The sequence below is a fragment of the Ochotona curzoniae genome, unplaced genomic scaffold, assembly GCF_017591425.1.
Source record: "Ochotona curzoniae isolate NIBS_2020 unplaced genomic scaffold, NIBS_Ocur_1.0 scaffold_2587, whole genome shotgun sequence".
Lineage (NCBI taxonomy): Eukaryota > Metazoa > Chordata > Mammalia > Lagomorpha > Ochotonidae > Ochotona > Ochotona curzoniae.
The window spans coordinates 1750812-1894990 of record NW_024467096.1 but is presented as its reverse complement, the minus strand read 5'-3'; the positions used below and the strand labels follow the sequence as shown (position 1 = coordinate 1894990).

General features: G+C 43.7%; 1 protein-coding gene across 2 annotated transcripts; it reads right to left on the bottom strand.

The window, feature by feature from the left end:
- Window positions 1-56121: 56121 nt before the first annotated feature.
- CD86 (CD86 molecule) lies at window positions 56122-128089 on the bottom strand. Of its 2 annotated transcripts, none has more exons than XM_041003108.1 (7): window positions 127976-128089; window positions 86742-86791; window positions 71756-72091; window positions 68750-69052; window positions 65579-65728; window positions 59087-59132; window positions 56122-57767 (listed from the first exon to the last, which is right to left on the bottom strand). In XM_041003108.1, exons 1-7 carry the CDS (start codon window positions 127987-127989, stop codon window positions 57671-57673), a joined length of 996 nt encoding a protein of 331 aa, XP_040859042.1. In that variant the 5' UTR covers window positions 127990-128089; the 3' UTR covers window positions 56122-57670. The 2 variants fall into 2 exon arrangements, with proteins under 2 accessions (XP_040859042.1, XP_040859041.1); XM_041003107.1 differs by lacking the exon at window positions 127976-128089 and adding an exon at window positions 104680-104855.
- Window positions 128090-144179: the final 16090 nt, after the last annotated feature.

Sequence of the window (144179 nt, the reverse complement as noted above, 5' to 3'; positions counted from 1 at the left end):
GGTGGCTTCAGGTTTTGTACACAAACAGTTGGAACTAATGAGAGAGTTTGATAATGTTGCCAGATAGATTGCATGTGAAAATTATTTGCATTCCTGTGAATCATCAATAGGAGATATAGACTGTAATTAGATGTTACTTATAATAGTGACCAAAATTTCTCAAGAATCAAAAAAAAAAAAAAACAACAACAACAACAACAACAAAAAAAAAAACCCAAAGATGTTATGGAGCAAATCCAAATGTTGTAAAAACACTTAAGAACATCTAAATATCTATCCATGGAAATTTTTCCTATGTTTATGGATAAAAGAACTCAATATTGTTAGAATATCAGTTCTCCCTAAATTCATCCCAAGATTCATTGCAGTTCTAATAAAAATATCAACAGAGTCATGTGCATGTGAGTATGCTATATGAGCAAAACTTGACTAATGGGTTCTTAAAAGCTATACAAACCAACCAAGTACCGAGAATAGTCTATATGCCTAAAGAAAAAGAACATGGAAGGCAGGCTTACTCCACCTGCTGCCCAAACTCAATGGACTGGAATAATGGAGACAGTTGATAGTGGCAGAGAGGACAAACAGTGTGTTTCAAAGAGCCAAGGGACAGACTCACGTATCCACAGAGCCTTGGCAATTGACAGATGGTACTGTATTTTGGCAGAAGAAAGGGAAAATCACGCAATAATAGTATTGGGACAATTGGCTGCCCATGTGGAGAAGATGAATTTGTACTCAGATCGTGCACAAAAATAAATTGGAAATAGCCTAAAGATTTAAATGTGGCAGGCAAAATCATTTTAAAACAGAGGAAAATGTAGGAGAATGTCTTTTATAATCTCAGATATGGAAAGATTTCTCAGTACATAAAAGTCACAAACGAGAAAAGACAATGCGACTGGCTCAATTACAATAAACTAAGAACTACACTTAATTAAAAGATCCTGTGAAGTGCACAGACAAGCTACAATCTGAAGGGGAGAGATGGAGCAATGAAACTGAAAAAGGCTGTTGGGTAAAGATACACAGCATTCTTGTTGGAAGAAAGCTAGAAACCACCTACTGGAAAACCAATGGGAAAAAGACATCAGTAGGCATTTGTAGAAAATAAAATATTGATAAATAAAGAGAAGCATGCACTCTATGGGGGGAATCAGGAGTGATCCTGACGACCTCTTAAAAGGAGGTCATATGCATAGAGCAGGGGGGGACCCCAGAGTGGAGCAGGCGGACAGGAGGAGGCTTGTATCCCAATGCTGAACACTCCCAGATCCTCACCAAGGACTATCAGTACGAGCACTGAGGACTACATCCCAACTGCCAAGGAGATCAAGGGGAAATGGAGGGCCTTTAGAGGCCGAGAACTCTGAGGTCACCCACCTCCATTTGGATCTACCACATGGGATGGAAGAAGCCCAAATCCTGCCTTGCAGGATCCAAGGTCATTGGAACGATAACCAGGAACACTGAGTGGTCCACAGAAACAGAACAGTAAACTTACTTCAGAACTAGGGAGAGGAGCTTTCTCTGATCCTTGCTTGGTTCCAACTTTGGATCCCCACCCTCTCTTGCAATGACCATCACTCTGAAACCCCCTCAAAACTAACAAATAAAAAAAAATCCTAGAATAGATAGAGAACAGCAAGGAGAGCTTAGAATCAGACAGGAAACAGTCAGTGGGGATGCACTTAAAACTCACTGGGTGGGACACAAAGATTAGTTACTTCTCACTAGGGTATTGAAGATTTCTCTGCACACCCCTCAGAAAACTGTTCACCTAAACTGTTGACATATGTCTTGTTAGAGTTATAGAGTTAGACTACCCGAAAAATAGCCAGGTTCAGCAAAATCATGCTTCAACGCTATAAACTGCTAAACACTAAAATTAAAATAGACATGAGACAGCTGAATAGTAATCTATAGCCATTTTAAGGTGTATAGAACCCAGTTGTATATAAACTAATAATTGAAATGTCAATGTAGAAGTCACAAGATGTGGTTCAGAACTTGCTTTTTTTTTGTCTTTTAACATATTGGTTATTCAATATCATGTCAACTAATTCCATAATGTTATAAATTGTTACTGATGTAATGTCAGGGCTTTTAATTGATTGGGATGATACTCTGCCGGCTCTACCTTCAGACCAGAGATGGTCTCCCAAGAAACGGTTGAACTTACCTGAACAATAAGATGCTGGACTTTGTACTTGGTAGATGCTTACAATGAAAGAATTTCAACTGAATTTGAACTGTGGTAATGCAACAAGGTAGAGGAATCCACCGTGGGGGGGCGGTTTGGGAAGGGGGGGGAAATCCCAGTGCCTATAAAACTGTGTCACATAATGCGATGTAATCAATAATAATAATAACAAAAAGAAGCATGCACTCATTAGCAAGCAAATGAAAACCATAAAGATTGGGCAGCAATTCACCTGTGGGCAAGGGGCACTTACATAAATGTTTTCTTCGGTTTATTTATGTTTCTTTATGATTGATATATATATATGTATATATACATGCACTCACATATATATGTCAAGCTATTTTTTATTTTTTAAGAATTTATTTGAGAGTCAGAGTTATAGAGAGGGAGGGAGAGACAGAGAGACAGAGACAGAGACACAGAGAGATTTTCCATCCTTGGTTCATTCCCCAAAGTGGCTGTAACATCCAGATCCGAGTCAGGCCAAAACTAGGCTCCAGGAGCTTCATCCTGGCCTCTTGCATGGGTGGCAGGGGTCCAAGCAGTTGGGATACCCCAACCCCCACCTCTCCCAGGCTACCAGCAGGATGCAGGATTAGAAATGGAGTACCCTGGATGTAAAACAGCTCCTATATGGGATACTGGCTTCGCAGGCAGTGGCCTTACCTAATATTGCATGGTGCTGCATTTTCTTTTTCTAACAGAGGAAGTTTAAACTGGTAAAATAATTTTGGAAGTTTATTTAGTTTTGTCTCATAAAGAGGAAGATATGTGTGCTCTAAGCCCCACACCTTTACTCCTAGGTGTAATTTTTAGAGATTTTTGCACATGTGCCAAAAGTTATGTAGACAAATTTTTGTAACAACAGGAAACTGCACATACTAACTGCTCTGTTGGCAAAAATATACATATTTTGGTACATTTACACAATGAGATTATATACAGTAATGAAAATGAACTAGCAATAGCTAAAGTCATTAACACACTTCATTTTCATATATATGTATATATATTCCCATATGTTTATAAACATGTAAGATTTATCTTAATTTCCTTGAAAGAGCAACAGGAAAATAGAGACAGGGAGATCTTAAACATACTAGTTCACTCCCCAGATGCCCACCACAGTCAGGGCTGGGACAGGCTGAAGCCCAGAGTCTCAAAGTCTGAGATCTCCCAAGTATGTGGCAGGGACCCAGGTATTTAAGCTATCAAATGTTGCATCCCAGGATGCATCAGCAGAAAGCAAGATAGGAAGTGAAGAAGCTAAGAATTGAACTAGTGATCCAATATGAGTGTCTCCGGCAGTGGCTTAATTCACTGCACCATTGTGTCTACTCCTGACATATTTTTTTGTAAAGAATACAGAGCAGAAAACATGACTATTCATACAAAAGTCAAAATAATGCAACATAAGGCATATTGTTTAGGGGTGCAGGTGTTTCAGATATAATATAACATATGTTTTTTAAAGAAAAGGGACAGGTATTTGGCCCAGTGGGTAAAGCGCCTCTTGGGACACTTGCATGGCAAAATGCTTGGGTTCAAGTCCTGGCTTGAATTCCAATTTCAGTTTTCTGCTAATATACATCTTGGAAAGCAGTAGGTTATGGACCAATTGCTTGTAACTCCTACCCATGATTCAGTTATGGGCTCCCAGCTCCAACCTGGCCCAGTCTTGGATGTTGTGGGCATTTGGAACTTGAGCTAATGGATGGAAGGTCTTAACCTCTCTGTGTCAAGATGTGCCTTTCAGTAAATATAAATCAATACATTAAAAAAAGTTTTAGAAGAATCTTATCTACAAAAACATGAATTAAAAATAGTAGAAAAAAATTTAAAAAATATTAGAGACAATACACTGTATTTCTATGAGAAACAGAAAAAATTCTATGTCAATTTGCAACTGGACTATTATAAAAAACAATAGAAATCTTGGGTAAATGAAATAAAATGAATATATGAGAAAGTTATTTGTATCCACATGTTTATTGCAGTCCACATCAACTCAGATGTCCATCAACAGATAACTAGATAAAAGAAAATATGGTATTACTACACTATGGAATATTAATTGGCCATGAAAAAGAATGAAACCCTGTCTTTTGCAACAAAATGGATGCAACTGGAAATGATTGTGCTTAGTGAAACAAGCCAGTCTCAAAATGGCAAATATTATTTGTCTTCTCTGATATACAACAGCTAATATAGGATACAAAAAATGCATAGAAATGAAATGGGGGCTTTGGGATATGACTTTTTTCAGCCTATGATTATATAGAGTAGGTTAAAATTATTTCTTTGCAAAAACTGATGGTGAGCAGGGGAATGAGGAAAATGGGATCATCTTATGGGAACTGTAATTATGGAATGTATAAAATCTGTTCTCTTTACATTAATAAAAAATTAAAATAAAAAAAAATGCTGGGGCAGGTGTGGCCTAGAGGGTAAGGCACTGGTTAGGATTCCTGTGTGCCACAACCATGTGCTTGGGTTCAGTTTTTAGCTCCCGATCTTGATTATAGCGTCATGCTAATGGGAACTCTGGCAGGCAGTTGTGATGGCCCAAGTATTTGGATACCTGTCCCCCAAGTGGGAGAATTAGATTGAGCTCCCCTCTTCAGCCCAGCCCAGCACCAGCTCCTGTGGGCATTTGGGAACTGAAACAAGTGGAAACTTACTCTCTTTCTCTTCCTCTCTCTCTCTGTCTTTCAAAAATAATCCTAACAAAAACAGCAGGATAAATATAAGACATACTACATTCTTAACAAGTAAAGACTACTGCAAATATCTGTGAATCCCTCTTATAGAAAGGAGATAGTTTTTCAGGAGAGGGATTCAGAAGGGTTGAGGAAGCTGCCTGAGGATCCAGAGCCTGAAGATTTCAAGCAGAGCTCTTTTGAGAAGCATTTGCAAAATGCAACACAAAGCCGAAGTGAGCAAAGAGAAAGAGCTGCCAGTCAGAGAGCTTCTGTTCAGAAGCTCACAGCCTTCTGCAGCCAGCTACCATGTCTTTGGTAGCATGGAGCACTTACATGAGTTAACCTGTTTTTAGGTAGCTGCTTAATATTTGCCCAATTATCTCCTTAGGATTCATTGTAAGAAATGGAAATGCTGTGTTGCAAACATTTTTTTTTAAAGATTTGTTTTTATTAGAAAGGCAGATCTACAGAGTGAAGTAGACAGAGAAAGATCTTCCAACCCCAGATTCACTCCCCAAATGGCTCAACAGTCAGATTGAGGCAGATTCCCAGGCAGGTGCAGGGTCCCAGGCTTTGGGTCATCCTCCACTGCTTTCCCAGACCATAAGCAGGGAACAGGATGGGAAGTGGAGCAAATGGAACACCAACTGGCACCAAAATGGGATGCTGGCACTTGAAGAGGAAGGATTAGCCAATTGAGCCATTATGCCAGCCCTGCAAACATTTTTTTCAAGGGGGGCAGGCTGGGTGGGGAAGGAGAGTGATCTGGGCTAATGTGCTCTTTGTAAAGATAACTTGTTTTTCTCAATGCTTTGTGCTTTTTATAGAAGGAATGCTAATGGATGTTTTGTGTCAGTGTTTTACCTCCTGAGGTTAAACTGTTCCTTCTATAATTGATTACTCCTAGAGCAAAAGGCGCGATGAATCCCAAAGCTCAGGAGTCAGAGGGAGACTTGTTTTAAAAAGATCTGAAAACACACTTCAAGGAAAACCTAGATCAAAGACATGAGCGATTTAGACTAAGGAGTGCAGGCCCAAGGAGCCACCAATGAAGAATAGATGAGAGGAAGAGAGTAGAAACAAAATGAAAGAGGTCAACCAAGGGAGCCAGCAGAGACATGATCACAGCTAGGAGAAAGAGAAGTCTGAGAGAAGGTGAGGTGATGTGATGCATTGAGATTGAGATGAATCCACAGCATAAGGTAGCTGGCTGGTGACCTGGTCAGGAAATCAAAACACACTGAACCAAAGACAGAGAAAAGGAAAAAAAAAAGCATAAACAGCAAAGGAACACCTGCATGAAGGGAAAATGAGAGAAACAGAGGAGCTAGAACGCTGTGTCTGTAGAAATGGAGAGAAATTATAAATCTAAAATGGAAGTGCTGATAGCAACGAACAAAGGTGTAATAGCTAATTACAAAGCAGAGTGTGTGATTTCTTCCTATTGTGAGTGAGGGTCAAGATATGTTGATTATCCACTCTGGAGGGATACAGCCAGGCTGCTGGGCTTCTCAAACTGGGTCGGGGACAGAGGGGAGACAGCATTGCGTTCAGAGCAGCAAAAAGTTTTGATCAAAGGAGCAGCAGATTTCCTCCCTGAGCCACACAGGACTCACACCAGATAAGAGTTCAGGTTGATGCAAACACTTCCAGCATAAGTGATGAGTACCCAACCCAGCAGAAGAGGGGCAGAAAGAAGAGCTGAAAGAGCTGTCAGCATTAAAAACCCCAAGGAAGGGCGAGGATGCAGTTCCAGAAACCTCACCTACTTGGGGAGGTGCCAGTCAAAGGGTGCCAGCTTTTGGTTTTAAGAGGAGTAAGTTTGGGGGATACTATCGCCCCGGTACAGTGACTAGCGTTCATAATACTGTCTTGGACACTTGGAGTCTCAGCTAAGACACTACACTGGGAATGGTCATGTCAACCAACTTGATTGTGGTGTTCATCTCCCAATATATACGTACAGAAATCATGTTGCAGGGGTATAGTTCAGTGATAGAGCATTTGACTGCAGAAATCATGTTGCAAGCCTTCAACTTATACATTGTTTGTCAATTATATCTTAAACTGGGGAGAAAAAACAACATACATTTTTTCCAATTGCAAAAATAATGAAAAAAATTTTAAAGTAAATGTCAATTAAGAAGTCATTACTATATAGTAAGATTTTAAAAAGTCATAGTTCTAACACTGCTTGCATCTTCCTCTTCTCTTCTAAAGATTTAATATTTTATCAGAAAGGTAGAGTGATAGAGACAGAGAGAGATCTGCCGTCTGCTGGTTCGCTCCCCAAATGGCCACCAAGCTGGCACTGAGCCACGCTGAGTCCAGGAGCCCTGAGTCACATTCTGGTCTCCCACATGGGTGACAGGGGCGCAGGCATTTGTGCCGCCTTCCTCTGCCTTTGTAGGTACAACTGTTGGGGGCTGGATTGGAAATGGAGTAGCTTGGATCAAATACAGGATGTGCCAGTGTTACCAGCAGTGGCTTAACCCGTTGTGCTGTAACATCAGCCCCACGTTTTTGCATATTTTCTATATATCTTGTGTTTCTAACTTTATGTCATTTCCTGTGAATTTATTTACTGGTGTTTGCTTTTGCAAAAATGAAGTTAGTTTAAAATCATGTGGTATTTTACCTACTATATCACAAACACATTTCAATGTCACTGCATATTCTTTTTCTGCACAATTTATAATAATTGCTTGGTATTTCACTGACTCTGTGCATCCTATTTTAGCTATTCCCTTCTGTTGAACATGGGATTTGTCTAAAATCTCTCGAATTATGAACATGGTTGTCATGAACTTTCTTAGGGCAGAGTATTTGCACATACAATATTAATTGTAGCATAAACTCAGACATAGGGAATTGTCAGATTAAAGGATAAGAACATTTTACAAGCTTTCTATATGTATTGTTGAATTGCCCTCCAAAAAGATTGCATCTGATTTTCTTGCGTTCTCACACAAAGTCAGATATACAGAGAGGAGGAGAGACAGAGAGGAAGATCTTCATCCAATGATTCACTGCCCAAGTGAGCGCAGCGGCAGATGCTATGCCGATCCGAAACCAGGATCCAGGAACCCCTTCCAGGTATCCCACATGGGTGCAGGGTTCCAAAGCCCTGGGCCGTCCTCGACTGCTTTCCCAGGCCACAATCAGGGAGCTGGATGGGAACTGGAGCTGCCGGGACTAGAACCAGCACCCATATGGGATCCCGGCGTGTTCAAGGCAAGGACCTCAGCCGCTAGGCCACACCACCGGGCCCCAGAATCATACATTTTTTTAAAGAGAGAAAAAAAAAGATTTTCAACATTAAATTTTATTTTGGCCTTTAAAATTATATGAATTTAATTAGAAATGAGGCTGTTATTCTCAGTGACCTTGAGACTTTAGACAAGTCAGTTAACCTCACTAAACTTCAACTCCCCATGTGTACTGGGTAAATATTTATCTGAAGTTCATAAATGGCATACAAAAATGCTTACTATAATAATGCTTCACACATTGGTAACACTAAAAAACAGTAAGTGCTATTCCTTAGAATATCTTTTCCTCTAAATTTCTACTATAAAAGCCACCAGTACCCTGGGGACCTGATCTACCAATAACAATTCAGATCATAGGACACATGGGTGGAAAGTCTTCGAATACCTTCGGAACTAGAAAACTTGTGGCATTTAAAGTACGTAGTAGTGATGGAGTTTGTGTAGCTGTGTAGGTATCTGCAGGCATGTATCACAAGCATGGTCAGTGCTTTCCTGCAAAATGATCATGGAGGGAATGAAAGCAGGACAGGAAATCTCACCCATTTGGCTATGAGGCCCAACTGCTGTGTAGACTTGTTACAAGCAAATAAGGACACATTTGGGGAAAATTACAAAAGGAATATTACAAGGCTGGGGGCTATGTCAGCTGCGTGCTCCTGCAGCAGACAGAGCATCACTGAAGCAATGATAGGGACAATGGTCTCAGGAAGAGGTGGCAAGGGAAGACGGGGTGATGAGAGAGGAAGACCAGAGGGGAAGAAGCAAGAAAAACAAAGGAAACGAGGTGGGAGAGAAGGAAAGAGTATGGCTAAAATGGACAGATCAAGTGACTGTATCTTCCAGGAGAGAAGCAGCTACACAGACAGGAATTACAAGCTGGGAGGGGGCAGATGAGAGCTGCTGGCATACACTTGGATAATGGCAAGGGTGTAGGGTCAGACTGTGAAATAGGAAAAAAAAAAATGAAAATGGAACATGAGTCAACAGAGAGGGAGGAAGGGGAGCCATTCAAGAGGAACGGAGGGCTCCACAACACTGTTGGACTTTTCTGCCAGCTGTAGGGCTGCTGGAAAAAGTTCCTTCTCATGATGCTGTGGAACAACAAGGCAGGCACTAATGAACCACACACGGCTGGGATGCAGGCAGTGGGGTTAAGAAGGGCTAATCCTGACCTCTTTTTACTTTTCTACGGACATGGCTTGTCTTTGCCAATGCAGGAAGAGAGGATGGTGACAGTTAGGAAAAGGGAAGGTAGAAGAGCAAGGACAGGTGCAGGAGGAATTCAGCACCTCCTCACCCTCACTGTCGCTACCGCAAGCAGGGACCCGGAGGTCTGTGAGATGAGCCCCGCCTTCAGGAGGCTCCAAATAAAGTGAGGAAGACAAAGCATCTTGATATGAAAAAATATACAGGGACTGATATTATAGTGCAGTAAGTTCAGTTACTGCTTATCATGCCAACATTGCAAATTGCAGTGCTGGCTCAAGCCCTGGCTGCTCTGCTTCTGATCCAACTTTCTGCCAATGTCCCTGGTAAAGCAGTGGAAGAAGGAAGATGGCCCAGGTACCTGACCCCTGTCAGTTATGTGGGAAACCCAAATGGGGTTCCTGGTTCCTGCCTTCAGCATGTACCACATCTGGCTGTTGGAGCTATTTAGGGAGAGGATTGGCAAACAGAAGATCCTTTTGTCTCTTTCTCTCTCTGCCCCCTAACACTATGCCTACCAAATAAGTAAATAAAACATAGCTTTTTAAAAAAGAAAGCTAAAACAAACACATGATAAATGACCAAAGGAAGAACAACCAATGCAGTTGAGCATGGGCTCTGCACACGAGTAGGTTGGAAAGCTTCCTCGAGAAGGCCCGAGTTGGTGTCTGTGTAGATGGTAAGGAGACAAAATTCCAGGGACTTGGCAGACATTAAGCAGAGGAGGCAGAGCTGAGAAGCCACAAAGAGTGGAGATGTGATGTGGATGAACACGTGAAATTGGCAGGATAGGACAGTGAAAAGACCAGCCTAGAAGGCTTGTTTCCATTGTTTACAAAAGGGCAGCCCAGGATTTCAGTCTTGACACGCCCTCCTCTGAAGGCATTGAAATGCTGCTGAAAAGATGCAAAGAAAATAGGAATAAAGTACTAACACGGCTACTGGCACAAAAGTGATCGTTTTATGGTACTACTAATTCCCGAAATAAGAGCAAGGATAGATGTTTTACCTAGTGGTTAGGCTGCCAGTTAGGATGTCTTCAACATCAGAGTGCCTGTTTGATTCCAGGCTCTAGCTCCTGCTTCCAGTTCCTGCTAAGGCAGACTCCTGGGATACAATGGTGATGGCTCCCACAAGTGGACTCTTACCTGGAGTGAATTCCCAGCTGCTAGCTTCACTGAGGGTATCTGAGGAGTGAATTAATGAATGAAAGATCTCTCCCTCTCTGCCTTTCAAATAAGATCAATAATCTAATTAATTAAAATGTACAATGTAAGGGAAATTAAAAATGAAGATGAGTGGCTAAAACAGGGCTGCTAAAGGGTGCCCCGGGAATTGGCATCCCTACCATCACACAGGACCCTGTAGGAATAATGGCCGTTTAGTCCAGTAACCTAAGTGGTCAAGTTTGAAAGTCTTGAATGGAGGGTCTGGAAAAGTTTCTTAGCCAGGAAAAAGAAGACACATCTGCTCCCCAATTAGATTTGACCTCAAAATTAATATATTTATAATAGGGTTATTAATTTAGAAAGAGAACCTTGGAGACTCAGCAGGGAAAGTAAAACTATGAAAAAGGGGCCAAGCACAAAGGTTCCATTTGCTAGTCTGTCACCTGCAAGAGCTGTGATCCAATAAGGGCACCAGTTCCTGTCCCAGCTGCTCCACTTCCCATCCAGCTCCCTGCCTGTGACCTGGGAAAGCAGTCGAGGACGGCCCAAACTCTTGGGACCCTGCACCAGCAAGGGAGACCCAGAAGAAGCTTCTGGCTCCTGGCTTTAGGTGGGTTTAGTTCTGGCTGCTGCAGCCACTTTGGGAGTGAATCAGCGGATGGAAGATCTTTCTGTCTTTTCTTTTCTGTAAAAATCTGTATTTCTAATAAAAATATAAAAAATTAAAAAATAAACTATGGAAAGAATTAAGATTGATTACAACTGCTGACTTAAGTCAGAGTAAATAAAGGAAGCAGATTTGTGTCAGTTCAGTCATATGTGCTTGTGTGCTAATTACATCATTAAAAGTCCATTGGCTTTCTAGAGCTTTAGGGATTTTGGAATTGTAGGCCTATGTTGATTTAACTCACATGGCCATCCTATCTGGTAATCCTCTCATCATCCCTGTTGTCTGGATGAGGAAAGTAGGGCATGAAGAGGCTTCCAAGGTTACAGCACTGATACATGGCAGAGCCAGGATTCGAACCCAGGATTTGAACCTGAATCCAGACTTTCCACAGTTGGTCTACATGGCTTCTCACTGGCCCTAAAATAGGTACCCACTCCCATATTGGATACACATGGGATTTCTGGTGTTCCTATTTCAAACAGCTCAGAGGTAAGCCTTCTACTATGTTCTCAAATTGCTTTTTGCTGATAGAGTATCAGAAATAAAATTTCTTGGTCCAAGACTGTAAATAGTTATATGGCCCCGTTCTCTAAATAGTTTGATTTGAGGATAAGCAACCTATCACATTTCACCAGTACTATCTTAAAAGTCTAATAGGACTTGAGAAAAGTAGTGTACCAATTTTAAAATCCTTACTTCTTTTACTCTAGTAGAGGAAAATATTTTTATGTTTCACCAGTTACGTATTTTCCCTCATCTGACAGCTGTCACATTTTTTGCTTACTTAAAAAAAATTCATAATCTGATTGTTCTTCCTTTGGGGTGCTATGATTTCTTCATATATGGAAGATTTTAACTTTTGGCATATTTGTTGCAAATTTTTGAGCTTGTTTTTCTTATAATTTAATCATGACTTAGCATTTATGTATTTAAGACATTTATCATAAATTCACCAACAGTCTCTTTCATTAGTCTTTCCTATTCTCATGCTGAAAAAAATCTTTCTTTCCTATAACGTGTCTACTGTCCCTTTCTCCTCCAAAATACAGAAACTTTCCAAGTTTCCAAGTTTAGTTTGAAGCTACAACCCAAGTGAGTACATTTAATAGTAAGACGTTCATTTCTTCCAAAAGCCAAACAAATATGTGTGTTCATTTTTGCCAAGGGATATTCTCTGAGTTCATGAAACCGGTGTTAGAGATGCAACCAGTGAGTGGAAGTGTAGGACAGCAGCATGGGAGGCTGGGGGAGTGGGAGGAAGGACAGATCTGGACAGTCACCAGATCTGTCATGTAGAACGGTGCTTTGATGGACAAGCCAGTCTATCTTTTCACGTCCTGGGTTCCCGGTTTGCATAGTTTGCCCATCTCCCTTGTTCATCTTCTGAGACATTCTGAGGAGCCACTGAGCTAACGACAGGAAAGCACTCCATCAAACACGGGCTGTTCCTTTGGTTCACACACTGAGATTTGCTCATTGACTGGTCAGGTTGTTTAGCTCCTCCCATCTACCAGGCTCTAGGATGGTTCCTGGGTTTTTAAGATATGTTATCTATGTTTGATGGCCTCAAACAATGCAAATGACCTCAGCTAAATCTTTCAGCAACCAAAGAATATGAATGATCTCAGCTTTAGATAAGAAAAAGGGGACCCAGAGAGGTTAAGCAGCTTGCACAAGGCCACACAGTCAGAAATGTAATATGAGCCCTGGCAGTCCAACTGCACAGCCTAGCTTTTAACTACTCTATTGTACTGTCTTCTCAAAGTGATGGTGAAAATTGGCTGATAAGTACATAGAAAAAAGTCCTTATTTGGAATATTTTAATTTTTAAGAGTATGGAGAAAGAAGGCAACCTGGCCTCCTTAGCCTCTTTTCTCCCGATGTCTCCATTGACCCAACACAAAAGGGCTCCCATGGGTAGGGGCTTTGGGCACAGGTATGGGCAGACCCAGATGCTGACCCCCAAGGGTTTATGATGTGATGGGTTTGGGGCTTGCTATTATGGTGGAGAACCTTGGCCCATGGGTCTTCCTTGCCCCATGCTACTCTGGTTGGCTCATACCAGCTGGCACCTACCTCACTGCTTTTCCCATCTCCTTCCCTCCTCCACAGGGCTGCCAGACTAGAGATCTGGGTGCCACATTGGGATCTATAAATGCATAGGATCCACTCAACTTCTGGCTTGTAGCTACTGATAACTACATGAAAAGTATGCGCCAGATTGCAAAGTGTTAGAAAGATTGTGCGATGGCTATGATTTTTCATTCACTCATCATCTTCTACCAAGAGGTAGGAACCAGTGGTGGGTATTATAATGCAATGGGTTAAGTCACTGTTTGGAATGCACGCACCTCACATCTGAGTGCCTGATATGGAGTCCCAACTCTGCTTTGTGTCCAGCTTCCTGCGAATGCAATCCTGATAAAGCACATGGAGATCTGAATGGAATTCCTGGCTCCTGGCTTTGGTCTTGCTCAGCATATGGGAAGTGAACCAGTGGATAGAAGATCTCTCTCTCTATTTCTGTGTCACTTTTTCAAAAAAAAAGGAGAGAAATAGGAAACTTTTCCCTAAGGATAATAGTTCACGACGAGTGTGCAGAACAATTACAATCTGTTTGAACCTGCTTCTTTCTGCAAGAGAAATGATAAATCAATAAGAAACATGTCTGTGAGGAACCTTGCTAATGGGAAATATGGGAGAAAGAAATCAAATTACGCTGTTTTCTATTTCTTAGTAATTTTGCTTGTGTGTGTGTGTGAAAGGTTTGTTGAAAGAATTACTAAAATTAGCTTCCTCTTTGTAGGTGTCACATTACCTTCGCCCCCATGATCATTGCTAAACATTTACTGAGAGTGCAGGAAAGCACGTTTCCACTCTAGTCCCCAGGGTGGGGGTGGAAATCAATTGTAGATGAGAAACACACAAAGCAAATTAATTCAGGTTACCCAGCCTACTAAATCTTTACTCCTCCTGATGTTTCCATGTGAGGCAAGACCTCAGGGAATAGGTGAGCCAAAGGATATAACCACTGTGTTAACCACTTTCTAAAGATAACTTATTTGAACCTTTAACCTTTAAACTAAACTTTAGTCTTACAGTTATAAAAGAAATGCCCACCAGCAAAAATTGAAGTTCAGCCAGGTTGAAGTCTAGCCTAAGGTCACAGAAATTTGATGATTTTTAGATTTATTTGAGAAGGAGAGAGATCTTTAATTTCCCAAATACCTAAAACAGCAAGGACTGGGTCAGGTTGAAGCCAGAAGCTAGCAATGCTATCCTTGGTTCTCGCATGGGTGGCAAAGGTCCAAGTACTTGGGCCATCTTCTGTTGCCTTCCTAGGCACATTAGCAGGAAGCTGGTTAGGAAGTAGAGTAGCCAGGACTTGAAGCAGCACTCTGATATGGAATGGTAGTATCTCAGGAGGTAGCTTAAGGTTAGCAGAGGCTAACCACACGTGGCTGCCTCACTCACGTGGCACTGCTTAATTAAGCTGTCTGTCATTTCTGTGGCTTCAAGTAATAATATAGTTGTTCCATCAACGGAATCCAAGAGTATACATTTAATTAACACTTTTTAGTATTCATTTTTGATGGAAACAGGCACACTGTTCCCAGCAACTGTTCAACAAATGACATCACACAAGTCTGAATTATTTTTGCCTTATGAGATGAGGCGGTTACCAAACTGCACTACCTTAGGAAGTAGTTGCTTCTTAAGACTTCGATGCATTTGTATGGATACCACAATCAGGGCTTGCTGGACTGTGGGAGGATGCTTGAGAAAAAGAGAAAAAATAAGTCAGGTTGGCATCAGGTGAGAGTGTATCCAAATTAGCAGATGCCAGGGAAGGTTTTATGTGCCCTTTGTGGCAATGACAAATGGGTGAAATCTATAGTTCATTTACTCTGAATTAAAAGCTTCCCAGAAAGAAGAGCCAGAGCCAGAGAGGATTCCACCTGCTATGGATCAACCAGACCTTCCTGATTCCCTTGTATGTTACCACACAGAAATTGTCAAGGAGTCTTCTGAATTAGAAAGTCAATATTTTTGGTACCAATAATGGCCTTCTGCATATAAGCATGTCCCAGACTACAAATTCCCATCCTGGTGGATACAGTCTCCTTCTATTTATTCCAAGAACACACAGGTGGCAGAACTAAGGGATGATAGGCCCGTGTCCCAGATGTCTTCCTTCCATTGTCCTCCATAGCATAGCTGATGAATATCTGACTCCCATGGTGGAACCAGCTCTGGGGCTATCTCAAGCACTTAGCTCTTTATTTCTCCATGACCACTGATATAACCACCATAGCTCAGGGGCCATCATCATGAGTCCACAGGTGGCCAGAATGATTAGACTCTAAACAAAAATACTAAGTTATCCCTCTAGGCAAAGTCCCCCAGCATCTTCCTTTGCCCTCAGAGAAACAAGGAAAATAGGGGCAAACCATTCCTGAGTGCTTGATCTGTGCCAGGTACTGAAGGTCTCATTTCCATGTTCAGAACAATCATGAGGGAGAATCACCTTTGTCACAATTATTTACCGAGGCTAAGTTACTTGTCTGAGGTCCCACAGCTAGCAAGTGGTAGACCTCTGACTCACACGTGGTCTGAAGGGCCATGTAAGTGCATCTTTCAGCTACCTTACTGGTCTGCCCCTGATGTCCAGAGCCTCATCACTCGGTGAAACCTCTTTGTTCCACAAGCTTCAGGTCTGCAAGTCCCAGACCTTGACCTCTACTGTTGCATGCCTCTGGTTTTGCATTGTGGTTGTTTCTTGGCTTTTGCAAAAATCTTTCTTCCAGAATTCTTTCTCCCTTTTGCCTGTTTGGTGGGACATCTCATCTTTCCAGATTCAGTTCAAGTGTTACCTCTTTCATGAACTGTTTCTTGACCTCTTCTGATCTTAACATGATTGACAGCTCCTTCCCTTATACATGGTGGTTCCTTGATTATACATCCATTACAGCCAGCACAATACTAACTGCCTTTACAGGGATGAGTATAACTCTGACTCTTAGACGTCTGTGAGTTCCTGGGAGGCTGGAGCTGTATCTTACTAATCCATTTTGTCACAGCATCCAACACAGTGGTGGTTATATAGAAATTTTACTGCAAATATTATTGGATGAATGGAAATTTTTTTAGTATATGAAATATCTTGCTTGGTTGGACCATCCCATACACTACATCGTGTGATTCATATTACTTCTACTTATAGCATCAATGCAAATAGTCAACAGTATTTCTTCTGTGCTGAAGAACTATGCATGAAGCCTTGGAGAGGTACATGCAGCTTTGGAATAATTAAAACTTTGGACACTCTCCCAAGTAAAGTAGTGGTTAGGAGTCAAGAGACACTGTACCACTAATCTCCCACACATGTGTTCACCTGCATAGCTATTCAGCAGTAACAGTGAACCATTCTTTACATGCCAAGTTTGATATTAGGGTTAAATACATATTTTCCTTCTCAGAGTACAGATTAGTTACTTTTGAACATATGCACACAATAAAATAAACTGTTAAGAATAAAATTCATCTAAGCATGTAATTCAAAAACAAGGATGCAATATGGAAAACCATGAGTAAATTCAAAACAACACCATGATGCTGGGCCAGAAAGGCCACTTCTGTGTGTGTGCCCACGTAGTACGGCAGAGGAGACAGGACAGTCAGTCCTCCTGAGGACCAGCAGCCAAGTGTGTTTCCTGACTCATACATTCCAGCCCGACCTCAAGGCCAAATAGATCTCTAGCATGGCCATCTGGCCTTGAGTCTCAGCTCACTGGCGAGTTCCTGGAGAAAATGTCCTGGGGTCTCACGATCCAGTCTATCTGGAAACACTCAGAGAACTTTGCTTTTTTCCTAAGGGAGCTTGTCTTAGTTTGTAATTTCACAGTAGTGACTTAGTTATTTTCCTAACAGCTGCCTTCCCCAAGGATCTGTGAGCTCCAGGGCAACAAGGGCCTTGCCTGGTTTTACTCACACAATTTTGCTCCCAGTAAATAGTACCTTGGTAGGCTCACTAAAAACATTTTGAATGAATGAATGATGATTTCTTCCACTTCCTACGTATTGATTGCCCTACATGCAATGGCTTCCAAGGCTGGAACTTGTACTCACCCTACCCCTCCCTCCTCATGGTCCTGCCTTCTCACTGGGAGCAGTCCTATTTTCTCATCCGCTTCTCCCTCCTCTTCCCCCCATCTCACGTTCAATGAACCTTACAAGTGGCAGCTTCTGACCAACTTGAACTTTCCAACATGTGGGTTCAGTTAAAGGTCATGCAACATGAAGAAATGAAGAAAAAGCATGGTGGCTGGAATAACTATTTGATTATTTTAAACCATTTATACATCTTTTCATTCACTAGAAATCATTTCAACCACTCCATTTCAATCACATAAACAAACATGTGCTGACTTGCTGACTTTTTGCTTTTTTTGCAGTTCTCAATGTCTCAGCCCAGCACAGAAGAAGTCTTGGAAAAGAATTCAGGGTGCCTTTTGTTGGCACAAAGCATCCACCTTCCCAATGCTAAGTACCTACAGGTGGAAAAACCTTAGGTGAAAAACCTTAGGAGAGCTGGGATGGATTTAGGAGAGACCATGGGAAGATGGAACTGGCCAAGTTCTGCCTTAAGAAATAGGAACTAGTGTGTTTTTTCATAGTGTCGATCCAGAGTATTTCAGGAAATACCTGTCAGTGCAGCCTCCTCAGTCCCAAACTGCACCAAATGCACTTGGAGAGCCCCGTTTCCTGGAGAGAAGAGGGTGTGTGTACCTCGCTGAGATAGTTAAGGCAAGCAAAGGAGATGCCTTTTCTTCAGTGTGCTCCCACCCTGAGGACCCTCTTGTGAAAGACACATGAGCACGGAAGACACTGCTCCAAGGAAGAACACTGGAGATGAGGGATGTGGGCAGGGCGGTGACGTCATTTCCTGCTGTACTTTCCTCAGGCAAGAGGGGAATAAAGATTCAAAGGCGACTAGAGGGCAGGTGAAGTAGGTTAGGGATGATGCACATAGAGGGAAGTAGGAACTAGGCTAGTCCACTTTGCATTGTTGGATTTTTAAAAATCACTCGTGTGTTATATTGGTTTAAAACTATACTCTTCAATTAGTAAGAATAAAAGATCTCATCATCTCTTTCTGCTCAAGAAATAGAAGCTGGTGATCACGCCTGGGAATTAACACCCTCATTTGGTGTCCCCACACAAGGCAGCTGGTGGCTTGGACCAGTAGTCTTGCAACGAGTATGACAACCCAGGAAAATGGGTGCTGACGAGGTGCGCAAGCCTCCCACCCCCCTCCAATTAGGTACACTTCAGGATGCCACCTGTTTCCTTCTTAACACAGGAAACTTCAGTTTTCTGGCCGCATCACAGGCAGAGCCCAAGCAGGGGAACCAGACACGACAACCGGTCTGAGTCCTGAGCTCAGTCCAACCCTGAAGGCGACCCCCAGCCCCTCTGGCTGTCACTCAGCAGTCAGGTCCCCAGCCTGGGTCCTGACTTTCCTCCACACGCCAGCACCCAAGACGCACAAGTCCAGGCTTCCCAGGTTTGCACCCCTCCTTTAACTCGGGAGCTAGGGGCTCCCAGACCCCGGTCCACCCTCTCTGCGCGCCTTCGGGATCCTACCTGACGGCCAGGTCTGGGTTCCCTCGCACAGGGGCAGGAATGCGTCTCAACTAGGATGGGCTTAGGGGTTGCGCTCAGGACGGCACGTGGGCCCCACTCGCGACAGCAAGGTCACGATTTGGCAGGGTCGCGCGGCTCCCTGAGGCGCCCGGATCCTGCCCTGTACGTCCAGTCACGGCCGACCCTGCAGACCCTCTGACGGCGACGGCGGTGGGCCGAGGCCCGGGAGCTCCGCCCCTCTCGGGTTCCCCGCCCGCCGGCCGCCTCGGGGTCCCGAAGGAGTTCCGCGCTCTTCGAAGCTCACCTGCAGGCTCCTTCTGCACCCTAGCTCGATTCCCTCACCGTCCCTCCAGCCCAAACTGAACAGAGCTGTCTCCCCCGGAAGCTGCCACCGAAGGCGGGCGCGTCTTCCCTCGTTCTTAGTGCTGCGCGGCAGGTGAGGTGCCCGGGCGACGCGCACTGCGCGCTCAGGTCCTCTACCGTCTCTCCGAGGCCGCGCCACCCGTCCGCAGCCTCGGCTTCTGTGCCCTTTTCCCCTGCCCTGTTCCTCTGCTTCCTTGGAGATGGAAAGAGATGTTTGTTCTTGTGGGCTTCTGTGCCAAGCATGGGATTCTTTTTTTTAATAGACAACTCCACCGATTCACAATGAAAGACAAAAATCTCGCGCCAGGACTCTTACTCATTCTGCAAGACTCTGGTCAAGTGCGTCCACGCGGCGGCCCTGTGGGTGCTGCAAACAACTTCTTGCGGACACTCCTGTGCCAAAGCGCGCACGGCGCTCCCTTTGCCTCTTGCGCCGCGGCTCCTCCGGCCAGCGCCGCGGAGCGCTCCTGGAAGGCCGGCGCGCGCCCTCGCCCTCTCCTGTCTTTGGCACAGCGCCTGCCACCCGTCATCATCCTTCAGCGTTTTCTGAATACGCGGGGGGGAATTGATTGGTTTTATAGAGAGCTTTTTTTTGTTTGTTTGTTTTCGCCCTTAATGCAGCCTACTCATTTGGGTGGACACCCTTCAATCTAGTAATTCCACACTTGTGGGAAATTTTCATATCAAACATTTTTATTCGTGTACAGATGTTCATAACAGGAGTATGAGGCTCAACTGTCACCAGTAAGAAACTGGTTAGATTAACTGTGGTAAGATGGCCAAATGGAATATTATTATATAACCATCAGAATGATAAACACCAAGATGAAAGTGCTTTACATTTCTTTTTGGACTAAAACTTTATAAAGTTTTTAAAGGGCAGTGATGAAGTGTTTACAAAATAATATCAAAAAACCTAAAACTTGCCTAGATACCATGCTCAATAATCTCAAATACAAATGCAGGTGTCTTTTCTCTAATTGTACCTTTCCATTGAGAAAATCAAGAAAAGGACCTGATACATAGTTGATTAATTTTTTTTTTCCTTTTGTGTCTTTGAAGGAATACTAACTTGCATCCTGAGAGTTCAACACTATGTTCCACTTCCGCCCATGGAGCTTCTTTCCCTCAAATGAAGGGCAGGGGGTGGAGCAGGCATTGAGTACATGGTCAAGGCCAGGATGAAGTGAAGGGGAGAATCTGGTTACTGAGAGAAGGCAAGGCCTCCCTCAGGCCCAGACACGCCGCAAAACAAGCAGTGCTCCTCCCAAGCAGGTTTTTAGCTGGCTACCAAAGCAGGTAGTCAGTGAGCAGAAGTGGATCAATGATGCTCTGGATTCATCCTCTTTGATGACCAGCTCCCGCCTAGGCATGGTGTTCATTTTTGGGAATGGACTTCCAGAAAGTGTCCCTCTGAAGTTCTGTGAGTGTTCCCCACTTGAAAGATGAAGAAATGGTATGACAGCATCTATGACTGGGCAGTTAGGACATCACAGAGTGGAGACTTGAACTTGGTCAGCTTCACCAGGGTGCTGGATGAGTTTGCCAGTGTAACCCATGGTGTGCAACTTCCCCACAGATGATTTTACAGGGCAAACAGACAATAACATTAAAGAACAGTAAATGGCAAGAAGAAAAACCTTAGGCCTATTTTGACTCTCTTGTGCCCAGGGATTACGTCAAGGAAGAAGTAGCACTTCTGTGAGATTTGTCTTCACTTCTCTCTCTAACATGGGCTAATCTGTCGTAACCGACAAAGCTTGCCTCTCCTTCTCTCTCTTTCTCTCAGAACCTTTGCTAGGCAACAGCTCCTAAGTGGAATTTAATATCCTCACTTTCTCTTCCATCTGCTGTTATTCTTTGTGCTGATAATTTCTAACTGATACAGGTTTTCCGCTTACAAGGTGGTGTAGTTTCTATTTAAGGCAAATTTAACTTAAGCAAGAAATATGGACAATTTGAAAGGAACCAAGAGGACCAATACTTTTCATGTTGGAAATTTACTTAGGAACTGTCTGATCTGAAGTCATAGTGTGCAGAATCACGGTCTAATTGGGTGACATACCTGAGTGATTATCTGAACCCCTGCATGCTGAGAGCAAAATCCCCTGAGGAGCTTATTGGAGAGGTAAGCTAGAGGGAAAGGAACATTCAGACAGTCCCACGGGAGGACAGATTGTTTCCACTGGAATAACTGCGGTAGTTCTTGGGGTTAGAAAGTTCTTTCTGTTCTGTTATGATCAGAGAGGATGGAAGATATAGTAAAGCAGGTTTCAGTAAGGGGCTGCCTGGGGAGGAAAGGGGGGAATAGAGGAGAGGAGAGGGTCTGTTGTCCATTTTTATTTCATTCTAGGATAAGAATCAGCAGCAGTTACCTGATTGTCAGGAGTGGTGTCCTGGAAGCTCAGATGTGCCATAGGTTAACAGCTGCAGAGTCCTACCGGCTAGGAGAATCTGAGGCTGCTGACAGCAGGCCTTCCCAGGGACCTGACCCCTGGAGAGACAGATTTTGCCATAAGATATCTTATGTCTCGTTGAGGGTAAACTTTAAAGAGGAGCCCCAATAAACCTAGAGATACTGGTAGTAACACTTAACATGTGTAAGTTAACAGGGCACTAGTAGATTCTCCATAAGGTAACTGGTTTAAGAGAGAAGATGTTCTGGAGTATTGGACACCACTGGAGAGTTTGTTTACAATTCAGTTCTTTGCTCCCTCACCAAGCCTTCTGATGTAGACCTTGTGTGACTGTAACCATCCCCAAGAGCAAATGCATGGGGCTGCTCCTCTTTTTCCCCCATATCAACATCCCCCAACCCCAGGCTCCATTTGATATGGCTTCTGATCCTCCCAACGCAGTTGCCCCTATTGTCCATTTAAACCCGTTTGGACGAGAGTCTAAATACCCATGTGGTTAAAGAGGTACAGCAAGCTTCCAGCAGTTAAAAAACCACCACCTTGAGGGGGAAGCTAGCATTGGGCTTCATGGGTTTAGATGACTCTTGGGAGGAGGCCAACACCCCTTATCAGAAAGCTTGGGTTCCTGTTTTGGCTCTGCTCTCAATTGCAGCCATCTGCTAATGAGAACCTTGGGAGGCAGTAGAGGATGGCCCAAGTGGTTGGGTCTCATGCAAGTGAAAGACTGAGTTCAGCCAGGACTGAGTTCCTGGCTATTGTGGGCATTTGGGGTATGAACCAGTAGCTGAGCAGTCTCTGTCTCTCTACCTTTCAATTTAAAACCATGTTTGGTGTAGGAAATTTACTTTGGAGCTGTAATTAAACCATTAGAGTCATGGTCCAATTGCAGTATCCTAGAGATGTTCTGGGCTCCTGACTGCTAGGAATAGAGTTTCCCTAGGAACTTATTTGAGAACTGACTTACAGGGAGAATATTCAGATAACCCCAGAAAAACAAACTGATTCCATTGGAATAATTGCATCAAAGGTAAGCTTGTTCAATTGGCAGCTCTTTGGGCTAGAAAGTTCTTTGGAAAGGCATCCTGCTGCCTTTCATTGCCTTATCTGTTTAATCCATCCCTTCTACAAGTCCTACCAACCCTATCCTAGCTGTTCTTTTTGTGTCCACCTTTGCCCCCTGGAATCTCTTATTTCCAAAGCAACAGGAATCATGTATATAAAACTTGAATTAAGTCATTTCGCTAGTCAAACCCTGTCTAGGAGCTGGCACTGTGGCAGAGCAGGTAAAGCTTCTCCCTGCAATGCTGGCATTTCATATGACATTGGCTTGTGCCATTGCTGCTCTGTTTCTGATCCAGCTTCCTGCTAAAGTGCCTAGAAAAAGCAGCAGAGGATGGCCCAAGTACTTGGACCTCTGTACCCACTTGAGAGTCCAGGATGGAGTTTTAGACTCCTGACTGTAGCCTGCCCAAACCCTAGCCACTGTGGCCATTTGGGGGATTTAACCAGCAGATGAAAGATCTCTCTCTGTCTGTCTCTGTCTCAGAAACTCTGGTTTTCAAATAAATGAATAAGTATTAAAACAAAACAAAGCCACCCCTGTCTGTATTGACTTCCTTTCTCACTTAGAACATAGCTCATGGCTAATTATTTTTTTTAAATCTGCTATAGCCTTGCTTGCCTTTGCATATTGGCTTTCTGCTGGTCTTTGAGGGTACCCAGCTCATCCTGCCTTGAAGTCTGCATTTTCTTCTTTGGAATGCATTTCTCCCTTACTTCTTTCACTTTCTACTCAAGTATTACCTCTTCAAACAGACATTCGTTTTGAGATGTCTATCCTTTAAGGATATAACCCTTTTCCCATCTGATTCTCTTCCTATTTCCTTACCCTCTTTTGCTGTTGCTTGTAGGATGTTTTGTATGAACTTTACTGATGGTTCTGTGGCTTGGATGCCAGTTGTGTCTACCCAAACTCTTACTGATATTGTATCCCCAGGGAAGTCATATTGAAGGTGGGACCTTTTAAGCAGTGGTTAGTTCATGGAAGCTCTGCCCTCTCAGAAAGAAGAATGCAGCCTCCATGGAGTTCTTGTTGCCTTAGGCCTGGATTGGTTGCTCAGAGAGTGGATTTTGCAAAGTGAACCTGGTTTTTTCCTCATGCTTGTCACATGCGCTTATTTCTGCATGCACCTGCTTGACTTTCTGCTTTTCTGCCCTATGTGGAGCATCCCTGTTACAGCAACAGAAGCTGGACTAGGATAAGTGGCTTGAGAACAGTAAGGTTGGGTTGGGATTGGGATGGAGTCACAGATTAGAGAAAATTGCAGCACAGGAAACAACCTTGAACCATCATATTGAGAAGTGAATATACATTGCAATGTGCACCTCTACATCTGAATAAAACATGGACTCCCAATGAAATTGTTAACTATATCTTGACAATAGAATACTGAACTTTGTGCTGTTGTCTATACCTATAATGTCATGATATTCTTGAAGAGCAAAATTATGGACTCATGGCTGTTTTTGAAGGACTAAAGCATTGTAATAACATAGTGGAAATCAGTAGGGGAGAGAACATAACATGGGGAGGGGAGAGGAGAAGTTCCTGACCCTATGGAACTATGTCATAAAATAAATAAATAAATAAAGAGTTAAAAAAAGCTTAAGCAATCCAGCTAGCGTGAACTGCTCATTGGCTACTCTTCCTCCTGGTTCCCAGTTTTCTACCTAGTCCTGAGTTTTCCCACTCTCCCCTACGGCCACAACCCTTTCAAGGTATTCTAATGAACTCAAACCAGGAGCTGACACAGAGTTGTGAGCCAATAAAATCAAAACAAGCTATCTTCTTCGAGAATACAACAGTGAGGCCAACTCTGGGCATATAGTTTCATTCCACAAGGTGGGAGATTAAGGTCTCAAGCAAGTCCCAAACCCAGCAGCACAGATGTTGAAACTTAAAACTATAGCTCTTGAATTCTGTGCACACGGTGGCCCAGAATGAACACCCAAGGCCTTGGGCAGCCTTGCTTTCATGATTTTGTTCAATGTAGGCCACACTTTGCATGTGTAGGCTATCCTGGGTTGGAGTTGCACATGGGTGGGTGTCTACAGCTGGCCCAGGCTAGCATTGCCTTCTGCTGATGTCATTCTGTGGTTTCAAAAGCATTCCTATGTCCACGGCCATACTAGCCACCACTGTCCTACTTCAGTCTCTCTGTGGTGGCTCTGGTTCTGTGAACTTTCTCCTTGGTGAATTCAAGGCCACCTTTGAAATTGCAATGGAAGCCACCATGACTCAACAACCCACACATTCTGTACACTTCAGAATGTGGACACCATCAAAGCTTGCAGCTTATGTCCTCAGGAGCAGTGGCATTCAGTGTACCTGAATCTGTTTGAGCCCTGTGGTTAGCCAAGCCCTATACTAAGGAACTGCGTCCCAACACAGTCGTGGGCTGTCTGTGGAGACTATGCCAGTGCATTTTCATAAACCCCACCCAGCCTTCTAGTCTCTGGACCTGTGATGAAGAGGTGCTGGAGATCTGTGAAGGGCCTTCATGGCCATTTCCCCCTTGTCTCTGTGATGAGCACCTGGCTGCCATTCATACTGAGTTCTTGAACACATGGCTGCTTGGCTATACGTTCAGTTTCTTTGCCAAAGCTGGTTTTCTAGCCTTCACTTTCTTCCAAAATTGCATGCTCTTCTTCTCTCTTAGTTGCAAACTCTGTGTTTAAGCCATCCCTTTGCTTCCATATTTTGCTGTATGCACTGAAAGTAACCACAGAGCTGCATGCAGGATTTATCATTTAGAAATTTCTTCTGCCGGGTAAACTAGTTCATTGCTCAAAATCTCTCTGGGAGGGACACAGTGCATCAAGTTCTTGGTTGGACTGTGGCAGGGATGGCCTTTTCTGTAATTTCCAATAAAATATTCTTCACTTCCCTCTGAGACCTCACAGCACGGCCTTTACTGTTCCTGTGTCACCAACATTCTGGTCACAACCACCTAACTTCCAAGTTTCCCTTGGGCCTTTTTGTCATAGCGTCCTCATCAGAATCGCCTGTGATGTTCAATGGTGGCATTCTAGGCTTTTTTTTTTTCCTACCTGTTGTTTCAAAATATTCTAACCTCCATTCATTGTCCAGTTCTAAAACTGCTTCCACACTTTCAGGCAGCATGATAGCATCAACCCAACTCTTGCTACCCAGTTTCTGAGTTCATTTGTGTCAAAACAAGCTGCCTGTGGCTGGGTACTTTATATTAAGAAGAGACGTTTATTTGGCTCATGACTCTGGAGAGTGGAGAGTTCAAGACTGAGTGGCTGCATATGGCAGAATCTTTCTTGGCACTGAAAACTCTCTGCCGAGTCTTGTGGTAACAGAGCATCCCAAGAACAGAGCGACAGGGCTACCTAGCACGGACCCCTCCATCCTCCTCCTAAAGTCACAAACTCATTGCACGAGATCTTTCTCTCTATATAGGATCATTTCACCTTAATGATGTTCTCAAAGTCTCATCTCCTAATACTGAAGTCAGATTAAAATTTACAAGCTCTGAGCACATCACTACAGGGATTACATCTTAACATGTTTATTGATGGAGATGTTCACACTATTGCATTTCTTTTTCTTGCCTCTTTGCTTTCATGTCTTCTCATTCCTCACCCTTCTTCAGCTGGGAAGGAAAAGACAAAGAGTTGGAGGAGCTCCAAGTGGCTGGAGAGGAGCTGGGGCTGAGCCAGAGAAGCACTGTGCCATTTTTCTTCATCCAATTTTATGGTGGCAACAAAGGCAGATAACTTTTTAAAAACCACTAGAGGAAAATCAAAGCAAAGAAAACTTAATCAAGCAACAAAGTCCAGCAAATAGAAAAATACAGCCCTCAAAGAAAGCATGGTAAATGGAGAATGGGACTGGAATAGATCCAACATGTTAATTATAATAAATTATTAAAGGGCACACATTGTCATTGTGGTTTTAAAGAAATCTAGCTAAAAGACACAGCAAAAAGAAAATGACATAAGGAAATTTAAAACCAAAGGAAGAATGGAGAACCTCTTAAAAGAGGAATGTAAAATAAATCTGACAAATTTGCTCATAAGAAGAATATATATTCATAACAAGGCAAAAATAAATTCAAGGCTTAAAATATGAAACGAAAAAATAAATATGGTATGTTGGCACAGCTTATAACAAATTATCAAGATGATTGACAGTCATTGATTCTTTATGAAAGCATCGAATTTGAAAAAGTTGTGTGGGTATTTTTAACCAAGTTAGATATAAAATTGAAATGCAACATTGGGGGTGGATGTTTGGTGCAACTGTTACAATGCCACTTGGGACCTCTGCATGAACATTGGATGGCCTGGGTTCAAATCCTGGCCACTCCCAATTTTAGCTTCCCACTAATGTGCATCTTGGGAGCAGCAGATGGTTACTGAGGCAGTTGGGTTCTTGCCACCCATGGTGGAGACCCAGACTGAGTTTCCAGCTCCTGGGTTTGCTCTTGCCCAACCTTAGCTGTGAGGGCATTTGAGAGGTGAACTAGTGAATAGGAGTTCTCTGTCTGCCTCTGTCTTTTTAACAGAACTAAACAAAACAAAAACAGGCACCTTAAAATTTTTTTCTGTAAGTGAATTGAAGTTCATTTTTAGTTTTAAGCTTCAGAAATGGTGGGAATATAATCTTTGGTTCAGTTTAATCTGTTGACTCAGGTTTTTCCACACTGGATTTATTTACCTTCTTGGATTTAAATTCTTGGATTTAAACATATTCCAGGAGACATACTTCACTCCAAGTGGGTATGATATCTGTCCAGTGTAACATTTGTTACCATCCTTGTTCTTGACAAGTCTCCCTTCACTGGCCCCTCAGAGTCATTGAGGCAGGATCCTTCTTCTTACAACAGTGCTTCTCTAGGTTCATCTCTTTCCCTTGGTGACCTCTTTTCCCCTCTTGGGAAAATCTAGAAAATTTTCCAACACTACATAGAACAGTGTCCTGGTAAATGCATGGTACTGCCTCCATGTCACTGGTTCCAACCTATGTTTCATCACAGCAGAACTCAGGGCACTGATCACCCGCACACACTGTGCCTAGGAAGCAGATCTTGGGTCTGGAACCTTTCAATTCTGTCTGGAGTTGTTGGTGTGCCTTGTAACCATGGTGAGTCAGCCGCATCCTGTGAGGAGTGAGGAAGCTGCTGAGCTTCTCCAGGAGACACACTGATCCAAAGCTCTCCTAATTTCCTCCTCCAAAACTATTTGCTTACATTGCAATGGTGGTAACCATGGGTTATGATAACATCAAGAACTCCTGTGATTACAGTAGAGGTTTTGGGCCTCTAATATCTTATGAGTTAGGACTTTGAAACATAGGTGAGTGTAATTCACAACATTTAATTCTGATGTTGGACTTTTTTCTGTTTTCCTTAACTGCTTTTCTCCCTTGAGACAATGAGTGATCTAAGATCTGGTTAGAACAAAAGAGGAAAATACCAAAGCAAAAAGTATGTAGCTCACATACCACGAAGTTACCATGAAACAGACTCCAAAACGTCAAAAGTTACCTTGAAACAAAGATAATCTATTGGCAGTACAAAAATAATTGTCAAATTAACAGAGGGGGAATTAGAAAACCCTTTTAAAGAAATAAAAAGATAGAGGAGATAAATAAGAAGACAATGGAATTAAGATGGGCTGAAAAAACACATAGGTATTAAGCTTTGTATTGAATAGAGAATGTTCTTTTTTCATCATTTTTAGCACATATTTAAAAAACGGATCATGTGCTCAATCACAAGGAAGGTCTTAGGAAATTCTGTAACACAAACCTCACAAAACGTGTTTCCTCGTCATAATACAACTGATAAAAATCCTCACACTTGCATATTTACAAAAAATGTTGTTTAGCCTTCTGCATATTTTAATACCAGTTGAATTTAATCAAAGTGTCATCCAGAGAAAAGTTTTTAGGCTTAAATTTACCCTCTTTGAACAATTATGGAACATAAAAATAATACTTAAATTAATAAAAAGTACAAAAATAAGCCTTAAAATGTAGAAGACAGAAATTAATAGATGTAAAAGACATAAATTAATGAAATACAAACATTTAAAAAAAATCAGTGCTTTGATTAAATCTGACACTATTTTTCTGAAAAAAAAAAAGGATAAATTTTGCCAAGTCCAAAAGCCGCTAATGTCAGTGAAGAACAAATTATATGTAATTACAATGATAGATGGGAAAACATTCATTAAATTTGTATGTTGATGATGCAAATAAGTTGTAATCAGAAAGCATAAGTAATCAAAATGTAATCAAGACTGACTTTTGAATGGCAGAGTAAAGGCTTCAGCAATGAATAATTCTCTGGGACCAGCACTGTAGCATAGCAAGTGAAGCCACTGCCTATGATGCCAGGATCCTTGCGGGTGTCACTTTCTGTCCCAGTGGCTCCACTTCTGATCCAGTTCTCTGCCAATGGCCTGGGAAAGTAGTCGAAGCTGGCCCAAGTACTTAGGTCTCTGCCACTGGCTTGAGAGACCTGGCTACTGGTTGCAACTTGACCCAGCCCTTGCCATTATGGCTACTTGCAGAGTAAGCCAGCAAACAGAAGATTCTCTCTGTCTGCCCCTGTCTTTTTGTAACTCTGACTTTTAAATAAACAAGTACATCTTTTTTAAAAAAAGTAATTATTCTCCATAAAAATGACTAGAAACAAATGGACAAAACCGAGTTTCCTTTTTTATTTTCAGAATCCTATATATACTCTTTCAACAACCAAGCAAACTGGCTGAACCTCAGTAGGAATAGCAGTTTTTGTAGTGTTTTGCTACTACTGTTGTCTTTCTCTTCCCAATTTTGTGATAACCCTGCAAACCGATAGTCTTGTAGTTAGGGAGATGCTCAAAATCAGCAGACTTCGAAGATGCTGGAAAGCGCAGAGAGGGTTGGAAGTTCTCCCAACTTCTGTCTGCAGACAATGCTCACAATCGTGCTTACGTGGAAACTCATTAAAGCTTCCCTTTATTACAACTCCTCTTATTTAACCTGACTCAGAGCTCAAACAGTGCAAACTGTCCTACCTTGAGTTTGTAATTGAAAGCAATCATCGACAATAATTGTCTTCACAACAACCTGGGTTGGCAGTATCCTTTAAGCCTAAAAAGAAGTTAATCAAAAAGAGGTTAGTAGAAAAATATAGTGACAAGGATGTCCACAGGGGGTGTAGAGTGTACAAGTTCTGACATATTTCTGGGAAACTAGCAGGGCTGTGCATATGCTTAGGAAAGACATCTCTGGAACCTTCACAACTGATATACTTACACGATGTTTGTCGTCACACTTATACAATGCTTTCCCTTTTGGATGGTGAAACATGCGAGTACATCTCCTCATGTCACTTCCATCCAACCTTGTTCTGGAGGTTCTAGCAAAGATGGTTAGGAAGGACAAAGAAATAAAGAATATCCTGATTTGAAAGAAAGAAAACAAACAAATTTCATGACAAACACTCCAGAGAAATCCATGAAAATATTAGAACATGTAAATGAATACATCAAGGTTGCAGAATATACAAAGCTCATATGTATTTCTATATACAATGAACAATCTGAAAATGCAACAAATAAATCATTTACAATAGATTTTAAAAAATGAATCACTTTGCAATAAATTTAACAAAACAAGACTTTCACCCTGAAAATGACAAAATACAGTTGAAATAAATGAAAGAACACTATATAGAAGATGCTTCACAAGGCAGAAGAGTTCATATTAAGGATGACTGTACTCCTTGAATTGGTCTACAAATTAAATGTAATCCAATCAAAGCATCAGCTTCTGGGGTTTCTGCTCTGTTACGGTGGAGAAGGATAGCCTAACTTCTGGGGTTTCATTGGAGACCTGGAAGAGGTTCCTGGCTCCTGGCTTCAACAGGCTCAGCTCTGACTGTTACAGTCATTTGGGTAATGATTCAGCACATGGAAGATTTCTCTCTCTCACATTCTCTGTTTCTCTCTTTCTGTAACTCTGCCTTTCAGATAAATAAATAAGTACTTAAAGAAATAAAATATTTTGCAGAATACATAAATAGCTAATTCACAGATGAAAAAATATAGGTGGTTGATAACATAAAAGACATTTAGCCTTTCTAGAAACTGTGAAAATGTTGGTTAAAACCACAACATAGTTGACATCAGATTGACTAAAAAATAGCTAAATCTGATAATACCCATAGTTAGAGACAGTTTGGATAAGTACACATTTTCATACATAGTTGGAAAGGATTTAATTGGCATGGCCTCTTTGGAAGCAATGTGATATTATTGACCAGAAGTCAAAATTTCATACTTTGCAATCTCATAATTTTTAAAAAAGATTTGTTTATTTTTTATTGGAAAGGCAAATACACGCAGAGACAGAGAGACAGAAAGATCTTCCACCTGCTGCTTCACTGCGTAAATGTCCATGTTGGCTGGAGCTGAGCCAATCCAGAGCCAGAATCCTGGAGCCTCTTCTGGGTGTCCCATGCAGGTGCAGGGTCCCAAGGCTTAGGGCCGTCCTCGACTGCTTTCCCAGATCACAAGCAGGGAGCCGGAAGGGAAGTGAAGCAACCAGGATTAGAACTGGTGCCCATATGGGAACCTAGCAGATTCAAGGCAAGGATTTAGCCACTAGGCCATCACACCAGGCCCAACTTCATAATTTTTTCTGTAACAATGTACCTCTACAAATGCCAGTCAAACTTAAGAACATCTCTCAACAAAGAATAAGTTGTAATCAATGGAGTTTTCCTTGGGATTCCCACTGGCATCTATGGAAGTATAAGCCATGTCATCAATATTCATCGAAACTCAAAAGTGCCATATCATCAGCTCTGGTAAATTCCATTGTTCATAAACTGTAATGAGGATTTTTTTTTCTGAAAATGATAGAAGCTTTGTGCCTAAATATGTTCATATTGTCATTGTCCTTGATAATTTAGAATTCAAATTTATTTAAGAGTCCAGGAGCTGATGTGATGGCTCAACTGCATAAACCTCTGCCTGCAAGCATTGACATCCTTTGTGGGCGTTGGCATGTGTTCCAGCTGCTCCACTTCCCATCCATCTCCCTGTTTATGGCCTGGAAAAGCAGTATAGGCTGGCTGCATCAAGACTCTGCACCCATGAGGGAGACCCGAAAGAGGCTCTTGGCTTTAGATTGGTTCAGTTTTGGCCGTTGCAACCATTTTGGGAGTGAGTGAGTGGATGTAAGATCTTTGTCTCTGTAAATCTGCTTTTCCAATTAAATGAACCAATCTTAAAAAAATTTTTATTCTACTATGATTTTTAAAAGAGTCCAAAATGTTAAATAAATGATGGTGATTCTGCTAAGTAGACTATGATCATACTACCACATGTTATGTTTATGAAAATAGTATGTTCTCTCTCATTGGCAGAAGCTCAAAATCCAAATCTGAATGGAGACTAGCAATTACTAGAGGCTGGGTGGGCAGAAGTGGATGGATCACAGGTGCCAAATCAAGGTTGAATCAAAGAAATCAGTTCCTAGTATACCACAGCATAGTGAAGTGACTGCCGTTCACAATAACCTGTATGTATTTTATGAACAAACAGAAGAGTTTTAAGTTTCCAATCATAAAGTCAAGCCAAAGAAGACAAAATGCTGATTATTCTGCTTTGAAAAGTAGGCATGGAATACACATATTAAAATGTTACGCTGGAACCCAAGATGTGCACAATTGCTATTACTAAGGGAAAAAAGGAGTGTTTAAGAAATGTGATTTCGCAAAAATTCATGGCGTTGGATCATACACAAGTTATGAAAGCACATATGTTGAGCAAACTTTCAATGAACTCACACCTGCCTTTCCACATAACAACAGTAACATTGATCATTTATCTGTTTCCTTGTTTCCTGTCCTCTGGTCAGCAACATTTCTCTTGTGTCCTGTCTCTGAATTTGCTGAAACTGCAGGCCAGAGCCTTTCCAGTGTTTTCTCACTTCTCCCATCTCTCAGTATCTGTAACTACTCTCCTGTCTGCCCTGGCACCACCTCTTGCATTCATTCCTCAAGGCTCAAGAACACGAAGTTCATAGCTGAATGCATGTTACAATGCTCCAGCCAAGGACAGATCATATCCAGCATGGTGGGTCCATAAGAAAATTGTGGAGTGGGAACTTATCTCTCAAATAGCATTTTTACTGCTCTGAGTTTAGATACACAAAAAAATCATGGAAATGTCCATTCTGTCTTGATTCCATCTTCTACACACTATATGAAGCCCACTTGGAATTACCATCACCTAACAACTGTTTTCAGTGTTCAGCTCAGTAAGGTGCTGTATACATTTGCATCCTAGAAGCCACAAACCAGAATATATGTGTGCAGTGGGCTATGCCACATAGGTCTATGTAAGTACTGCACACTATTATGATATTCACACAGCAATGAAATCACCTTTGGGCCCATTTCTCACTTCATACCCCTGTTGTGAGGCAGTGGATGAGTGCACCAGACTCCTACCAAGCGTTTAGGGATGGGAGACAGTCGGGTAGAGTGTGGAGGGTTGAGTGTACCACTGAAAGTGCATCAAGAACAAATGCACAATAGTGTTGCTAGAGCTAGTTATTCTTGTCTCTCTGGTGTTAACTGTTTAGAGTACGATATATTTTGCTCTTCCTTTGAAAAAGCATGCCTCTTTGAATTAAGAAATGTATGATGGTATGAATTACTGTGTCCCCCGTGGATGTCAATGCTGCCAAGAGTTCTGTTCTCTGAGGTTGGGCCCCACTTGGGTGAAAAGGATTAGACCCACCTGCTGGCCCAGGGATGCCATTCTTGGTTACGTTAAGAGTTGGTGATTCACCAAGGACTATGTGCTGAGTCCTTGTTCACAGGCAAGAGAAGAAAAATGAACTTCTCCAACTTGGGTCTGAGCTGTCTTAGAACCACCTAAGACAAAATATACCATGATCTTGCCTTGCTGTGAAATGGGGCTGTATTTCATATCCATGTCCATAAGAAGGGTGCACCTTGGGGCTTTGCGCCCTGGTGAGCCATGTCCAGAGGCAATGACCGGGGGTCAAGGACAGGGCAGGAAGTGACCCTGAGCTGCCCACCATGGTTTGTTGCTGGAGAAGACACTGGCCAGTGTTTTCCGGGTATTTAAAAGGACAATCATTTTAAGCACCTGTTAAAAAGCACAACTTCCTGATTTGTCAGGTTAATGTGATCTGAGATTAGAGAAGAGTCTAGTCTAGCTATTAGAATATAAACTTTTTTTCCATCTTGCCCTGCAGCTGTGAGGCCAGGATCAAGCATTTTACTGCCACAGTATTGACCTTAACTGTGATGTGCCAAGCTCATATCCGAAATTTTATTTGTGTCTCCATTCTTGATTTTTAAAGTTATTGCTGGGCTGATTACTAAAACAATCATAATTGTAAATATCAGACTTGCTTTCCAAATAGATCCAAAGCTTTTGAGCAGAAAAATTTCTGGCATTATTTGATTTTGTGATAGAAAACAAATCTCAGATTTAGGTGGTCCAGTGACTGTGTGTCTTTCCTAGAATTTTTTCTTTTTTTTTTCAGCTACAGCAAGCTGCAGAAGCTTCTCTTTTTCTCAGAAAGCCCCTTCTTACTCCATGCCACAGACTGGACAGTGACTAGGTGCTTCTCAGAACAAGTCCCCTTTGCTGCAGGTGCAATAGCTCTCTCTCCAACCCCAGGCAGCAATTAAAGACTCAAAGAAGTAGCCAGAAGTGGCAGCCATGCAGGCAGGCCCTAATTGGGCATTCTTGTGGGTTAGGAGAAGTAAAGCAGATGCTAGAACAAGAGTGGTAGTTTTTGGTGTTCCTGCTGACTCAAGACCAGCAGGGTGCAGGGTGGAGTCCCTGGGCCAGGAAGGAGGGCTGTGTGATGGGTGTGAGAACCAGGTATAGGTCAGTGGTCTGCTGGGTAAAGCAAATACTGGGCAACTTTTTTTGGTTAAGATTTATCTATTTTTTATTGAAAAGTCAGATACATAGAGAGGAGGAGAGACAGAGAGGAAGATCTTCCATCTGCTGCTTCATTCCCCAAGCGGCTGCAATGTCTGGAGCTTTGCTAATCCAAAGCCAGGAGCCAAGAGCCTCTTCCGGGTCTCCCATATGAGTGCAGGGTCCCAAGGCTTTGGGTCATCCTCAACTGCTTTCCCAGGCCACAAGCAGGGAGCTGGATGGAAAGCAGGGCCTCCGGGACATACCAGTTCCCATATGGGATCCTAGCACACAGCAAGGTGAGGACTTTAGCCACTAGGCTACTGCACTGGACCAGACTTAAAAAATTTTATTTTTGATGACATTTGCATACATGATTAGGGTGCAAAGAATCAAGGGCTAGAGGAAAGTTTCCAAATTCTCTTTTTTCCTTGCTGTATCTGGGGGAAGGAGGAAGATAAAGGGAGAAGCCATATCCACCCTCCCAACCATCCTAGGGTCCCTGATGGGCATGCTTCAAGGGCACTGCTCAAGAGATTTTGATAGTTCAACAGTTCTCAATTGCCACTGTTCTCACCACTCCAAGCACAATGAAATCTCTCCAGAATCCACTGATTGACAGTCTACCTGAAAGTCTCTTTTTGCCCAGATTTTCACTGCCAACATTTGGCTGGGGTAGTTGACCAATTTGTTCTGTCCACTGTTCTCTGTTGCCATATCCTCCATGTGCAACTGGCTATGCTGTCCACTGCTCCATCTGAGTCACTGAGAAGGCCCAGCTCTGACACATGCACTCTAAGTTTGGACCACGGAACTTGCAATTGTCTCCATGGCTGGAGTTCTGAATCCAGTGGTTCAGCTGGGGAGATCCCCAGAGAAACCTCATCTGAAGTGATTCTAATTCTTGTGTGTATTTGCCAACACAGTGTCTGACACAGTCCATCGCCCCAGTCAGCCTACGCATACACTGGTTGTTGCAAATGCTGTGATAGTTCTGTCTCCAGCCCTGTTTTCCTCACAAGTCAATGGGTATTGCAGCCCAGCTTGATCCTGACTATCTCACCCTCAGATTTCATGTAAACCAGTGGGAGCTGCAGCCCAGTTGGGGTGACTTACAATAACTCCCACAAGGCTCATCCTCTGTCCTGGTTCCTGTACTTGCTAATAGATACAGCTGACTGGTCCAGTCTGTCCCACATTCTATTTACCTCTCATACTATCAATGGACATTGCAGCCTAGTTTAACCCATCCAGTCCACACATGTGCAGGTGAGTGCTACTCTGTCTCGCCATGTCTGCCCCTAGTCCTGGTTCTTGTGTTCACCAGTGGGAGTGGCAACCCAACAACTGGGCAACCTTTTGTGTGTGGAACAGTTGGTGGGTAAAACTTCTTTACAGCCTAGATTCCCTTAAAATTTTTCAAAAGCATCACCTCAGATGTTGAAATTATATTTTAAAAAATAAAAACATATCTAAATGCCTGCCTGCCTAGGATTTTAGAGGATGCCAGCATTAGGTAAGAGATTGTGGAAATTCCTTTCCTTTCTTTGCTTGGGGTGCCTCTAAGTTTTGGGATGCCATTTGCAAACCATCATCAAGTTCCGCAGAGCCTCTATGGAGGCCAGACAGAGCACTCATCCATGTCTCTTGGGATTGCATCCTCACTTTTGAATGATTTCCCAGTCATGACACATGGCCAAATAATCCAATGTCAATCAAAGAGTTGCTTCAGTGCTGAGCACTGAGCTGAATGCCAGAAGACATTATAGATTATAAAAACCAAACAGCCTCTCATGGACTAAACCTTCCAAAAAGACTTCAGCTGGCCTGCTCTTCACATTTACATCTGAGGAACTGACGTGGCATGAGTGAGGTCAAGCAACATTTCTGGGACCACACAGCCTTGGGAGCTGGGATTTGACCTTGCGCAAGGTGCTGGGGCTGCAGCATGAGGAAGAGCAGATTTTCTAATTGTTTCTGGAACTCTGCAAACATACAGAGACCCTGAGGGGATGGACCATGGTGACAGTATATGTGGAATCAGGGACTGCATACTTGGCCTTCTATTTTTCTCATAGTACAAATGTTTAGGTTTGATTTTGTGACAAGAGTTCTATTATTGTAGGACACTTTTCAAGGTAGAGGAGGTGTCTGTGGGTTACTGTTTCAAACAGTGCTTAGAACGGCCTTTGATTTCCTTCACCCTCCATCTGTTCATCTCAGCACAGAGTATTTTATCTGGATCAGGCTCATCTGACAACTCCAGAGTGATTTTTCCACCCCTACATGCTCTAAATCCCTTACGCTAGGAGTTTTCTTTTTCTGTCACCTGTTTGTTGGCTCAGTTTTCTCAGAACTTTGCTTCTCAGAGCAGGAGGGACTCACGCTGTGCTAGGTCAGCAGTGTAGCTTGGAGAAAGAGAAATGTAGTCCAACTCAGAGCCCATCCCTGTTGGAGAGAAGTGGTGGCAGACAAGGTGTTGGTAATTGAGGTGTAAAAGCCAGAGTAAAAATAGGATGGCTCTTCAAGGAGTGCATGAAAAAATGCCTATTGTGACCCCACCCATCCCCAAATAACCAACCCATGGATTCTAAGACATTTTTTGCAACAGAAAAATTTAATTCCATTTTCTCTATGGACTTTATTACTTATTTAGGATTTGTTCTTTCCACCAGAATTCAGGAATTCTGAGAGCAAAGGAGTCGCTTCTGCTTCATTCACCAAGGCACATCTAAGGCCTAGCACTGTGCTTGGCACACAGTGAGGATTCATCACATAGTCACTGAATAAATGAACAAATGTGTGGCCACCACTCGGATACGGGAAGGACCCAGGATTGCATCTCACAGCAGCTGCACTGCACACTGAGGTGGGTGGTGACGATCAGGAAGAGAGAGAATCAGGAAGGGATTAATAGGCAGCAGAAGTCACAGGTGGTTTCTAATTTCTATGTCGCTAATTCACGCTAATTAAACAAAGGCTTTTCTAGTAAGACACCAAAAAGAAACAGAGGAAAAGAATGATAAACTTGATTATGTAGAATGAAAAACTTTGATATATTACATGGTGTCATACAGAAAAAACATAGCAAATTGAAAAAAAAAAAGCAATTACAACTCACAGATAGGTAAATGACTCCCATGACATATGGGAATGAAGTAACTCTTACAGCAATAATTTTCAGAGTAAGTAAAGGGCAACTTATTAGAAAATTGGATGAAACCATTAACATCAGCGGTCATTGAAAGTAAAAAGCAAGCTCCAGTTTATGAAGAACCAAGAATTGCAAATTTAAACAGGTGGCATTGTTATATTTTATATCAAAAGAAGTTAAATTATTGGTAACATTTAGAATTGCTGAGGGATGCAGACACAAATACTTTTGTAGTCAATTGTGCTTTGAAATATATGTGTGAACAAAGGGATTTAAAGGTAAGTTTCTTTTGGTAGGAAAAATTTTAAAATCCATGCATTTTTTCATAATATTCATTTACTGCAAATGTTTGTAAGCCCCTTCCTCCTTTTTGGAGAAGTACAAATTGATGGAACTACTGTGGAGAGCAGGTTGGTAGCGTCCATCCGAAAATAAAAAGGTGCAGAATTGGGCACAGCAGTTAAGATGCTGTTGGGGGTGCTCACATCCCAGGGAAGGGTGCCCAGTGCAGGTCCTGGCTCTGTGCCTGATTCCAGCCATCTCCCAGCACATGTACACTTCAGGAGGCATCTGTTGATGGCTCTAAATGTTGTTCCCTCCCAACTGTGTGGGAGAACCAGATTGCCTTTCCAGTTTCTACCTTCTGCCTGGCCCAAACCCAGATGTTGCAAGCAGAGGAGTGGACAGCAAATGAAAGGTTTCCCATTCTCTCTCTCAACCCCTTTCTCTGGCTCCTGTTTTTCAAATACATGCAATAAGAAAACCACATAGTTAAAAAATTAAAGTTTCCATGTAGTAACTCCACGTCTCTAAATGTAATAGTAGAGACACGTGGGCTCATTTACCAGGATGGCAAAGTCACTAATGAGGTGTGAGTTGGTAAGCAAACTGACATGTTCATTAGTGGGGGAATTTGATAGAATGAAGTAGATCTATAGGTATGGATATGGTTAGAAATCTAAGGTTCACTCCTGTTAAGTGTATGTGGGGGAGGGGAAGGAAGTGGGAAATAGGAACACTCCCTCTGACTGTGTAATTCTGTCTTTTAAATAAATACAATAGATTTTTCCAAAAGAAAAAAAGCAATTTGAGTAGAATAATATTGTATATGCATAAATAAGCACTCTAAATTGCATATTTTGCATCATAAATATTTGCAAATGTAAAAAACAACTGAAAGAATATATATTAAATTGTCACTAGGTTCACTAAAAAATGTATTTATTCATTTATTTATTTTTTGGTGCTTGTTTATTTTCCATGTTACCGATTTATAAGCAGATTGGATCATCCCTGTTCTCCTTTCTCCCTGCATCCCTTCCTTTTAATTGTGGGTTCCTGTTGATAGATGAGGAGGGAGTTAGTGCTGAGAATAGGAGTCTGGTGAGACTTTTGAGTTCTCTAGAATGTTCCAGCCTTTGCAAGAAAATGTTCATGTATACTCTTGTGGTGAATGGAAGGTTTCTCTCCCCCACACTCCCACCCCTCTCTCTTTCTGTCCCTAAATATGCCTTTCAAATAAATTTTAAAGACCTTAAAATAGGAAGACAAGGAAGATAGCAAATAAGCATTAATCAACAAAAGCTAGTATAGCTAATTAATATCACAAAAGATAGGTCTAAATTATGGCCTGACATGGTAGCCTAGCAGCTAAAGTCCTTGCCTTGAATGCACCCATATGGGCACCAGTTTTAATCCTGGCAGTTCCACTTCCCATCCAGCTCCCTGCTTGTGGCCTGGGAGAGCAGTCAAGGATGGTCTAAAGCCTTGGGACCTTGTACCCATGTGGGAGATCCGGAAGAGGCTCCTGGCTCCTGGCTTTGGATCAGGTCAGTTCTGGCCGTTGTGGTCATTTGGGGAATGAATCATTGGACGGAAGATCTTCCTTTCTGTCTCTCCTCCTCTCTGTATATCTGCCTTTCCAAAAAAATAAAAAATAAGTCTTTAAAATAAAAGATAGATCTAAGTTTCAAAAACATATGCAATGACAATCACTCTATAACAACAAAAGGCTCAATTCATCAGGATTGTTTTGTAATTTAAAAAATTATAATGCACCCAATTACAGTGACTCCAAGTATAGAAAACAAAGATTGACATTACAAGGAGAAATGCTCACAAAAATCACAGTAGATATTAAACTTCTCTCTCAGCAACTAATAGAATAGACATAAAAAACAGTAAATATACAAGTCATTTAATCAATATGATCAATAGGTTTAAAACAGTGGACTTCCTGTTTATAGAAAACTGTAGCCAGTGGCTTCCTTTTCCAGCCCCATTAGGAAATACTGAAAACTTCTGACCACAGACTGAGCTAAAATAAAAAGCTGAATATCATGTAGTTGAGATATTCATCCCACGTTGTTGTTGGGTTTAATACCTGGCTCCAGCCTGCAGCTTCCCGTTAGTACAGACTCTGGGAGGCAGTGGCAATGGTTCAAATCATTGGGCTCCTATGGGAAAGTTGGGTAGAGTTCTGAACTCCCAAGTTATTGCTCCAGCTCAGCCCTGGCTGTCTTACAAACATTTGATGAATAACATGAATGATCTCTCTCTCTCTCACACTCTATCTCTTTCCTTGCTTCTCACATAAGTAAGTATTCCAAAAACTAAAATACCTCTTTTGGGATTTAGTTACAGTAGTTTTTTGAGGGAAATTTATAATCTTAAGTAGATCAGGAAAGAATATCTGAAGATAAATAATCTTAAGAAGCTAATAAAATAGCAAAATACACCTCCCCCAAAATAGCAGAGCACAATATATTTCAGAGCTAAAATTAGTGAAGTAGGAAATATACATATAAGAGGGAGAATCTACCAAACTAAAAGTTGGTTCTCTGAAATGGCTAATTAACAAAGCACTGATGTGCGGGCGGGCATATTCAGAGGTGGGGAAAGAGAAGTGTAAATAATAGTAATCAGAAATGAAAGGGGACACATTGCCACCCACAGCTCTCATACCTGTTGATATAATATCAAAGGAGTTTTTTTTTTTTTTAAAAAAAAGACTTATTTTGTTTTTATGTGAAAGAGTTACAGGAAAGGAGAAATTAAGAGAGTTCAGAGCTGAGCTGATCTGAAACCAGGAGCCAGGAGCTTCTTCTAGATAACCCACATGTGTGCAGGGGTCCAAGCACTTGAGCTATTCTCTGCTGCTTTCCCAGGCTGTAAGCAAGGAGTTGAATTGGAAGTGGAAGAGCTGGGACTTGCAAGAGCAAGAATGGGTATAGGATAGACCAGGCTAGGTCTTGGCACTCACTGAGCCATGCAAAAGCTGGGTTGGGAGATGGGCAGGGCAGGACTGAGTTGCAGCATTCAACAGTAAAAGTGGAATGGGTATGGGCCAGTTGGACAAGGCTGGTATACCTGCTAGGATAGCAGGTAGACCAAGTCAGGTTGGGCCAAGAACCCACTGTATGTGTGAGATCTACCACTGGGAAACGACTTGCTAGAAGAGCTTGGGAAACTCCTGTATCAGGATGCAATCCCTGCAGGTGAGCACAAGATCCAAGACTGGAAGCAGCCCAGACCAGGCCAGGTTTACAGTACCCTCTGGCATACGTGTGGCTCAGGTCTGGGGATGGACCAGGCTGGGCCAGTCCATGGCACCCACTGACAGATCTGAGAAACAGGATGGGGTACAAGACGTGTCGGATTAGGCCTCAACACAGCCAGTTCACATTAGGGCTGGGTTAGGAGGCAGTACCTGCCAGCTTGAGCTGGAACTGGGGGCAAATCAGACTGAGCCAGGCTTCAGCACTCATTGATGTGTGTGAGAGTCTAATGGGATGTGGGACTGACCAGACCAGTCTGTTGCACATACCAGCATGCACACAAGCCAAGGTTGGGGGCAGGCCTTGTGGGCGTTTTGGAGAGTCACTTCGACTAGGCTGCAGTTCTTGTTGGTGTGCATGAGGGCTGAGTACGTGGTGGACAGGGTTAGGGTGGGCTACAGCATCGTGTGTGTGTGTGTGTGTGTGTGTGCATGTGTGTGTATGAGATGGGAGAACCAATGTGTGTGTGTAGTCTGATGTGGGTGACGGACTGAGCCAGACCCCATACTGGCTGACATATAAAGAGATCAGGTCTGAGGATAGTTTTGAAGAGGTTTCTTTGGAGACCCACCCATTTGGTCTGCTGGACTCAAAACTCCAACCACAGGGAAAAATCACAAGATCTGCTGTCTGACTGTGTGTCAGAACTGGGTCTCCTGGACTGCTGAAGCCTGTGCAATAGATAGCATACTCAGATACACATGGGAGACATGACAGATCACCGAGGCCTACAGAAACATCTACTACCATGGAGGGCAGAACAAACTGAACAACTCTCCCAGCCAGGCTTTGACAGCAGGTATCTTGGCTAGTTGAGACTCTGAAGACCTTGGTAGGATTTCCTCAACGTTGGAACAACAAAGGCAACAGCAACTAAGAACTATTGAAACCACTTAACCAGCACCGTTGGAGCATGCTGCAGATCAGAGATCCTAGGATGACACTGAGTGGCCGTTCTACACCCCCAAGTACTAATGCACTTAGGCTGCTGGGAACAGCCTCTTCCAGATAAAGGGAGAAAAAAAAATGGAAAAAAGAAAAAATGCTCTCATCTATAGTCCCCCATTTCTCTACCCTTTCCATCCTAATTAGTGGTTCACATGCTTGTCCATCCTTATCAACTACATAAACATCATCAAAAATAAAATTTTAAAAAGCTTAAAAAAGAAGAAAGACTGTTAATTGATGATGAAGATAAGCTGTAGAATTAGAATATTTGTAATACACATTCCTGACAAAAATTAGTGATCAGAATATGGGAAAATCACCTAGGAATCAAAACAAAACAAATCAAACAATCAAAAATAATGCACTGTGAAAATAAGCCAAAAACTTACTAAGCACTTGATAACAGAGAAAGTCAGTCAGTCAACAAGCTTTTGAGCTGTACTTAGGGAAATACAAATTATCATCACAAATGAAATATCATGTACTGACAACACTGGCAAAAATTTTAAGCCAGTAAAACAGCCAAAAGCTGGCAAGGTTATACAGGTAAGAATTTATATAGTACAACCACTTTGGAAAATAGTTTGGTTTTACCCAACGAAACAGAAGCTAAGAGGCCAATGTTTGTGGTGGAGCTAGTTAAGCCACCACCACCTGCAAAGCTGGTACTCTATATGAGCAACTGCTAAAATTCTGACAGCTCCACCTCCCATCCAGCTCCCTGCTGGGTCCCTGCTACCCACATGGCAGATCTGGATGGAGTCCCAGGATCCTGGCTTCGGTGAGCCAGTAGATGGAAGATCCCTCTCTTCAGTATCTACCTCTCTCTGTAGCTCTGCCTTTCAACAAACAAATGCTAAGCAGACCCCATAACCAGCAATTCCTCTTGTATGTGTGAACTCTAACGACATTTGTGCAAATGTGTACCAGGATTTGTGCATTCTAAGAGTGTTAATATAGGCAATCTAACAACCCTAACCAGAAAAATTTCATCTCTCTAGTAGATGCTCAAAAACCAAGTACAGTGAAAGAAAGCAATCATAAAAGAAGAAAAACCATACAATTTCCCTTCCATCCAGTGTCTCAAAATGGATCAATGACACCAAAAAGCAGGTCAGGGTTTGACTTTTGTAGCCAAGTGGAGTAATGAACCAGTAAATGGAATATTTCTCTTTATCTTTCTCTGTGTCTCTCTTTCCCTGTCATTCTGCTTCTCAAATCAGTAAATATTCTTTTTTTAAAAAGGAAGAATGTATGTGTGTGTGCATTCTGTCAACCTGCCATGATGTTTGTGATTTGCCATTTGAGATCATGTTCCCTTGGGCACAGGCACATACCTGGGGCAGATGTGGATCCTCATGGGCACTGAGAGGCCTCACTGCATGGCTGTGCTGGAGTTCTGGCATGAAGCCTTTGTCTTCCTCCTGCCATCAGACACATGTTCCTGCAAGCTGAGTTAATCATACCCATTCCCCGTCCTTGGGCTGCCACTCCAAAACACAGGAAATAGGCCACCTTTCAGATCAGAACACACTAGGTTCCTGGACAGGGGTGTGGAAGAGGCTTGTTCCCCTCAAAGGCCCCTGTAAATGCTTGGTGGACAGTCTGGGACAGGAACAGCCACCACCACACCCGCCTCACCTTCTGCAGCTCAGAGTTTTGATCATCTCTTCACTGACCATGGGCCGTATTGCTTCCACATCTTCTAAGAGCCACCCCAGTAATATAGTGGAACTGCTCCTCAGGAGTCTTGCTGGGAGTTAAGTCCTTTATTTACCTTTTCATTACGCCTTCCGGAATCCAGCACCCCCTGACTCACTCACTGGCTTGCCACCCAGGTATTGCCAGCACCTGTAAGCCAGGCCTAGCAGTGCCTCGCACTTTCCGTATTTAGTAGGCCTCCTGCTTACAGTTCCAAATTCTCACTAAATCCTCAGCCTGGTCTTCAGCCAAGCTTGCCCTGTCGCTGCAGGAAGGAAATAGCTTGAAATGCTGCCCAGGAAGTACCGTGATCAGTTCCATGGTGTTTTCTTCTGGTTGCTGTGACCCGCAAAACCCTCCACTGGTTCAGACAGGAATTGTCAAGCTTGTTGGCACTCAGGGATCATTTGGCAGCTTTTAAAATTATTGGTGTCTACATTCTACCAGAGACTTTCACTGTGATGTAGTTGGTCTTAGAAGTGATTCAGGCTTGGAAATTAAAAAACAAACAGGGCCCGGTGAGGTGGCACAGTGGTTAAGGTCCTCGCCTTGCATGCCCAGGATCCCATATGGGCACCGGTTCTATCCCGGAGGCCCCGCTTCCCTTCCAGCTCCCTGCCTGTGGCCCGGGAAAGTGCATAGCATCGGCCGTTGTGCTCACTTGGGGAGTGAGTCATCGGACGGAAGGTCTTCCTCTCTGTCTCTCCTCTCTGTATATCCGCCATTCCAATAAAAAAATAATAAAAATAAATCTTTTTTTTAAAAAAAAGAACAAACAAATAATCCACCCCCAGCCCCATTGCTTTAATGTATAGTCCACTGGAGCCACTGGCCTGGGATATCCTGGCTCCTGGCTTCAAATTGGCCCAGCTCTGGCTGTTGCAGTTATTTGGAGAGTGAACCAGCAGATGGAAGACCTCTTTTTTTCCTCTCTCTCTCATCCTTTTCTCTCTCTTGCTCTCCCTGTCTCTCCCTACTTCTCCATAACTCTCTCAAAAACATAAATAAATAAAAAAATACATTATTTTAAATAAGTCATAATTAATAAAGTTTTATGATGAATAAATTCAAATCTGAAACACTGATACATTTAGGTAAAAAAGTTCTTGTTTAGTCAAGGGCAAGTCTCAGAGAGAGATGGAGAGGACAGCTTTGGGTTAATATCATGTAGAGGACAGGTGCATTGCCAGGTAGAGGGGACTGGATGAGAAAGTGAACAATATTCTTTGTGGCTTAGAGATTGGATCATTCCCTTTGGTGAAAGCAGAAGAGAAAAGTATTTTGGTCCATTAAGTAAAGTCACAATTCCCTGGCCTTGTTGCTTCAAGGATGAACCTGTGATCCAAGCAAGTTAAGCCAGCATCCTCTCCAGGATGTTTCTGATGGAGTTATCAGGAAGGAGGCTCGGGGCAACCCAAGCTGGCTCGGACTACAGCCGTTGTTTCCAGTTGCAAAAAAGAATGAACCAATTCCAGAAGAGAAGGAGGGTAACATGAAAAGAAAATCTGAGCAATAATGCAACTAGAGAAAGACAGGGCCTGGCATTATTGACTGTGCCTTGACTTCAGCTGACTTCTCCATTCCAGGACATATCCTTTGGAAATGTCTGAAACACAAAACTGGCCATGAGGAACTACAGTTGAGGAATAGAGAGAGTATGAGAAGGAAGAAGGAGAGGGGAGCAAGAGAAACCCAACTCATTGGCTCAGACCCGTGAAAATTCCTGAAGCGGATTTATTCAGGTGTGGCTGCAAAAAGGTTCTAGCTCGTGACTCTCCTTTAAAATTTTTTTTTCTTTTTAATATTTATTTATTTTTATTAGAAAGGCAGATCAGATTTATGGAGAAAAGGATAGACAGAAAGAGCCTGCAGGCTTTGGCTTGCTCCCTAAATGGATACAATAGCAGAAGCTGAGTCAAGTTGAAGCCAGGAGCTTCCCACAGGCTTCCCACTTGGATGCAGGGTCCCCAGGCCCTGGGCCATCCTTCACTGTGGTCCTAGCCTAGCTCCTCTGCATCTGAAGCACGAATGAGGAAGGGAGCCAGGAGAAGGATACTCTGAGTTCCTCCAAATCGACTCACCCACTTGGGGCATTGGTAGCCACACCTAGATTGTTGTCATTTAGATGAATGATGCATGAGGACCCTTGTTTGTCCAACACCTGTTGTAGTGTCTTGCTCTGAATCTTACTGCGGGAGGAGCTGGCTGTGAACTGCCCTTCCTCTCCTACCCTAGTACAGCACTTATGGGTCTCCTGCTCTTAGGATTTTTTTTTTCCCTCTAAATTCTTATAATGCCTTACCTTACTTTCTTTTGCTTCCCCTCTTAATATAACTTCTTAAACTGCTGCAAAATGATGCAGCCTCTTTTAAACTAGGCTGGGTTAACACAGTGCCTGGCATGTATTGTGTCTTTAGATAGCATGGCAATGGTGCTGCTGATAGTGGCGGTGTAGAAATAATAATAAAACATCATTCTCTTTTGCAGGTGTGGAAAAAGATGACAAACTTTCCCAATGCTTAACATCCTGGTGATTCAAATTTCCCTTGTAACTTACCTATATTTCCTGCTGAGAAGAAATCATCTCTTATAAGTTAAGGAAAAATGAAAATTCGTAACTTTCTTATTGATCTGCCATCTTGTTTCATTAAGTCATGCTAAAATACTTTTTTTTTTCCCCCAGCCATAACTCTGTTCCCTAAGGACATTCATATGCATGACTGGTTTGGATACAAGAACATTAAAATAAAAATTAAAATAAAAAAATTAAATAAAAAATTAGCAAATCAATAGAAAAAGAAAAGTATGACAGAATGAACAGAGTCAGCTACTTTTTAAAATAGAATCAACCTGAAGTTTTCTCACAAGTAGAAAAGGCTCAACTGTTCTTACAGAGATCCCTGGGCCTGAACCTGAGGGCAAATATTTGATGTGCATGATTCCCAAGTCGCAGGTGGGCTGTGGAAAGAGCAGGGCCTGGCTGGTGTTGCCAGTTAGCATGGGAACTGCATCCTACTACGTTCTTAAAAGAAGCATTGGGTACCTGCTGTGAGTTGCAGCATATGAAGGAAGGGCAGCTTCATCCTCCATGCCCTCCGTGACTCTACTGGCCTTCAGGCCTGAGACTAACCCCTGCCTGACCATGTGCCGGGTCTATCATGAAGAGAAAAACCTATTCCTTGGTGACAGTCAATTGCTGAGGTTTCTCAGACCCCTCCCATCTGCTGACCAGGCCTGGATTACCCAACCTTTGCAATGCCATGTGTTGGGATTTCTTCTGCCCAGAGTCAGTGAGGAGGCTCCTCTGTGGCCCACCTTTTTAATAGCTGCTCCCCTAAGTTTCCTTAACCCTGTGATTTGGCTCTACATTTAAAAAAAAAAGATTTATTTTTGTTTGAAAGGCAGATCTTAGAGAAAGAGAGAGAGAATCATATACTGGTTCACTCCCCATATGGCCACATGGCCAGAGATGAGCCAATTGAAAGTCAGGTGCCAGGAGCCATGACAACTTCTGGGTCTCTCATGTGGGTGCAGGAACCTAAGGGCTAGGGCCAACCCCCACTACTTTCCCAGACCATACACAGGGAGCTGGATGGGAAGTGGAGCAGGCAGGACTTGAAATGGTGTCCATACGGGATGCCTGTGCTTGCAGGTGGAGGATTAGTTTGCCAAGCTGTGGAGCCAGCCCTTGGTCTGCAATGATCATGGATCCACATGGTCTGCCCTCGGTTATTGACCCTGAGTACAAGAATCCAATCTAGAAACTTTCTGAGACTTTTCTATTTCAGATCCTTGGAGATGTCACATTTTTTGAGGCCACTTATGCCATTGTTCTAATTGAGTTTCTGGCTCCAAGTTGCAAATCCCTTCCCTCAAACATCCCCTGCATGACTGCCTGCATGACAGCAGACTCTCGAAACCTTGGTCGGATGCTGCTGGCTTTTTAGATTGCCTTGTAAGATGGCTCAGAACTTCATGAGCTATTTGGCGAAGGAAAGCTTACTGCCACTTGGACAAAGATATTACCGAATGCCTGGGGATGATCTCAACAGAAAGGAGTAAAGGAGGTCCTAGGAAGATGATTTTGGTGTCAGACAGTAAGGAAACAGAAAGGGCCAGCTTGCATAACGTGAAGGCATGACTTCTAAGGCCCAGGGGCGAGGTGGAATGGGAAACATCTCCTCCTACTGCCAGCGCTTATCCCATTCCACCTTCCTCCGCAGGAACAAGCCACCCAATTGCAAGTTTACTAGTGCTCTTACCTTTCTTTTTGAAAAGCTTAATACTTGGGACTGTTGCCATTGTGCAATAGGCTGTCTCTGCCTGAGGTGCTGGCCTCCTAGCTGGCTGCTGGTTCATGTCCTGGCTATTCTACTTTCCATCCAGCTCCCTGCTTATGGACTGGGAAAGCAGTAGAGGATGGTCCAAGTCCTTGGGATCCTGTACCCAGTTGGGAGACCTGGAAGAAGTTTCTGGCTCCTAGCTTCAGATTGACTGAGCTCAGGCTATTGCAGCCATTTTAGAGTGAATCAGTGGATGGAAGATTTCTCTTCCTGTGTCTCTTCTTCTCTTTGTAATTCTGTCTTTCAAACAAAAATAAAATAAATCCTTTAAAATCCTTTACTGATCTTTTGGATCTCATGACATGGAAGACATTATTAACAGGAAGACATTATTAACCCAATTTTATAAATAAGGAAACTGAGAAACAGAGTAGGTGGAAGTTGCCCAAGGTCACAGAGTCAAATGCAGCAGTCCTGTCATACTGAGATGTGTCTCCCTTTCCTCAGCCACTAAAGGCAGTGTATTAATTATTATAATTGAAGGTAGATTAATAGAATCCAACATGAGAAGCAGGAAATACGAAATGCTTCTTTTGTTAAGAGTCTTAATTTCTTCTTATTGGAAAGGCAGATTTACAGAGAGGAGAGACAGAGAGAAAGATCTCCCCCATGCTGGTTTACTACCCAAATGGCTGCAGTGGCTGGAACTGAGTTATTCTGAAGCCAGGACCCAGGAGCTTCTTCTAGGTCTGCCACGTGGGTGTAAGAGCACAGGAACGTGGGCCATCATCTGTTCTTTTCCCAGTCCATTAGCAAGAAGCTGAATCGGAAGTGGAGCAGCCAGGACTTGAACAGACACCTGCCTATGTGGGATGCTGGCACTTTTATGCAGAGAATTAGCCAATAGTGCCATCACGCTGGCCTCTTTTTAATGTTTCTTAATACACAGGAAATTTTTAAAAATTTATTTATTTTTACTTGAAAGATTTAGAGAGAGAGAGAGAGAGAGGGAAAGCAAGGAGAGATTTTCCATCCACTGTATCACTCCCCAATGGTCACAATAGCCAGGCAGGTCAATTTGAATCCAGGAAGCAGGAGTCTCCTCCCGGTCCCCCAGCTGGATACAGGAACCCACGGACTTGAGCCATCCTCCACTGTTTTACCAGGCCATGAGTAGGGAGCTGGATGGGAAGTAGAACAGCAAGGACCTGACCCGGCATTCATATGGGATGCTAGCACCACAGAATGAGGCTCAGCAAGCCATGTTTCTGGGAAAATGTTTTCTTAAGAAGCATATAAACAATATAGGCCTGATGCGACAGCCTAGTGGCTAAATCCTCTCCTTGCATGTGCCAGGATTTCATATGGGTGTTAGTTTGTGTCCCGGCTGCTCCACTTCCCATTCATCTCGCTACTTATGGCTTGGAAAAACATTATAGGATGGCCCGGAAGCTTGGGCCCCTGCACCCACATGGGAAGAAGCTCCTGGCTCCTGGCTGTGGATTGGCTCAGCACATTGCACATTTCTCTGTGAAGGGTTGGTTTTCTTTTTGTATTCTGCACTAAGCACGCCAACATTCCACATCAGGTTGTGCATACCCACCTCTGAGTGGGGCTTTATTCTCCATTTCCTGTCTTTCTAGATCCTGTTTCCAAATACCTGTAGTAACTAGTTCTTGTATTTAAGAACTTCTTTTACAGTCCCACAAGTATATGAAATGACAGGGTTTGCTATAGTTAATAAGCGTGTCTATTAAAATTGAGGGCTAGACACACAGCACACTTTTACCTCCTGTGAAGAGAGCTGTGTACTCTGTAATCCTGCTTCCTGTAGACTGGGAGGAGCAGGTGGCGTGAGAATGCTCAGAAATAATGGGCCATGGATGCTGGGATGGGTGGGGAAGTGGTTACCCTGGGTGGCCAGCAGCAGAATCAACCCAAGTTATATTTAAGTGGGAAACCAATGGTCCTAACTTTGGAGGAAAGGCTGGTTGTCAGGTTTAAGTACTGCAGCAAGGATAGGTGGAAATTCGGTGGTCAGCAGCTTGAACAGTTGAGGGCAGTTGGTGCATAGAACACATGACTGTAAGAACAAGGGATTCAGAAAAAGAAAATCTTTCTCTTAATATGTATTATTCTATTGTTTTGAAGGATAGTTACAGAGAGAAGGATAGAGGGAAAAGATCTTCTGTCTGTTGGTTCACTGTATAAATGGCTGCAACAGCCAAAGGTAGGCTGATCCAAAGTCAGAATTCAGGAGCTTCTGCTGGGTATCCCATGAGGGTGCAGGGGCCCAAGACTTGAGCCATTCTCTGCTGCCCTGCCAGGCCATTAGCAAAGAACTGGACTGTAAGTAGATCAGTTGGGACTTGAACCAGTGCCCATATGGGATGTTGGCTCCACATGCAGAGGCTTAGCTTGCTATGCCATGGTACTAATCCCCACATTATAGGAAATCTTATTTGGTCAGTGGCTTCTTCAAGTTCCCCTGCAAAAAACTGAAGCTTAGCTCTATATTGGCCAGTGGCTAAGGTCATGGTACAAGATAGGGAAGGAAAGTGTTGGGACAGAAATTGTGGGAGATGGAGCCACTGCTGGCTTCCTTCTGTCTGTGGAGATGGAAACGCTGGTGGTTTTGCTGTCTTCTGCTGGCTCCACGGCATGGGGACACACACCAGGGGCTGTCTAAGAGGGCCTAAGAAATCACATATGTGTTTCAGTCCCAGGCAGGTAGAGGGGTGAGGCAGGCAGAGCTCTAGGCCAGCACAACACCCCACTGAGAAGACTGAGCTGGGGAACCCATGCTCTCCTGGGCACAAGGACTATGGTTTGCTCAGGGAAGTGGGTGTGGAGATGTGAGGTAGGGAGAACTGCTGAGGGAGTATGTTGCAGATGAGGAATGACTTCTGGAGGTCTTCCACTGACAACGCCATTGTACTTGCAGGTAAGCAAGGGGGCTGGGAACAAGTGATTTGAAGGAGGGAAGCTGGAAGACCTTCCTGGATCAGACTGATTCACCCATCCACACAGGAGACCTAAGCTGAGCTAGTGCTAGTTAGCATTTACCACCATCAATCAATCACTACCCACTGGTGCACAATAGTTATGGCTGGTGTTGGGGGTGGCTACCTGTAGGGATATACCACAACACATGCCAGTGAATGTCAGAACAGGGGATGGGTAAAGTTAGGCTGGGCCATGACACTAACCAGCAAGTGAGAGAACAAGATTTGGGGACGGATTCTGTGGGGGATATGTGGGCTTATTCCTGTTGAACTGCAATACCTGCTGGTTTGCTTAAGAGCTGGGATGGTGACAAACTGAGCTCAGCATGACCATGGAATCCTGCGACACTCATGGGTACTGGGGTTGGGAACAGGTTAGACTGGTCTAGACTACAGCACCTGTAGGTGCACCCAAGAATTGGGTGTGGGGAGGGCCAGGCTGCAACATCCACCAGTACACACAAAGCTGAGATAGAAGGGGCAGACTATATTGAGTAAGGTCCTAGTACCTGCTGGCACAACTGAAATCTGGGTCTGGGAGTGGGCCTGGTTGGAGAACTTGTGGAACTCCCCTGGTGGCCTATAGCTCACGAGTCAGGGTGGTGAGCAAATGAAACAGGACAGGGTGTGAGCCAGGCCAGGCGAGGCTGCTCCATTTGTTGGCACATGTGCGGAGTAGCTGGGGGTGGGGGTGAAGGAAGGGGCAGGTCAGGCATGGTCAGGCCCAACAATAGCACACTGACATACAAAGGAGCCAAGATAGGATGTGGACCATGTCAGGGTATCATACCTACTACTTTGCATGAAAGTCACAGATGGAGGCAGATTGGGCAGGGCTCATCCACAGTGCCCACCACAGTATGAACTGGAACTGGGGGCCAGTGGGGCTGAGAAAGGTTTTAGCACCTACTGACAAATACTGAGGTGAGGTGGGCCATGCTAGACAGGGTCAGGGCATCCACCAGTACTCCCAAGACCCTGATGGGGAGTGGGGCAGGGAGCTCAGTAATAGGGCTGCAAGAGCATCCATGTTTGGTCTCCTGCTGGTGAGCGTGAGAACTGCGATTAGGGGTAGATCAGACTGGGCAGGATACAATACCCACTGGCCTGCATTTGTGCTGGGTTAGGGGAAGAGCCAGGCTGGGCTAAGCTACTGAATCTACTGGTACATGTATGAGCCAAAGTAAGTGCAGGTTGGTCAGGCTTTGCCACAGCATCAGCTAGCAAATGCCAGGATTGCAAGCAAATTCTGTCAGGCCTGTCTGGAGAGGTTGTAATGCCCACCAACATAAGTTTAGGTTGGATAGTGGGGTTGGTCAGGCTGAGCTATGCTGCAGCACCAATTGATGTGTATGAGAACTGAATGGGATGTGGGACAGACTAGACTAGTCTGCTACACATACCAGAATGTGCATGAGCCAAGGCTGGGGGGCAGGCCTGGCAGGAGTTAATTGGGAGGTCACCTCAACTAGGCTGCAGTTCTTGCTAGTATGAGGGCTGAGTGTGTGGTGGGCAAGGTTAGGCTGAGCCCCAACATCCATTAATTTGCATATAAGGTGGAACAGAACTGACCTGGTGGTTGCAACCACCAGTGTGTGTATAGGCTGGTGCGAGTGATGGACTGATGGAGACCCTGTACTAGCTGGGGCACACAGGAGTCAGGTCAGGGATCACCTTTAGTGAGGTGTCTTTGGGGACCCCCACAAATAAACTGCTGGACTCAGAACTCCAACCATGAGGAAAATCATAGCATCTATGGTCTGATGATGGAGTGCATGTGTCCGCATTAGGCCTCCTTGGTTGCTGAAGCCTGTGCAGTAGAAAGAACACCCAGATACACATAGGGAGCATGACAGATCATTAAGGCCTACAGAGGATGTCTATTACTGTGGAGAGTGGAATAAACTGAGTAACACTCCTGGCTGAGCTTTGACATCAGGCATATGAGTAAGTCAAGACTCTGAGGTGGGCTATGTCAGCCAATGGACTTTAAAAGGATTTCCCCAATCTTGGAGAAATGAGACCAACAGAGTTTCTGAACTATCAAAACCAGCTAAGCAGAGCAGTACCCTTGGAACATGTTCCACATTGGGGACCCTAGGATGATACCATCCCACATCCTCAGGTACTGGTATAGTTAGGCTGCTGGAGTCGCCCTCTCCTTGTCTTTCTCCCCTGTTCCCCCAGAAACAGAAAGAACAGTAAGGAAGATTGGAAGCAGTTGTCTCATCTACTTTCCTCCATTCTTGGACACTTTCCATCCTAATTTATGGTTCACATGAACATGCATCTTTCTCAACTATGTAAACATTACCAAAATTAAAATAAATCTATCATGAATAAAAAGGTAATTATTATTAGGAAGAATAGTCTGTAATCCAAGGATGTGGTGTCATTTGTCAGCAGTCTGGGTCATAATGAGTCATGTAGTCCAATGGAAGTAAACGTAGGAACCATGCTTTAAGGACAAGCATGTTTCCAATTAATAGAGGGAGAGAGAGAAATTATGCAGGAATGTTGAATAGCACACATAATGAAAACTCATATAATGTTAGCTATGTCTGGGGAATGATTAAGTAACTAAATCTGGCAGTCACACTTATCTGATATAGCTAAAGGGATAAATAAGGTTGGCCAATAGTTGAGAGTTTGGAGTCACATTGCTGATAACTTTGAATTCTAGGTGGAGGATGGTACCAATGTGAGGACAGAAACGTAATTATCCTCCAACTAGAGGATGTGAGGGAGTAAATTAGGGAAGAAAGACATAAGACGCACTGGAGACATATGATTCAGCTCAGCCATGGCTGTTGGTCACCAGATCTCAGGTGTAACTTGTTCACATTGGAGCAGTGTCTAAAGACACTGGAGGACTCTATATCTGCAAGCATTTTTCCCTTTGGAGTCAACTGGCATACTGAATCAAAGTCAATGGAACTTTCCTCTATGATCCACAATGATAATCTCATAGGGACAAGACTGCAAATAACTACCATAAAGACTGCTTTTAAAATGCAGGAATACTATTGTTGCAAGAGTCTGCTAACCTCATGTGTGGTTTAGAATAAAATCAAGCCTACCTGGAAAGGGGGACCATTTGCATGCATACTAATACACACACACACACACACACACACACACACACACACACCTACATGTGTACACACATGCATGCAAGAAGGAATGTTTAAACAAACTCATTTAAATGCACATTCGCATTTTCTTTCAGTTTCATTTTGACAAACTTCCTGAAATACCCTCACAAATATGCGTAAGTGTACACACTTTTGTATAAGCAGAGTGTGTTTGAGAAAGGTGTGTAGGAAACTGGACATTGGGACTGCATGCCTGGGAGAGAAGAAAGTGAGATCTTTTTATCTCCTGCTCTTCCTTGGGTTTTAAGTAGGCTGCAGGGGAAGGGAGACTGGCAATTGGCATCTCTGGGTATTCACTGGGGATACCACTGGGGATGAGAAAAATAAAATGCGTGTGGACTAGAGCTACAAGAATACCTGTTTGGCCTGGGGATGACTAACTGTGGCAGGAAGGTGGGTGGTGAGCGAAATGTCAGGCTTGACTCTTTGCTGTCAACCTGGCTTAACAAATGTGAGGACACTTCATGGACAAAATGGAAACTGGTTCCCTAATAGCAGGAGGAGGAGTATGGTCTGCCAAAGAATAATAAATGACAGGAGCAGAGGTAGAAGAGCTGGAGGCAGCAAATACAGTTTGCTTTCCCTCTGACCCAAACCTCAGATTTACTGGTCTTATCATGTGCCTCGCTATTCAGTTTCTGACCTTGTAAGATGATGGACTGGTTTATGGGAAAGTCAACGATGAGTCCCTGGAATCACTGTGGGATACTAGAGGCTGATACAGTGTAATACTAAATGTGGCATGGGCACTCGGCCTGCTACTGGTCAAAATGCTGCCTGGGCTACGACCAGAAATCCCAAGCTTGGGAAGCCAAGGGTGGCAGGGTCATGCTGTGCCAAGGCTTCCCCTGTACTGCTGCTTCCAAAGTGAACAACGTCAAGTTGGCTATTTTGACATCTGTGCTTATGTCACAACATCAGCAAAACAGTGACAGAACTCTATTACCTGCCATACCTGGTCATGGTGAGGCTCACATGGCATAATGAGTTTATAGGTTTAAAAGCACAGTGTTCACTAGTACCAGTGTCATGCCTCGTGACCTCTTTAGCCTGTTTTTCCCAGCTCCCAGACTTGGAACACAGAAGGATAGATAGCTTAACAGACCAAGAATGGATGTTTCTCCCAGAAGGCATGTCCATGTGTCATCCAGTCTTCCAACAAATGCATTTTGAGACACAATTCTAGGTGGCCAGGATCCATTGGTGAGTAATTAGACTCATCACTGCCATAACATGATCTAGTTTCCTTTTTTCTAGAGTGTTCCTGACTTTTCTACTGTATGAATAGAGGCACACATGCATTTATTTTGCAGTCAGTATGCTTTCAAGGAATATTTTTTTTAAATGTGCACAGCACAAAAGGTTGTGGACTGAAGAGCAGGAAACCCTTCCTTTTTAAACATGTCTTAGGTATGCTCATAAATGATTCATATTTGACTTTTTACATGTCTGATTACCGAAATAAATACATGAAAGATATTAAAGTTTCTCAGTCTTACACAATAAGGCAAAATGGAGGAGGAGAAGATTAGGGATAAATAACAGGCTTCTAACTTCAGAGATGTCAAGAGGCAGGGCATTCACAAAGGGGATGGGGCTGGTGGACATCGGATTGCAGAGATCGGTAATAAGCACTGTTGACACGAAAGCAGAAAGTACAGTTGACTCAATACATTTCATAAAATTTTATTGAGACCATCTATGTACAGAGCAAGTTGGAAACCAGCCAGGTGCCAGAAGTCTAACAAAGGCAGGGGTAGGGAGCACAAATGGTAATTTTACAAGGGATGTGCATGACTAGCACAAGCTGTCTACAACCCTCAGAGGTCCTTTGTGTAAAATATAAAGAACTACTTTTGTGACCTCGACCTTCCAAAGTTTTGTTTAGGTTTGAATTGAGGCTGTTCTATCTCTTACTGATGCTGCCTTGGGAACTGGGATTGCTAATTCCTCTCCACCAAGCTATTCCTTTCATGTGTACAATATTTGTGTCTTTGCCTTGAATGTAAACAGTCCTCAAACTCAAAATGCACTAACTTTATCTGAACCATTCTGAATCTGCAGACCAAGGAAGTCTCTGGGTAACTGGTGTTCTGCTCTTCCACTCCAGCTTTTTCTCCTACCTGGGTATTGTCAGGCTCCTCAGCCTCCATCAGCTCATCCCATTGTCTAAATGACAGGTATCCCTTCCCAGCATGATTTCCAGTCAGATGAAACATCATCAACAAAACTTGGGTGTCATCAAAATCCTGTACCAATCACCGGGAAAGCGGCTACCTCAGCACGTTAGGGCAGATGCTTTCTGCTGTTTATTCCAAGACTCATAGAAAGACTAGGCAGACCAGTATGCCTCAGTTGGTTGAGCTCTTCCCACTCTTTTCCTCTGTGTATCTGATGCATCACCTGTGTCACCTTTTCAAGAATGGACTGTGGGCTCCCCTGATATGATCTAGCACTTCCCACCTTTGCTCAGTGCTCTCTACTGTGGCTTATTCAAAGCTTGGTGGGAACCTGGGTCCTCCTCACCATTAGATACAGACCAGGAAGAAGTGGTTCCAGGGTCCAGAGTTGGTTCCATCACTGATGTTCCTGATTTCCCATAGATAGGGTCGGCTGCTCATATCTACCTGTATCCCAGGCTACTGTTTCCCTGACTGACCACAAAACCAAGGGATAGGTACTCCATATCTGGAGGAGACATTCAGAGCATGGTAGTCACATGATTGTAGTATTTCAAAACCTTAATACTAATACAGTACAAGTCATAGTATATAACTCCCAACTGACCAAAGAGGTAGATGTTCAGTCTCAGGCATAGAAGATGAAATGAGGCACCATCTTCTAATTCAGAGCAGATAAAAGCCAGTATTCTAGGAGCTGGGAGTTCCTTATAGAAACATGACTTACAAAATTAAGAAAGGAATCCAACCTGAAGCAGAGGGTCCTAAACATTTTCCCCAAATCAGACCCAGTAGGACTTGGCTCACAGTGTGCTCTGAAATTAAAAAGAGCAGTTGGAGAATTAAAATCTGCTCCTGGCACAGGGAACAGAGCTAGCACTATAGGGAGGCTGTTGCATTGACAGTCAGTCCTGGAGCTCCTGCTACTATGAGTGGTAATATATTTTTGTTTTCTGGGAGACACCAAAAACTTCTTCATCAAAGACTTGTAAAGGAAACTATATAAAAAGTAGATATGAATATAGCTTTTACACATTAATTAAAAATGCGTGGCACATTTGTCACTTGAGGGTGTCTTCAAATGGTGAACACACTGGGCTGTTTTGTCCAATTTTTCAGGTTCATGGACTTTTACTCTGGAAAATTAAAAAGAAAAGTTTGGGTGACATTTCAGAGCAAATCCACTTTCTTCTTGCAGATTTTAGTGATACAGCAGAGTATAGAAGGACATTGTAATGGGAAGGAAGAGAAATCAACTGTGAAGACAGGTGGAGAAGCAGAAGATAAGAAACTGTTGACACTGTCACCCACATTCCCTTCCAATCTATCCTTTATTTTTGTCATGTTTTGCCCAGGTTCTGTGCTGATTTATGGCAACCTTTGCTGTGCAGACTCCTCCAGACCATTTTGGAGCTAAATCTCATAGGATGGGTAGGACCTAAATAACTTGGACCACCATCCAGAACATCTGGACTGGTCGCAAGAAGCTGGTGTATCCAGGGGACTCTGGTGGCCTTTGTACTTGGAGGTCATTTCCCTGTGTCAGAGGCCAGATTTTTGAGTAGGATTGCTTGGATTCTCACAACCACACATTCAGAAATTTGATATTCTTGTAAGTCCAAATCCTCGGAGAAGATGGCAGTACAGACAAGGCGATTGCATCATGTTCTAAAAGTACTGACTGTCCAGGAATCTTTGTATATCTTTCCCACATTTATTCATTCTTTCAACACATATTTATGCCAGTACATAAATGCCTGCCAAGTACACGCCAGGCACTCTGCTATGTGCTGGCAGCAACACAAGGGTGAGACTAGCAGCCTTCCATGCAGTTAGACTAGTTAATAGAACTCAATAAGCCAATCACACCAATACTAAGTGTAAACTACTGTTAGGAAACAAAAGTCAAGGGATGCATTTGACACTGACACAAGGGGACAAGACGTAGTTTGGGGAAATATTTTAAAGAAAGCTCTGCTTGGTGTAAGATTTGCAGAATGATATAAAGAAGTAACCAAAGAACATTTTCAAGTAGAAGAGACAGTAGACAACATCAGGGCTGAAGAGAACACATGACCACTTCTCTCTCTTTCATTTGTTCATTCCATATTTGTAGGATGCCCAGCTGTCTCCACACTGTGCTAGGCACTGGGGTCACCATGGGGAAGAAGGAGCAGCCCATTCTCACCGCATCAGAGCCCTTCATCACTGATATCTACCTGCCCATGATTGGGCTTACCTTGCCCTCTGGCTGTTGTGCACTGGTATTTTGCCGCTCATTCACAGGCAGTTCATTTCCCCTCAACCCCCAGACCCTGTCTAGTCTCACTTTCCTTCCCACTGCACCATTTGCTGACATTGGCTGAGGTCTCAGAATCTCCCTGGCTCCAGACTATTCAACTTCCACACATCCAGGGCATTAATCCTCTCAAAGTGTTGCAAGACTCAGACTCACATTTCCTCCATCTTCTCATTGTCTGCATTTTCCATTTTGGTGATCTCTGAAAGAGATGAAAAATAACTTCAGAGGATGCATTCTCCATCAACACTAAAGGGAGGCGCTGAAGTCCTAGGACTCAGAGAGAAATTCTTATAACCTTCTGTATGGAACAGATGACTATTTAAATGTGACTTCATGGTGGAGTTTCTTGCATCCAAAAAAAGTAAATACTTTCTCACTGTGTCTTAAGTTCCACTGTTGTAAATAGATTCCTCACTTATCATCTCTATCTCTGCTAAAATAAAGATATAACTGGGAAATTCAGCACACTTAATGTCAGCAGTCACTCAATAACTTCAAAAGAATCTCTGGAAGCAAAGTTTCCAAGGAGGAAAAGAAAATCTTGCTTAAAAGCAAGTAAGCAAACAAACAAAAACTTTACTTTCCAATTTAAAAAAAGCCTAAATGGATTACCTGAATGGTGTTACAAAATGCTGCACACTGCTGTAGGTGTGGCCCAACTGGGAAATCTCTAGCCAGCTAGATTTCCCAAACCTCAAGTTGCTATTAGCCTTGACTACCATGGACTTGGGATGTAAAGTCTCTTCGGTTAGCTGTTGTGTTTGCGCTACTGTTTCACTCACAGCTTCTACTGGTATTGTTACCTTGAGTACCTTTGCAGGAAATCAGGGATCATAGGAATCCTCTCAATGATGCCCCTAACGTGTTTTTCAAATGATTTAACTCAGGGCCCAGTGCAACGGTTCAGTGGTTAAATCCCCGCCTTGCACGCGCCGGGATCCCATTTAGGCACTGGTTCATGTCCTGGCTGCCATACTTCCCATCCAGCTCCTTGTTTGTGGCCTGGGAAAACAGTAGAGGATGGCCCAAAGTCTTGGGATCCTGCACCTGCATCAAAGACCTGGAAGAAGCTCCTGGCTTCTGGTTTCAGTTAGGTTCAGCTCCAGCCACTGTGGCCACTTGGGGAGTGAACCAGTGCATGGAAGATCTTTCTCTCTCTGTCTTTCCTTCTCTCTGTGAATTTGCCTTTCTAATAAAAATAAGCAAATCTTTAGAAAGAAAAATATTTATTTGAAAGGCAGAGTTAGAGAGAGAGGGGAGGGAGAGAGAGAGAGAGAGAGAGCGAGAGAGAGAGAGAGAGAGAGAGAAAGGGTGAGAGGGAGGGAGGGAGGGAGAGAGAGAGAAGAAGAGAGATCTTACATCTGCTTGTTCACTCTCCAAATGGCCACAATGAGAAGCTGCACCAATCTGAAGCCAAGATCCAGGAGCTTCTTCTGGGTTTCTTGTGGGTGCATGCGTCCAAATATTTGAACTGTCTTCTGCTGCTTTCCCAGGCACATTAGCAGGTGGACGTGGAGCAGCTGGGACACAAACTGGTGCTCATATGGAGATGGTGCCTTTACCCAGTTAGCCACAGTGGTAGCCCCACCTCTGATTTTTGTTTTATTCAATCTTTACTAAATAAAGTCTTCTTGGAAATTTGTTATTGATGACAGTTTTCTTTTATGGGTGTGCTATATTTAGAAATAATCAACTTTGTGGAGGCATAATCAATTGTTAAAGCGTCTGTTGTTAGTACACCCAGAAATACAACTGCTCTTAATTGCGTTTGCTAACCTTGTTTCCTTATTTCTGCTGCACTCACTTCAGAGTTCTGGTAGTTTCCTTGTCCCTTCTGACTCTGTCTCCCTTTCCTTTCTTTTTCTCTTCCTGTTGCATTGGCTAGGACATCCTGATCACGCCGACTGGAAGTCATGGGGATGGGCATTTTGCTTTATTCCAATCTTGTGGGGAAAGCAATCTTCCTTTGTTAACTATGATGCTAACCAAAAGGTTTTGGTTAGACATCCTTTGATAGGTTAAGGAGATACCCCGTATTTACTCCAGAATTATAAGACTTTTTTCTAAATTATGAATGAGTATTGGTTTTGTCAGAAGCTTTTTTGTCTCTTTTGGCATTATCATATTGCGTTCCTTTTAGTTGCTAATACGGCAAATTTTATTCTTGTTTTCTGAATATTGAATTTACCCATGTTGCCAAAGTAAGTCGTACTTGGTCACAATTATCACATGTTCAAAATACCACTATTTTAGTTGATAATTTTGTTAAGGATTTTGATAACTTTGTTTACCAGATTTCTGTAATGTCTTTTCTGGTTTTGGTATAGAGCTCCCCCTACCTTCCAATAGCTGGGACACTGATTCCAGGCAGTGAGTTATGCAAAATCCTAGAGCTCACCTCATTTCCCCCCCTTCTCTCAGGGACTCTCATTTTTCTAATGCTTGTTCAGTGTCAGAAAACTGCTACTTTGGGCCTGGTGCAGTAGCCTAGTGGCTAAAGTCCTTGCCTTAAACATGCCGGGATCCCATATGGGCGCTGGTTCTAATCCCGGTGGCTCCTTTTCCCATCCAGCTCCCTGCTTGTGGTCTGGGAAAGCAGTTGAGGACGGTTCTAAGCTTTGGAACCTTGCATCTGCGTAGGAGAGCTGGAAGAGGTTCCGGGCTCCTGGCTCCGGCTATTGCAGCTGCTTGGGAAGTGAATCAACCAAAAGAAGATCTTCCTCTCTCTTCTCCTCTCTGTATATCTGACTTTCCAGTAAAAATAAAATAAATTTAAAAAACAAAGAAAACTGCTGTTTTGTTGATGTTTTCAATTCCAGTTGTTTGTGGAAAGAAATTCCTTGTAGCAGCTAATTCTTTGTGGGAGGCAGCAGAAATCTACTGTTTGCTTAACATTTTATGGTATGCATGATCACTGGGTACGGAACATCATCCTCAGAAGATATTAATGCTTATGTCGTGGGGGTGGGGGTTGGGTCTTGTGGGACTGGACTGGCTATCCTGGAGCCTGGAGCCTCCTCGCAGTCTCTCAGTCACACATGCTCATTTATATATGTTCTTACCATGTCGTATCATCCTTGCAGCCTATGACGTCATTCTTCACACGCAATGTCGTCCTGACAGGTGATGCTATCTACCATGTTTTGGTGCAGAATGAGACCCTCACCAAGCTTGGCCACCTGCACTTAGACTCTCCAGCCTCCAAAACCTGAGCCCAAATCAGCTTCCTTTCCTTCTAAAGACCATTCTCAGCTAACTTGCTATAGTAACACAAAACAGGTGCTTGAGTTATTTCTCACTTGACTGAGCTCCAAGACACTTCGTAAATCTGGTTAGGTTCTACCTTTGTCAAAATTCCTTCCAAAAATAATAACACTATAACTGAATTCAATAGTTCAAATGTCTTTCACACAGAACAATTAAATTATCCTTTCATATGCATGATAAAATTATCACCACTAAAAGTAACAAAGGAATACTACATTTCTATTTATAAATGAAAGCAGATTCTAAACTTTTGTGTTTGGGTCCTGAATCAGCTTTTTATAGAGCAAATCTGGTGAAAGTACCAACTTTTAGTTTTTCAAGCCTGAGAAGTTTTCTGTTTAAATGCTGGTTCAATTTGGAAAAGACACTTTGCTTTTAAGAAATCGTATCTGAAAGAGATGAGACTCTTCCAGATTGACTCCAGGGAGGCAAGTGGTAAAAAATGCTGGTTTCAGTTCAGATGCTCTGCTTCAGACCCCGCTCCCTGCTAGTACATACAGGAAAGCACTGGATCACGGCCCAGCTATTTGGAATCGTGCCACTCACACGGGCACCAGCATGGAGCTCCTGGCTAAGGCCTGGCCTTCCTCGGGCTACTGCAACCATCTTGGGAGTGAACAGTACATGGATGATGTCTGTTTCTCCTTTTCTCCATAATTCTGTGTTATAATCTTCTTTCAGTTACACAAGACACAAATGAGGAAATAAAAGTTTAGAAGGAGCTATTATGTCTTTACATCCAATGGATAAACTAATAGGGTAATAGATTGGATCAAAACAATAATAGCTATGACTTCTCATGCCTTATCTGTTCTATTTGATTAAAAAATAAAGTGAAGAGGAATTAGAAACCAAGTGAAATAACTATAGCTTTTTGTCCGGTCATTTAAAAAGCTAAAATAGAATAAATATATGAGGAGTTGACACATAAAAAAGAAAAATAAACTATAATTAGTGAATAAATACTTGATAGGACTTTTGATATCAGGTTTGTTACCTCCTCTGAGAAGAAGATTATTGTGGGGTTGGGAGGAAGTTGTAGTTTTAGAAAAATTTCAAGTGGTTATCAGCAAGCTCCTCTCTCTATGGGTGGATCATACCTGCTTCCACATCTGTCTGTGGGCAGTTTCTTGGAGTCCCAGTACTGAGATCTCACTTTGCTGTTGGCTGGCTGCAGGGCTGACTCCCGAGTACCATCCCCAGCTTCTAGAGGCTATCTCTTGGTCTCGGCTCATGGACTCCTTCTTCCATCTCCAAAGCCAGCAAAGGCCGATCAAGCCTCCTTCAAGCTGTAGGCAGGCCTCACTGCCTTCTTCCCACTCAAACACTTCACAGGCAATGCCTGAAGGACTTTACATTGCAGGCATTCGCTGCAGCAGTGAAGACCCTGCTGGGGGTGGCCAGAGCCCACACTGGAGTGCCTGGTTTGAGTCTTGGCTAATCCATTCCCGATCCAGTTCTAATGTGTACCCTGGGAAGCAGCAGATGATGGATCAAGCTCATGGGTCCCTGACCTTCCTATGGAAGACTGGATCGAGTTCCAGGCTCTGGCATGGTCCAGCTCTGGGTGATGTAGGCATCTGGGGAGTCAACCTATGGATGGAAGACCTCTCTGTGTCTACTTCTCTGTCCTTCAAATAAAGCAAACATAAATAAATAAAGAGCTGCACATGGTTTCAGAATTTCTTTGTACAGAAATAAACTTATCCTCTAATTCCATTTCTCCACAGTTGTTTCCAGGTACTCTCATTTGTGCTACTCTCTCTTGCCTTCTGACTTCTACCACCCATAACTCTAAGACCATCTCATGCTCCCCCTACAAGTGCAGCCTTTTTAGTTCTCTTTTGACTTCTCTCACACACATTTTTGGCCCACTCATCTAAGACTCTACATTTTTCTGTTTGCCTCCTGGGAGAAGGAACATTCTCACTCTTCTTATCCATCTGTCTTCCTTTTCTTTGACTATAAGCTGGTCGATCCCATGTGAAAGCAAATTTAAGGAAACAGTTAACTTCCACATTGACAGCCACTTCTGCTACTGTGACTCATGTTAACACGGCAATGTGACGAAAACAAAGAGAGGCTCAGAACACATCCCCTGAGAAGCCGGAGCCCAGGCCAGCAGGACTCACGTGCACACCCAGCCCTGGCTCTCGTTTTCACACATGTACATCATGGACATCACTCAGCTTACCGCACACTTCGGCAGGCTGAGTGACTGTACCATATGTTTTGATTTTTGAAACAATTTCTTGAAATATGTCATTATCCTGCTTTTAAAATACATGAGGATGAAAAGAGTACCTGCTACTGGCATCCATGTGTGTTCTACATTGATCCTGGAGTAAAGCCACTGCAGGCTTCAGTAAGATTCTGGCAGAAAGCTTACTCTCACCTGTGCTTTCTGCCACAAGTTCCTGGGCATATTATCTTACTTATTCACATCAACCAAACTAACCACCACAGTAGGCAGTCTCAGACCTGACCCAGACTAGCCCGAGCCACCAATAAGCATGGGATTATTACAAAGTCAGGAACTGCTTTGCCATAACTAAACAGTTCAACAGCAGACGTCTACAGAATGCCTGTTCAGTGTCGTGCTGCTTAAAACACCAACTCTATCAGGACGAAATGTCCAAGAATGGGGTTGGGAAAATAAATAAGTTGTGTGTTTCTCACTCACTGAACGCTGTTGATGGGCATTTCTGACGTTGCAGAGTGTCTGGTTATGTTTTGTATAACGAGGTAACAATCCAATTCAAGTGACATCCTCCCCATTGTGAAAAACAAACCTTGTATTATTATCCCAACGGCAGAAAATAATGTAGCTTTCTACACAGGTAAATCTGAAAGAAACATGCCAAAAAATACCAGCTGTATAATTGTGGTGTTAACACTAGGAGAATTATGGATAGTTTTTATTTCTATATACTTTGATAACAGAGAAGTGGTACTTGGTAAACAGTGAAAGCTAGTGTCAGTTTTGCTACACCAAGAAGGAATACACCTAACTTCCTTACAGGAAACCGAGGCCCTAGAGATGAGGAGGTCAATCCCATGGTCCCTGGCTGGACACACCCAGGAAGGTAATCGCGAAAATTTACAAGTGTTTTCACATCACTGAACTGACACAAGACCCTCCGGAAGCGACGTGGGTAAAGCAAGTAAGGGTCAGCTTTGCCTGAACACCTTGGGTTTCACAGAGGCCCTGGAGTGTACCACCAGCTGCTGGGTAGGTTCTCCAGAAGCCCCCTTTCCCTCCAGCATTTTACTGACTCCTTGCCATTCCTGGGCTCAAGGGCAAAGAGCCCCAAACGGCAGCCAGTGGAGAAGCAGCACAGCAGCGATGGCCTGCAGAGGGTCCCAAGCTTCACTCACCGCACTCACAGGCGACACCCGGCTGCTGCTCCATGTTCCTCTTCCTCAGAGTGAGAAAGCATACGATCCCGGCCACAACGAACAAAGTGACAATCGCAGCTGCAATCCATACTCTTGAGCTCTCCTTAGGCACAGGGGGTTCCATTGGCACTGGAAACGAACACAAGCTTTCCATCAGCAAGGACTTTTCAGAAAGTTTCTACTTGTTGCTGTTCTCTTTATTCACCTGCCTGCACCTGCAGAGCTCTGCGGGCCAGCGCAACCTGAAATCAACACGGGGTGGTAGGAAGCTTCAATCTTGCGGCCTCCTCCACAGCTGAGGACCAAACCAGTGCCTCTGGCCTGTGCTGCCTTGTCATTCACAAGGTGGAGGTGACATTGGCCATGATTTGGAAGAAGAGCAACACCCTGGCCAGTGGTTTTGGAACTTGTGGCTCTCACGGTACAACGACGGGGCAATGTCCCCTTAGCCCTGTCCTTTGTGCAAGCTGCCCGCAGTAGGCCCTGCTGCCTGCACCATCCACCATCGCCTCTAGATGGGGCTGCTGACACTTCTCCCTTGACAAGCAGATCCTAGGAAGCTGCAACCTCCTAGTTAAATTTGCTTGTTTGGTTTTTGCTGAGGTTATGACAATCTTCCTCAGCATTGCTTTCATCATGTCTCTCCTTCTACACATCCATTGGTATTTTTTGTGTGAAAATTCCTAGGTTTCTGGGAAGGTAAAAAAAAACAGCCTTTTTTTTTTGTGGGGCTGGGGGTGGGGAAACTTAGAAATGATTGGCTTAGCTATCAACATTGTTGGGAATAGCTCTGGTGGTCAATTTCAAATTTCAAGACCAACAGGACCTGCTGACCTCCTGTCAGCTTCACTGCACTTTGTATGTTGCATTTCCTATCTGTGTAGTCTGTCTCAGTTCCTGCTTTTTGAGCCTGTTCAGATTGCCTGTAAAGGCAGGCTATATCTGTTGTCTGAAGACTGCTGTCCTTGACATCCAACAAGGTGCCTTGACCAAACATCTGACTTATCTTTGATCAGGCCACAGAACAAGAACACACACAGGTAAGTCCAACCTCCCAGAGGGATTAGAAGAGAAACGTTTCTGAAGATAGTAGCAGGTGGTATCAGGAACAGTTATCCCACAGCAGTGGAGAAGCAGGAGAAAGGAAGTGAGGCTGTAGTCTTGGCAGGCCCTTGGGTTGGCTGCTAGAGTCATAGTGGCGGGCCCCAGGGCATGTTACCTACAGTGAAGTCTGTGGCTACGAGAAGGGAATAAGCTTGAGGTGTAGTTCAAAGAGGCTTCTATCAGGCCGAGACAAAGCAGTGGTAGAAGCAGCCAGGACTGGCTGGGTGATTCCATCTTTTACTAAACCCCCAGAAGCTGAGTGCCTGGGTGGTAAATCAGTGCCAGGAGGGAAGACTGGCCCACTCACACACTAGGTTAGGTTGGTAAGCCCTGGCCCAGGCCTGTACCTAAGAGTACATCCACAGGCCCTGTCAAGTTGGAACAGTAGAACACTGAGTGTGAGAACAGCAAAACCAGGTTGGATCAACAGATTGGATGGATGTCCCAGGATGTGTGATAAAATAAAGACCCACGGTTGGAGAAGGTGGTCAAGGGAAGCAGAGGGAGAGGAGGGTCAGAACAATCAGGACGGGCAGTGTGGGCACAGAGGGTATGGCAGAAGAAAATGCTCCAAACACTGCTCTTTAAAAACAGTCTCAGAAAAATTCATGAAAAACAGAATTAGAGGGTACATTTATTTTGGTACCAAAAATATTTTGTAATTCAGGTGGGGTTTTTATGTAAGGCACATTTTCTCATGCATGTTGGAAAGAGCCATTGTAAAGATTTGTGCCCTTTGAGATGGCCCTTTCCTTCAGCTGGATTGGTGCCTGCAGCAAGTTGGGAGCCTGCTGCAGGCCTGGCTGCCTCTGACTGCATGTGACACACCTTCTGTACTTAGGATCCCTTGAGATCCTCTCACCAGCCCAGTCTTCATGTAATCTCCATTTTTCCATTCAGGTGGAATGGAATGCCCTCCTCCTCTCGTCACCACACTTATTAAGGCAGATAGTCTCTTTTACGCTGGTACAAGGTCCTCCTACCTTCAGGAAGTCATCTTTAACCCTCCAGGTACTTACCTGCCTCTGAACACTTGGCTATCAAGATAGGTGGGTGGACAGTTTGCAACCCACCTGGGAGCAGTGGGACCTGGACTCCAGCTTCCTGTTAATGCAAATCCCAGAAGGCAACAGGTGATGGTTCAAGTAGCTGGTGTTCAGTCACTCACCTGGGGAGGTCTAGGTGGAGTTCCCAGCCCCTAGGTTTGGCCTGGCTCAGCCATTAAAGACACCGTTGGTGGAAACTAGTGGATGGGAGCCCTCTCTCTACTTCTGAAGTAGATGGGTAGATAGATAAAACAAAGATGTCAATTGCTTTTGTTTTAATGTAGTCCCATATTTCCATGGGATATAACTTAGGTTTTTTAATCCAATCTTTTGAAAACTGATGTCCATGTGTGCACATCTGGAGGTCCCATTCCATCAGATGGACCCCTAGAGCAGGGAAGATGTTTTTTCCTTTGAGTTTTCATCATCGACCCAACAATGTCCTAGAATGATTCTGTATTCATTAGAGTACTGTACGCCTCTACGCACTTATCTATCCTTGATGTGTCCTATATGTATGCATGCATGTGTCATGGTGTAGCCTACATGTATATACATATATCCCTGTGTGTCTCATTTGCATGTATGAATGTATGTATGAATGATGTGTCCTATATGCGTGTATGCATGTCTGTACGTATGGTGTAACCCATATATACCTATGTATCCCTGATGTGTTCTATATGTACGTATGCATGGTATGTGTGGTTGAGTGTTTAATCAACAGAAGTACTCTAGTTTGAAAGAATATTGTGACATTTTTAATCAAAAGTTCAGAATACTTCACCCAAAGACAACCCAACAGACAGAGCCAGTTTCAGTGTTGCCTCCTGCCCTGTGTCATTCCAATGCATCGGGTATTTTTGGTCTAATTATTTCCTAACAGCATCACAAAATGGTCCAGGTAGGTTTCCTAGTATATGGGACACATGGCACAATCTGCCTTAAGCATTTATGTATAATGAATGCTGAAAGAAACCAACTTGGGGAGCAGCTTTACCTATAATGAAATGTGGAGAGTGTGTCTCCATGGACTCAGTTTGCAGAACACAGTAAATGGTCGCATTTGTTTTATCATCTGCAAACGTGAAAGGCCAGCTGATGGAAACACTGTACAGTCCTGTGACATCATCTTGAGATTTCTGCATGACACCATCATACTCAGTAGTCGAATTATCAGTTTGTAGCACAAAAAACATCTTCTTAGGTTCTGGGTAGCCTTGTACAGATGAGCAGGTCAAATTTATGGTAGAGCTTATCGTCATATTAGAAGTTGATGTTATTTCTGGTTGACTGAAATTAGCTGAAAGCAGAATAGAGACAAAAGACAAAATCAAGCAAAACTCGGTCTAAACTTTGATGTATCTAGAAGGGAACATTCGTTAACTAAATATCTAAACTGGGAACTCATTGCAGCACACCTGGGAACCTTATGGGTTCTCAGCCCATAAGGAGAACCAGATGTAACTGCACATTTATTCCAGGAATGGAGATTTTAGTTATGCTTATGTCCTGCTTACCAAAGTGCTGAAATTAAGTTACCAAAGACTGACATTGAAACTACTCTTTCGGGGAATGAAGTCACCAGAAGTGACCTGAGCCTGGGATCCCAACATCCTGTGGGAAAACCTCCAGCTCACCAGCCTAAGCAGGCAGAAGGAGATAGAGCTAGAGCGGGAACAGAGTTCATGATCCTGGCATGCAATGGGTTTTACCTCCCAGAAACTCAAGCAGGATGGTGTTGAATAGGTGGGTAGGGATTTGGAACTTAGAAATTGAAAATACCGGTTTGGGGCAAGACTGTCAAGGTATTTTCAACACATTCTATGTCTGATGAAGACCAAACATCCAGCCATTTCTGTAAGGAACATGCTAAGCTTGAAACACTTAGTGTCTTTGTTTGCCATTCTTATTTCTGTGGTTATCTCTGGCACCCAATGCCTTTGGGGAAGGTACTTCAAAAAAACTCATGGGCGACATGGATCATGGAAAACAACATGAATGGTTGCAAAATTCTTTTGCACTAAAATAAGCTTATCATTCAATCCTAGATTAGAGCTTTCCATGAGCATTTGTAGGTGTCTACATAGCTCCTTCCAGCTGTCCTTGCTCTTGCTCTGTTGCTACTAAATAGTTTACAGGAGTCCCATAGTAATTTCTATCTTGGCATATTGTTCCAACATGTTAGGCACTTGCTTGCCATTTTCACAGGTTCTGCCATATCAACATTCCACCTAGCACTGCACTTGGACTTCATGCAGACTGTAGAAGGTGCATTGCCAGATCTTATTCAAACTTCTTGGCAGTGTCTATGAATTCAGTTTGGATGGGTTATCTAGTTTTTCTAATATACATTAAAAGAAATGTAAAACTTTAAAAGAAGTGCTTGTTTATGTTTCCTAGTATGTTCTTCCAGGAACCTAAGGTACCTGGCCACACTTTGCAAACATTGATTTACCAATTGGTTAAATATCTGGAAAACCCCGTAAGCTAGTTTGAGTCACATGATGGAGCGGCTCTCTACTTTATTTCTACTTTTTCCTTTGCTTTACTTTGTGGTTTTGCAATAGGTATTGATCTGTCTTTTCCAGCTGTGTGAAAAGTTGATCTAGATTTAGAAATATCATGTCAGGGTATCAGCCCTGGAGAAACGAGGACGAGGTTGACACCCAAGCCTGTACCTGAATGCTTACAACGGTTCTGGTCCTAACATCCACAAACTGGAAATGACCCCATGTCTTTCAAAGCAGTAAATGGACAGACAACGGCATGCTACGTAGCAATGTAAAAACAAAAAGAACAAACTCTGATAGATGCAACAAAATGAAAGAAACAAAAAGGCTTTGTGCTGAATACAAAAAATCAGTCTCAGAAGTTTACAAACGCTATAGTTCCATTTACAAGATATTCTCCAATCTGTAGAATGGCAAACAAGGGCTATACCTATAGAGAGAAAATGTTTCAAAAGACAGAGCAAAAGACAATGTTTTGATTGATGGGATATTCTGTTCCATTTATGGTGGTAGCTACATAAATCTATATATAATCTATAAAATTAATATATTTTATGCTAAAACAGAAATGTTCATTTTGTTGTATGATGATAATGAAAAAAAGTCTGGGGTTTGGCATTTGGCACAGCAATTCAAGTTGCTGCTTAGAACACCCACAGGCCATAGTGGAGTGCTTAGGTGCAAGTCCCAGCTGCACCCTTGATTCTAGCTTCCTGCCAATGCACACCTTGGAAATCAGCAGGTGATGGTTCAAATGGTCGAGTCCCTGCTCCCTACACAGAACTGGATGGAATTTTGGCTCCTGGCTTTGGCCTGGCTACTACAGACCTTCAGGGAGTGACCAAGTATATAAGAGATTTCTCTCTCCCATATCATCTCTCTGCCCTTCAAATAATAATAAATCTACCGTGACCTTTAGGCATGTGAAGATCTGATGAACAGAGGAGCTGGTTTTCAGCTCAGGGGGTTGTTTCTCAGGTCATTTCGCTTCTGACTCCTGCCTCATCAGCAAACGACTCATAAGGAACCGACAGGAGGCTGGAGGGGAAAACCCTAGTCAGTCAGCTGTCTCCCTTGCTGGGTGCTCTAGGCAAAGATTAGTAGATGAGAAATCTTGGACCAAAGTAGAAAATGCATGTAAAAGATTTGAGGCCTCTGTGGTTATATAAACTTAGCAATGACCAAAATACCCATGGTTTTCACTTGGCCACATTACCTTTGCTCAATTAGCTCTATTTTGTCCCTAAAGATGAGTCTGACAGATCCTTCTGAAGCAAACTATACTAAGTGTGAGGATTTTTAGTTCCCTGCTCCCACATTCTGTATTCCTTTCAGATGCACTTCCCAGAAACAGCTATCCTCTGCCTGCTCTCTGTAGACCTGCCCCCTCCCACCTGGCTGGTTCCCCATGCCCACCCCTCCAACATTTCACTACCCATTTTGTAGCCTTCTCTGAGGAAGTGAAGGATCTGAACATACCACTGATCACATACCAAGCACTGACAGCTCAGAACTTATCTGTTGAAAAGGAATCATTCCTTTGGACCCTTTGTGATGGATGTAACATTGATACAAGCCCTTGTCCGTGATCTGAACGTTGTGAAGTCGTAGGGTCAAACTGTCCTGGTCAAAGCTTGTGCGGCCAAGGTACTTAGAGGCCACATTATCAGGCTTCTCTCTGCCCAAGTATAGCTCATACAGAACCCGCCTCTCCTGGTCCTGCCAAAACACAACCAGCTCACTCAGGCTTCTGTTTTGAGAGTTTGTGAATTGGCATGGCAGGTCCGCAGTCTTGTTGAAATAAGCCTGTGTCTTGAGGGAAGCAGCACCTAAGAAAGAAAAGTGGGGATTAGAGAAAGAGGAACAAGTGAAAGAAAAAAAAAACATACAAAGCCAAATTCCATTTCTCTTTCTACAACCTCTGGCACACCATCTTACAGTGATGGCCACGAAGTAGTGGAGCTCAAGCTTGGAATCTGTGCATGTGCTTGGGGCACCTGGACAGGAAGGCTGAAGTTGGAGCTCACTGCCAACTAAATGCGTGTGAGCTTAGGCATAGCACAACCTTGAGAAGCCTCAGTTTGCTGGTGTGTTTAATGAAGGTTTGGATTCAGTGCTCCAAGGGTCCTTCTAGTACTAGGGTTCTGTGGATTTTCATCCTAGGAAAGGGAAAGTCAGCAGAATGGGAAACACATTCACCAACCCTTTTCCTAGGACCTGAATCTTGATGCTCCTTGTTCCAGTTGTTCTCCTATAACTTTTAGAGCATCACCAAAAGTTCTTCCCCTCACCTCCTTGGCCCCTTATGTTTTGGTCCACTATTGTGAAAAGACTGCTGACAATAGCCTCATTCATTGGTGATCACAGAGGCTAGTATCTGTGAGATGCAAATACTTCCCCCTAACAACTTTCCTTCCCTCGTGGCAGCTGCTCCTTTTATGACTAGCTCTTTCTAGAATATGAAACAGTTTGGAAGTGACTTGAATGGGCCACCAAGGCTGGGATTCTCACTGATCTCTCTAAGGTCTTTCAGGGACCAGAGAGAGAACCAGGTAAATTTGAGGGTTGTTTTGGGATTGCAGTGGTCAAAGGCTACTTAAGACACTTAAAATGAAATATTGCCAGGGGATTATAGGTGGGAAGGTGAGGCTGAACCTGGCAGTACTGGGGGCCCCAGGTACCCCAAACTTATTGCTTCTAGAATTCATGGTCCCTGGAAAGTTTACCAACTGGTAGAGAATATGGTGCAAGAATTCAGAGAAGGGCTTTGGTTCTGATGGCTCACTGAGGTTTGTGGGAGGGATTTGGGTCACCCACTTCCTTAAATGTGATGAGTACATCTTAGGGCCTTTCTCTGGGTCACAGAATTACATGAGACAACCAAGCATGTAACTGGGGGGCATGAAAAGTGCAGGGCATAGAGGCAGGAATGCCTTGGTGAATTTGAAGTTAGATATCATCTTGGGTGAGGAAGTTGGATTTCCTGATTCAGGATTTTAACCAAGGGACACTCACAAGGAAGGAGGAGCCTGGGAGGGAGGGTCAGCAGGGACAGGGAGGTGGAGGGCTGGGTTGGTGAGAGCTGAGGAAGCTCCATGTGACATTCTCTGGATAGTGGAAAAAGGAAGTCGATCTAATAAATGATTTCTCCTCAAAGAAGGAACAGGAGGGCGAGGAACAGATAATGCTCATAGTTAGGGATGCACATCACATGGGCCTCCAATTAGGGTGGGGAGGGTATGGAGGAAAGAAGGTGGGACAAATGTTTCAGTTCTTTTTTTAGAAATTCTACTGTGTCACAGGGTAGGGAAGGGAAAAGGGGGGTGCTCCTTGCTGTGAGACTACATTAGCACCTGGGGATAGGGGCCAGTCATTTGATGATGCCTTGGAGACTATGATGTGAGGAAGAATTTCTGAGGGTGTTATTTGAGTGGTTTTGATAGTTCCGAGATAGCTGTCAGCTTCATTGCACCTGAGTTGAGAAAATTTTTCCATGATCTATTGACTGAAGAAGTTCACTTTAGTGATTCACAGACCCAGAAACTTGCCGTAAAGCTTGGTCAGAGTTGTCCAATCTTTTCTACATTCCATCCTTTGATGAGGACTCCTCTACATCCTCTGCTGGCCTAGAGGAGCTGGCTATCATGTCTCTCTTGAGTATCTGGGCATGCTGTACACTGCACAGACATCAGCAACTGAGGCGATCTAGTCCCAGTGCATGCACTGCAAGCTCACACCACATATATTGTGATCTTCCCTGTGGCTGCAGTTTCAAATCCAGTGCTCTAGGTGGGGATTCTCCCAAGAAACCTCATCTGGGGTGACCTCAAACTTGACATTTGTGTTTGCCAGTCAGTGCAGGGTGAGGTTCGGTTCATCAACCACACCAGCCAATGCATATACCAGTTGATGCACTTGCCTGGTCAGTTCTGCTCCAAGCTCCATCTCTTATGCAAACTGACAGGTGCTGTGGCCTTACCCAGCCCAGCCCACCACAGGCCTGGTGCTCACTTACACCAGCAGGTGCCACCATGGCCTGGTCAGGCTGACCTCCCAATAATCCTAACCAGGCCTGTTCCAAGCCCTGTTTTTTGCATGTGCTGTGTCGGCTTCTGCTGTGCTCTAGCCCTGGCCTGCCTGCATTCCATTTGGCTCTTATGCATATCCATGGGTGCTATTGGCCACGGTCTTGACTCTAAACTTCAGTGGGAATTAGCCCAAGTTTGAATTACTGCCTGTCACACTGTGTCAGCCTTACTGTAACTCCACAAGGTACTCAAAACAAACTGCAGACATCAGTACAGGATGCCTGTCTATACTGGAAGGGCAAAAACCCTATGTGAGAAGCCAGAATAGTAAAAGGAAAAGGGCAGCATAAGGAAGATTCCTTGTGTTGGGCAGTTATCTCACAAAGCAAACCAGAGATTCTTGTTTCATGGTTGTAGAACATTAAATCATAGTGCAAGAGCACCACCTACTGTAAACACAATACTGTCCTGGGCAAGGGGGGGTGGAGGAAGTTAAGGGGAGGGGAGCACAGGTTTGGTCTAATTTGCCCTATGATATAGAGAAGGGGATCTAATGGAGAAACAGAGCACAATGAAAAGTTCTGCCAATTAATGCTCAATGGTATATTATTACTCAGCTGTTTGTTGTGCCTTCTGGGGTTGGTAATGACTTTACCCTTAGGTTTTGCTATCTTCTTGATTTATGCATTTCCCCTACACATATCTCACATTTCTACCTACTCACTCCACTTCAAATATTGATTCCATGATCCCAGCCCCATCTCCCAGGGATTACAAGGGGGTTCCTCTTCCGCCATTCTAATTGCTGTCCTCTTCATCTCCCAACCAAAAGCATGCTCTGTGGACCAGTGGCATGGGCAGCACTGAGGGGCTTGTCGGGAATGCAGAATCCTGCCCCATCCCAGCCTAGTGGACCAGCAGCTCCACTTTGAGGAGCTACTTTACTCTATCTCCAGGTCAGATCACAGAAAATGACAGCAAAGTCTGCTGCCAGCTGTCCCTCCCCAGTACTGCCTCCCTCCCACCTTGTGCACTGGGTGGAAATCACTCAAGTCCATTTTAAGTGGAACCGAAAGTATTTCACCACTCACACTCTGCAGCCACTCCCTCAACCGCGGGCTTTCATGAGATCACTCAGGGCTGGTAGGGAAGATCCAGCCAAGCCCCTCTCCGACTGCAGTAGGGGAAGATGAGGTTCAAGATCTGTTTTCCCCAGGTATCTTCTCTCCTCCTTTTTACTTCCCCAGATGTTAGTGCACCTAACGAGCACACTCCCCAAGACTTTACTGATGGCTAAGGATTGAGAATCTCACTCTTCCCCAGTGCTTGGGCCTCAGTGTAGTAAAACCAATGGCTCTGATGAGATCAGAAGTCTGGTGGGCACCTCCCTAATCAGCTGAAGGAGACTGAAGTTCTTCTCTGCAACATACTGTTCAAATCTCATCCAAAAATGACTCATCATCCTGTGGACCTCTGATCCCACCACCACTATGGTGTTCCTGGGATGTTGCTCCAAACGCACCATACCTCACATGTTCCAGGACCATCTGCTTCTCTGGGTGTCCCTCCATGTCTCTGTGCTCTAGTTTCTTTCTTCTGCTGCTAAACTTTCCTCCAGCACTTGCCTGGGCCCCCTGGAGGTCACAATCCCACAAGAATCAACCCTTGTAGGCTCCTTCCTCATCACTGAGGTGGTGCTTTTGTTGGAAGGAAGAACCCTGCCCATTATCCACTGCTGGTGCTCTCCTCAGGTGTTTGAGCAGCATTCTTCCCTTTCCAAGTGGCCCACCTGCCCTTGTTTTTAGCTCCTAACCAGTGTTCTCTACCCTTCCGCTCACTGGAGATTGAGTTCTTCTTTCTAACCAGTTCTTAACATGATGTGGGTGAGTTCATCATGAAGCAGTCCATCAATTACCTGCCTCCGAGTTCCATGACCTCGTCAGCCCCTAAGGTTTTCATCCGCTGGTATATCAGCAGCCTCCCACTCATGGTGCCACATGGCCCGGAACCCCTTCGGTCCCAGAATTTCAACCTCATCCTGATTTATAATCTCCTGTTCCTGCAGGTCTGGCTTTTGCTTACTTGGTCTACATCTATTCTTCAACTTAATCAAGATCCCATATATCACTGACTCAACGTCAGTACCCTATAATGCAGTGTTTTCCAAAAGAACTCTCTGTGATGGTAGAAATATTCCATATCTTGGTTGAATTAGCCCCTGGTCATGGTGGCTAGTGAGCACCAGATAAAAGGCTAGTGTGATTAAGAAATTAAATTTTTATCTTCACTTGATCTTAGCCAAAAGGCCAAGAAGCGATTAAATTTTTATCTTAATTTTTAATAAATTCAAATGTAAATATTCGCATGTGGCTAGTGGTTATCACACTGGACAACACACAGCAGCATATCTTTTAATTACTCCTTGCCAGCATCTTTAACAAATGTGTCCCTTTGTCTCTAAAATTCATCCTGGGAAGATATTACTTTTAAACCGCATGTTAGGTTACTTCAGCAAGTTCATGGAAAATTAAATTCAAAGATAACCTTCTTTGGGTGCAAAATGATTTTGCAATCCATGCGTTTTTCCATCACATGCACTGTCTATGACATTTTGAAGGCCTCTTACATAGAAGCACAGATTTCAAATAGTTTCCACCAAAATAAATTTGTGTTTCTGTTTCATCTTCTGTGAACTTCTGACATGATACTCTCTCATCTCTTCCTACCAATGGAGTGGCTGAGCCTTCCTGCAACAAGTCATCCTATTGTGCAGACAGCCTGATGACATGACACACATGTGATGTCCAGTTTCACTCGACTTGGCCTTTGTGCTGCTCAGCCTTGCCTGCGCCCTTTTCTCAGCAGTCACTTCACATACTATCCCTGCCCTGCTTTAAGTCTCTCTTTCCCTTACAAACTCCCTAAAAGAGTAAGCAACTGTTTTGCCTCACTGCTGCCTCCTAGCCCCACTTCTTTACTAAAACCAACCTGACAATGGTTGGTCAGTGACTTCCCACTGTGGCAAAGCTCAAACCTCTTTTCAGACCTCAGCTCATTTGACCACTTGGCCAAGTCTCACGCTGTTGGCATCTCTCCTTCCCAAAGTGCTCTACCATTTCCCAGTGTCTGACTTCCTAGCAAGTTTCCTCTGACCACTCCTTAGAGGCTGATAATATCAAATGCCTGTCCTTGGTTTCGGACTCTGCAAACTCTCCTCCTGGCTTCCTCCTTATCCTTGGGTTCAACTGCCATCTCTCCTCACTGATCATCAATCAGAACACATCAATGAAGTTATCTACATATGTTCTTCCAAGCCAAGCCCCTGTCACCTCTGGACTGGATAATTGCAATCACCTCCTGATTGTTGGGTCTTCTTCCACCCTTTTCCCCTAAGTCTAATCTATCAAACCAAAACAATCCTTTCAAAGTTCACCTCCAGTCACATAACCCTTCTATTCCAAAGCTCTTGATGACTTCCTGATATCCCTTATCAAAGTCTGGCTTGAGGAGTTTAGCTACTGGGTTTAAAACAAAACAAAACAAAACAAAACAACTATGTGTGATTTTCTGCCAGGCATGGTTGGCAATAACAGAGGTCTCTTGGGGAATGCTGTCTCCCCACCCCAGACTGTGGGTGCACAGCCAGTACTGGCAGTCTCTAGAGGGGCTGCAGTCACGGTCCCAGCCCCTAGCCAGTCATGCCGTTCACATATTTGCATTCCTAGCCTGGGCACTTTCACTCTTAGGTCTCTTCATCTGAGACCTCGGGCAAAGATCTTCAGGTACCTCCCTCCAAAGCATCCTTTTGGGGCCTGAAGATGTTTCCCCCCTTGGACTCTGGACTCTGTATCCAGGACTTTCCTACTCCTGCCCCTCTTCATCCCTCATCTTCTCCTAATCTCCTCACCCCCTACATTGGGTCCTCTTACTCTTGATCCATAAAACTGCCAGAGCCTTTTGTTTGGGGTCTCCTCCACAGTGAGTCAAGCCCTCTGTCTGCACAGATCTACCTGACCCTTCCTGGGTGTGAGATACAGCAAAGGAAGTCAACCCTGCCTCACACTGCAGCCTCCTGCTGGTGCAGCACAATAACAAACTCAAAACTTAGCTCTTCATCCTTGTCTTGTTGCAGTCTTCAGCTGCTCTGACACCTGGCAGTTCAGCTGCATCTCCCCCAGCCCAGCTGACACCAGACATCTCCTATTACAATAGGCACAGGGCTTTCATCTTGTTTCTTCACTGCCATATTTCCAATATCTACAACTGTTTCTCACACATATGAAACATTCAGTAAACACTTGTGGAGGAAATGAATGACTGACTTTCAGTTGTCAGGGAGATTAAATTTAAACCCAAACGGGAGACTTGTTATATTTTTTCACAGATAGTTTTAAAATGCTGGAAAGAGTGGGGAGATGGGTCCTCTTATGCACTGTTGATGCAACCTTTTTGAAGGACAACTGGTAAGATGCATGAACATTCATATAAACTTAAACCGTGACTTAGAAATTTAGTCTCTAGGAATTAATTCCACCAAAAGACACACATACACAAGATGGCATATCGTTGTCACTGTTCATGAGAACATGCTAGAGATAAGTTAAACGACTTAATAAATCCTGATGTGGTCAAACAAATGAATGCCACTTGGTTGTGAAGCAGAAAGCCACAGGGTGCTATAGCACTGCAGTCAGGGGTATGGATTTAGACAGCGTGCATTCAGTTGCAGCTCAACCCCTACCATTCATTTGCCACAATAGGCTAATTACCTAACTCATCTGCATCCTAGTTTCCTCTTGTGAAAACTAATAGAAATAATGCTCTCTAGCACATTGTCATTGTAACGATTAAATAAGGTCATATTTTGAGATTTCAATTAATACCGGCTCATAACAAGCATCCACAAAAAGTTACACAGTTTTGGAGTTGATCTCACAGAAATTGTGAGTGGAACAGCACCCACCAAAGGCTGTAGAGAGTAGAGGGAAGGAGAGATGGAGAAAATTTGAGCAACCAACCAGTACCAAGAGCTAGATAAAAGAAAGACATTCTTTTGTCCCCCACCTGTTGGCCCTCATTTTATTTGATAAGCGAGATACAGAGATGAGGAGAGAGATCCTCCATCCTCCAGTTCACTCCCCAAATTCCTGCAGTCTCTAGGCCTGAGTGGGGCCAGGAACTCAATCCAAAGTTTCCCACCTGGGAACTACATGAGCCAGACTGCTGTCTACCAGGATCCACATTGGTGGGAAGTTGGATTCAGCACCTGGAGTCAGGGTTCCACTCCAAGTGCTCCAATATGGAATATGGAACACAGCACCCCAGCCCTTGTCTGAACTCCTGGGCCAAATGGCTACATCTGCCTCTCTTCGTTCTTCAAAGAATGAAGAAAGTGTACTTACAAAATAATGATCACTAAGCAGAAAGCTCCTCAGTAACCAACCAGAAACCCAAGACAATGGGGTAACAGATCCAAAAGGGGGGAAAAAACACAGAGAGAAAAAGGAAGTGAATCATAACATTTTAACTCAGAGGATTGTTATAATTTCAAATACAAAGAATGAAAGGCCTTTAGAAACTTAAGGAAGTATGTTGAGACAATACTGCATAAAAATATTCAGTGATCTTTTACATAAATACTGTGGTTATAATTATATATAACTTTTTACTTTCACTTGTTCTCTATAATAAAGGTCAGAAAATTGAGTTTTAACTAGTTGTTGGGGCTGAGTGGAAGTGACCCCAGTACCCTGCCAAAGCCAAGCAGACACTCCATCCAAGTGGCTGGAATGTGGAGTCCACACGGAAGGTCAACACCTGCCATGCTGATCTATCTGCTACCACAGAGGCACCCCCAAGAAATTTCTCATCATGGAGACTACATATTCCTGTGCAAGCCTCAGGAAGAACTCAATCCACCTTTACAAAAGGACTTTTGATATGTAACCCCACCCTCCATTCCTGTGTTATCGGCTCAAGTGTAAAAAGAAAAATCTAACCAAATTATGAACCAGCATCTTTTACTGGGCTAGCGGCTTCTCTCAATCTCCATTTCTCCTCCACCAGGCTGAGACCTCTGCCTAGAGAAGACTGACCCAAACTCAGTTCAAAGGAACCATGGAGAACAACGCCCTCTTGTTTTATATATAACAAAAAGGAGGAATGTGAGGAGTGACTTGAACATTGGCCCTAAATGCCTCAGTTATTTTGCATCTGCTTCTCTTTTCCCACAGTGCAAGAAATTAGCACCATTCCAATTTTCCACCAATGAGATGTGACTTCATGGTGCCACCTAAAAACCCCACCCCCAATTTCTTGCAGCCCCAATCTCTAATCCCCACTCACCTACTAATCACCTGTGGCTCCAATAACCTCAGTCACCAATCCCTTGGGGACACCCATCGCCCCTCTCAGCCAATTCCCCACAGCCCCCACACCTTCCAGGCTCACCTGGGTTGTATAAAATGAACCTCCACTGTGCCCTCTTCCCTTTTTCTTGGCTCTCCTGCTCCTCTTCCATCTTGCAGCTTTTCCCTGCCCTGGCAGCCCCTCCATCCTGCCACTATGGCAGATGTTTCCTTTCTTGTTCTCTCCCCGTCTACCCCTGCTCCCGTTCCTACCCTGCTAGAATAAAGGACCTCCTAAGTACCCTGTTGTACCTAAGTATTACGGCTTGTGGTAAACTAATCATGAAAAAGAGGACTTGGCTGCAAGAAATTAGCTGCGTGTAAGGATTTACTATGGTTAAAAACTGTTGCGAGAATTGAATATTTTTATTAAAAGTATCTCTCTGTCTAGGGAGAAAGAAACAATAAATAATAATTTTTTTTAAAATGGATAAGTACTTTTAGAAGGTGTGCTTTGAGGTCCCAGAACCTGGCCCAACGGTAGGGCTAGGCCAAAGCCAGACAGCGGGAACAACACCTGGTCTCCCATATGGGTGGCAGGGACCAAAATCGTTGGGTTGCTTTTTGCTGCTGAGCAGGGTGCATGTTAGCAGGAAGCTGGGTCAGAAACAGACGGGTCAGGACCCAAACCAGGCACTCTGCTAGGAGACGCAAGGATCAGAGCAACAGCTTACCCTGCCATAACACTGTCCCTACATGTTTTATTTCCATACATCTCAACTACCCTGAGGGTGCCAAGATTCCGGTATACATACATTTTTGTCACACAAAGGAAAAATAAGCCTCAGTCTTTCCAATCCTTATTCCCTTTCCGGCTGAATGCCTACCATTGGAGCTTCTCTCTTCCCTCCCAGTTTCACTCCCAAACAGCCCTAACATGCCTGTGTTTGAGAAACAGAGGCATGACTTGGTCACTCACCTCCAGGTACTACATCTAGGGACTGTTACCAATAGCAGTCAGAAATTGGGGTCAAAAGTAACTACATACATACAACCATATACAAAGGAACCTATAAAAAGTGGACATGGGCCAGCACAGTGGCATAGCTGCAACCTCTGAGGCAAGTGTATTATGTGGGTGCCAGATTGAGTCATGGCTGCTCCACTTCTGATCCAGCTCCCTGTTAATTTACTTGGGAAAGCAGCAGAAGATGGCACAAGTGTTTGAGTCCTGCCACCCATGTGGAAGACTCAGACTCAGATGGAGTTCTAACCATCTGCCTTCGGCTCAGGGCGGTCCTGGCTGTTTTGGGTCTGTGGTGGGGAATGAACCAGCAGATGGAAAATCTCTTACTTGCTCGTTCTCTCACTCTCTCCCTTCCAAATACATAAATAAATCTTTAGAAAACATAATAGTGGACTTTCTCCCAGGATGTGGAATGAAAAGTTTGAGCACATTTTCCATAGATTTTAAGATAAATAAATCTCTCCAACTACCCACCACTCTAGTGCATGAATTGTTATTCAATAGGAATGAGAAGCTTTGGGACCCAGAAAGCCTTCAGACAAAAAGAGACTCATGGTCAAAAGTCAACCTGGAAAGATAACTCTTTCTGAAGGGGAACCTACGTTTTCCTCCACACACTCCAGTGCAGTGCAGACATGTCCCCAGCCCTGACAGTGGCACTCAGACGCTCCCCCAGTTCGGAACATGCCAAGCTCACAATGGCAACCTCACACCATAAGGCCAGAGCGGCTCCACTTGCTCCTTTCAATCTTAAACTCTCAGATAATCTTAATCAGGGTATCGCCCGGAATGTCTTCTCTCCCTGACAAAGGACACGAAAGATAATGGGGGTGCTGGGAGAGGGACTTATTTCATTATTCTGTTTTATTTCTGTCATCAAATGAATTATTCAGACCTGCATTGTGGCTGTGGACTGTCTGGGCCAACTGTATCTCCTTTCTCTCTTTGAATGCCTGCCTTGTGGCTAAATCACTGGATGCCAGCCCAGTAAACTGAGATGTGGCTTGACAGAAAGACGACTCCCATGGATTCTTCTCATTCTTTGTAAAAAACTGCAATCTCTTTGGTTTTGTTTTTGGTAGTGGGAAGAGTATTGGCAATGTCATTTTCTCTTTGGGCAACTCTTTTTTTCTATTCCCTTCAAATTGTATTGCCAATATACAAGTATCCTCTCGTCACCATAAAGCTTAAAGAGTTGCTGCTTTGCAGATATATATATATATATTTTAAAAAGATTTGTATATTTTTATTAGAAAGGCAGATCAGATTTACAAAGAAGAGAGAGTCAGAAAGAAAGATCTTCCATCCACTGGTTTACTCCCCAAAAGACCACAATCACCAGAGCTGAGCCGATACAAAGCCAGGAGCCACGAGCTTCTTCTGGGTCACCCATGTGGGTACAGGGATCCAAGACTTTAAGCCGCCCTCTACTGTTTTCCCAAGCTACAAACAGGGAACTGGATGGGAAGTGGAGCAGCCAGGACACAAACTGGCACCCAGATGGGATTCCAGTACTGATAAGGTGAGGGTTTAGCCATTGAGCCGTCACATTGGACCAAGGGTCTTACTTAGGCACAATTGAGCGGATAGTTACAGGAAAGGTGAAGGACATACCTGTGGAGAGCTTGTGAACACAGGAGAGAGGCAGAAGCACACTTCCACCAACGCTCTCCAGTGCCTACAGCAAGAAATCGGCACCTGTGGATGGTTCACCAGCAAAGGCACAGAGAAGCCATAGAATGCAATCATCAAGGGAACAGTAGCTGCATCTGCACTGCCAAGTATGTGAACATGAGCTCTAAATCAGTAGCTATGTTTGTCTTGGGAAAATTAACCTCTTCTGGGCTTTAGTGTCCACGTTTTAAATCAGGAAACAATAGTGAGACTAAAAGCTGAAGTCAGGTCCAGCATTGTGGTATATCTGGTATAACTGCCACCTGTAGCACCAGCAGCCCATTTGGGCTCTGGTTCAAGTCCCAGCTGCTCCATTTCTGATCCAGTTCTGTACTAATGCTTAGAAAAACAGCAAAGGGTGACCTACCTGCTCACTCCTTTGCACCCATGTGGGAGACCTGGAAGAAGCTCCTTGCTTCTGATCTGAGGTTGGGTCAGTTTCAGCTGTTGGCAGTCATTTGGGGAGTATACCAGTAGCAGATGGAAGATCTCTCTGTTTCCCTGTCTCTTTGGCTGTCTCTATCTGTAACTCTGTTTTTCAAATAAATATAAGTAAGTCTCTTTAAAAAGCAGAGGTTACTCTGAAGCTTAAATGAACTGATATTTACAAAATACTTGGGATACTCCTGGGCATAAAACAAGTGACATGATGGATACACACATAGTTATATCTAATAGTAAAGTTAGGAAGTGGGGTGAGTAGAGGGATTATTCTTCTCTTTCTCATCTTACTCTCTTGTTCAAACACACACAGACGCACACACCTCTATCTTCTACCTCCTCAAGAGTCAACATAGAAGGTCGCAGGCCCTATGAGGTAGAAGCTGCTGTTACTACTTAAGTCAATGTTAGATCAGCATATCTACAGACCTTATACTCATGGCCTCAACAAAATCCATGTTACTAAACCCCCAATTTAAAAAAAAAAATCACAGAAAGTCTACTTCCATCAGTATAGTTCCAAAGAAGCAACTCTGCCAAGTACCCTGACTCCTCACCTCCACAGTATGAGAAAGGAAATCATGGCTGAGCCCATGGTATATGGCAATCCAGATGAGGTGACCTCAGGGCTGGCCTGTTAGGAGTGGCATGGGGGCTGCTGAAACCAAATAGCAGTTGTAGGTTACCTCTTAGCTTGTCTTAAACGGTAACTGGGAGCACTTCCCTCTTGGTGCTGCTAAGAATGAACAATAGGAAGGAGTGGATCAGAACAAACGAAGGGCACAGGATACAATGATAGGGACCTCAGCCAGCCCATGCAGACACAGAAAAAGACACTGAAAGAGGAGCAATAAACAGGAAAGGCCTAGGTTTCAGGGGACTGATGCCTCTAACTGTGTCAGTTGGAGGGATGATCATTAAGGGAAGATTGCAGGGGCAAGTGGTTTAGCCTAAGGGTCAAGATGCTGTTTTAGGGGCCAACATTGTGCTATAACAGGCTGGGCTGCCTGAGACTCTAGCATCCCATATGGTGCTGGTTCAAAACCCTAGCTCCTTTGTTTCCAATCTAGCTCTATTCTCATGTATTTGGAAAAACAACAGACTGGTCGAAGTGATTGGGCCCCTACCACCCACATGGGTGACTTAGATGCAGTTCCTGGCTCCTGGCTTTGGCCTGACCCAGCCTTGGCTCTTGTGGTCATTTGGGGATTGAACCAAGGGAGGGAAGACCTCTCTAGTCTTCTCTGTCACTCCCTGTCTCCTGACAGTCTACCTTTCAAATAAATATATCTAAAAAATGCTGATTAAGAAGCCTGAATCCCACATCTGGGTGCCTGGATTTAATGCCCATATATGGCTCCTGAATACAGTGTCTTACTAATGCAGAACCTGGGAGGCAGCAATAATGACTCAGGCAATTGGTTCCTGCCAGCTCTAGCCCAGCCTAAGCATTTGGGGAGTGAACCAGAACCAGTAGGTAGGCTTTTAATTTCTCTCTCCCTCCCTCCCTCTCTTCCTCTCTCCCTCTGTCTCTCAAATGAATGCATCATTGATTTCAGAATCCAAATACAAAACCCTTATGACGATTGCAACATTGTAGCATCAAAGGAATGCGATGGAGAAACAATTTCTCTTATTGTGGTTAATACAGCTTTCCCGCAACCATCCGCCCTGGGGAATTGGCAGATGATTCAATTGGCTAATCCTCCACCTGAATGTACCACCGCCTCATATGGGTGCTGGTTCTAGTCCTGGCTGTCCACTTCCCATCCAATTCCCTGCTTATGGTCTGGGAAAGCAGCAGAGCATGGTCCAATTCCTTTGGATCCTGTACCTGCATGGGAGACCAGGAAACAGGGAACTGGATGGGAAGTAGAGCAGCTGGGACATGAACCAGAGCTCATATGGGATGTCATTCAAGCAAGGTGAGGATTTAGCCACTACACTACTGCGCCAACCCCACCTGCCCCCAAATAAATAGATCTTTAAAATATAGTTTACTTTGGGCCCGGCGCGGTGGCGCAAGTGGTTAAGTCCTCGCCTTGCACGCCCCGGGATCCCATATGGGCGCCGGTTCTATCCCGGCAGCCCCGCTTCCCTTCCAGCTCCCTGCCTGTGGCCTGGGAAAGCAGTTGAGGACAGCCCAAAGCTTTGGGACCCTGCACCCGCGTGGGAGACCCGGAAGAGGCTCCTGGCTTTGGATTGGCATAGCATCGGCCATTGCGCTCACTTGGGGAGTCATCAGACGGAAGATCTTCCTCTCTGTCTCTCCTCTCTGTATATCCACCTTTCCAATAAAAAAAAATAATAAAAAAATATAGTTTACTTCAACTATCAAAGTCTAAGACACATGGCCACTCTGCAGTGGACCCTCCTGAGGCTGTGACAAAGCCCCAAGTTTCAGCTTCCTCAGTGGCACTGAAATCTTCATTGCCTGAGGCAATTAGCTGTCAGTAAGCAATAACAACTCAGATCTACAGGTAGGGGTTGGTGGTGAAGGAAAGGTGGAAGGGAAGGCAGGGGAATGTGGACATCAACACTCAGCACGGGAGGGAGATTTTGAGATGCTTATGAGTTGTTTCCCAAGAATTCAATGGTGATAGATCTGAGGCAGAGGAGACCAGAGGGTGTGCAGAAAAAGACCCAAGATACGTAGGCCTCCCCCGGCTCCCCTAGGCAGGCCAGCCTACCCTCTTCTGCATGTCCAGGTTGCTGGGGGTGAGCTCATGCAGTGGCCATGGGCACTGGCTGGGGCTGCATTCCACGTAGGGACTGCCTGCCCTGGCTAAGATACCTGATTTCAGTCACAGTGCCTCCTTCTTCTGCAGTAAGCCTTTGGCCTGCAGCATTTCGCAGCGCAGAACCAAAGGGGAGTGGAAACAGCCAAGCCTCAGGCTTGAGCTGGCAGGGGCTGAGAAATGGTGGAAGGATCTAGGACTTGATAAAGTGAAAAGATGCTTACCAGAGAGCAGGAGGGCCATCACCATGACAGTGACACTCAGTCCCATCGTGCTAGAGTTTACAAAGAAAAGACAAAACTGGATTAGAATATGAAACTGCAGACCAATATCCATCAGGACTTGACCTAGATATGGGGGGTGGGACTCACTTGGGTTCCTGGGTGTGGCACAGACAATGCTACATGCTCCCCGAAACCATGTGTTTGTCCCCTCAGCTCCACACCCTTCCCTACAGCTCAGCAACCCTGTGACCAGGTTCTGATCCATGGATCGTGGGTAGGAAAGATACATGTTACTTCCAGTCATGGATACTAAACCTCTCCCTCTGCTTTCTCTTCTGCTTTTCAGCAGCACAGAAGATAAAAGAGTCACAACGGAAGGGATCTGGCTAGCTAAATAAATGAGTAAAAATGCACTCCACGCCAACGTACCATGTCATTGATTCACTGTGCATAGTAACATGGACCAAAAAAATTATTTTTTTTTTTTTGGTGTTAGGTCAATGAGATTTTGGGATTTCTTACTGTAGTAACATGAGTTACTTTTATCAATATGCTAGGTATGGTGGGACACATGGAGAGCATTTATGTTTAGGAATCAGATTTCTCAGATTTCCCTGTGGATTTGAGACTTTCATGTGTACAAAAACCTAGAGAATAAGTGAAACATTCCCCTGGGCTTCATCCACACTGAGTCTGATTTAGTAGATTGGGATGAAGGTCATTAATTTTAATGGCTAACAAACACACAGGTGAGGGCAATGCTGTTGGTCCACTTTAACTGCACTCATGCCCTGCAGTTAATCTAAACAACAAGTAAAACAGCACGCACGGCTCCATAACCTCTGCCCTCAATGTCCTCATCTCCCTTTCTCCTTCTCTGCCCAGCTACTTAGAGAAAAATCATTTCAGAGTACCTTATAGGGAAGCAAACAGTAAAGAAAGATGACCGACAGTAAAAACAGGTGAAAAAGAAAAGCCAACCCAGGAATACGAAGCAGAACCAAGGGCATGGTCAATGCCAGATGCTTGCCATAGGAAATCTGCCCACCTTGCCTAGAGGAGAGCACATGTTTGGCAACCTGATCAATGGATACATTCCCACATCTGTCAACCAATTCATTGATTCATTGATAAAAACATGCCAATGCTTAGGAGCAGATGTACAGCTATGCTTTATCAATAACAGAAATTCCTCTCCTGGGGTGTGGGGTGTAGCTAGAATCCAATCCCGACACCTTAAGGCTATGATCTGCTGTGCTCCCACAGCACCCAGCAAAGGACATTGGCTTCAAAGCAACTGCTTTGTTTCTTCTGTTCTAGACCATAACATTTCTATCTGGAATAATACATTTATTTAACTTGATCTTCCTGGCACACAGTACACACTTTAACAGGTGAACGTGATAAATTATGGAACAGGAGTCTCTCTTCCAAAGCTAAATTTTCCTCAATAAAGGTAACAAGTGGTCATTGCTCCCTGCTACCAGCTTTGTTTCTGCTTGGAGTTACTTCATATATATATATATAAAAGGAAAACACATATCCATATGCATTTTATGCTTTATCTCTAAACACCAGTGAGAGTGCATAGTTTTATGCACTTGTTACTATTGATATTGTTCTGTGTTAAGGCATAAATAACTGCATGTGGACAGTTTCATTATCATCCACTGCATTGCATCAGATGGTAACTATTTATTTTTCCAGCACGCATTAATGGACACTTAAATTGTTTCTATGAAATGCAGTGGATGAGAACCACTGAGCCCCAAGGGAGGGGTGGCCCAGCAGGTCCTGGGGTCTCCTGCCTAGGTCTGAGTGCCAGTTGTGCCAGGTGAAGCCCATGGACTGCCAGATGGTGCCTTCAGGTCACCTGAGTGTGTGGGCTCATAGGGGATCTGGGGGGATGACACAGGTGGGGGTGTGCAGGGACTTGAAGGCTCACTTCCAGGTGAGGAATGACCTCTGAGAGACTTGCATGGATGAGGCTCCCATTCCTACAGATCTGAGCCTCCTCAGTGGCTCATCTGGAGCAGAGAATATCATACTCAGATCAAAAAGAAGTTATGCCAATCCACTGGGGCCTTCAGAGAATATCTGCTACCGTAGCGGAGGAGGGAGAGCAAATGGTGGGCAGATGTGTGGGAGGGAGGCCCAGTGAGGGAGTGTGTGGCAGGTGAGGAATGAATGCTGAGGCACTTTCCTCGACAAGGCCACTCTACTTGCAGTTAAGTAAGGCGGCTGAGACTGAGGTTTGGCGGGCAGAGTGAAGGACATTTAAGGGCCAGACTGAAACACCAGCCCATGTGAGGGACCTGGGCTAGGGTAATTAGCATTGACCACTGCCAAATATTACTCACTGGCACACACTAAAGCTGGAGCTGGAGGACCACCTGACAGGGCTAGATCACATTGAGAGTCAAAACAGGAGACTGGCAATGTGGGGCTGGGCCATGACACTAATTAGCATGTGAGGGAATAAAGTCTGGGGGTAGAACCTGTGGGGGGTTATGTAGACCCACCCCTGTGGAACTGTAATTTCCACTGGTTTGCTTAAGAGCTGGGGGTAGTGACAGGATGAGTTAGGTATGGACATGGAACCCTCAATACTCATGGGCACTGAGTTTAGGTACAGGCCAGGCTGGACCAAGATTGCAGTACTTGCAGGCACACCCAAAAACAGGGTGTGGGGTAGGCCAAGCTGCAAAATCCACCTCCTTATACATAAGCCGGGACAGACAGCACAAACTATGTTGGGTAAAGGCCTAGCACCTGCTGGCTCATGTGGGATCTGGTTCTGGGGGTGGGTTTGGTGGGGGAACATGGGAAACTCTCCTGGTGGGCCATAGCTCCCACTGAAGAACATGTGATTCAGGCCTGGGTATTGGTCAGACTGGGCAGGGTAGTGCCATCTGTCAGCAAGTGTGTGGTTTAGTTCTGGAGGGGGTGGATCCAAGCAAACCTTAACCCACTGGAAAATGCAGGAGCCAGGCTGGAGTGTGGGTCATGTCGGGCTAGGCTATCATACCTACTGCTTTGCATGAATTAGGAATGGGAGCAGATTTGGCAAGGCCATGCTGTAGCACAAGCCAGCCAAGAATTGGGACTGGTGGTGGGCCAGATCAGGCCAAGTTGCAGCACCAGGTCCGGAGGTGGACCAGGCTGGGCCAGTTCATAATACTCACTGGCAGATCTGAGAAATAGGACAGGGTGCAGGACGGGGCAAGTCTGGCTGCAGTACTAGCCAGGACTGGGGACTGACTGGGCTGGTTTGGACAGCAGCATTCACCAGCACACACTGGAACTAGAGGCAGATTGGGCTGGACCAGGCCAGGTTACAGCACCCACTGGCAAATGCCAAGGTGAGTTGGACCACACTAGACTGGGCTGCAGCTCCCACCATCACATGAGAAACCTGGTTGGTAGGAGGGGAGGGGAGATGTGAGCCAGGTAGGGGAGCTGTGGGAACTCTGCTGCTGGGCCACTTCTACTGCTGGTAGGCATGAGAGCTGGGACTGGGGGCAGGCCAGACTGGGTAGAGCTACATCTGTTGCCCTGCATATGAAACAGGTTAGGAGGAAAAATAGGCTGGGCTAACTGCACCATTGGTGCAGGCATGAGCCAATGTTGGCAGGCTGGTTGGACTTTGCTGCAGCATCAGCTGGCAATGGCTGGGGCTGGAGACAAGTCCTGTCATGTTAGACTGCAGAAATACCTGGAAAATGCAAGATACAGGGCAGGGAGTGTGTCCAGTAGGGAAACTATGGGCATATCTCTAATGGGCTGCAACTCCTACTGGTGAACATGAGAAACAGGGCTGGAGGCAGGCCTGGCTAAACAGGTGGTGGAACCCACTGCCTTGAGTGTGAGCTGGAGGGTGAAATTGGTTGGGATGAGTTAAGCTTCAATGCCCAATGTTGTGTACGAGAATGGGAGATGGGACAGACTGGACCAGTCCACTGCACATGGTGGCAGGCACAAAAGCCAAGGCTGGGGCCATCCCAGTGAGGGCTATTGAAGGTCGCTCTGGCTAGGCTGCAGCTCCCGATGGTGTATGTGAGGGCCAAGTGTGTGGAGGGCAGGGTTAGGCTGAGCCACAGCACCCACTGATTTGTGTAAGAAACAGGGCTGGACATAGATCTGATCTAGCAATTGCAATTGGCTGATGTGGGTGACAGAATGAACTGGACCCTGTACAGGCAGGTGCACACACAAGAGATGGGCCTGACACCTCAGACAAGATTTTTTTGAGGTTCCCCCCAACCAAACCACTGTACTTATAACTTCAACCATGGGGAGAGTGGCAGGACCTGTGGTCTTACAATAGAATACACAAGCCAAAAACTGGGCCTCCTTAGTGGCTTTGACAGAGCAGTGGACAGCATACAAAGAAGCACATGGCGGATATGTCAGATCATTGAAGCCTGCAGAAGACATCTAGTATCACAGCAGAGAAAGAGGGCAGAACAAATTGGTCAACTACCCCAGTGGAATGTAACAGCAAATTCTGGGTGATCAGAGACTCAGATGTGATGGATTATGTCAGCCAATGGACCTTGGAAGGATTTCCTCATCTTTGGATCTGCAAGATCAATGGTATTTCAGAACTATTGAAACCACTTAAGCAGAACTCTTGGAGCATGCTCCACATGGGGGATCTTGGAATGACATCCGGTGGTATTCTTCATACCTGGGTACTGAGGCGAGTGGGAAGCTGGGTGTGGTTTCTCCCCTTATCTCCTCCCTTCCCCCAGAAACAGGAAAAAGTAGAGAAAATGAAAACAATAATCTCACCCACTTTCCCCTGATCCTGGACTCTTCCCACTTTGATCATCTATATAAACAAACATCATCAAAACTAAAACTAAAAAGAAAGAAAGAGACAAAGAAACAAAGAAATACAGTGATGGTGCAGTGGGGCCTGGGGCGGGGGAGGGGAGAACCAGGAAGGGGTACAGTGGTATAGCGAGTAAAGTGGCTGCTTGCAGCCTGGCATCCTATATGGGTGCTGGTTTGAGTCCTGGCTGCTCCTGTTCTAATTCAGCTCCCTGTTAATGATTTGGAAAAAGTAGTGGAAGATGGCCTAAACGTTTGGGCCCTTGACATGCACCCATGGGACAGTTGGATGACGTTCCTGGCTTCTAGCTTCAGGCTGCTTCAGCCCTGGCAATTATGACCATTTGAGTAGTGAAATAGCAGATACAACGCCTCTGTGTGTGTCCCATTTTCCTCTATGTAACTCTGCCTTTCAAACAAATAAAATAAATATTTTAAATGGTAGAGGAAAAGTATATATAATAAGTGCAGTGATTGAAATCTGTTTTCACCAATATTGACAACTTGTCTCCTATAAGATTACATGCTTATGCTCCTATCAGTAAGAGAATGTTTATTTTTCCTCTTTTGCTAGCATAATGTATTTTCTACTTTTTGATGCCTATTAGCAGAAAAGACTACAGTGCATTTTATTGTAATTAAAATTCTTTTTAGTTGTGATAAAATGTGCTTCAGATGAGTCATCTTCATCTTTATTTTTTTCTTTTGCTCCCTTTTAATTTTATTTGTATTTTATTTGTTTTTCATCTTCATGTTTAAGTGTACAGTGGCACTCAATACATTCACGGTTTGTTTGGTGCAGCCATCACTGCCGTCTGTCTCCAGAACTCATTCTCATCTTGTTTGATGAAAATCCAGAGTGGTTCCTGGGAACCACCAATCTCCCTGATTGAAGTCGACTCGTGTGTGACTGACTTTCTCCCTTACCATTGTATCTTTAAGGTTCACCATATAGTACCCTGAGTCAGCACTGCCCTCATATTGAGGAGCAGACTTCCACTATATGCACAAGCCACGTTTTCTTTATCCATTCATTTGTTGACCACTCACTCCCCGAGCTGCAGCTCCACTTTGACTATTGTGAGCAGAACTGCTACAAAACTGTGCATACAACTACTCAGCCCTCTGAGCCCCTGCTTTCACTTCCTAATAGTACAGACCCAGAAGTGAAATTTCTGGATCACATGGAAATTCTAATTTTAGGTTTTTGAGGAAGTATTGGACATTTCCCCTAGGAGTGGAACCATTGTACATTCCCACCCCCAGTGCAGAACTTTTCCACATCTCTTAGATTTTTTTTAATTTTAGTTTTTTTAAGCAACAGCCATCCAAATGGGTGTGATGGAATTGTCACCATCACTTAAAAATGAATTTCTCTAATTCTGAACAGGAACATCTTTTCAATTATAGAAGAAATGCTATTTCCTGATGCATGTAGTATCTGCACATTTCTCTCATCTATTTTTGTAATTTGAATCTTTGGCCTTTTCTTAATGGTTTTTTAATGGATCAAAAAGCAGCACTTTGTGACTAGTTGGAAATGTATGCGGTTACTGAAGTACACAGTAAGGATTCAATATGTGAACTGCATGACTGGCTTTCATATGTTCTTTCCCTCCCTTCCAGTCATTGTTACAGGTATCATCCTTTGGGCCAAAGCCTGGGAACACAACTCCCCGTTTGGCTCCTGCGCACCACCTCACCCAAAATGCCCACCATCTTAGTCACCCTTACACTCCAAGGCAATCTCCACCGATTCTAAGAATCTCTCATTGTCTATAAGCCAACAACCCAGTATGCCTGACCCAAACAAAAACAATGTTTTGGTTCTTGGGTGACATATCCAAAAGGGACATAAAATCAAATTAAATCTTGCTATACATTTTACAGACTACCTTTAGTTCAAACAAGTGCATGAAATCAGTACGACCATGAGAAACCCTGGACAGGTAGTCACTGTAATTCACACAGTAGGGAGACACATTGACCCCAACAAGGAAGTCACTGTCATGTCTGACTTCTCTATTTGGAAACTCTTTTCTTCCCTTGGGTTAGAAACTGCATTGACTTTACTTCCTCTCCTTGATACTGAGTGTGTCCTCTGAAACTATACAGAGAAAGCCTCATTCTGTTCAGCCAAAGTCCTTTGTGGACAGCAGTCACCTTCCCCACCTCAGAACTCCAGCCTGGCCCAGCAGTGACAGTCCTTCCTGCAAACTCCAATAACATAAAAGTGTAGGCTCCTTATCAGTCTGGAAAACCCCTGGACACATATCTGACCAGTGATCCTATTAAAGATAATGCTGAAGTCCTCACAATGAATGCAATTCTCTTCCACAAAGCATGGATGCCAGAGGTTAAGGATTCCTGTCAACTCCAGCGATGTGAAGGTGGGGACCAGGTCAGGTGCCAGTTGCTCCAATGGTGCTGGCTCTGAGGAAGACCACAAATGCTATGGTTCCTTCAGGAAAGAATACACAACCACACCACAAGTTATGGTTTGCTGCAGAGGGCCTGTGGTGTGGAACCTTTTGAATTTGATTGGAAAAGAAGGAATTGGAGAATTTACAAGTGGGTTCTTTCAAAACAGACTTCTATAGGCAAGACGAGATTTTAAAACCTAGAAAGAGTCGCATCCATGTGACTAGAAGCTTACTCCAGAAACTTCAGAACAGCACCGGAGAGCAGTGTTGGGTGCAGCAGCTGAGACACTGGGTAGATGCCCGCATCCCACTGGGGAGTATTTGGGTTGAGTTTTGGTCCCAGCTCCTGCTCCTAGTTCCAGCTTCCTGCTCTGGTACATCTGGGAGGCAACAGGTGATGGCTCAAGCAAGAGGGTTCTTGCCACTCACATGGGAGACTGATTGAGTTTCCAGCTCCAGGTACTGGTCCTGGCCATGGCAGATATTTGGGAGGATGCATCAGCTTATAGGGATGCTGTCAATCTCTGTCTCTCAGTGTTTGCTAGAACATCTGCCATGTATCACTTTTACTTACTTTGTGATCCTGCTGTACAGAACAAGAGTAAGAGTTGGATGGATGATTAATCACACCATGATTCATCACAACAATGTAAGATTCTTCACCCCTATATTACACATGGAGGAATGGAATCTCAGTGAAGCCAAGACATTTCCTCTAAACCACCCAGCTGGTGACTGGTAAAGTTGAGATTGAAATGCATGCAGCCTCATTGTGTTTGTTTTTACTACTGGTGTATGTTCTTTCTTTTTTTAAGCAATCCGACTCAGCCTCTGTTGTGACAGGGGAAGAACACATCCGAGGGTCAACTGTGGTGGTAGTTCCTGGAACAAAGAGGATGCTCACAGAGACAGGTTGAGATGGAGGTAGAAGGAGCCGGAAGTGTCCCTTTGCATCAAGGGAATTTCCATTTTGAGCTGCCATTCATTCTACAAACCACATTTTAACATTTACCATGTGTAAAGTATAGAGAGGGCTTTGCTCTAATCCTAACAGGCAATTCATTTCCTGGCATGGGTTTAGCTTCAGACACACCTAGCAGAGCTCTAAGAAATAAGTTACTTGGGCAGCAAAAGGAAAGCACAAACAGGGAATACTTAAAAAAAAAAAAAAGAAAGAAAGAGGGGATACTTTTTACTTGTGAGATCTACTGCAAGCAAAGGCAGGGTGAAGAGACATGGGACAAAGATGGAGTGGTGGGGATCAGAAGTGAAGTGAGACACTGGAATATAGAGATAGTGAAACAGAAAGTAAGAGAAGGTTCCAAGGTAGAAGTTGTAGAGAAATAAATAACAAGATTTCCTATTTAACTACTTTGTGTAGAACGTGAGTGGTGCTCACAGGTATGAGGAACAATGCTCAGATGGTCCTAGTAGTTCAGACAGACTATTCATAGTCTTTGGGCCAACTGAATTTATTGGGTATCAGCTTTGTTCTAAAGGTTGTGTGAAATGTGGTGATTCCTCACACCATACTAAAAAGACAGACTGTCCAGAAGTAGCTACAATGCAAGATCCAAGAACATGGTGGAAGGGAGCAACTCACAATGCACAGGTGAATTCTTGATGCAAAGTGTCTGTAACCCCAGTGGAGGAAGGATTACACCTGTCTCTATTCAGCATTCAGGGTCCAGCCAGTGTTTACTGACAATTCACCCCTGTGGCTGGCAAGGCCCCACTTGCCAAATCAGCCCAGCAGCTGGGAGAGCAGAGTCCTGGAGAAGCGTCAGCTGCTCGGGGCCTTGGCGTGTCTATGGGTGACATGCTGCTTTAAACCCTTCTCAGAGTACCAGAGGAGGAAGCACTGACTTTAACCAGCTGTTTGTACCTCTGAGGTACTAGGAGGAATAGGACAGGCTTCCTTATTCTTTTTAAGATGTATTTACTTATTTTGAAAGTCAGAGTTCCATAAAGAGTGAGTTCTACATTCTCCTGGTTCACTCCCCAGACTGCTGCAATGACCAGTGCTGAGCCAGGCTGAAGCTAGCAGCCAGAAATTTCATCCAGGCCTTCCATATGGGTGCAGGAACCCAACAACATGGGCCATCTCCCATTGCTTTGCCAGGCCCATTAGCAGGGCAATAGGTCTGAAGTAGAGCAACCGGGGCTCAAACTGGTGTCCTTATGTCGGCGTTGTAGGTGGCTACTTTACCTGATACACCACAATGCCAACCCTGCTTACTTCTTTTATGATCTGTAAAACAAGCAGGTTGCTGGGGGTGTGGTGGGAGTAGGGGAGAGTGGCAGTAGGTTAAGCTGATGCATGTGAAGCTTGCATTCCATAACAGAATGGTCATTCAAGTCCCAGCTGCTCTGCTTCAGCTCCAACTCCTTGTTACCATGTTTGGGAAATCAATAAAAGACATTCCAAGTACTTGGGCCCCTACTATCCATGTGGAGACCTAGATGGAGTTCCAGACTCCTGAAATCAGCCTGGCAGAGCCCTGGCTGATGGAAGATCTCTCTCCTCTCTTTCTTCCTTTCTGTCCCTCTCTCTGTAACTCTGACTTTCAAATAAATAAACCAAAGAGAAAAAAGAAGGAGAAATTTTGCTGGAAATTGAATATATTCACTTTTAACAAGGCTTCAGATAGTATCTGATGATATGTATCATAGAAAACGGAGAAACATGAGCTCAATATTGGTTCATTTATTAACTTCCATTCAATCATCAAATATTTACTGAAACAGTCATTGTGTTTGGTGTTAAGAATAGAATGATGAGCAAAACCAGAACATCTTCCCTTCATGAGCTTAGCAGAGCAGCAAAATAACAATCAAATCATCACACGGGTTAAATATGACATATGCAATTAGGAATAATATTACAAAAGAAACCTTCAATGCATTTTGATAGCTAGTCACAGTACTAGACTAAACTGAACTTTGAATAATGATAGATGCGTATATTTTGTTATTCTTCTTACGAACAGGTGTAGCCTGTTCCTCCCCAGGAGTCTGGGTACTGACTTGCTTGCCCAATAAAATGCAATGAAATGGAAGGTTTGGGGACTTCTGAAATTAGATCACAGAAAACCTTGTGGTATCTTTCTTATTTCACCATGTTCTTTTGGAACATATTTTCTGGGAAATCTGAGTCAACACATAAGCCATCCCCTACTTTGAGATCAACAGGTTGGAGATGGGTTTGGGTCAACTGTCTCAGCTCAACCCAGACTTTTGGCCATCTCTGCCAAGTCACAAAGCCACAGGAACAAAACCTTGGATCCCCAAGATTAGGGATCAGCAAATCCTAACCTGCTGACTAATTCTGGCTTCCATCTACTATTACTAACAGTTTTCTGAAATATAGCCACATATATTTAATGATTGTTATTGTTACTTTTACATTACAACTGCCGGGCTGAGCAGCTGTGACAGAAACCACTGGGTCTGCAAAGGTGGTATCACTTTCTATCTGGCCTTTTATAGAACAAGCTGTTTGGGGGTTGGCATTTGGTATAGTAATTACGATGTCACTTGAGGGAGGTGCCAGTGTTGTGGCATAAGAGATAAAGCCATGGCTTGTCATGCCAGCATCCCTTTTGGGTTCTGGCTGAAATGCTGGCTGCTCCTCTTCTGATCCAGCTCCCAGCTAATGGCTTGGAAAAGTAGTAGAAGATGATCCAAGTGTTTGGGCTAAACAAGTGTTTGGGTAGCCTAAATGAAGCTCCTGGTTCCTAGTTTTGACCTGGATAAGTCCTGGCCTTCTCAGTCATTTGGGGAATAAAGTAACAGATGAAAGATTTATCTCTCTCTTTTCTTCTTTCTTTGTATCTCTTCATTTCTGTTTGTAATTCTTTCAAATAAAAAAGCAAATAATTAAAGGAAAATGAATGCTGATTTAATTTGGGATACAGCATCTTGTGTCTGCTCCTGACATGTATGGCTTCCTGCTGAGAGGCAACAGGTGATCAAACAGTTGCCTGTCACCCACATCACAGAGACCCAGGCTGTCTTCCTGGTCTTGGTGTTGGTCTGGCCTAGCCCTGGCTACTGCAGGAATTTGGGGAGTGAATCAGCAGATGTGTATCTCCCTCAGTCTCGTTGACAGACTAAACAGACAAAAATTTAAAAGAAGGGGCCCAGCATGTGGGCTCAATGGCTAAATCCTCACCTTACAAGTGCCGGGATTCTATGTGGGTGCAAGTTCCTGTCTTGGCTGCTCCACATTCCATCCAGCTCCTTGCTTGTGGCCTGGGAAAGCCTTGGGACCCTGCACCCACATGGGAGACCTGGAAGAGGCTCCTGGCTCCTGGCTTTGCATTGGCTCATTTCTGGCCATTGCGGCCACTTGGGGAGTGAAGCTGCAGACAGAAGATCTTTTTCTTTGTCTCTCCTTCTCTCTGCAAATTTGACTTTGCAATAAAAATAAAATAAATCTTAAAAAAAAATTAAAAGAAAATGAAAGTAATAAAACAGCAACCCTAAAGCTTCTGGGCTCCCTCTTTTAAATCAGCACTGTCCAATGGGAATACAATTCAAGCAACAATGACTTTTAAGAACATCTAATAGACACATTAATAAAGCTAAAAAGAGGAATGGGCATTTTGCACTGCAATTAACACTTTGTTTAGGAAGCCTATATAGCCTGTTGGAGTGCCTAGATCCAAGTCCCATCTTCACTTTGCATTTCCATTTTCTGCTAATGGGCACTTTGGGAGGTAGTAGATGAGGATGACTCAAGTGATTGGTTTCCTGCCACCCACATGGGGAGCATGAATGGAGTTCCAGGCACCTGGATTCAGCTTGTTCCAGTCCTGGCTGTGACAGGCATTTGGGGACTGAAATAGTGGACAAAAAATCTGTTTCTCTGCCTTTTTAATAAATAAAATGAAATTTAAAAAGAAGTAGATGACACTAACTTTAAGATATATTCAATCAAATATATCCAGAATATAACCTCAATATGTAATCAATAGAAAGTACTCTGTGCCCAATTTTAGAAACCCTTAGAGTATTGCAGCACATCTCAATTAGAGCTGGTTATCTTCAGGTGATTGGTGGCCACATGTGACTGACTAGTAGGACTGAGCTGTCCAGTGCAACTCCAGGGCAGCTCTTTCACCAGCTGAGTATCATCCAGTGGTGTCTCCCGACCCTGTAAGGAGCAGAAGAATCACTCTGAAGCCTGCTCCTATTCTTGACCTACAACACTATGAGAGAATGGAATAGCCATTATTTGTGTTAACTATGGGGACAGTTAGGTAAATAGGACAGACTGTATTCAATCTATGCTAAGCATGGCTAGGAAGGATTCTAGGCACAAGGAATAGCATATGCAAAGGCACCTAGACAAGCAAAACATGACAGACGCTATGAGGAGGTCGATGTGCCTAAGAGAGATGGAAGGAGGTAGGCAGGGTCAGCCGATATTTGTCTTATGGATTGGTTAAGGATTTCATTACTCCCAGAGCACTGCAAACCATTGATTAAAGCAGAGGACAAATCTAATCTGGTTTTCCTTTTAGAAAGATGACTCTGCTTACCAGGAAGCAAATAGACAGCAGCAAAGCCAGAATAGACGTGAGAATACCAATTAGTTGATCATTGCAGTTGTCCAAGTGAAATAAGCCTGCTCAGCCTAGTATGATAGTAGCAGAACTGGATGGAAGGAATTGATCTGGAAACATTTATGATTATAGTCAGCAGGATTTAGGAATGGGTTAAACATGGGGTATAAGGATCCAGCATGGATTAAGCAACGGATTGATTCAATGTGAAAACTCACAACTGTGTAGCAGGCTAATAACCACTGTGGGTGCTACAGGAGTTTTTAATTTTTTCACACTTGCATACATAGTAAAACTATGGATGAGACAGAAATTCTTGTGTTATCAGATATGCAGATGAGACAAAAAAGAGCAAAATGTTGGTCAGCAGAACTAATATTCATAAAGACTAAAGACTAATAATAAAATGATGAGTATCATGAGAGTAAGTGTCAGAGCTGTGCTTATATTTGCAATAATAACTGAGGGGAAGGAGGGGTGATGCTGGAGAGATAGCAGATTATAATAATCACACAGATGCTTGTGTGGCATGGTTAGCCAAAAAACGAATACAGCCTTAGTGCAGCAGGAGTCTGCCGTCTGCAGTGCTAATCAGAGCACATAGCTTGCGGTGTCACGTTTAGCAAGGCCGGTTATACTTGAATGCCTCCGATACATGAGAATGTATCAAGTGAAAGGCCACCATGATTCACTGGGGAATAATGAAATTATGTCAAATGAGGAAGCATTGAAAGACCTGGGGGCAATGAACCCAAAGAAGAGTGCACGTATGTGATGGCAGGACACACAGATACACATTCCATACAGACACACACAGTGTTGTTGAAGGGAAAGCAGTTTCAATATCTGAAAGTTACAGGGACCCAGCTAGCAGCTACACAAGATGAACACTGAAGAGAGAGCTACAACCAAGAAATGGCCTTTCCTCTGCAGTAATGAGTTCTCTGTCACCCGTATGGCTCAAGTGAAAGTGGGGCTGGGTTGGGTTCAAATTGGGAACCCAGGTGTCTCACACAGGTGGCAGAAATCACATTACTGGAGCTCTCGTTGCTGTCTCCTGGGGGCATTTACAGGAGGCAGTGTAACTGGCTCCAGAACTGGAAATTAAATCCAAGCAGCCTAACGTAGAACTCAGACATCTTAATCACCATACGAAATGCACAGCCCAAACTCTGTCCCTTTTAACTTCATCATTGAGGATCCCACTGCATTTCTCAGAAGGAGGGGAAAGAAAGAAGAGCTGGACCTTTCATTTCCTTCTTTGCCATATCTGAGAGCATCCCTCTCACTGTTCACACAGCACATGGCGTAATGCACGGAGAAGCTCCCCTGCCTTGGTGTTTATTACAAGCAACCCAGAGCTTCAGAAGACTGGCAGAATCAAGCACTGTCATAGTCCAGAAGGTGGAGAGCAGGTACTGATATTTGACATGTGGATCAGGATCAAACTAGGGCTCAGAAAGGTACCTCAGTGGCAGAAATAGAGTGAAGCAGGCATGTCAGTGCTTATGGGGGTCAGTTTCTGCTAGAGCAGAGGAGGGCACTCCCAGCACTGTCTCTTTCTTGGTCCACTCATGTTGACATTCCCACTTTCGAGGCTCATCAGTGTGGACCACTGCAATGCTCGAGTCCTCCCCTGAGAGTTACCGTCTTCCCATAGAAGAGGTCAAGGGCAAGACTGCCTCTGCCCTTGAAGGGCTTTGCAACAGTTTTTCCCTAGATAGGTCATAACAAAGGATCTGATGACATACAACCCTTCCTCCTTGACATCTGCGTAAAGTGTCTCAGAGAGCTACTGCCTCCTGCTGAATCACTTTTAAACCCTGATTGTACTTCATTGGGTAAATAAGTCAACCATATTTGATTTCAAGAGATTGATTTAAAAGGCAGCATTACAGAGAGAGAGGGAATCTTCCATTAATGCTTTATACTCCAAATGGCCACAACAGCCTAGATTGGGCCAGGCCAAAGTCAGGAGCCTGGAAGTCCACCTGGATCTCCCATGTGGGTGACAGGGGTCCAGGTATTTGTGCCATCCTTTACCCTTTTTCCAGGAGCATTAGCGAGGAACTGGATTGAAAATGGAGCAGCCGGGATCTAAACTGGTACTCAGATGGGATGCCGGTTTCCTAGATAGTGGTTTACCTTGCTGTGTCACAAAAGTAGACCCCAGAGTCATATTCTAGATACACATGTAAGCACGTGTGAAGACACATGGTACTGCACACAGACGTAAGGGGACTCGCATCAACAACGCTTAGGGACAAAGAGGAAATATCTGCAAATGCATAGGAGCAGAGAAGGCTTTGATTCATCCTCTGATGATGTAAGTAATTAAGATTATTAAAATTAGGAGGTTATTCCTTCTTAAGACAGCATGGTGAAAGGGCTCAGCTTTCCCAGTCCCCCGCACCACATTTGTGTACAAGAAATATATCTAGTTCTCCTACTCGTATCTAGAATTAGGCCTTTTTTGAGTTAAAGATTAACTCATTTTGTAAACTATTGATAGTTTGGAAAGCTCCTCACCTAACTTCCCACCTTTTGTCAAAGCACCCAAGTGTAGTCATCATGCAAAGTCTTCGAGGCGCCTCTCCAGTCAGTACACATTTGGTCAAGGGCTCGGCCTGCCAAGAACAAGGCCCCAGAGCTCGCCAAAGGGCAGCCATGCTCATCCTGGGCACGAGCCGCTTTCTTGTTCTCTCAGAACCAGAGTCATGGTCAAGGAGAGGAAAGTCAGTATTTCAGGGCCCCAGTTAGAGGGACAGCCCCTTCTCCCCCGTTTCATGCACCAGCCCTACCCTGGTGCTTGGAATTCCCACATTACTCATTCCTTGGCTGAAGCCATTTTTTTGAAAGCCCCTGCTAAAATGCAAATGCTAGCTGCAAGGGAGAACTGAGTTTTTCTGCTTGTTGCTTGCTGTTAGAAGTTTAGTTCATGCTAATTTCTTTGGACTGGAAATGGAACCTAGAAAGGAATCACATCCACTAAGGAGGGTACATTCAGAATGTGATGCTCTCCAGGGATGAAGCTTCAGGACCTCCTTGGGGACACAGAGTGTACTGATGACAAATTGTTCCTCCTCTGTACAGGTTCAAAATGGCGCAGCAGGCTCAAACCTCAGCTTGAGCAAACTTCAGTGGACAGCTCAGACATGACTGTCCCTAGGAGATAAGAGGGCGAGGATGGAGAGCTCAAACCAAGGGCTCATCTTTCCTTCCATTCCTAACCCCAAATATCATTTTCAGCCTGGGAATGAGTTGGTGGATTGCCCACTCCTGTTTGGACTCTAGGGGAATACCCAGGAGTCTGCCTTGCTTTTTCCAGACCTGGTTTTAGTTGTGATTCTTTCTCCTCACTCTTTTATTCTCTTGACCCAGAGATCCCCTCAACCTCAACTCTATATGATTTTGGAAATCAGACAGGTTTTTTTTTTTTTTTTTTACTACCTGAACATTGATTCCTGCCCCCACCACAAAACATCTAGTCTGGCTCACCACTTTAGCTTTCACATTTTCTCCACTCCTATCCTAGCTGCAATCCACAAAATCCAGTCTTCCTCCCCACCCAGAGGGGCCTTCAATAGCCAGGGACAGTAGGGCAACAAGCACAGACGCGAACCATTTAGCACAGTCATGTTCAATCATTTTCTTCCCTTCAAAGCACTAGGGCTAGCAGTCATTTTTCTAATGTGATTATTTCACTAATATTCTTTTCCTCTATGCTAAAAGCTTCAGTGGGATGAGTTCCCTTTTCGTCTTTCATGCTCCTTGTTAAAAACACATTACTGCAGCATCATGAACACCCAATACACATATCCAAAATACACGAGTGGACAGATTCATAAAAGCACTAATTATGTATAGACTAACTTACATAAACAACATTAATGGCTCTTGCAGCAGCACATGGCAGACATAATCTAGGGTGGCGAATTGGAGCACAGGAAAAGGTTCATTGCCATCCAGAGTCACATCCCCCAAAACTAAGATTTTCTGTAAGAGGAGCAGGCCATCTCCTTGGTTATTACAACCTGAGTGAGCAGTGGGAAGGTCCCGTGGCCAAAAATTCTTCTCACCTGTCTCTCCAGAAGCTTGCATTACTATTAACGGGGATGATATTTTAAGCCTATTTGCAAATGCAAATGCGTTCACAGTGTGCAGAACACGTTAACCCACTGCCTGAGCTCTTTTTGGACCCAAAAAGTCTTTCTTCCCAAATAACTCACTGCTGTCTGGTGCCAAGAGGCTGGTGTTCATGCCAGAATGGGGTGCCTAGATGAGACGAAATAATGGGGAATGGTTTCAGGACTTGAGAAGGAAAAGGCCAGACAGGAAAGCAAGGGCCTTGCCAGGAGGCTGTTGGGTTTCACCTCCCTCCTCTGGATCTCCCCTGGGAATGGGAGGCTTGGGCAGGGCCGACATTATCGGACAGTGTCTCCAACAGCAGAGCTGCTTGGAGCCCCCCACTACCCCAAGGCCAAGAGCAGCTAGCTGCCAGCGTTTTGGTAAGTGGTACCTTCTATTTCCTGCCTTCCTGCCTCTTAGCTCACTGAAGCAGACAAAAGGTGCTGGGTGGAAGAGACCTCTTGGTCATGTTCATCCACAATCAACACAGATAGTCTGAGAATCAAGCCTGACAGCCAAATGCTTGCTTTTATCTTTCTTTCTTAAAAAAAAAAATGTTTAAAGTTGAGAGACAGAGAGAGGAAAACAAACAAACAAACAGACAAATCACCCATTTACTAGTGCATTCTCCAAATACGCACAATGGCGTAGGTCCAACAGAAACTGGGAGCTGGAAAGAAGCTGGGTACCTGGGTGTCAAAAACACAGTCCTTGTGAACCACAGGGAATCTGGAGCCTGCAGCTGGAGCCAGGACTCACACGCTCAGGCACTCTGTGTGGAGCCGGGCACCCCAGGTCACAATGCAGTCATCTGGGCTATGGGCCCACTGCTGGGCAGAAGCTTGAAGTGCGGCCTCTGTACTCCCTCTTCCCCATTCGCTTGCCAGCTCTCTGCCCCCACCTCTGCAATCTGCCCCCAGAAACCACTTGGTCTCGCAGGGGCACTCCCCAGGCGGGCAGCCAAGCTCCGTAAGAACATACCTGTCACAGATGCCCATCCACTGTAGCTCCCACAGACCAGACGCAGAAACCCAGCAGCATTCCCAAGGAACACAGAGGCCAAGGATTAGGAAGGCGCTCTAGGGAGCCTTGGCCAGCTCCCCATGCCTCCTACGGCTGGCTCTGCCGTAAAGAGAGAAATAACGTTGGGACCGAGGCTTGAACTCAAATACAGAAAGGGGAACTGACGAGAGAGAAACACCACCACAGACAGGGGCAGCGCTCTTGGTTCCAGATAACTTCTGCTGGTAGGTGGGCATTTCCACTGATGAGAAAGACTACCAGCGCACCCTCGGACAGCTAGCGAGTGTAAAGCCCTAAGGAAACCCCCAAAGACAGCCCCGTCCACAGACATGGCGAAGACACCTTCCCTGAGGGCTTGACTGCCAAGCAACAGCTGCAGCCTGGGGAGCCTGGAGACAGCAAGCTCAGTTCAGAGAGCGTTTCACCCGCCTATCACTTCCCTAGCACCAAGTCTGGCTGTGAGAGACCACGCTCTGCAGCAGCACCACTCCATGGAGCCTATTCAGGAGGCAGCTGACACAGGCATTCCCCCATATTAGCAGAGGCTCCTGGAGGAGCCTGGAATGTTCCTGTTCTACTATTCCTGGAAGTGAGGGGGTGGGGGGGCTCTTGGTTGTACGGACAAATCAGGAGCAGAAGTGGGAAAAGCATGTGAATGCCCTCAGAGATTTCACCAATGCTAGGGCTCCCCCAGGGCCAGTTTTACACGGGAACACAGGTCAGTCATGCTGCCCTGGGCACACAGCCCCCTCTTCTGAGCCACTCAGGCTCTGCAAGCCCTTGGCTCCTTGTAGAGTTACATATATCGTGAAATGTGCACCATTTGAGCTCAACAGGAGAGAGGCAGCCCCTCTCAGTATCTCTCTCTCTCTCTCTCTCTCTCTCTCTCTCTCTCTCTCGGAGGCTAGTTGTCCTGTAGAGTTGGACAAACTACAAATGACAAATTTAAAATTGTTAGTGACTAAATGCAGGAGGTGTGATGGTTCAGCAGAAGCAGCATGAGTTTGGAGCTGCTCGTCCCAGCGCAGATGCACGTCTGACCGCTGCACCTGTGTGAGCCATTCCCCATCTCTGCATCTCAGTTTTCTCACCCAGGAGATCTGACCAGTAGCAGCTTCCTTGTTGCTGCACGGTGGAGTAAAACAATGCAAAGCTCTTGTATGTAAATCACATGCCCCAGAGTTGTGAAATGGAGCTACTTTCCATCATCGTGCTGCTCTTTGCTTTTTAGATTTGCTTGCTTCTTGCCTTGATCTTTCCATAGTTCTTCCCCAAGTCATCTGTAAATCTCTTCACTGTTCATTCAGGGCCCGCATTCAGCCCACAGGGCTCCTGCCCGAGTCCTGAGCCCTAACACGCAGGGTCATCCCTTCCATTTAGCCACTCTGTGTCCCAAGTGCACACCCTGGAAACCTCATCCTTCTTTCAGATGGGTTCCACTGGGGTTTTCCTCTGGATTTTACAATCTCTCTCTCTTTTTTTCTTTTTTAATTAGAAATGTCCATTCAGGTTCTGTATTTTAGCGTATGAAATTACATACCCGTTGGAGCCCAGGGAAAGTAATTTGCATTTCACTTCATTTTCAAGGTTCCTTCTCCTCTTTGTGTTCGGCAGTCAAAATGCAAGATGGGCTACACGGAAACTCCTGCAATCAAAATATTCAGGGCAGGGCCTGGAGTGGTGGCTCATAGGCTAATCCTCTGTCTGCAGGAGCCAGCGTCTCCTGTGGGCACCAGTTCGCATCTCAGCAGCTCCACTTCTGATTTAGCTCTCTGCTTATGACCTGGGAAAGCAGCAGGGGGTGGCTCAAAGCCTTAAGACACTGAACACATGTGGGAGATCTGGAAGAAGCTCCTGGCTCCTAGATTAGGTGATCAGCTCAGCTACAGCTGTTTCAACCACATGGGAAATGAAGCAGCAGGTAGAAGATCTGTCTCTACGTCTTTCTTTCTCTCTTTGTAAATCTAATCTGCCTTTCCAATTAAAATAAATGAATCTTTAAAAAATATTCAGAGCAGTGTTTCCAAAGTTCATTCTGAGCATCAGGACCACTGCATATTCATATATGAACTATACTATTATCTACACAGGATTTTCTATTTAACTTACTTTAAGCACAATTCTTCAAGAAAAGAGTCTTTGTGTTAATACTAACAATGTTAGAAAGCAGTGTCATTTGCCAGAAACTATAGATGAGTCAATATAGCACATGACGTTGGAACCAGAGAAACCTGTATTCAAACCATGGATCTACCACAACTTGTGTGTTCCCAGGGAAGTTGCTTCATCTGTCTGGGCTTTAGTTTTCTCAATAGAAGTGACATGAGAGGGTCCAGCATGATAGCCTAGAGGCTAAAGTCCTCACCTTGCATGCACCAGGATACCATACGTGTCCTGGCTGCTCCACTTTCAATCCAGGTTCCTACTGGTGGCCTGGGAAGGCAGTAGAGGATGGTCCAAGACTTGGGAGAACTGGAGGAAGCTCCTGCTCCTGGCTTCAGATCACCTTAGCTCTGGCCGCTGCGGCCATTTAGGGAGTGAGCCAACAGATGGAAAATCTTTCTGTTTCTCCTTCTCTTTGTATATCCGCCTTTCCGCTAAAAATAAATAAATCTTTTTTAAAAATTGCAAAAACAAAAAAGTGAGACTACAACAAGTATCTCACAGGTTTGTCATGAAGGTTAAATATGATGAAATACATAGGGTTCCTGGCATGGAGTAGGTTAATTTAAAAAATATTGCTTCATTTTTTTCCATATCCTGTCTTTTGTCTTTTTATTTCAGTTCTGCCGAGAGCAGCCTCATCCAGTGCCACACCAGAGCCGCATGCTATAGGGAGTAAAGGGAGAGGCAGATGGGGCAGGCACTAAGAAGGACAAGTGATATGATGCCATGCAGTTCTCTTAACTCTATCACTTTGAATTGGAGGCATAACGGAGCTCACACGCCATCATTCTGGTCTCCACTCTAGGAAGCACCCCCTGTGATGTCATCTCGGTTGTGTTCAAGTCTCGACTCTGCTTTCTCAGTTGTATTAAAAAAAAAAAAAAACTCTGCTTGTTTGGACAATTAAGAAATGTATTGTAAAATAGTTGTTTCAGATCCATTACTCCGACTCTCCAGCTAGAACTACTATCTAGCTGCCCTGGTCCTGCTCTCTTGAATTGTAAGAATATATCCTATATCCTCTCTCTGTCTCTCTTTGTGTGTGTCTCTCTCTCAAGTTTATGTGTTTCTTTTTCTTCTTCTTTTTTTTTAAAGAAGACTTACAGAGAGAAGGAGAGAAAGAGAGAGCTTCCACCAACTGGCTCACTTCCCAAATGTCCACAGTGGCCAGAGATGAGCCAATTTGAAGCCAGGACCCAGGAGCTTCCTCTGGGTCTCTCATGTGGATGCAGGAGCCCAAGGACCTGACACATCCTCTGCTGCTGTTTCAGTCCATAAGCAGGGAGCTGGATCAAAAGTGGAGCAGCCAGGAGACAAACCAGCACCCACATGGGATGCCAGCACTAGCAGGTAGAAAATTAGGCTGTTGAGCCATAGTGCCAGCCCAACAAGAATATATTCTTTTGTCCTTTTATATAAAACCCTCCAAACAGCCAAAAGCAGATGTCGTTAGTTTCCCTAATCGTCTCTCCTCCCAACTAGATATTGTCAGCACCACCAGCTGCCCCTGGTGTGATGTGGACTCTAAGGCCTCCCATCAGTTCTCCTACTGACACTTTCTCCCCGAGTCAGTCAGCACACCTCCTAGCACAGAGGGCTTGCAGAGCAGAACAGGCACTGATTGTGGGTGAGTCAGAGCTCAAATTAGCCCTTAAAGACTTGCAAGAGGGTGACTGGCCATGACTTTGTTTTCAAGCCAGATCACCGCCCTCTTTCCCTTTCTGATTGGTGCGTCAGGATTGACCATTGGCACCCAGACAATCAAGACATGCACGGACAATTCACATTTGGCATCACGCCAAGGGTGGAGAAGTTGCAAAAGGATGGCAACCAAACAGGGTAAATGCCCAAAGGAGACTGCACAGCATGAAGATCAGTTCCTTGTGTTTGGTAAGGAGGAAGTTGCTGGTAACCTCAGAAAGCTGATTATGGCGGGGTGTGGGGGGGTGTGGGTGGAGGGAGGCGCTGCTTCCTCCAGGGCCTCATTCCCAGATGTTCTCAGGCTGCCGCAGGCCAAGGCTGTGAGAAGGAGAGTGGCTGCTACAGACAGCAGTTGGGGGAGGGTACAGCTACTTTCTGGATGTCCTCGCTCAACTTTGCCTGAGAGATTATTCCCCTGAGGTCTGCATAGTCAGGATCTATGCTGAGTGGTAAAGTGCAAGCATTGACAGGCATCCAAATACTTAGTTGGATGTTCCAACTTCTGCTACACATTCATTGCTCTCTATAAATGATCTCCACGGCCAATGGGCAGGATGCAGTCTGAAAGAATTCTTGGGAGCAATGGCGGTAGTTCTCATATAAAATAATATAGTTTCTATGGATAGTCATAGCAGCATTATTCATTGAAATATTAACTAGCTTTTTAAAATGTACTTTCTTGATACAGAGATTTGGGCAAGGGAGAAAGAAGCATTCAAAAGGTTATTTAAACTTGGGTGTAAGCCCTCAGAAGAAAGGATACAGGTGTCTAGAAGGTAAGAATAAAGAGAATGTAAAAAGAGAGAGAGTAAGAGCAATGGAGTATTTCTGAGATAAGAAAGGAGGGTGGGAGAGATGTAACTTTCAAGTACTCCACCTCTGTGCTCTCAAGAGGACAACCTTGGAGATGATGGCTCAGACCTAGGGAGCCAGTGCCTTTAGCTCAGGAGTTGGATATCAGTAGATGTTTTCCTCTGTACCATGGGGCAGGGAGCTGCCATACCTCACAGAGGCCCAAGGCTCAGATAGTGAGGGGACCGGTGCCAACCAGGACAAACTAGGGACCGGGAGACCTTCCGTCATGTACCAAGCACCAGGTGGAGTTCTTGAATTCTGACTGGTCTGCAGGAGGGGAAGAGCATCTCAGCAGGACCAAGATGGAGTCTGTCATCCAGCCGGCAGATAGGAGCCTCACTGTAGGGTTAGATTGACTGTGATCTCTCATGTTGCTGGGATGCACAGACAGAATTCACATCCCAGGCATGGTGCAATCCATGCAAAGAACCAGGTTGGGACTGTAAACAGAATTTCAGAACTATTCTTAATTAAGGAGCAGTGCATCTCAGAGCTGGGCCATCTTATTATACTCAGGCCCACTGCACAACTTTAAAAAATGATTTTTTTTATTGGAAAAGTAGATTTATAAAGATAAGGAGAGACAAAGAGAAAGATCTTCCATTTGCTGGTTCACTTCCCAAGTGGCCACAATGGCCGGAGCTAAGGTAATCTGAAGCCAGGAGCCAGGAGCTTCCTCCAGGTCTCCTATGCAGGTGCAAGGCCATCCTCAATGCTTTGAGCCATCCTCGACTGCTTTCCCAGGTTAAAGTAAGGAGCTGGATGGGAAATAGAGATTTAGGACATGAACTGGCACCCCTATGTTATCCTGGTGCATGCAAGGTGAGGACTTTGGCCACTAGGCTATCACAGTAGGTCTATGCACAACTTACAATGAAGGATTTATAGTCACAGTTCCCAAGGCCTGACTTTCCCATTTGAACAAAACTGCTGAGCCCACAATTCCCTGTTACTACTAGAGGAAGAGCATAGCACATTTGTAATCAAATTTCTCCTCTACTGTTGCAGTACCATTGTCTTTTGAGAGAACTCATCCTCCTTTGAACATAAGCACACACTCACTCTGAAGAAAATGAAGACACACCACAAGCTGGAAAGAGATATTTGTAAAATAAAGAAATAAATAAAGGATTAGTTGATTAGTACACAAAATATACAAGGAGCTCTTAAAGCTCAAAGAAAATATACACCTGACTTTAAAAGGGAACAAATGCTCTGAACACAGACCTGACCACAGCAGGTGTATACACCATAACAGATGTACAGGTGGCAGCAGATAACAACATGAAAAGTGATCAACATCATCTGTCATTAGAGAACTGTGAAGTAAAGCAACAATGAAATGTCACTACAAATCTCTTAGAATGGTTAAAATCCCAAACCTAGTACAAGATGTGTGATCATTCTTTGTTGATCAAAGTGCAAAAAGCATCAGTTTTGAGGAAAGTTTGGTCATTTCTCACAAAACTATACTTATCTTTACTCTAGGATCTGGCAACCATGCTTCCTCGTATATTTATGCACGCCCGGGATCCCATATGGGCGCCAGTTCTAATCCCGGCAGCCCCGCTTCCCTTCCAGCTCCCTGCCTGTGGCCTGGGAAAGCAGTCGAGGACAGCCCAAGGCTTTGGGACCCTGCACCCGCGTGGGAGACCCGGAAGAGGCTCCTGGCTTCGGATCGGCATAGTATCGACCGTTGCGCTCACTTGGGGAGTGAATCATCGGACGGAAGATCCTCCTCTCTGTCTCTCCTCTCTGTATATCTGCCTTTCCAATCAAAAAATAATAAAAATAAATCTTAAAAAAAAACCTCAAATATACTTTTGCGTATTTGTGTAAGATATACATTTTTTTAAAGTTTTGTGTGTTTATTTGAAAGACAGAATGACAGAGAGAGAGATTGTTCTGTCCTCTGATTCATTCCCCAAATGGCCACAACAGCCATGTGTGGGCCAGGATGAAGCCAGGAAGTCTCTCCAGGTCTTCCAAGAAGGTATCAGGGGTCCAAGTACATAGCCATCTTCTGCTGCTTTCACAGGTGCATTAGCAGGGAGCTTGACAGGAACCCCTACTCGGATGCACGTTGTTGGTGTCACAAGCAGAACACCAGCTCCACATCAAAAGTTACAACCATCAAAATCTTAAACACAAGAAGTGAACAGGTAAGCATACCATGATACCTTCAAAAAACAGAATGGTATTTGGTGAGGAAAGAAAAAGAGCTATCAGGACAGGAAAAAGCAATAAAGAGAACTGAGCAATGCAGTGTACAAAGAAGCCAGTGTGAAAACACTACATTCTGTAAGATTCCAGTGACATGACCTTTTGAAAAGATCAGTAGTTGTCCAGGTTACTGGGAAAGATAAGAGGGGTGAAGGCATGAACTGTGAGCTATTTGGGGGTTGTGAAATTAGCCTATGTGCTACTACTGTAAGGGTGCATACATGACACTGTACATTTGTCACAACTCATAGAACTGTACAACACAAAGATAAAACCTCAATATAAAGTGTGAATATTGATTTAAAACACATCAATAATAGTTCAATTATTTGTAATATATATAACACAGTATTGCAAGAAGGTTATAATGGGGAAACTATGCTGAGAGTCAATGGGAATTCTCTGCTGTACCCTCTGTACCCTCTGCTCAGTTTTGTATGTGTGTGTAAATCTAAAAGTATTCTAAAAATAAGTTCATTAATAATAACAAAAAACCACACCCGCATACTAACCACATGCACTGATTCCTGGCAAAGCGACTAAATTAATGATGTGACATTTTAGAGGGCTTCTAGACCGGTGGGAAAGAAAATCAACCTCAATTTCAGACCCAAGATTCACTTCCCCATGATGCACACTGATAATCAAATGCCCCCCTAACCCCACACACACCTAAGTCCTGAGAAAATTCTCCAGGTGTGTCTATCTGCACTCGGTTTCAACATTTTGCTGCTTCTGTCTGGCGCAGAGCCAAGGAGTTTTACAGCAATTCCTTAGGTACGTGATGAGACCCTTCCCCCTAGTGGTTTTCTAGGGTCCAACTCGACGTTATAAAGACTTTTCAGTTCCAGGTTTCTGGAGGAACATTCTTAGAAATGCAATAGATTTCTTCTTCTCTCCTTGGGGTTGGGGAGGTGGGGTGTGGGTAAGGCCTGGCATACAATCTTTGCCTATGCTGAAAAGCAAATGTTGCCAAGTTAAAAGTAAGAGATTGAACCTTTTCTTGATCGAATCCAAATGTTGCAGCTGCAGTATTTATACCCCAAGCTGGAGTCACTCAGGACAGAGGGGGACCCCCGTTTTCACAGCCTCCGCTGTGCACCCCATTCTGGCCTGAGGCTGGCTCTTTACTTTTCCTAGTGGCTTTGGGCTATCATCGCTTATTTGCTTTCTTCAGATACAAATCATACTAATCAATGAAGCAAGCTTCAAAGAGGTGATATATATATATATTGCTGTTCGATCTTCCTTACAAGGAAACTAGGATGCAGTGACACACATCTGACTTGATCTCTTCAAGGGAGAGGTCAGCATAACATAACACCAAGAGATAGTTTCAGGATTCATCCAAGTGACTACAAAATACTCTGCAATTTCAAACTTGAAATGGTGACTTAGTAAAACCCATCTGAACTTGAGCAGTAAAACACACTTATTCAGATTGAAGATTATATTCACTTATAAATATGTGTGTATATATATACATTATTTTTAAAAAGTTGATTAAGGGAAAAGCTAGTTAAAAGGGATAGCCATTAACATTAGGAGTTTCTTGGAGGTGCTGTGGGACAGAGGCCATCTCTAAATGGACAGGCCACAGGCACTGGAGGGGGCAGGTTGTGGTGGGGACTGGATTAGAGGATCAGAAAGCAAGGATAAGCTGGAGAAGGACTGTAGCTTGGGGAAGTAAAAGGCTCAGGATGCACCCCCACACTGCACCCTGGACACCAGAGACCACAGCAGAAAGATCACAGGATAGAGCACCCCTTCCCAGCTCATCCACCTGCCCTGTACCCAGACACTTCAGGGAAGGGGCTGAGCCAGGCTTCGGGGGCAAGGCCAAGGCTGTAGGGGAACTGCGGTAATGGGTCTCTAGTGACACCCAAGACCACACATTTGTATGCTGCACTTTCCCTTTATTCTTACCCATCTTTGTAGCACAGAACTAGTTCCCATCTCCCAATAGTACCTTAAAACCCACAGATGTCATTTCCCCACTCAAAACTGCAATGCCTCAGTTTTCCTTCATTTACTCCATAAATGTTGTACCAGACACAGCTGATTGCAGGCCCTGGGCTGCTGATGGAATCCCAAGTAAAGTGCCCTCTGGAACCTCTCCCTGTAACAAGGTCAAGGTCCTTGCCAGCAGGTGGTTTTCAGCATAAACAACTTGAGTTACATGATATCCCAGTGACTGAGGCATAAGGTAGATTCTAACTGGGCAGTGCAGGGCTCAAGTAGGAAAAACCTCCCAGGCAGGGCCCCTGTGTCAGGAAAAGCTTAACCACAATCCAGGGGCCTGGGTCTCCTTCGCTTCATGCTTAAAGTGGTCACAGTGTCTGTGTGATCATTGGCTGTGGATAGCACAACAAAGAGAACGTCCGGAAGGGTGAGTGACCCTTAGCTTTCTGCTCATTTTAATAATTCCGTAGGCTGGCTCTTTAGTAGCATTCACGATACAGTCTTAAAATTATCAGGAATTTCTCTGATAGCATACACATAAGATGACCTACATGAAACACACATTTTAAAAGGGAGATACCAACAAATCACTAACACCCATGAGGTCCCTTTTCAGAACTCAGCCCATTTCAGGTTTATAATCCTTCCCAACCTTCATGTTCCCTGGGAATGTGAAATACCAATTTCGCAGGCTGGGAGTCTGAATTCCACGAGACTATTTGCATGAGGGCATGCGCTTACACATTCCGAGAAACGGTCATTTCTTTCGCCAAGCATTTGACATTTGCCATTTCCTTTAGAATCTGTCAGCAGAAATAAAAGGAGACACTATTCTGTATGTTGCAAGGTGCTGGACCAGTAAAGTTTTTAGGTTGTTTTTTCTTTCTTCTTATATGTGCAGAGGAAAGGATGTCATACATAACAAAACTAGCACATTTTGACAAATGGCAGCATATTTCAGATTTAGGGAAGCATGACGGTTTGTGAAAGCACCCTTTTATGCAAAATATTTATGTACAAATATAAATGAGATGTGTGCTGCGAAGCAAAAGAAAATAGATTGTGGCATATAGAGCACAGCCCATGCGACTAAGCTTGTTAAAAGAAAAAAAAAAGAAGAAACGTTGACTTTTTAAAAAAGCTTTCATTTTTGTAACACGATGTGAGAGAAGGCATTGCATACTCAGAGACTCCCCCTTGCATTAATCAAGAACAGAGCACCAAAGACTCCCGGGACCCCTTGGAACGCGCATTCTTTCAGTTGGATTTGCAGGGCTGCTGTTGCAGGTAAGAATGAGGGGTGACATTTTTTGTAAGTTCCTACTACTTTCTTCACATCTTTGTCTGGTAGATTCTACTTGTCCACCAGCATGCAAAGGCAATGCATCTTGAACTACATTTTCAGGAAAAACAAGATGCTTCTTGCTACCCTTCAGTGATGTCACTTAGGCATGACCTCTTGAAAGAGTGCCTTCATTGCACTGCTGTGCTATCGCTGTAATACCAACTGGCATTTCTTAATAGAAACAGTGCTCAGAAACCCAGCTGGCCTCTGAATATCGTGGACTGTAGACTGTATGGAGACATGCAGACAACATGACAGTATGGCATATGAGTTGCATTTTCACTGTGCCTGGGCTATTTGCATACAAACAAAAGAGATTCTTTTGAGAAGAAGTTGTCTGTGTTTTTGTTTTGGTCCCCTGGGATGACTGTGGTCTGCAAGCAAGACCCAGGCCATTTTCATATCTTGGATGTTGCATGTTGTGTTATACTTATGTCACCACTCACTGCCATTTCTTCCTTATTGCCCACTTCCCATTTCACAGGCAGCCTAGTTTGGGGTGGCGGTCACCTGCTCCTTGGACAATCACAATAGTGTTCTAGGTGCTTCCTTTCCTCCCCTTTCCTCGAGAACAGTCCAAGGATTTGAAGATCATCTGCTCTTTCTACAGAAACTGGTGCTTACACTTAGCAAGACAAACAGGTCTTTCTCAACCTCAATCCAATTTTTCGCTTCTTTCTCTATCACCCAGCTCCCACACATCCTGCTCACACTAATACCATCCACTGTTTCCCCTGAGCCCCAGTTCACGCCCCCAGACTCCGTATGTTTGCACGAGCTTTTCCTCTGCAGGTGCAGTGGGGTGAGGGGGAGGGGAAGGCTGCCTTTCCTCCTTTACTGCAAAGTGCTCCCCTTCCCTTGAGTTGGGGATCTCACCACTGTTGCTACCTTTTCCACCACCCTTCGCTCATTCCCAAATCACGTTGCTTGCTCCTCCATTCCACTGTCTTCTCATTGCATTTGGGGGAACTTAGCCTAGTAACAGGAATTCAATAAATACCCATTTATTACAGTTAATATCTGTAAGCCAATTGTTATAAGATACCCTACTAGCAAATCCATTAGCTTATTTAATCTTCACAATCATATAAACACTTACAGATGGAAGAAGCAGACTCAGAGAGAGCAGGCCACTTGCCCAGGGTCACACAGCTAGTGAGATTAAGCTGTTAGCAGGACATGGAATAGACTCTGTTTTAAGATTTACTTATTTTTATTGGAAAGTCAGATATACAGAGAGAGAAGGAGAGACTAGAGAGAAAGAGCCTCCATCCACTGGTTCACTTCCCAAGCAGCCGCAACAGCTGGAGCTGAGTCAACCCGAAGCCAGGAGCCAGGAGCTTCTTCCAGTCTCCCACATGGGCACAGGTCCCAAGGCTTTGGGCTATCCTCGACTGCTTTTTCAGGCCATACCAGGGTTTGGATGGAAAGTGGGGCCACCGGGATACAAACAGGCACCCACGTATGATCCTGGCATGTGAAAGGCAAAGACTTCAGCCACTAGGCTACTGCACCAGGCCCTATAGACTCTGATTTAAATTTCAGCTGACAATTTTTATGAAGAACAGAAGTTACAGAACTGTTTTCTGATCTGAACGTTGAACAGTCTGGCATTTTCTGAATAAGTCTATGTACTCTGACCTACAAGTTGTGCAAACTTGAGTAAGTAACTAAACCATTCTGAACCTCAATTTCCTCATTTTTTTTCAATAGGGAGAATAATATTTAACCCATGTGGTTACTATGAGGACTCAGGAACAATACTCAGGTAGCGTTTACAGCCCTGTCCCTGGTCATCATGGTAATGACTTATTCCAGCCTGCTCAGAGCCATGCGTCTGACATACCATCACTCATCTACTTGAACTTTACCCTCTGAAAATTGGCAACTAGTCAACCTTCCATTAACTAAATGAACTGAAGCTCAAAAAATTACCATGACAAATGTTTCAGTAACATCAGGACTTTTCCCCCAACCCCAAACACCCTCAATCCTGCCCAAAGTTTTAAAACAACGGCAACTAATTATGACTGTAACTTTTTAGTTCTCCAGACCTTAGCTTTCCACCTCTACCCCACACAGGCTCCGTGGCTCTCACCTGTGGCCAGAGCTTACTTTTGACCCTGACCCAACACAGCTGTCTCTCTTCAAGCACAAATTCTTCCATCCACACATGTTTCCTGCTACTAGGAAGAATCTCCGCCCTGACCTTTCCCCAGTTGCTGCATGTTTACGCAATGTTTGGGCTTGAGTGTGCGATTAGATCAGAGTTTGGAATCCTGGTTCTGCTACCAGGTAGTGTGACTGGGTGGGACCGAGTTTTCACTTGCTGAAGCCAGAGACAGGCAGCAGCAGTGCCTGCCCTCTGCACTGCTAAGGATTCGATGGCACTTCAAGAAGTCTTGAGAAAGTGAAAGCAGAAAATGTTCATTTTTGGTGCCAAAGTTGTGAAATTCTTGCATCATATTTTCATAATGCACATTCTCCCACTAACTTTTGATGACTCCTTGTATACTGTAATTTTTTTAAAGATTTATTTTATTTTTATCTGTAAGGCAGAATTACAGAGAAAGAAGGAGTGACAGAGAGAGAAGAAAAAGATTTTCTATTTACTGATTCATTCTCCCAAATCGTCACAACAGCTGGATCTGAGCCGGTTTGAAGCTAGCAGCCAGATGTTCCTACAGATATCCCCAGCAGGTACCAGAGCTCAAGGACCTACGCCATACTCTGCTACCTTCCCAGGCCATTAGCAGGGAACTGGATTGGAAGTGGATCCACCGGGACTTGACCTGGTGCCCATGTGGGATGTTGGCCCCACAGGTGGAGGCTTAGCTTGCTACACCGTGTTTCCAGCCCAGTGTGTATCATAATTTCTGTGATGGTAAGAAATGCTAGCATTACAGTTGCTCTTCCCTGTGGTAGCTTCTAAGCAGCAGCTGCAACAGACTCATCTTCATTTTCCCAGTATTAAACAAAACTTTACTGAATAAATTAATATGTTCATAGTTCCAGTATAATATATTCCTCAACCATTTCATTTCCACATTTCCACATTTCTTATTATTTAATTGGCTAGCTCCCTAGAGCTATTAGAGTAAAATATTAAAGTATTTTGATGACAAGTGAAATGGGAGTGAATATAACATCTAGAAGTGAAAATCTAAAAAGTTGCCCGTGATGACTAGTGATTAAAATTTCTTTATAAGTTAAAAGCAAACATAAAATAATTGAAGTCTGGGGCCAGGCATGGTAGCCTCATAGCTAAAGTCCTCGGCTTGTATGTATCGGTATCCCATATGTGTGCCAGTTCATGTCCCCGTTGCTCCACTTCCCTTCCAACTCCCTGCTTGTGGCCTGGGGAAGCAGTCGAGGACGGCTCAAAGCCTTGGAAACCTGTACCCACATGGGAGTCCTAGTAGAAGCTTCTGGCTCCTGGCTTCAGATTGGCTTAGCTCCAGCTGTTACAGTTACTTGGGAAGTGAACCAGCAGATGGAATATCTTTCTCTCTAGTCTCTCCTTCTCTCTGTATATGTGACTTTCCAATACAAATAAATAACTCTTTAAAAAAATAAAATAATTGAAGCGCAGAATGCTATAAAGCAAGTTTTCATAGATAACTTCCTGAAGCTGCCAAGTATAGGATAGAATTCCATTTTAAGTTTTCGCCATCCAACCTTACGTACAACGGTTTTAGGTGGCTTTCATCCTACTCACCTGTATCTGCTCCTTCTCTTAGCTATAATGAGGAGATCTAGGATGGTAACTTTCAGGTAACAGGTCCGATACATTTGCTAAAACTCAACCAGGAAAGGCAGAGCTAAGAAATCTGGGACAATTAAAAATAGGGAAAATAACAGATTTAAGGAAAGGAATATGAATCCTAACGTGTTTTGTTTCCATGGGGCTTTGTATCTTGTACAGTTCTTATAATCCTGACAGCACTGGGCGGTGCTGATGGCTTTGTGTTTAGAGAGGTTCAGGAGGCTGAATCCCTTTGGAAAGAGACATCACTGCTCAGTAGAGAACTACTCATTACCTGATTATTACTTGGCAGCAGCCCCAAACTCTGGCAGACTCAAAACCCAGGCAGTTGTATAAGCCACAGTGTCACCTACAGACACAGGAACAATATCTATATGTGTGAGCTTTTAGAAATCTGCACACTTCCCTGTGACAAAAAAAAGTCACCATATTTGAGATATTTACCACTGAACTGAGTTTCCTGAAAATAGAAGGCGTGTTTCTAATACGTAGCCCAGGGCCTAGGCACAACACTGCTGAATGAACCTGAATATACTAAGAACAGAAAGAGACAGAGTCCCAATGGACATTTCCTTGTACCATTTCAATAGGACGTGCAGATACGTTGCAATAGACATCTCCACTCCCAGATAAAAGGAGGTCCCTGAATGAAATAGTTAAGTATACCTTGATAGTATAATGCTAGAGTTTCTACATTTTCTACCTTTCTATAATGTCATGATGCACTTAAATAGAGGAATGCTAAAATTTCAACTGTTAGCAAAGGACTATACTACTGTGATAAAAGGGGGGAAGATGGTGGGGGGGGGAGAAGATGGGATGGAAAGATAGGAAGGAGGAGAAAGAAATCCCTATATCTACAAATTAAAATTTTTATTATGAAATAATCACAGATTCAAAGCACTCAAAACGAAGTGTAGCCAAGTTCCTTGTTGCTTCACTTGTCTTCCCAGTGGTGCCATCCAGTATAATTATTTTACCACCTAAGTACCAAGAGATGGATACTGACAGAATCCACATGCACTCTGCATGTGTGTGTGACAATGTAATTTTATCACATGTGTAGACGTAGATTAATGCAATGTTTCCATGATCAGGATATAAGACTATTCCAGAGCCGGCACTGTGGTGCAGTAGGTTAAGCCTACACCTGCATTACTACATCCCATGTGGGTACCATTTTGAGCCCTGGCTGTTCTACTTCCAATCCAGTTCCCTGCTAATGCGTCTGGGAAGGCACCAGAAGATGGCCCGGATCCTTGGGCGCCTGCACCCATGTGGTATGCCTGTAAAAAGCTCCTGGCTCCTAGTTTCAGCCTGACTCAGCTCTGACCATTTTGGTCATTTGGGGAGTGAGCCAGCAGACAGAATCTCTCTCTCTCCATCTCTTTTATAATTCTGCCTTTCAAATAAAAAACGAATTTTAAAAATTATTCCATCACCCCTTATGTTCTCCCTTTATAGCCACACATACTCCACCATCTGAAACCTTGGCAGCCACCAGCCTGTCTTTTTGTTTGTTTTTTATAATCTCAAGAGTGTCATGTAAGTGCAATCGCATGGTACAAACCTGTTGGACTTGGCATTTTCACTTGGCATTATCATTCCCTGGAGCTTGGTTTTATTTTTCAGATTTTTTAAAGATTTCTTTTTATTTATTTAAAAGGCAGAGTTACAGAGACCAAGAGGGAGAGGAGAAGGAGGAGGAGAAGGAGAAGAAGAAGGAGGAGAAGGATAAAGGGAGGGAGAGAGAGAAATCTTCTGGTTTATTCTCCAAATGGTTGCAATGGCCAAGGCTGTGCTAGCCCAAAGCCAGGAACCTGTAGATTCTTTCAGGTCTCCCACATGAGTGCAGGGCTCCAAGCATTGAGGACATGTACTGCTCTACCAATTCATTAGCAAGAAGTTGGTTAGGAAATGAAGCAACTAGGACATGAACTGTACCTATGTAAGATGGAAGCACGGCAGGTAGTGGCTTAGCCACATATGCCACAACCCTGCTCTATTTTTTCATTTATCTTATGATTTATGTATTTATTTGAAAGTTAGAGTTACAGAGGGCAGGGGAATTGAGAGGAAAGAGGAATGAGAGAGAGAAAGAGAGATCATCTATCCATTGGCTCACCCCCAAGCTGGTCACAGGGCCAACACCAGGCCAGGCTGAAGCCAGGCATTTCATCTGGGTCTCACATGTGTGTGACAGGGACCCAAACACTTGGTCCAGTTTTCACTGCATTTCCCAGGCTGTTAGACTGGAGCTGGATCAGAAGTGGAGCAATCAGGATATGAACAGATGCCCCAAAGAGATGCCAGTATCATAGGTAGCAGTTTTATCAGTTATGCCCTCATTGCCAGCCCTGGCTCCCTGGTAATTCATCCAGGGTTTTGCATGTGTGGTAGTAGTTTCTGCTCTTTTACTAGCTGAGCATTACTTGCTGGTTCGTTCATACACAATCAGTTTAACTGATCACTCAGTGAAGAATCTTTTTCCTCCAGTTTTTTACTGCTGTGTATAAAGCCAGTGTGAATAGTCATATGCTCTGTGTGTGTGTGCGTGTGTGTGTGTATGAACACAGATTTTCGTTTCTCTGGGAGCACGTCTGAGAAGGCACCTACAGGTTGTGTGTTTAGGGAGTGTTTAATTTGGGAAGAAGCTGTTTTTCTTAGTGATGGTATCACTTTATGTTCCAGCAGCAATTGGTGTGTGAACTAGTTTTCTGTCAGCTGTTGATGTTGTCACTGTGCTTATGATTTTAACCATTCTGATTGGTGTGCAGTGATATCTCACTGTGGTCTTAATTTTCACTTCCATGATGGCTAAGGATGCTGACTAGCTTTTTGTGTGCTTACTGTATTTCCTCTTTGGGAAAATGCCTTTTAAAATTTTTTTTCTCTTTTTTCTAACTCATGGCTGTTTGAATTAGTATTTCTTTACTGTTTAGTGAGAATTATTATGTCACTTCTTTCTTTTTATTTAAAGTCACTGAATTATTAACTGAATTAAACTGCTCATGTACCTTCATGATTCTTGGTTTCTATTCTCAATTAAACTATAAAACTAATGGATGATGTATCAGCTATTTCATTCACATTCTTTGCTGTGCCTTAAAACTGCCAGGTTCTTGATAAACTGTTATTAAGTTGATTAAATATGGTTGTTGGTGACGATAATCAGACTTAACATTTGGGTAGTTTTATAGTTCAAGATTATCTAGTTTTACCAAGTTGTAAATCAACCAAATGTTCTTTCATTTTGTTTTCCTTTGATCTTCTAGTACAGTTTTAGGTATGATTAATTTGCTCTCCAATAACCAAGAGCGGTGACATTTGAGTTGTCAGGCCTATCATATCCCTAACCCTACAGGAAGCAAATGTTACACTCATTTGGATTCAAAACTTTCTAAGAAAATGCCTTAATACTTCTCTATTCCAGTGTAACTGTGGTCTTTTGTTCTTGTTGTTCTGCTTAGTGACACGAAGAGATGACCTTTGAAATTCCATGTGGGCTCACTTTCTTCTTTCTATCACCAATCTCGTCAGAGCTCTCCTCGCTGAGAAGCCCCAGATACCAACTTTCCCATGACTTAACAGCATAGAATGGAAGCCTTGGCAGCACCAAAAACTCTATCCTGGGGTATGACAGGTGCCAATATCCTTTCCTTCCTAAAATCTTCCTCAAACCAGTTTTGGGGTGGAAAAAGGAAGCATTGACTTTTTGCTCTTTTGTTCATTTAACTACTAAGTGGAGAAGAGGCCTGTGGGTCTGGCTCATGCACTCTGGGTTATACGCACATGACTCCCAGTGGACAGCAGAGTTCGGTTCAGTTTCCTTGCCCGTCTTTTGGTAGCAGGGTCTCCCTTCTGGGCTGCCACCCCGCTCCTTCCCTGCGGCCCACAGGCCTCTACTCAACTACAAAGGTCACCACGGGCCTCTGGATTGACCTTTTTGGTCATTTTCCTACTTCACCTTTCTGTGGAATCTGACACGGTGATTACTATTCTCACTCCTGTGAAATCTTTTTCTCCAATTTGATAACCAAATCCTTTGCAATGTCCTTCCCATCTCTCTAAAGCTGTTTTTCCCAGCTTCTCCAGCTGTCTGCATTTTCACCAAGGGTATTCTACTCTGAGTACTGTGGCAATAAAACGGTGCCAACAGAAATGATTTATCTTTTTTATTTATTTATTTTTTAAGCTTGGAAATCCCAAAGGAGGGCCTTAACATTGCTGTTTTTTTCGAAGGACTATGCAGAAGCTTCCATTCCAAGCCACACCTATAAGCTTCTATATGGCTTGGTGCTTGTCTGTCCAAATTCCCTCTGCTGACAAAGACTCTGGTCCTGTCGGATTAGGGTCTACTGTAATGACCTTCTTCTAACTTGATGAGCTCTGTGAAGATCCTATATTGCTGTGGTACCAGGGGTTAGGATATTGATGTATAAATCATGTGGCAGGAGGAGGGGAGAACACACCTCACCACTTAATCACCAGAGTCAACTTATACGCTGTTTCTCAAAGTGAAGAAGTTTGGTAAACATCTTTCTGTGGATATGTCCTTCTTTCTCTTGCATCGCTCCCCTCCTTTCAGTTCTGTCACATCACTTTTCTCCCATTTACCCCAGTCTGTCGCTTTGTCTTGATGGTGTATGCTTTAGGCTTTTCTTCATCATCTCCCCCCTTCAAGGATAGACTAAGCAGGTGTTTAGCATAGTCATCAAGACATTAGTTGACACACCTGGATTCCATATTTGATGACCTGGGTTTAATGGCCAGCTAGTCTGGCTCCTGACTCCAGCTTCCAGCTAGCATGTACCTTGGGAGAAAGCAGTGGTAGCTTAAGTAGTTGCGTTCCTACCACCTAAATAGGAGACCTGGGTTGAGTTCCCAACTCCTAGCTTCAGCCTGAGCCCAGCTTTGGCCATTGTGGACTCTTGGGGAGTGAACCAATGGTTGTGATTTATTTTCTTGCTCTCTTTCCTCCCTCCTACTTCTTAAATATACAAATAAATATACTTTTAAAACATACTATGTCTTCCTGGTCCCATCCTTGACTTTCTCCCAACATATCCTCCCCTCTCCTTACTGACTTCACCTACATTAACTGTACTTACACTGAATATTCTTAGAGTCCACTCCAGCAATTGCTGCTTTCTGAAGCTTTGCACATGAATATCTGATTTTCTAACTAACTGGATATCTGGCTCTAGTTCCTCCAATTCTATATGTTTAAAAAAAATGAACTCATCATCTGTCAGCTCTTTACTCCTAGACCAAACTTGTTCCACTTCCTTCATGTCCCACCTTGGAAAGGATATCACCATGCAGTAAGTCTTTCTGCCAAAAGCCAAATCCTATCCACTCCAGTCATTAAAATCTTTTAAATGCATTGTCTCCTGTCCTCTTTGGCCTCACTTAACTGCCCGGTTTTCATGCTCACATCACTTCTGGGATGAGTCTAACAATTTCTTGAATATCTCTTTGTCACCCAAATTTGATTTGCACCTACTACTAGATGAGATTTTGAAAGCAAATTTTACCTGCTTATTTATGCATCTTCAAACCTAGGCTATCTTCTCATGACTGATGCCTGGGTGCTGGGCCCCAGTCCAGGGCCCACCCAGTTTCATTCTCTATTACTATGTGCACTGTGTGATTGATTCCACTTCTGTATGATGTCATCTTTTATTGTGTGCTTGAATTCCTCCAGGCACCTAGACCCCATCTGTCTCCTAAACCACTCAGACATTGTCTTTGACCTCCCACGAAGCCCACGGCTGTAAAAGTCCCAGCAGGGCTCTAAGTCACCTCCTATCCCTTCATCTCTCTCTTGGCTCCAGCTTCACCCTTGCACTTAATTTTGCTCTTCGTTTCCTCAGCTGTCCCTCCTTTCCAGCACTTGGAGTGCCTCCTTGAAGGCTGGCCTCATCCTTGAGCACCGCCCGTTGTAGGTTAGCTCCATTATGAGTCCCAGCCCAGCCTAGTCTGGCTAGGTTCAGAGGGTAGCAAGCACTTCTGCTAGGGGGAAAAAATCTTCCTGCATTCTGGTCTTTCAGTAGTTATGCAGTCTTATGAAAGATCACTTCCTTTCCAGTTCTTAAACCTAGAGATAATTAGTAACTAGTAAAAAAAAAAAGCAACTGATAGTAATAATTACTGAGTACTTACCAAAACAAAATATGAAGTATATGAAGTGTCTAAGTTCTATGCATTATCTCATTAAAAGCTCATAAGCACCTGTGACCTATCACTAAAATTCCCAGTCTATAGTCAACAGACGGAGGAAGGCAGTGGTTAAGCAACTGGCACCTGGGAGCTAGAAAGTGGGAGAGTTGGTTCATCCCAGCACTCTGATTTCAAATGCATGACCCACTGTACTGTCAGTGCTGTCAATTGGCAATTACATCTATAAAATAAGGAAAAGAAATGGGTGCCTAGGCCTTCCAAATACAGCAAAACATGCCACCAAAAAGCATTTCTTAGCATCTGGTAAGTTACAAATGCAGTGAACGTGTTTTGAGAGTGAGTCAATGGACTGCAAAGTAAAGCACAAAGGACTAAAGTGGAAACCCAGGGACCATGGGCACTCCCAAACCACTAAGTAACTTGTCTGCTTCTGTGAAAAAAAAAAAGAACCCAACTCTTAGATTTTTTTTTTCTGAATTATACCAGGTTTACATTTCTACTTGAAGATGTGATGCTCAAAAGTACACAGTGGAAGGCAAACGCCACCTAGATTTCTGTGTAACATTGTGTGTCCACATCTGTTTTATCTAAAAGTGGGAGCACTGTATAATCTGCTTTTTTTCTACCAAAGCTAAAAACTTTATGACTTGTTCTGCAAAACAGTTTTTTAATGACAGTGTAGCATTTCATTATGAATGTTGTATAATTAACCCAATACCTAATGTTAGACATTGAAGATGCTACAAAGATATTCCTCATTAAATCAGTGGCAAGAAAAACACATGCATTATTGAGACCTTAAAAATACATGATTCCCAGAGCCTATGGAACTGTATCATAAAATAATAATTAAAAAATAAAAGATACATATGATTATATCTGTAGAATATATCCATAAAAAGTGAACTGTTGGTGAAAAAGCATTTACAATGTAAGAGCTGTTGAAATACACCATCAGATTATTATTGAGAAAGATGTATCACCATCAGGGGGCAATATACCTAGAATTATTCCTCATTCCTTCACAATATGGGAGAGTCTTGCTTCTTTCACTTGTTTATTTAAGAATTATTTATTTGAAAGACAGAGAAGGAAAGAGAAAAAGAAAGTAGAAAAAAGAAAGAGGGAGGAGAGGAAGAGAAAAAGAGACATCTCTTGTCTGTTCGTCCACTCCCTAGATGCCAGTAACAGCTGAAGCCAAGAGCCACAAACTCCATCTGGGTCTCCCACATGGGCGGCGGGGGCCCAAACACTTGTGCCGTCTTTTGCTGCCTTCCTATACACATTAGTTGGAAGTTGAATGGGAAGTGGAGTAGCTGAGACTTGAACCAATCCTCCAACATGGGAATGCTAGGGTCCCAACTGGCTGTCTTAAAGCTGTTGTGCCTCAACTTCAATGTTAAATATTAAATTTGATATTTACAAGTTGGATAGAAGAAATAAGACACTCCACTCTCTTAATTTGCACTGATTTCTGATGAAACGGAACAAAGCTTATTGGCTGTTCATTGGTGCAGACCCCTTTTCAGCTTTGAAGCAGTCTTTTCAAGAACATTCTAGACTACGTTTACATGGACTTCCCAGATAGCATGGCAGAGGTCAAAGGGGTTGTCTCTGCAGTGCCACAAACACGACAAACTCTGAAATTATTTTTTTCAGACATGTATGACATTTCAAAATTCCACAGAAGGCAACAAGAGCCTTTATGTGGAAATTCAAATCCAGTCTTCTGACATCAAAGCAACAAAGTTGTTTCCCCCGTCACTAAGTACTGGGCAAATGAAGATCACGTAGATTTTCAAGGAACAGCATAATACATCATGAGTGTGACATCGGCAGCCACCGAGCAAGAGAAGGACGGGTGTGACTCCTTCCAGGAAGTCCCTGCCATGGGGACCTGCCACAGGAGGGGAAAATCTTGTGCCCTGTAAGCAGGCAGGACAATTGGCAGCTCTACCCTGAGTGCTGTGACGTTGAGCAAGTTTGTGTGGATTACAGTTGGGCCAAAGAACACAAGTCCCCATGATGTTCAGGCGTGTTCAACACACAACGGCTAATCAGGTTACGCTGCCTCTTCCCATTCTCTCATGCTGCCCAGAATCCGTCATAGCTGGCATGTGACTAATTTCTCTGCCAACAGTCACCTCTCCATATCCACGGGGACTGGTTCCCCCTCAACCCAAAGACACAGGGTTTCCACAGATCCTCAAGTCGCTTACATGAAATGATCTACGCAATCTTCTCACATATATTAAATCATCTCTAGAGTGCGTGGAATGCCTCATACCACAGAAATGTAATGGAAATCATGGCTATGCTGTATTGATTAAGCAATGACGGTGAGACTGCACATGTTTGCTCACTCTTAGTCCATCCAGACACACCATCCCAGGTCTAAGGATGATCTTAAGTGGGTTGAATCCACGGATGTGGAATCCACGGATGTGGAACCCACGGAGCTGCATTTCCTCCTGCCTGTCTTTTCCTAGAGCCCTCCTTCCACCTTCCCTACATCACAGACCTACTCTTAGGCAAACCTGGTCCTAATACACACACCAAAAACTACTCCCGATCATTTGATGTGCCAACGTAGACATTCAAGTTCTCCAGCCCAGGAATCTAAAGTCAATGATTATAGCATTTAATATTTGAAGACCAAATTTCCAAAGCCAAAATAAATTGCTTGTCTCAACCACCACCACTACGCATCGACCACCACCATCAACACTACTAAATCAACCATGTTTGGCAGTCCCGGGAGCATTCTCATTCTCCTGTGGCAAAGATCCCCCATTAGAATAGAGCAAGTCTCCGCGCCTAGGAGCCACGCTGGCAGCCTCAAGCAGCTGCGCCCCGAACAGGAGCGTGACTTCTAGGCGCTACCCTTTCACGGTGGGCCCACGACCTTCTGTCTTCCAGGTGTTTTCACTTTTGGCCTCTGACTAGATGAGTCCTACGCCAACAGAGCTCTCTCAAGCAGGAAGGGCTGCCAGCATCGCTCTGTGCTCCAGTTCAGCTTCCCGCTGGGGTCATGGCTCCAAGGGATCACTCACCAGTGGGCATTCATCTTGGCGGCTTCTGCTGGGGCCAGACGTCTGGAAATGACCTGACTGGTCCGCCGGCCCGAGGTAGTCTGAGCTACCCAGAGGAGCAAGCCTCCCACGCCTTTGTGAGGCTTGCTCTCTGATGACTGGGTAGCCGGTTCGCTTTCTTTAATAGAAGCTGTTCCTCTTTTCTCTTCAGATTTTGCCCACACTTGAGGAAGACATTTAACCCTTTCCTTGCATTTTGAAGTCATTAGCCTAGGTGCAGATGTGTATTTACGGGTTTTTTGTGTGTGTGTGCTTATTTTAATCATTTAGTGGCTTCAGTTCTAGAATGATATTAAGATGAGGGCTGGCTGAAACCACAACTCTTAAAATTCCTTCAAAAAAGAAAACACACCCCAGAAAATAAATTAAGATAGAAGAGTGTGTGTGTGTGTGTGAGTGGGAGGTTCTCAGGTCCTCTGCATCTGTAAGATAGAATAAAAGGGCCACCTGTGGATTTGGGGAAGACAATTAAAGAAGTGATTTATTCTTTGTATGGATTGGGAGTCAGTAGCAGTCTGCTGCCCAATTCTACCACCAAGCGGAAAGAGGAAGATTCCACAGAGCCTGGGGTGAGGGGAGCCCAGGCAAGGAGGGCCAGCACGGACGGCTTCCTAGTCCTTCATCCCTCTTACAGCCAAAGTCCACATGATGAAAGAACACCCGACACAGAAGCCTGGGGGTGGAGTGGGGGGAGTGGGACAGACAGAATGGGACACAGTACAAACAGATCGTACACAAGAGGAGAGCATAGATTTTATCAAACAGAAGCTACATGAGAAGAAATGTCTTACACAAATTAAAATGGGTGCTATCTAGAAACTTAAATTTGAACAGAGTAAACCAAAATCTACAAAAAAAAAAGGGGGTGCTCTTTTTCAGGTAAATTAATTGCGACTCTTTTAAAGGCCAAAGACAAATAACAGCAAAGGTCAATGAAAAAGAAAGATGTCTGCAGAGAAAAAAGCCAAAGAGGTCTCTTACTCACCCCTCAATAACAGGAAACCACGGACCAGGATCTCTAGCTTTGAGTTAGCATTTGTACCTCGAGAAGGATACCAGATGAGTGAGAAGATGACAAAAGTACCAGGGAGTCCTCAGAAAGTTCACAGAAGATGTGCATAGAAGACCATGAACTCACTTCAAACATTCCTTTCATCAAAATAAATTTATCTTTTAATTCCATTATCCAAGACTGTTTTCAAGTGTCCTTGTTTCTTTATCCTTCTAATAGAGAAGGAGAGACAGAGAGAGAAATCTTCCATCGTCTGGATCATGCTCAAACAGCTGGGCTAGTCCAAAGCCAAGAACTAGGAACTTCTTCTGGGTCTCCCACATGGCTTAGGGGCCCAAGGACTTGGGCCATCCTCTGCTGCTTCCCCAGGCCATAAGCAGAGAGCTGGAAGGGAACTGAAGCAGCTGGGACTAGAAACGGCTTAGCCTACTATGCCATGGTGCCAATCCCTGAAGTGTCCTTGTATCTTACCGAGCAGATAAGAAAACAAAAATACTGTTGCCATGATACCATTCCTGAATAGATTACTGAAGGATGTGTTCTGATGGAGTAACAAATGAATTAAAATGGAAAACCCAGGGGAAACGGCATGGTTGTGATAAAGCAAGCAAATAGCAGAGGCGTGGGTCCAATCTGAATATCAGCTGCTCCAATTCCAATCCAACTAATGTGCTTAAGAAACCACAAATGATGATCTGACTACTTGGGCACCTGCCACCTGTGTGAGAGATCTGTTTGGAGTTTGAGGTACTTGGCTTCAGCCTGGACCAGCTTCAGCTTTTACAGTCATTTGAACCAGAAGATAGAAGATTTCTCTCTCTCAGCCCTTCAAATAAATAAATAAAATAGATAAAAATGATTGGAGTAAGTAATAAAAAATGAACAAGTTGTCCATCCTCAAATAAAAAGATGGAGCATTTTTACTTTGTCAACTCAAAGACGTTCAACTAGATTTGAAAGTTTCTTTAAAAACGTAGGAAACCATAATATTCATATAACTAAAATCAGATTGCAATAACTACTAATATAAATGGAAGTTGTTGCAGAATAAAGCAAATAAACGGTATCTACAATTAAATGGCACATTGGAAATGAAGTGGTGGGTGTCCATGTAGCACAGTGAGTTGTCTCATTCCTCAGAGTGCCTGCATCCCATGCTGCAGTGCCTGGGATAGTGTCTACTGCTAACGCACATCCTGAGAATGCAGCACATCACAGCTCAAGTGCTTGGGACCTATCACCCATCTGGGAGACCCCAGTGCAGTTCCTGACTCCTGGCTTCAGCCTGGACAACCCCAGCTACTGCTGGCATTTGGGGAGTAAACCAACAGGTGAGAGAAAATGTCTCCCCCTCCCTCTGTCTCTATTTCCCCCTGACTCACTCTACTTTACATACAAAAAAATTTAACTTTTGGGCCCGGTGCCGTGGCTTAGCAGCTAAAGTCCTTGCCTTGAATGCACTAGGATCCCATATGGGCACCAGTTCTAATCCCAACAGCCCAGCTTCCCATCCAGCTCCCTGCTTTGTGGCCTGGGAAAGCAGTTGAGGATGGCCCAAAGCCTTGGGCCCCTGCACCTGTGTGGGAGACCTGGAAGAGCTCCTGGTTCCTGGCTTTGGATCGGTGCAGCACCAGCTGTTGTGGTCACTTGGGGAGTGAATCATCAGACGGAAGATCTTCCTCTCTGTCTCTCCTCTCTGTGTATCTGACTTTGCAATAAAAATAAATAAATCTTTTAAAAATGTACAGAAATGAAATCATAAGATAAAAATTAAACATGTAAATCCCACGTGTTATAGATACTAGAATGTACACAATGTTTTGTCAGTTTTTGTTGCCAATGTGTATTCTAGCCTTCTTTTTTAGCAAAACATTAATAGTATATCAAGGGGGTACATGGTGGTAAACCAACTTCCTAAAAGCAGACAATATATATTTCATAGTGTTTCTGCACTAATGATTTTATAATTAATATAACCTTTCAATATTCATCCATTACTTATCACTACATAAGAAATTATTCCAATGTTTAATTGCTCAAAACCACACATTTAGGAATCAATATCCAGAATATATGAAGAATTCCTACAATTTAACAAAAACAAACAATCTGATTTTTTTTAAATGGGCAGAGGATTTGAATAGACATTTATTTCCTCAAAGAAGATCTACAAATGACCAATTAGTACGTGAAAATATGTTCAAAACCACTAGTCATTAGGGAAATGCAAATCAAAACCACAGCACACGTCAGCAAGATGGCAGATAAGGAAACCCCAGACCCCCCTTCCTCCCACGGAGACAGCCTTTCAACAGCAACGCACAGCCCAATTCCCTCTGAGATCCTTAAGGCAGCCGAGACGCTCCTTCACGCCCAAAGCACAAAGCCAGTGCATGAAAGACAGTGGAAAGTGCAGGCGCCCTCTCACCACAGGCCCTCCTTGGCACAATGCCATATAGTCAGGGGAGACTTCTCAGGTCACAGCTTCTCCCTGAGGAACAAAGGAGAAGTGCAGACGATACACACAAACTTTGGACTTTCTGAGAATGCGTCCTGAGGAAGGTGCCTCAGTCTTACAGGTCTCAGACCCAGCACACCCTAGATGAATGGGGGCCACTACCAGAAAAAAAAAAAAAGCAGAGTGCTGTGCTGCTGTTCCAGGCGACCCTCGGGGTGGTAGACATAAGTTGCTCGCTTTCCTTGGCTGCTCTCTCTCAGGGAGAAGGGCAAGACTGGAGTGTGCCTTCCACATTTTGGCTTTTCTGGCTGGTAGGGGATACCAAGGATTGGATGCTGTGTGGACCCAGCACACGCTGGAGGGCTGGAGGCCACTAAGGAAGTTGAGTGGCGTGATTTGGCTCCACAGCTACTGTGGGATAGCAAGAAGCCAGTACATCTTGACAGCCCCTCCCTCAGAGAAGTAAAAATATCTAAAAAAGATCATGATCAAACAGATCAGAGCAAAAAGATCATGGCTAGCTTTCTGGAATCTCAGGGTCTGTCAAGGGATGCAAATGGCCCCCAACTGGGGACACTGACAAGGTACAGTGTATTAAGTAACTGAGAATTCCTAAGGAAAAAAGCTGGGCCATGTGCTGCTGCCTCAGAGACCAACATGGTACACAAACACCAGAGGGATCAAGAGATGGTGAATGGTGCCAGTACTGTGATGTAGTGAGTGATACCATGGCCTGCAATGCTGGCATCCCTATAAGTACTGATGCAAGTCCCAGCTGCTCCACTTTTGATCCAGCTCCCTGCTAATGCACTTGGGAAAATAGCAAAAGATGGCTCAAGTCCTGGAGCCCCTGTACCGACACTGAGACTGGGTGAAGCACCTGACTCCTGGTTACAACTGGCCCAGCCCTAACCATTGCAGCTATTTGAAGAGTGAACAAGTAGATCTGTGTGTGTGTGTGTGTGTGTGTGTGTGTGTGTGTGTAATTCACCCATCAAATAAAATAAATAAATTAAAAAAAAATACAGAGCATGTGTCCCTGAGAACAAAACCAGCAAACCTCTTCAATTAGGAATTTATACATTAAAAAGGTACACTCAAGAATCAAGATGGCAGAATAGGGTAAGGACACATTTAAATGACGGAGAGATATCAGCCACTGTGAAACAGAAAAGGCACGTTGAGGAAATAGGAGAGGACAAAACAACAGCAGAGGGGCATCCAGACACTGACAAACTTTGGAAAGCAACAGACACAACGGTGTGGTGTTGAAGTGACTGACACTCCAGAAACATTTAGCGAAAGATGATCTGACCTCCACCAGAAGCCAGAACTCAACCAGCAACAAGGTGGAAAGGGATGTTCACTGGGAGCTCGGACAGAGAACCCAGACAAAGAACTGCTCGTGTTGTTGGTCTGTTTAATTTGATCAGGAGCAAAGACAGAGCAGCAGGTCGCAGGCAGGCAGTGTGGGAACAGGGTGGATTTCACAGCACAGTCTACCCCTAGAGCCAAATTAGGCTTCATTTTGCATAAGGAGGCAAGGGCTATGGGCAGAACACAGCATACACTGAGAGGGGAGTGAATTCATTTCTGGTACAGTGAACTGTAACAACTTGGCATCCTACAGATTCCACACAAAACAGATCCTGGTGGCCCTCAGAAATTACACCCCAGCAGATCAAGAGCTCTAGTAGTGGCACATCAGGTGCCATTTCTTACAATGAGGCAAAGAATTTAGACTGCAGGGGACAACAGTGAGCTGTGAATGCACTGAGCTCAGGAAGAATTCACAAGCTCAGTGCATTGCACTGGTCCCACAATGAAAATAATACAAACTTTGGCATCATATGGGTCAAAATAGGTCCCTGCGGCCCTCAGTGCTAATAGCCAACAGGTTCTGGCAAGATCAGCACCATCAACAACCTAGCTGCATAGGACACCTGGTGTCTCCATAATTCTGGGACCTGCTCCAACTGGAAGTGGGAGAAAGTTCACACAGACAATGGTGCAGCCTCAGCACGGTATCAAAGGAGGTGGAGACTGGTGAGCCAAAAGCTGAGTCTACAGAGACCGTGGTAGAAATCTAACATAAGAACCCAGACCTGGAACTTGCTGGAGGGAGTGGCACAAGTGACTGCAAACAAAGAGCCATGTATCAACTGCAATAAGTGAAATCAAACTGTAAACCTGTGGTTGACAGAGCTTAGAAGCCTGCCCCAAGGAGAAGAATCTGCTAACCAGAAGGAGTGCAATGACCAAGAGCAAAAGATGAGACAGAGGCACAGTTGTTAGTACTGAAGACTCTCCCCTGCAAAGGAGCAAAACCCTTTCCAACTTCAGAGTTCACTGAGGAAGACATTGAGAAAATGAGGGATACAGAATTCAAAACACTTGTTATAAGACTTCTTCTCAACAGCGAGAAGCACGTAAAACAGGCATTCAAAGAATTTAAGGAATATGTCACACTGGAAATGAATAAAATGAAAGTTGATGTATCAGAAATGAAGACTACAGTGGAGTGCACTGAAAGTACAGTGGAGAGTCTCCAAATTAGAATGGAGGAGGCAGAAGAGAGAATCAGAATTGAAAGACATTTCTTGTCACCAGGGGGAAGCAAAAAGCTGGAAGCAGAGCTGGATCAGGCCTAAAAAAGTGTTCAAGAATTGAGAGACACTATTAAAAGGCCAAATGTCAAATTATAGGAGTCTCAGAATGTACAGAAAGAGAAATTGGGACTAAGGTGTATTTAATGAAATCATAAGGGAAATTTTCTCTAATCTAGAGAAAGAACTGGGAAACAACATCCAGGAGGTACACAGAACTCCCAACAGGCTGCATCAAAAGTGATCTTCACCATGACACATGATCATCAAGCTCTCTTCAATCCAACATAAGCAAAAGATCCTTAAATGTGCATGTGGAAAATATCAACTGACATAGAAAGCAATGCCAACTAAACTCACAAGAGACCTCTCACAGGAAACTCTACAGGCAAGAAGAGAATGGAGCGATGCATTCCAGATTCTAAAAGCAAAAAATGTCGGCCCAGGATAACATACCCAGCAAAACTTCCCTTTGTCTTTGAGAATGAAATAAAATTCTTCCACAGTAAAGGAAAGCTCAAAGATTATGCCTCTTCCAAACCTGCCCTACAAAGGATACCTAAAGATGTTCTCTCGACAGAGAAGAGGAATAGTGCCCACCACAACCAAAGGAAAATGCAAAGAACATCCCAGTAAAATAACAACAGAAGACTAAATCAATGAACAACCAATTGCTGCTAAAATGACAGAACCAAGTTACCACCTATTTGTATCAACCCTGAATGTAAATGGTTTAAACTCATCAATCAAATGGCATAGATTAGTAGACCCGATTAAAAAACAAAACCCATCTATTTGTTGCCTACAGGAGACATATTGCAACAATAAAGATCAGCGAAAGCTGTATCTCATGGACTTTGGTTTTTTTTTTTATTAGTTTCATCTCTTCAAAAACACTTTCTTCCGATTAAATTCTTCAATGATTCATAGAGCATACAGTAGCATCATTTTCTTCAAGAAGGTTCTTGATTTTCTTTTTCATTTCTTCAGTGACACATTAATCATTCACTAGCATGTTCATCAACTTCTTGGTATTGTTCATTTCTTTTTTTTTTCTTCTTGTTGATTTTGTACTGTGGCTTTTCATTTAAGCAGATGTATAGTAACTGTGTAGTGGAGACTACCGCATCTAGCAGCACGATATTTAACTTCATAGTGTTGTAAATTTCTATTTTTCTTCTTGTTGTTGATTCTGTATTGTGGCTTTTCATGTAAGGGGATGTACAGTAACTGCATTGGAGACTGTCATATCCATATGTGAGGATACAATGCAGTATGCATCTCTACTTCCAGACAAAGTTGGACTCATAATGAAACTGTTTACCCTATCTTGACAAGAGGATGCTGGACTCTTCCATTGTCCATGCCTGCAATGATGGACATACGACTGTGTATGGGGAACTGTACTATGGTAATGATATATGGGAACCCAGTGAGGGGGGAGGGGATTGGGGAGAGGATAAAGGAAATCCCAGGGTCTATGAACTATATCATACAGTGATAATAAAAATAATAATAATAAAACATGCTATTTAAAAACCTATTTTGGAACCTGGGGCAGTAGCCTATTGGCTAAAGTTTTCACCTCACTTGCACTTTGATCCCATGTGGATGCTGGTTCTAATTCTGGCGGCCCCACTTCCCATCTAGTTCCTTGCCTTTGGCCTGGAAAAGCAGTGGAGGATGGCCCAAAGCTTTGTATATTTTTATATCTTATGTCCAAATTATAGAGTTATAGGTTTATTTCATAATTAATTGGTCTTAAAAAGGAAATACTCATTTTGTAATTTCTTAAAATTTAAACCCTGCTTTTCTTTGTGAATATTTTATGATTTTCTATTCATTGTTTAAAATGAAATGCAATTATACAATCAATTTTTTAAAAACAGTGTGCACTCAGTAAGAGGCTGAGATGTTCCTAAAGTCTCAACCAGGCTAATAGTGAAGGTCTGTCTCTGCACAAAGACGAAAGCGAAGTCTGAAACAGGGACCTGGGTTTTCAAATATTTAGATACCAAGATAATATTAAAAAAAAACCTGTATAAACGGGGGAAATGACACCTCAAAGGAGCAAAATAAATCTCCAGAAACTGACCGTACTACAGATACAGAAATGTGTTACTGACCAAAGAATTCAAGCTATCATGAAGCTCAGTTAGTCCATAAAATGATTCATGAAGCAAATGTAAATGTGAATAAAGACAGAAGTCATAAAAATATGTCGCACTAATGCCGGAGTTGGAAAACGCCATAATTGAACTGAAAAATTAATCTGGAGCTTCAAGAGCCAACTTCATTGATCAAAACTAAGATTGAAAAACTCAGGTTATTTGAAAGTTTCCAATCAGAGAAGTTTAAAAAAAGAGTTAAGAAGGCATAGGAAATTTACAGGGCATCAGCAAGTGGACCAATAAATGTATTATGGAAATCCAATAAGAAGTGGTAGTGAAAATTACAAGAAGCTCATTTAAAGAATGGGGACTGAAGCTGTAGTACAACAGGTTAAAAAAAAAAATTCCTGCAATGTCCGCATCCCATATAGTCAGCAGTTCAAGTCCCAGATGCTCCACTTTTGTTCCAGCTTCCTGCAAATGACCCAAGGTGCCCAAGTGCTTGTGCCCTTCCCCTTACATTGAGACGTGAATGATGCTCCTGCTTTGGTCTAACTCAGTGCTGGTGGTGGCAGCCATCTGGTGAGTGAAGCAGTGGATAGAAACTTCATTCTGTGTCTCTCTCAGGTTTGACCTCCAGAATAAATAAAGCTCAAAAAGAGAGAGAGAGAGAGAGAATATGGCTGAAAACACCCTAACTTGTAGAAGAAAATGAACATACATATTCAACAAGTCCATCAGAGCCCAATAACATGAACTTGAATCCATTCTGAGACACACTAAAATCAAAGTCTCAAAGAGAATTGGGGAAGCAATATACATGTGGCTTTTCCACAATACAGCCTCATACACCTCCATAAGACAGCCACAGGTTTCTTGGTAGAAACTGTGCAGACCAGAAGGCAATGGGATGGTCACTCAATAAAGACAGGGTATGTGTTGAAAGTGAAAATCTCTGGCCCGGTGCAGTAGTCTAGAGTACTTGCCTTGCAGAAGCCTGGGATCCCATAAGGGTGCTGGCTCTAATCCCCACAAGCCCTGTTTCCCATCTGACTCCTGCTGTGGCCAGGAAAGCAGTCAAGGAAGACCCAAAGCCTTGGGACCTTGCGCCATGTGGGAGACCTGAAGAGGGCACTGAAAGAGACTCCTGTCTCCTGACTTCAGATTGGCTTAGCTCCAGGGAGTGAGTCAGGAGATGGAAGTGAGTTAGGGGATGGAAGATCTTTCTCTCTGTCTCTGTTCCTCTTAGTATATCTGACTTTGCAATAAAAATACACAATAAAAAAAGAAAAAGATAAAAGATAAAAATCTAAACAGTAAGTATAACTAAAACGTTTTCATGGATACATGATGTAAAAAGACAACATCAAAAAAGTGTTTCAGAGAGATTACTACAATTGGAGTTTTTGTATGTGTTTGAACTTTCATCTGATTAAAACAGGTCATTAGGGTCGGTGCTGTGGCGTAGTAGGTTAAGCTTTAGCCTATTGTGGTGGTGTCCACATGGGTGCTGACTCTAGTCCCACCCCACTTCCAAACCAATTCCCTATTAATGGCCTGTGAAAGCTATAGAAGATGGCTCAAGTGCTTGGGCTCCTGCACCCATGTGGAAGTTCCAAAGAAGCTCCTGGCTTTGGATCCTCTCAGTCTAGCCACTGCAGCCATTTGAGAAGTGAACTGGTGAATGGAAGACCTCTCTGTGTCTCTTTCTGTAACTCTGTCTTTCAAATAAAAATAAAATATAAATTTTAGAAAAGGTAACACTAACAAGTGGTGCAAGCCATTTTAATTTTTAAAAAGCCAGATTATTCCATCTATAAAAAATGTAAGTCCCATAATGACCACAAAAATGCTTATAGATGATACACAAAAGAAAATTTAAAAAGGGGATGAAATCATATCACTGTTTTAAACATGGAGGAAAATAGGAAAGCAGAGACTAAGGAACTACAACAGAAAACAGAAAAATGGCAATAGTAAGTACTTCAATATCCATGCCTATCAATGGATTAAACTGTTGAAAGGACTGAAGGATTACTATAACAAGATGCAGCTATATGCTCTCTGTAACAAATTCACCTTAGATTGAAGAGCACACATCAGCTGAGAGTGAAAACACAGAGATACGAATTTCATGCAAATTGGAGCCAAAAGATAACACATTAAGACAAGATAGACATTGTCTTACTTTGTGATCAATTAACAAGTAACAAAAATATGTGTGTTATAGTTCTGGAGGCCAAGATGCCCAATAAAAAGACATTGAGTTTAAGAAGATTGAATTCATATCAAGTGTCTTAGCAATAGAACTAGGCATCAGTAGCAGAAGGAGAATTCACAAATATGTGGAAATGAAACCAAGGACTCTGGAACAACCAACGGGTGAAAGGAGAAATTGAATGGGAACTTAGAAAGTATCTTAAAGTGAAGAAAATGAAAACATAACTGATCAACTTACGAGATGCATCAAAATCAAGAAATGTTATACAGATAAATGCCTACATTTTAAAAAAGATTTTGAATAAATAACTGACTACATTTGGAGGAACTTTTAATAAAGTACAAAGTCCAACATTAGCAGAAGGATTAAAAATAATGATTAGCCACAAAATAAACAAAATTAGAGGAGACAAAAATATTTTTTTAAAAAGATATTTTTTAAAACAAGTAAATAGATAAATAAACGCTATAAGGCTAGGGAAGAAAAATAGAAAAGACTCAAATAAATAAAAACAGAGGAGACATTATGACTGATGCCACAGGGGAAAAAAGAGAATTAGAAGAGATTACCATGAATAATGATATACCAACAAGTTAGATAACCTGGAAGAAATGAATAAATTCCAAGGAACACTCAACCTACCATGAAGAAATGCAAAATACAAACAGATCCGTAACAAAGCAGCAGCTGGAATCAGTAACCAAAACCTTCTGATGAAGAAAACCCAGGAACTGTTTCCCTGGTTTGGGTGATAGTTTGGGTGTTCTCCACAAGCCTGGGTGTTGGGTGCTTGTTGTCCTAAATCTTACATTAGTGGTTACTGGATTCATGTTAATGATTAATGCATTAGGGTAGAGATTTGATACAGTTCTGTCGCTAGGAATGGGGGCAGAGGGAGGATGGTGCAAGTCCTGAGAATGAAATTTTTACAAGAAGATTGGTTGCAGAGGCCGCACTCTACCTGACGCCTCTGAGATCCTCGCTGTGCCCAGGTTCCACCATCTAGGGCCCTCAGCAGACATCAAGCTACAGGGGCCACTCCACTGTGACTCTGCAACTCCCAAAGGGAAAACAAAACAAACCTTCTGTCTTCCTAAAGAGCTCCCCTTACATATTTAACAAAAAACTGACTTCTATTAGACATTGAAAGAACCAACACCCATTTTTCTCAAAGCCATACAAAAAAATTGAAGAGGATGCCCAGACTCATGTTACTAGACAATATTACCCTAATAAGAAAGTCAGAGGGCTGGTGCAGTGGTTTACCAAGCTAATCTTCCATCTACAGCACATCTGTCTGCTCCATTCCCTTCCAGCTCCTTGTCTATAGCTTAGGAAAGCAATGGAGCATGGCCCAAATCCTTGGTATTATGTACCCATGTGGGAGACCCAGAGGAGGCTCCTAGATCCTGATTTCAGATTGGTTCAGCTCTGGTCATTGTAGCCATTTGGAGAGTAAACCAACAGATGAAAGATCTCTCTCTCTTTCTCTCCTGTTAATGTAAAATAATACTAATAAATAAAACTACACATCAATATTCCCAATAAATACAGATACAAATAACCCCCCAAATAGTAGGGCACCTGAATTCAATATATTTTATTTCTATTCTTCAAGTGACATTTTCACTTTTTAAAAAATTTTGCTTCTTTTTTTTATTGTTAATAACATTGTATTATGTGAAACAGTTTTATAGGCACTGGGATTCCCCACACCCTTCCCATAACTCTCCCCCCATGGTGGATTCCTCCACCTTGTTGCATAACCACAGTTTAAGTTCAGTTGAGATTCCTCCATTGCAAGCATATACCCAGCATAGAGTCCAGCATTTTATTGTCCAGATAAGTTCAACGGCTTCTTGGGGAGACCTTCTCTGGTCTGAAGGTAGAGCTAACAGAGTAAAATCCCAGTCAGTTAAAAGCCCCAACAAAACATCAGCAAAAATATACAATGTTATGGAATTAATTGACATAGTATTGAGTAAACAATATGTTAAAAATAATGCAAGTTCAATTTTTCAAACACATGGGTTGAGACAGTTTCAATGACAGGTTCAAAAAAAATATTACAGGTTAAATTAAGGCAAACATGTGGTATCTAACCTTTTGGGATTCGCTCATTTCCTTTAGCATTATAGTTTCCAGTTGGGCCCATTTAGCCACAAAGAACTGCATTTTGGTTTTTTTAATAGCTGACTAGTATTCCATGGAGTAGATGAACCATAGCTTTCTTATCCATTCTTCTGCTGGGCATTTTGGTTGCTTCCATGTTTTTGCAATTATTGACTGTGCTGTTGTGAACATAGGAGTGCATATTGGTTTGTCGTGAAACAGGTATTTTGGATATATTCCTAGGAGTGCTATTACTTCTTTTTTAATATTACTATTTTATGATACAATATCATAGACCCTGGGATTTCCTTTATGCTCTCCCCAATCCCCTCCCCCCTCACTGGGTTCCCATATATCATTACCATAGTACAGTTCCCCATACACAGTCGTATGTCGGGCACGGACAATGGAAGAGTCCAGCATCCTCTTGTCAAGATAGGGTAAACAGTTTCATTATGAGTCCAACTTTGTCTGGAAGTAGAGATGCATACTGCATTGTATCCTCACATACCGATATGACAGTCTCCAGTGCAGTTACTGTACATCCCCTTACATGAAAAGCCATAATACAAAATCAACAACAAGAAGAAAAATAGAAATTTACAACACTATGAAGTTAAATATCGTGCTGCTAGATGCGGTAGTCTCCACTACACAGTTACTATACATCTGCTTAAATGAAAAGCCACAGTACAAAATCAACAAGAAGAAAAAAAAAAGAAATGAACAATACCAAGAAGTTGATGAACATGCTAGTGAATGATTAATGTGTCACTGAAGAAATGAAAAAGAAAATCAAGAACCTTCTTGAAGAAAATGATGCTACTGTATGCTCTATGAATCATTGAAGAATTTAATCGGAAGAAAGTGTTTTTGAAGAGATGAAACTAATAAAAAAAAAAACCAAAGTCCATGAGATACAGCTTTCGCTGATCTTTATTGTTGCAATGTGTCTCATGTAGGCAACAAATAGATGGGTTTTGTTTTTTAATCGGGTCTACTAATCTATGCCATTTGATTGATGAGTTTAAACCATTTACATTCAGGGTTGATACAAATAGGTGGTAATTTGGTTCTGTCATTTTAGCAGCAATTGGTTGTTCATTGATTTAGTCTTCTGTTGTTATTTTACTGGGATGTTCTTTGCATTTTCCTTTGGTTGTGGTGGGCACTATTCCTCTTCTCTGTCGAGAGAACATCTTTAGGTATCCTTTGTAGGGCAGGTTTGGAAGAGGCATAATCTTTGAGCTTTCCTTTACTGTGGAAGAATTTTATTTCATTCTCAAAGACAAAGGGAAGTTTTGCTGGGTATGTTATCCTGGGCCGACATTTTTTGCTTTTAGAATCTGGAATGCATCGCTCCATTCTCTTCTTGCCTGTAGAGTTTCCTGTGAGAGGTCTCTTGTGAGTTTAGTTGGCATTGCTTTCTATGTCAGTTGATATTTTCCACATGCACATTTAAGGATCTTTTGCTTATGTTGGATTGAAGAGAGCTTGATGATCATGTGTCATGGTGAAGATCACTTTTGATGCAGCCTGTTGGGAGTTCTGTGTACCTCCTGGATGTTGTTTCCCAGTTCTTTCTCTAGATTAGAGAAAATTTCCCTTATGATTTCATTAAATACACCTTAGTCCCAATTTCTCTTTCTGTACATTCTGAGACTCTTATAATTTGACATTTGGCCTTTTAATAGTGTCTCTCAATTCTTGAACACTTTTTTAGGCCTGATCCAGCTCTGCTTCCAGCTTTTTGCTTCCCCCTGGTGACAAGAAATGTCTTTCAATTCTGATTCTCTCTTCTGCCTCCTCCATTCTAATTTGGAGACTCTCCACTGTACTTTCAGTGCACTCCACTGTAGTCTTCATTTCTGATACATCAACTTTCATTTTATTCATTTCCAGTGTGACATATTCCTTAAATCCTTTGAATGCCTGTTTTACGTGCTTCTCGCTGTTGAGAAGAAGTCTTATAACAAGTGTTTTGAATTCTGTATCCCCCATTTTCTCAATGTCTTCCTCAGTGAACTCTGAAGTTGGCAAAGGGTTTTGCTCCTTTGCAGGGGAGAGTCTTCAGTACTAACAACTGTGCCTCTGTCTCATCTTTTGCTCTTGGTCATTGCACTCCTTCTGGTTAGCAGATTCTTCTCCTTGGGGCAGGCTTCTAAGCTCTGTCAACCACAGGTTTACAGTTTGATTTCACTTATTGCAGTTGATACATGGCTCTTTGTTTGCAGTCACTTGTGCCACTCCCTCCAGCAAGTTCCAGGTCTGGGTTCTTATGTTAGATTTCTACCACGGTCTCTGTAGACTCAGCTTTTGGCTCACCAGTCTCCACCTCCTTTGATACCGTGCTGAGGCTGCACCATTGTCTGTGTGAACTTTCTCCCACTTCCAGTTGGAGCAGGTCCCAGAATTATGGAGACACCAGGTGTCCTATGCAGCTAGGTTGTTGATGGTGCTGATCTTGCCAGAACCTGTTGGCTATTAGTACTGAGGGCCGCAGGGACCTATTTTGACCCATATGATGCCAAAGTTTGTATTATTTTCATTGTGGGACCAGTGCAATGCACTGAGCTTGTGAATTCTTCCTGAGCTCAGTGCATACACAGCTCACTGTTGTCCCCTGCAGTCGTAATGTTTTCCCACACTGTGCAAAATAGCACCCAATTCAGTTCTAGTGGTCGGACTGTGCTGTGAAATCCACCCTGTTCCCATATTGCCAGTCAGGGACCTGCTGCTCTGTCTGTACTCCTGGTCAAATCAAACAGAGCAGCAGAACAGGCATTCTGTCTGGGTTCACTCCCTGATTTCCCAGTAAATGTTTCTCCCACCTTTTGCTGGTGGAGTTCTGGCTGCTGCTAAGTATAGATCATAGCTTCTGAATGCTGCTGTGGTACAGTCACTCAACACCACACCATTGTTTTCTGTCTTTCCTGTGCCTGTCAGTCTGCAGGTACCCTTCTGCTGTTGTTCTGTCCTCTCCTGTTTCCTGGAATATGCCCTCTCTGCTTCACATTGGCTAGTATTTCTCCATCTGTTTAAACATGTCCTTATCCTATTCTGCTATCTTGGTTCTCCCTAAACTTTCTACAGTGTCATGATGCAAGGAAGTCCATCATTCTGCTATTTAAGTGTATCATGACCTTTAGTCAGTCCAGGTAAGTCTGAGCAACAGCAAGTGTATTTGGATCCTTCAGCTCGTAGCTGTGGCTGGGGGTACCCATGCCAACCCAGGCTTTTTGCTGGGAATCCTAGCTCCCCATCCCTTCTGCTGTGTGGGGGAGGGTCCTAGGCGCCAAACCCGAGGTCTGAGAATTTTCTCTGTCCACTGCAACCATGCTGGGGATGAATCTCGGACAGCTCTGGGCATGCTCAAGATCATGGCTCTACCCACTGCTGCCATGTTAATGGGCAGAGTCCAGGTAAGTCCGAGCAGTGCTGCAGGTGTCTGAATCTCCCAACCATGTGGCTGTGTTTTTGGGACGGGAGGTTTGTATCTGTGCTGGCCCAGGCTTCCTGTTGAGGATTTTAATTACCCATCCACCATTGCTAGAGTAAGGGAGGGCCTGGGCTTGTGGGCCAGAGTACCAACTGGCGCTGTACCTTGCCTACTGGTCACCCAGCAGTGAGCTCTGGAGTCTTGTG

Coding starts and splice junctions, on each gene's coding strand:
- CD86 (XM_041003107.1), bottom strand. Junction 59,133..65,578: donor GGGTGTCGCCTGTGAGTGCG/GTGAGTGAAGCT, acceptor CATCTCTTTCAG/AGATCACCAAAATGGAAAAT. Junction 57,768..59,086: donor AATGAGAAGATGGAGGAAAT/GTGAGTCTGAGT, acceptor TTAATTTTCCAG/AGTAAAAGTCCATGAACCTG.